Source organism: Chlamydotis macqueenii, chromosome 4 (assembly GCF_036417535.1).
Source record: "Chlamydotis macqueenii isolate bChlMac1 chromosome 4, bChlMac1.mat, whole genome shotgun sequence".
NCBI classification, from domain to species: domain Eukaryota; kingdom Metazoa; phylum Chordata; class Aves; order Otidiformes; family Otididae; genus Chlamydotis; species Chlamydotis macqueenii.
In genome coordinates, this window is record NC_141559.1 from 324,592 (window position 1) to 468,770 (window position 144,179).

The following is a 144,179-nucleotide window of genomic DNA, read 5'->3' on the forward strand; positions in this document are numbered from 1 at the left end:
AGCGGTGTTCCCCAGGCCCTAGGACGGCTCAAGCAACTTTAACTCCTTCGGTCATTAATGAGTTTGGTTTTATGTTTTAGCGCTTTCCGAAGCTCTTTCTGACCTCCAGCCGTAAGCCCCGGCGGTTTGAGGAAGCAACAGCAGGATGCACGGACCCCGCTTCTGCTCCTGCTCTTTCTCATACCCTGCCACTCCAGTCACCCCTGTCCCTCGTGGGTTTTGGCAAGGGCGCTTGCTCGTAATGTCATTCAGAAGTATTCCAGAGAACCAGTGGGAAACGCCGTACCGAATACCAACGGGCTTGTGTTGGTTGTAATTTGTAATTGTTCGTATGTGTTCCTCCCTGCTAATCCCCTTGCTGAAATTCATTATGGAGAGGCAGCCACATACGCTGGGAGAGCTGTGCTGAAGGCAGAATGACTTGGCCGAGGAAAGTAGCTATTGTTTTATGATTAAAGGAAGGGATTATATTGGGATTTCCTTGAACAAGGAAAGTCGCTGCCCCACTTTTATTGCTTGTAACAAGGGGATAATAATTACTCTCCGTTATAAAACACCTCCAGATCTCGCGATGAAATATTTGTGGTAGCGCTGCGTGGCATTCAGGGTTGGTTATCTTAAATGGCCTGGAGTTGTGCAAACTAAGATTTCTCTGCCTTATCTTATTTCTCCTACTGGGGCTCTTACCCTGCTGAGACTATGGAAAAAATTCCCTTTCTTTGAGTTGGGCGTCTGACATGAGATTTTGCCTCTGGAAGAGCCAGTATCTGTGATGCTTGCCCTCTCTGGGATTTTGTACGGGCTTGGGAGGATGTGCAGGTATGAGGGTAAGGACACCGGCCAGCCCGTGCCGGAGCGGCCGAGGGAAGTGGAGCTCTGCACGGGGCGGGGGTGAGCTGCCAGCTGGCTGTTACCCAGTGCTCCAGCCCATCGCTGCTTCCCGTGCCGCTGCCGTCCCCTCGCAAGGAGAGGTACGAGAGAACAACAGAGCATTGTACTGGAGGTCGCTGGGGACTCGCTGTTTGTTTGGTTTTGACACTCACCGCTGAGTTGCATGGGTCAAGATGGCTGTGAAGGAGAGAAGCGCTGGTATGTGGTCTCTGATTGAAAAAAGAAAAAGGACTAGGCATTTCCTCAAGCGTCCCAAAAGGCATCTCCTGGCTCAGCTGGTTTTCTGAAGCATCCAGCTACCACCAGCTCCAGGATGGCGATTTCCATGTAATCAGAGTTGAATCTGTTTCCACTAAAAGTGGAAAAATAAATAAGGCTCAGTTCAGAAATGAAATAGCCCATGTAAAATTTGATTTTTGATACCATATCTCCCTGAGTATGTTTGCTTTTCAACATATCTAATTTGAGACAGCTTCGCGTTTTACAATGTTCCCCCTTCGTAGTTAACCTCTCCCCTACGTTGTAGTTCGTTGCCACTATTGTTCATTAAGATTTGGTGGAAATGTACCCTTATTTCTTCATACCTTCTTATTTTTACATAGTTGGATTTTGTTTTTCCCTCATGCTACTGCGTTTTGCTTTGCTAAAATAATACTCTCAGCAAAGGAAAGTCGTGGGTTGAATAGGAATTGCAAGAGGCGGTCGCTTAATCCACAGATTATTGACACGGTGGACCCTAAATGCTTCAAAGGCACCATTATAGTCCGTCGTGTCCGTGCGGACTTAGGGAGCTTTAATCCACGGATTACAGGTCCGTAAATGCTCCTGCCCTCCCAGTTACAGCTGGTCCTGCCAACGGGAGCTGCCACATCAAACTGGCTGCGGTGCTGCACACAAATATTTCTCTTTAAAATCCACAAAGACAGCGATACGCCCTTGTGTCCCTGCCAGGGCTGCGTTCCTCCTTCCCACCCCCGTTCCATGCGGAAGGGCTTTGGGCTGGTGCACATCTCTGGTGGAGGGGGTGGCTGCGGCTGTGCTGGCCGAGCTGCTTGCAGCCCTGCCTGGTCTGTGCTTTTCCCCAGGTACGAGGCAGGACCAGACAACAAGTTTTCAAGAGTGCTACTTTTTAAAAAAAAAAAGGAAAAAACATCCCAAATGAAAAGCATACCAAGCGTTTTCCAGATCCTTTAGGGAATAGTAAGTATTAGATGGAAAGCCTTCACTTTTCCTCTCTGATCTCCCCACTAAGCAAACAAACCAAGGAGTTCCCACAAATACTTAAAATTTCAAAGGCGTTATTTTTCCTTGTTTGCAGGTTAAAAATAACAAACTGTACTACAATTAAAATGGGTAGGTGCTTTTAAACTCCTCTGTTGCTGAGGTGATAGCACTGTGTGCTGAGGTGCGTGTATTTGTGTTACCTGTCTCTGGAAATGAAGCGCATAATGGCAAAGCTCACAGCCTCTTCACTTGCAGCATTCCTATAATAAGTCAAAGTTGTCACACAGTGCCCTTTTATTTCCAAAGCTGGACTTAAATAGCGTCAATAAATCTACAAACAACTTAGGAGATGCAGGCTGGGTAAAGAAAACAACAACAAAAAACCCCCAATACACCAGAGTTTAAAAATAGGGCGTAAGGAGGATGAAAAGTTAACCAGCCGTACAATAAAAAGAGAAGAAACGCAACACAAAAGCAGTGTGGCAGGCAGTGCCTTGAAATTATCCTCACTAAATTACAGTCCTGCACTTTCCACCCTCTGTAATTAAACATTAGGGTTTATTTATTCCAGATGCATTTGCTTCGACTAAACCCAGGTCTTTTTGCTTTGTTTTGTTTTGTTGTTGTAAATCCTTTACAGGTCTCTCTGACCTGCAGACAGCTGAGAGGCAAAGCAAATGACTTCCACAGATCAGGGCACCGGAGGATGACTTGTGATAGCACTAGCGTTGCGCGGGGTGAAGCTGATACCCCTGCTCCCTCTTTGTGGAGCGTAGGCACGTGCAGTGACACTGAGCCTCCCTGTGACTGCGCGTCTGTGCGGGAAATAAGTGCACAACGAAGTCCCAACGGGAGTACACAACTGCTTGGATCCCAAACAGCCAAACAAAATGGATTCTGGGCTTGCTGGGTGGGATTTCTGTGATGGGACCTAAGCGGGGAGCCTCTGATACTTCACGGGGTACGCCCTGCGTGACCGCTGCGTTTTGCTGGGAAAAAAAACTGGCTTGCTTAGCGCAGACAGAAAACACCGTAGGCTTGATCGGTGAAATAAAAAATGGGGTGATTTTATCTTCCCCTGAGGCCGCCCGTTTCTGCCTTTGGTTGAGCATGCGCCCACCCTGCTGATCCTGCAGGAAGAGCCTGCGAGGTGCTGCCGCAGCTCCGGCTAATTTGTCCCTCACCTTGGAACCTCAGCCAGTTGCAAATGGCGTTATCCTCTCCGTTTCTGCTTATAATTGCAGTTTACCTAGATAACTGCAGGCCTTTCATAGAGATGAAGTTTGTTACGAAAAGGTCTCAAAGGCTGGACAGAGGGCTTGTGTGCATCGGGTTTTGGAAAGGTCGGGTGAGGCTCGCTGCCCAAGTGGAAATCGTTAGAAAGACAGGAATTAATTGTAATCATCATAAAACCTGTGATCCGATTTAATTATAATTTTTATGTGTGTGCTTGTAGCTCAGGCTGGGTGTCCCAGCGGCTGGCGGACAAAACTGGGTGGCCTTGTCCAGCTGGCAGGTGGGCAGGGAGCAGCCCTACCTGGGAGGAGATGGGGACCTAGCTCCCCGAAAGTGGGTCTGTCTGCAGGGGGGAAAGAGAAAAGGAAAAAAAAGGAAAACTTTTTTCCCTCTTTCTTTTGGAAATGAAAGAATATACGAGCAAGTCATATTTCCAGTACCTAAAGGGGGCCTACAGGAAAACTGGTGAGGAACTTTTGACAAAGGCAGGTAGTGATAGGACAAGGGGTAATGGCTTTAAACTGGAAGAGAGCAGATTTAGGTTGGATATAAGGAAGAAATTCTTCCCTGTGAGGGTGGTGAGGCACTGGCACAGGTTGCCCAGAGAAGCTGTGGAGGCCCCATCCCTGGCAGTGTTCAAGGCCAGGCTGGATAGGGCTGTGAGTGACCTGGTCTGGTGGAACCTGTCCCTGGCCAGGGCAGGGGGGTTGGAACTGGATGATCTTTAAGGACCCTTCCAACCCAAACCACTCTTTGATTTTTTTAAAGATGTGTTTGAGTGTTGCTCTTGTTGCTGCCCTACAGCTGCTGGTGTCTGCCTACGCTGTCCTTGTCCCTCCAAGCTGCGGTGAGCTTTCACCTTTCATTTTGTGCTGTGCTCAGGGTTGCCGCGCAGGCAATGTCAGCGTCCTGGCACAGCCAGGCTGGTGATCGATCCCTTTCCCCTGTGCCAGGGTGTGACCTCCTGGGGTGCCAGCTTTGTCCCGTACCCGCCGCTCTGCCCCCGCTTTTGACCCCCTAGCCAGTGTCGGCCTCGTCAAGTGGGACCAGATGGGAGTTTTGCCTTCACATCCAGATTTAAGTCTCAGTTTAGAGAAAGTATGGGCGAAAAGCAAGAGGTAAAGATGAGCCATTAGAGGGCACTTTTGCAATCCTGGAGAAGGAAACCGGTGCTTATTATTTCACTTTGGACTGTTTATTTTGGTGCTCTCTTAAATTCAGTGATAAACAGCAGGCAAATCCTGCCAGTCAGCAGGAATAGATCAATAAAATATTGACTCTGAGTTTAGAAGGAACGAAAGCAAGACGAACTTGTAGAAAAAGGAATAAAAGGCATTTAGGAGGTGTAACAGTCTGGAGAATAAAAGAATCACACAACATATTTCACAGAATTTGCATGGCTTTACAGCGTAGCGCTTAGGCCTCGGCCTGTACCTGGCTTCTGAAAATGAAACCGGCTCGGAGCACGGCGCACCGAGACAAGCAAATTGTTTGTTGGAAGTTTCCGAGGGCTGGGTAGGAGAGCACGAATTCACGTGCTCGTATCTAGTAAGTACATTTTCTCGGAGACTCTGCCAAAGATTATAAAACTTTTCTTTTTCAGGAACAGCTGACAACTTTGCCCGCTATTTCATGCATGGGATGGGCCGCTGCTGCTGACCCAGGCTGGGCAGGCATGACAGAAGTAACCTTAATGCGTCTTTTGTGGTTATTTTAAAGCCAAAATGCTTTTACGGTTAGATAAAGAAATCGGAGACCAATCTGTACCTCGTCACTACACCCATGGCTGTTAATGGGGACAGAAACGCTGTCTACAGGAGTTTTTAAAGTGGATTAGCTTGTGAAATTATTTAAGAAGTGAAGCTTAGCCTGGGTAGTCCTGTAATCAAAAATCGTTTATTTTAAGAGAGGTTACATTTTACTGGGACTGACTATGGGAATACACAAGATTGCAATTTAAAGGGGTTCACATGGAGGACGCTGTCTGCAGAAAGTGTCAGGGCTTCCTACCTAAGCAAATAATCCGCTGTAGCTGTCGTGATTAAGTTGGAAAGAATTTCTTCCCCGCTGGCCAACGATAATACTTGAAAAATCAATAAACAGCGTGTTAGAGCACACAAAACTCATCCCGCTTTCTGCAAGTGGAGGTTTCTGCTGACTTGGGTGACCCAAGGCAGCAAGTATTTTGACTGACGATCTTTGCTCCCAAAGGTCAAATGTTGTTAACTTTGCCGATACGGATCAACACGTCAGTCTGAATTTGAGGAAATATGTCTGTTGTTGTCAAAAGCTAAGTCAGGACATGGGTGGGAGAAATTTTGACAAACGCTGGGAAAGCTAGATCAGGATTTAACTGGAAGTAGCAATTGCATGTCTTAGGTAAAGCCCTTCAGTCTTTTCCCTTCCGTAGGGCAGAGCTCTGCGGTAACCTGTTATTAAAACATCCCTAACAATAACGAAGTGCACAACAGGAGCCCTGTGAGTGCTGGAGATAAAGCGTGCCAAGCCCTGCAAACAGGGAACCGTGGCCCTGTGTTGCTGTCCCCAGGTGACGGCTGAATAAATAAGGGTGCAGCCTTCTCCAACTTCTCCAAATCACTTTTGGCAGCCTCGGCTCGGGCAGGGCTTCCCCGTGAGACGGTGGGGCCATCAACCGGCAAGCGATGGCTCCTCTGTGGTCTGCATGCCCACCTGGTACGTGGCCGCAGGGGAAACTCTGCCAGGTGAACCTCAAGCATTCACTTTCATCTTTCCTGTGGTTTTCCACTCAGGAAAGGGAGGATCTGGCTGCAAATAGAGGAATCTGTGGTGGGCCGGGGAGGGAGAATGCTCGGGAAGGTGTAGCAGCCCTTGGTGTGAGCAAAAGGAGGTGAAGATAAAATTGCATCCTGGCGAGGGAGTTTCAGTATGCGTCACTTGCGGCTTACGGTTGCTTTGTGGTTTGCTAAATGTTTTCTTTTCCCTCTTGCATCACTGGTTTCTGTAGAAAAAAAACAGAAAGATGAAGGACAGGGACCAAGCTGGACAGCACGAGTTGGAGAAAACAGGAGGAAGCGAGGGGGGGAATGAGCTGAGGTAACGGGGCCAGGGACAGCGGAGAGCAGGGGAGGAGGGGGTGAGCCGGGGGACCCGCGTCCTCGGTGGAACGCGCAATTAAATAACAATGTTAGAGGCAGAGGAAGCAACATGAGGGTGAAAATAGTCCTCCACGGGCCGTGTGGGTGTTGGGAGACCTGCTGTCCTGCACGTGGACAGTGGTGTTTGGCCGTACTTGGAGCAGGATGGACGGCAGGACAGGTAGATGCCGCAGCCTCCTCTCTGCTCCCAGCCCAGTTTTATTGCAGCACTTCTCAGGGAGCTTTATGTTGGCTATTTTTACATAAAATCTTAGGGAAAGGTCAAGTGGAGGGGGAAAAAGAACCCCCAATCTCAACAGCAGATTTGATCTTAAAGGTAAAAAGAGTTTGTTGTAAAGTCATAGTTAACTTACAGTGCAGCGCAAGGAGCGGTGCACGACCGCACATTGAGCCAAGTAACAAGGTAAAACTGTTCCTGCCAGCTCGGCTTTTTATTATGCTTCTCCCCAAAGGCAATGCCTAACGCAGTTTAGGTAATGGCCTCAACTTCTTTCTTCTAATTTTAAAAAATGTTATTGTTTAGCAATTAAACTCGCTATACTCGTACCAGAAATGGGCTTTGTTTCCCCCCTAGCACCCCCCCATACCAGAGCCATTACATATGAGATCATCTACTGTACGGAAAGGAGATTTCCAGCCTGTCCCACTGTATATGTCAGGGTAGTCATTACTGACCTAGTTGTAGACATAATAATGAAAGGCTGAGATTATGAATTATTATGCCTAATTTGTAAGGGATTCTCTGCTTTTGTGTTTTGCAATTCCCATCAGGCTTGAGGATTAAGCTCTGCATGCTAATACCAGTGTGTTTGGAATATGCATGGGTTTGCATCACATGTTTTCCTAATTCCCTATTTTTTATAAAGAGCAATTTCACTGGAAACACTTACTTTTCAAAGGGCTGTTGGAAGCCCAACCAGAATCTGCTAAGGAAAGTGAAGTCGATGCAGCCTCCACCGGCTCTGTGCTTACCCGAGCTCCCGTGTCCAGCGAGCTCTGTTTCTGCTATGGCAAACATCAAACCTTAGCTCTGAGAAAGTACGTGGAAGGCTTTTGCTCTTTGTTAATGAGAGAGAGAGATGCCAGTTTGCAACCAGTGGGCGGGTTTGCTTTCAATTACAGTTCAAGATGGAAAAAAAAATCTTATTTACATACTTCATCCAAGCGCTGTGACGATGCGAGTCCTTGCAATGTGTATTCCTAGCACTTGCACAGTGAAGGTGCTGGCAAAACATCCAGCGCATGCGATGTTGTTATAGGTAAACCCGTCCTTCAGCAGTAAATCAGCCCGCGAGAGCCACAGGAGTTTGCAGCTAGCTGTGTCAGTGACCGCGGGTCGCGAATAAACCGGTGCTTGGCCGCGGTCTTGCCCATCAGCGTGGGAGGAGCTGGCGGTGGTTCTTGCAGCCCTTCTCAGGTGGGATTCCCTGTCGTTGCTGTAGGATGCTCCTGCTGCGCTGCCTGCCGCTGCTGCTGCTGCTGCCGCTCAGCTCCAGGCCCCAGAAGTTCCCCACCAGAGACGAGGAGCTCTTCCAAATGCAGATCCGGGACAAAGCATTTTTTCACGATTCAGCAGTCATCCCAGATGGAGCCGAAATTAGCAGTTACCTCTTCCGAGACACCCCTAAAAGGTATTTCTGCCCAGGTCAAGTGAGGAAGTTGTACTTTGAAGACAGTAGCTTTATTTGCTGGGTGTTTTGAAATAGAAATTGGATCCAAACCAGAAAAACAGAAATGCCAGCGTTCTCTCTGTAACTGTGTGAGTTTCCATCCCAATCTGGCCTCCCCAGCTGAGGGTCTATCCGATTTATTTGATTTCTGGGACAAGCCCAGATCTCCCACAGGCCGCAGAAGTTCCCAGAAGTGGGGCCACTAACCATGTCTGGAGGCAAAGGGAGCAGGAAGGGAATTAGAAACTACAGGCTTACCCCACCACACTTGTCTCTCTTCATTATTTCATATTGTGCTTTAAAGAAGCAACGCAAACCAGACTGATCTGAACTCCCCACTTCCCAACCTCAACCCTGTGGGTCAGAAAATACTGAGGTTAGGGGAAAAACCTGAGGCTCTAAAGAGTTCAAGGCCTTCACTGCCCTTTCCATATTCCCTCTGCACATGCTTGCCTGTGGGTAATGCTTTTGCCTCTGTTGCCCCACCAAGATCAACTTTGATCATCTCAAGTCAGGCCCTGCCAGTTGGCTGCCATCAGGATTTATTGCTGCGTGGGTCTGTTAACCTTCCCCCAGGTATTTCTTTGTGGTTGAAGAGGACAACACTCCCTTAGCAGTGACGGTGACACCATGCGATGCCCCTCTGGAGTGGAAACTGAGTGTGCAAGAGCTCCCAGAGGAAGCCAGTGGAGAAGGTTCAGGTAAGAAACCACCAACAATTTCCCTTGCGCCTCAGAGACCTGCTTTTCTCCTGGATTCGAAGCCCCTCAGACCAGTCTCAGTGTGACACTGAGTTGCACGGCAGGCCCATCTTTAGCATCTCCTGCTGTTTGGATCTTCAGCCCCAGTCCTGCTGTTGTGCAGGAAACTGGCAGCAGGTAGCAACAGGAGAAGGAAAAGGGCTGTGAAGAAGTAAAAATCAAAGCTGAGGTTGTAGTTACAGAGAGCGCTGGATGCCGGCACAACAAACTGTGTTTGCCCAGAGTAACTCGGCTTCACGGGGGCTTCGCTGTGAGCTGTATACGCAAGATAAGAACTGGAGAGGCAGGGCTGGCATTGCAGCAGGGCTGAGCTCGCTCCTTTGAGGGGACTCGTCCGTAGACGCGGAGTTTATTTGCAGATAATCATATAACTGCTACTGAGGAGAGAAAAGGTCTCTGGCTTCCTCTCACACAAGTGCTAAAAGTCATGCACACCTTTGGCCTCCGCCGTATTTAGGCACAAAGTTTTAGGGTGACTCAGAGGGCAAAGCCAAGGGCCCAAGCCCAGAAAGAGGCAGCGGAGTCAGTTCCCCCGGGGAGCTGTGTGGCATCTCCAAGTTGCCTGAAGCAGTCTAGCACAAGGTATTACCATTCACAAGACTCCGTTAATACTGGTCAGGTGCAATTTGGTTTTAACCCGAGTGCCAAACCAGTTTCCCTCTCTGATTTGACAGAAGTATCTTCCTCAGAAGATAAACCCTTCCTTTTTCATCTCACTTTAGTATTTTATGCCGAAGCGTCTGTTAAGAGTTTTATTTTCTTGTGTTCACAGATGGTGTCTGTACAAATGCTTTTCTTTGCTTGCAATCTAGGTGAACCAGAACCTCTTGAGCAACAGAAACAGCAGATTACTAATGAGGAAGGCACAGAGCTGTTCTCGTACAAAGGCAACGATGTTGAGTACTTTGTGTCCTCTAGTTCCCCATCTGGCTTGTACCAACTAGATCTGCTGTCGACAGAGAAAGATACACATTTTAAAGTGTATGCAACCACTACTCCAGAATCAGACCAGCCTTATCCTGAATTACCTTACGATCCCAGAATCGATGTCACTTCTCTGGGACGTACAACGGTGACGCTGGCGTGGAAACCAAGTCCCACTGCCTCCTTACTGAAACAGCCAATTCAGTACTGCATAGTTATCAATAAAGAACACAACTTCAAAAGCCTCTGTGCTGTTGAAGCCAAGCTCAGTTCTGACGATGCCTTCATGATGGCTCCAAAACCAGGTCTGGATTTCAGTCCATTCGACTTTGCCCATTTTGGCTTTCCTTCAGACAACAACTCTGGCAAAGAACGTGGTTTCCTAAAATCACCATCCAAGTTTGGGCGTCAGACATCCTCAAAGCCAAGAGTTGACCTGCATAAAGTTTGTATCGGGAACAAGAACATCTTCACGGTGTCAGACCTGAAGCCCGACACGCAGTACTACTTTGACATGTTTGCAGTAAATACCAACACCAACATGAGCACCGCGTACGTTGGTACCTTTGCTAGAACGAAGGAGGAGGCTAAACAGAAAACAGTCGAACTGAAGGATGGCAAAGTTACGGATGTATTCATCAAGAGAAAAGGAGCCAAATTTCTACGTTTTGCTCCCGTTTCATCTCACCAAAAAGTCACCTTCTCTGTTCATTCATGCCTGGATGCTGTTCAGATCCAAGTTAGAAGAGATGGAAAACTTCTCTTGTCTCAAAACGTGGAGGGCGTGCGGCAGTTCCAGCTTCGGGGAAAAGCAAAAGCTAAATATCTCATTCGGCTGAAAGGAAGCAAAAAAGGTGCTTCTATGCTGAAGATCCTGGCTACAACAAGGCCTAACAAGCAGTCATTTCCTTCTCTTCCTGAAGATACGCGAATCAAAGCCTTTGACAAACTCCGCACATGTTCTTCAGTCACGGTGGCGTGGCTGGGCACGCAGGAGAGAAACAAATTCTGCATCTACAAAAGGGAAGTGGATGACAATTACAACGAGGAGCAGAAGAAAAGAGAGCAGAACCAGTGCTTGGGTCCAGATACAAGGAAGAAATCTGAAAAGGTTCTCTGTAAATACTTCCACAGCCAGAACATCCAGAAAGCAGTGACCACAGAGACAATCAGAGGCCTGCAGCCTGGCAAGTCCTACCTGCTGGACGTTTACGTGATAGGGCACGGCGGGCACTCTGTGAAATATCAGAGCAAATTGGTGAAAACGAGGAAGTTCTGTTAGTGCCCCCGTACACAGAAATATATGGAACTCTGCTCTGAACATTATGCTACTTCCAAGAATATGGATCGACTACTTGCACAGCTGAGAAGTTGTGACCTGTATTTGTACTGTGTAGAAAAGATATCAACTTGTATATTTATGTTTACATAAGTAATGGTTTGGAGGAACTGAGGCTGGTGCTCTCTGGTAGCATCTGGCAACGGTATAATCGTCTGTCCGGTGACCTACGTGTGATGCTCAGTGTATGTCCAAGGTAGCAGGAAACCTGGAAGGCCCTGGCCCCCCTTTGCTTCCACATTGCATGAACTGCTTCTAAATTATTTTATACTGAAAAGGCTGAGATACATCATTCGTCCACCTTGTCCTTCGCACACAAAACTCACAGAGATACACCCTTTCTCTCAGTGTAGATGGTAGGGTTTCTGTAAATTATTTTATAGAGTCTTGGTTTAAATGTTTATGTTTCTATGATTGTAAACTATTAAAATCTCTCCCCGATAAAATATAGATCTAAACTAAGTATTAACTGGGCTGCACACGAAGCAGTTTCATTGCTAATGTAAATTCTTACCTAGCTGATTTTCATGTTTAAATACTGTATGTATTTCATGTACAAAGTTGCCATAACGTTATATTCCTGTACATAAAATTAAAAATATTAGATTATATATGGTTTCTTTTTTCTTGACATCCTAAGGGGGCAAACAGACTTGAGGACAGAAGAGGCGTGTTGAAACTTGAACTGAATTCAGCTAGGACGCGCCTCTCTTCTGTTCTTTGTCTTTTTGGGCAAGGTGGCTGAAGTCCAGTAGAATTACTGACATTACTGAGTCAGGTAAAAGCGCAGGCCGTTGACGGAGGGGTGTTTGTGGCTTACTCTGGGTCTAGAGCCATGCAAGCACTAAAGGAGCTGAGCAGCACAGAGGAGCTTTGCTTGTCCCGGGTGAGAATGGATCCTATTTCATCACGGTTGCTAGTGCTGCCAGCCCTTCGCAAGGAGCTGAGTTAGGGAGACCGTACAATTCCAACAGATAACACACCAGAGAGCCAGCTGTTATTTTTGTTAGATTATCATTGAAAACATTGGCTTTCTGGATGCTGCTGGTTTTGACAGCAGCAATAATAAGCAGAGAGGTTTGTTTGGTTTTTTTTCCATTGACAAGAATGGTAGTGCTAAGAAAAAAAGGTGTACTTTCATTTAAATTGCAGTTATTGCCATTGTGTAGATTTCTTTAAAATATTAAATGTCTGGATCTCATCTTTTCTGAATTTTCTTGTTTTTCCATGCCACCTTCGTTGACTCAAAAACTTGTATAGAGCTGTGTAATGGAAAACACACTTCTGAGAAGCAACCAGCCCAGCCCCATGTCAAGTGGCTAGGAGCAGGACACGTAATGCCTTAGTCCCGATATCACAGTATGGGTCAGGGCCTCAGGACAGGTAACTGAGACTGGTTTTTCTTGGTTCCATCGTACGTATCAGTCTGCAGCGCTCAGGCAGTGCATGTCAGGGCTTATTCAACGCCAGTGTCTATCTCTTCCTTAGGTGCCTGCCTACACAACATCTCACTGCTGTGACTTTAGCACTTCCAGCCCCCTGGGGCTTTGAAGATGAGAGAAAGGGACCAAAATCCACAGGAAGGACAAAAGCAGATTCCTCTTAGACTGCTCACAAGGCAGATGAGAACTCTCCATCCCTGCAGAGGTGAGCCCCAGTTTTCCTTAGCCCTGTAGTGCTGAGCTCTTCAGCACGCTTCAGTTTGCAGACTGGTGGGCAGCAGCAGGGTTTCATGGCTGCACAAGCTCCCACGCCGCTCCACACACTGAGTTTGCCGTGACGATTCTTCAAGAAAGAGGTAGATACCCTATGAACGCTGATCAGAAGATACCTGCTGTGTTTAGTGTAATTATAGAATAAACCTAATAATTGAAATGTAGCTTTCTCCAGAGATGGTCTCTTCTCATCTGAAAACATCTCTTTGATTTCTTAAAGAGAACGGCTTCAAACACACACGCCTGCTAGATTAGCGTGCCAGGGCGTAGGTGAGCAGTAGATGACTACAGCTGGGAATCCCTCAAGATCGGGACTGTGGTACCAGTGTTAGAGCAGCAGTTGCCAGGGAGCTACTTTCCCTACATTTCAATGTCCAAAAAGCTACTCAATCCTTCACTTAAAGGCAACACTTGCATTTTTTAAAGCATTTCTCTGTTCACTGCTGCCATTTTTATGGGGAGCAGTACCCCTTCTTTTGGCTTATTACGATGTTTATTTGAAAACGTGTTTCCTCACCATTCCAGCTCTATTTCTTCCCTTTAGATAGATTTCTCTGTTTGGATATTCATCCAGCTCACTTGGCTTTTCTGCCTGCTAACCACTTATGTTTGCATTATGTCACAAAATGAAAAAATTCCCCAAGATGTGTTCATCTTCCATTTCTGAACACTACATTCTCGAAGAAAAATGTCACAATATTTGTCTTTATTCCCACTGGAATTCTTCTTTTCCCAAACAACTAGCTCTGTTCTTCTGGATGAAACTGAGACCATACCAGTATCACATCTACTAATCATCCCGTTATTATTCAGATCTTAATGGAGTCAGGAGGAGCTGAGAGAGGTGGTTTTTATTTTGAAGGATGGAATAAAAATAAGGGCACTAGTTTTTATGCAGTGCATATATAAGTCACCCTTGAGTGGCAGGTGACTGAAATGGGTATTAAAGTAAAATAAGTATCATAGAACCATAGAATGGTTTGGGTTGGAAGGGACCTTTAAAGGTCATCAAGTCCAACCCTCCTGCAAGGAGCAGGGACATCTCCAACCAGATCAGGTGGCTCAGAGCCCCGTCCAACCTGGCCTTGAATGTTTCCAGGCATGGGGCATCCACCACCTCTCTGGGTAACCTGTGCCGGTGTTTCACCACCCTCATCTACTGGGAAAGCTGCAGACTGAGTGTTTGTGAAGCACAGAGCGCACGTAAGGCGTCACAGCGTGGGAGACCAAAGAGCTTTCCTCATGCCCCATCACTGCCAGTCAGCCTGGCTGAGAATGCAGTTCGGACTATACATATCTTCATCCTCTGGTTTATCTCATCACCAATTTACAGCTTTCTGTTTACCGAGAAATAAAACACATCCACAGACTCATTAAGTTACAACAGTAACTTTGGGCTGGTGCCCTACACGGGGTCTGACTTAGTCACAGAGCTGGATCCTGTTATTAAGCCACTGTCACATCTGTATCCCTAGTTTCACATCAAAACATATATGAAAAACTTCTTAAAGAATGTAATAGATGGATACCCGGCATAAAAGCTCGAAAAAAACCCCTGGTATATCAAATACACATACAAATATATATAACATATCAAAGGGTTTTTTAAGCATGAGGCTGGAGAGGAAATTAAAATAGAAACAGAAGCTTGGAAATAGAAAGTTAAATGGAGTTCAGTGTTCGTACTGATGGTGTGCATCCCCTTGGGAAAAAATGCCATGCTGGAATATGCAGTTGAGGAAGATGCAGGGCTGTAGGAAAGCAGTATACGGTGACCCACCCCAGTGGCAGCGCCTCATGAAGGCATATCTACTGCAGGACTGTGTAACAGAGAAGAAATCCTCTACAGATTTGTTGTTGTTGTTTGTTTGTTTCCAAACAAGTAAAGAGTCATTGAGCCACTGCGTACCACAGCAAGATAATCTTCAACACCTTCACCAATCAAAGCAGAGCTTATCTAATATACTGATTTACTGACTGACGAATCTGGCAGCGGCCTTACGATGTAAGCTTCAAAGAGCCCAACGGACAAAGTGGTCCGCGAGCTGCAGAACACAAGGTTATGTTGTAGCAAACCAGCAGAATAAATCAATCAGTTACACACACAGACATACAGCTTCATTTCAAGAACTCCGCTTGTGAAAACAACTTATGGGTCTCAGAGCCGTATTTGTTTGGGTTCTAAGCAGCAATTTTAAGACTGATAACATACCAGGGAGAAAGAAAATCCTTATTTGGAACAGCAAACATGTTTTTACCGTAGCACTTGGCAAAAAAAGATACAATAATTGCGGCTGTTCCAAGTCCTTTGCATATTTAGCTTTGAAGTTATGTTTGAATACATTCAGATAAATGGGATGTGAAAATGCGTGTTATCTAATTCAGTACACAAACCATGATGAGTAACCGTGTACCAGGAACCTTGAACTCTTCTTCCTCTGTTCCTAAACCTCTGTGATAGCAGAGATCAGCCCTCAAGTTTTCTGGCAACACACATCTTTGGTCTGACTGACCAGACAGAGGTTGTCCCAGACCTGCACAGCACAGCCAGTCATTTGGTTTCTCAGTACTACAGCTATTAATTCAAATCACTGTCACTTCAGAGTTATTGAGAGGTAAAGACACATTTCAATGAAGCATATCATTTACACTTACTCATTTTCATCTTGTCTTGCAAAAAATACACTGCTACTCATAAAAACAAGCACAAACCTTGTACGCATGAGTGCAGTGTTTAGCTCCAAGTGCCAACTGTCACGTAGTTCTGCTGATCTGGCCAGCGAGCCTTCCCGGGTTGTAAGGCCGCTTTCAACAAGCACTTCAGGTCAAAGAGTTACTCCAGGGAGACCTTCTATTTACGTCTCAGATAAAAGAATTCAAACCCACAGTTTCAGCATGACCGCCTATTTTATCTCCTCGCTTGGCCAGCACCGGGAGCGTAATTCACGTTTGAAAAGCGTGGCGTCTCCTCGCCGTGTTTTTGTCTGCTTCAGAAGTGCAAGTCCGTTTCCCAGAGAAGCCAACCAAACTCACTCTTGGGGTGTTCATAAACACCCTGATGATACCAGTTGTTGTGAATGAGACCAAGGACACCGTCCGGCTTTCCAAGTCTCGCTAATTTGCAGATGCAGGAAGCTGGGAGAAAGACAGACAGCATAATTGACCCAAACTGGCCAAAGAGAGTATTCCATGCCATAAACGTCATGCTCAGTATATAAGTGGGGGCAGGCGAGGGTGGGTATCTGCCTTCCTGGCATCCATCCTTCCTGCTTGTTTTTGCTGGCATCGTTCCCCCTACCTTGCTGGCTCCCTTTTTGCTCCTTTGCTTGCTGCTCTGTTTTGTTTCCGTGATCGCTGCTCGGGACGGGCTGTATTGGTCATTGGGACATCGGGTGGTGAGAAAACACATATTGTTCACTTTGTATATTTTTAATATCCTTATATTCTGTTATTATTGTAGTTTTCCCTTTTATTTTAGTAAATTGTCTTCATCTCAACCCACGAGTTCTCCTTCCTTCCCAATTCTCTCCCCCATCCCCCTGGGGAGGGGGAGAGTGAGCGAGAAACTGTGTGGTGATTTGGGCTAAACCATCACAAGCATTTATGTATGTAGACTAATTTAAATTGGGGGGTTTTTTTGGCCAATAATACATTTTACTATTTAGGGAAAGGAGGTTGTTTAGCTTCTTTTTCCACCAATAGTAATCTATATTCTTCTTAACCACAAACTAATTGTTTATGGTGGAATAAAGTGGGGAATTTAACTGTGTATTTCCACTCTTGTTTCCCTTTTCCAATTTCATTTTGTGAGCATCCCTTCAGATCCAAGCTAAAATGAACAGATAAAGTCTTGGCACACGCAAGGGAAATATTTTATAAGATTCTGGATGCCAAAGTACACGTGAAGCTCTTGCCCTAGTGCAGAAAGTTAGGAAGGACCAGCGTACTCCTGAGGTATTAACATTTTCTTTTATACCCTCTTCCATTTCATAATGTTTGCTTTTGCTTAAAAGGTCTCCTGGCATTCCAGCGATATTAGAAGGAGGCTAGAGGAACGTGAATGTTTTTTTCTTGCCTATTATACACTTTTTAATTTTTTGCGTATTACTTCTTGCGGCTGGTTTTCACTCAAACACATCCGCTTAGAAGGTGCAGCAGAAGCAGATGCACAGTTTTGCCCAGTAAACAAACTCTGAGCATTTTCACTTCCTCTTCCGGGAGGCAAGTAACAATGATCATGTTAAAAATCACAGGGCTGTGGCGTATCAGCAAAGCCACCTCCTGAGGCCATAGAAAGTCAAGGAAAACCCTGTAAAACTCCTTTCTCTGCTGGCCTTCCCTCTTCCATAGACTTTTTATGGTGATACGGGTAGAAAAAAAAACCACACCAAAGAAGATGGCTTTTTCCGTTTTCTTTTACCTCTCTGTCACTGATTTGAGCAGCCACACAAAGCGTAAGCCAGTTCCCCAGGGAAAAGCCTGCCTGCTCTCCAGAGCGGGTGGCTGCCCCTCAGCCTCACAACGCCGGGGAGGGTGCAGCTGGGCTCCATTACCAGCCCCACCACTGGGGCCAGGTGACCCCGCTTCCTTTAACAAGGCTTTTAACAGGAACCATAAAAGATGCCTGTCCTGCCTTAGCAGGAGAGAAGAAAAGAGCAGAGTAACTTGTTGGAGGTGGGTGAATCAGGCTGATTTTTGCCTTTTTTTTAAGTCAAAGGACTTTTTTCAGATCTGTATGGTTTTAGTTTTTTTTTATCTCTGCCATGCAGAATTTTTTTTTTTTTTTAACTGTGGCCCTGTTAAAGAAAATATTTCCCTTTTCTTCCCTCCTTGTGTCAGAAAAGTGTACGTAATTCTTACCTGTATTAGGTCTCCTGAGCCAGCCAAACTCATGTGTAAGAGCTTTAATATAAGTGATGATGTCTTCTTACTTTAGAAAACAAACAAAATAATTTTGTAAGTCTTTCTTTGCTCTCTGAGTAAACAATGAATAAGTACTTCATCTCATAAATGTGTGTTGATAATACAATGGCAAAGCTGTGGAAAGGCTGATACACAGGAAATAATTAATTGCTGGTTTTGGGGGGGTGTTAATGCTGTGTTGATAGACATGCGGGTTCTCATTTCCTGTTTTGTCCACCCCTGCTATGCCTGTATTTGAACGCTGGGTTCAGATGATGCTTCAGACTCTTCTTATGTGGCAGCAAGGGTAGGCTCTAGTCTGGGTAAGGCTACAGGTGTTCAAAGCCTTAATCTGTTTTCATTTCAATAGGAACTAAACACAACTGTATGATCTGCATACATCTATTTGTATTGCTTGGTTGTTTAATTTTAATGCTAGCTATGTGCTTAGTGCTTGAAATAAGATAGAAAAATATAATAAAAAAAAAAGATTGTCTTAGCTTTTGTTGTATCAGGCAGAGGCATGAGAACTTTTTCTGATGTTACAGCCTGTAAGTATTTATTCCTGGGAAACAATCATGTGCTCTAGACAGCTGAAGTGAAATCTTCAGCCTTTTGAAGTCAATGGATTTCTTGACTACACTCATCTTCTAATTCTACGAGCGCTTTCAGTGTAAGCAATCTGAAAAGGCCACATCCTAGATTCAGCAGATGCTAATGCATCTTCCTACTACAGCAAATCATGTTTGGTATGTGTGGGCTAGTTTATGTGAGGCTTTTCCAGAAGGCGTTGGTTCTCATCAAACTTGCTCCTACTAATTTTCATGATAGGAGGGTCTGGCCATCACCGAGCATTTTTGGAAAAAAACCTACCCTAGGTATTCTGTGTGCCAAGTATGTGATGGCAGATACAGGATGTGACAGGAGAGGTTACGCTCTACTTGGGTCGTGTTGCAAGTGAAACCTCTGAGTTGCTGGTAATACATAGCACAACATCTGCTAGACGTAAGCAGCACGTGCTTTGTTGTTTCACTTTATTGAAAGAAATGTCCCTTTTAGCAACAGGCAGCTGAAATAACTGTAAATTTCTGCTCCAATGCCTTAGCTTAAATAAATGTTGACAGGATTATTAACTATTAATCTTGTAATGTATACCTTCCTAAAGGACCTGAATTCTCTTTTAATTGTGTTAGAATTATTCTTCTGACCTTGTGAAATCTGGTTGTAAGGCAGGAGTAGGACTGCTTCTTCATTAAATCACAAATGGGAAACACTACTTTAGCTTCTAGAATGAGAGGTAAGAAATGATTTTGCTTGTTCTTGAAGTACAAATATGGGTTTTCTTGGATGGGGATGGGAAAGATCAGTGTCTGGATTAGAAAATGACCTGATGTCTGGTGCTCAGTGATTTAACTTCATTCCTAATTCACAGCTATTTTGTTACCTGTGCTGTTGTTCCACACCTGGGACTGCACACTATTTCAGGTGAAATGGATGAATACAGAACAAAACCTGAGTTTGAAATATTTTGTAAAGTAAAATATTTTAATCTTTCCCCCCAATTTCTGTGTTAATTCTTACAGCACACTCCTCATTTCTCCTTGACTTCCTCACCCCCTGCCTTTCCAAGCTGCTGTTTTACAAATATTGCATTTTCCTGTTGAGCTGCAGCAGCTGTTTCTGGCTGTGTAATTTAAACCGGTATGTAGAGGAGAAGCTGGGCTTTTCACCTAATTTCCATATTAAACCTTTTCCCCAGTAGCTCTAGGCTATTGAGAGCCCTTCCTTTGTTGTCTTTCGGTATTCTGTGGATTTTTAGAGTCTGTTTAGAGTTTCAGTGAATCTGTGCAAGGCTACGATAGGGACTGATCCAATTCAGGGATGGCTTATTCTTCTAAATAAGTGTCTAGACTGGTTTATAAACTTGTGGTATTAATCCTGTCAGAGATGCAAGTTCTTACTTCATTTTATCTGTTCAATGGTTCCAAAGCCTGCTTTGGAAGAATGCTTTTATCGCTTCTCTGAAGTCCACATAACTGGTTGTAATAATCGTAATCCTCAGCTTGCCTGGACAACCACTGCTGATACCAGGGTGTGTGGGACATACTCCCCCCCCCCCCCACCTTTTTTTTTTTGAAGCCATTTCTTTTTAAAGAGAAATATTTGTAAATGCAAGTTTAAGTGACTTGATAACACTGATGATAATTAGCTGCATTCAAAAACCTACTTTCCAGCACAACTTGCTCTCTAATGGTAGGTGGGTATCTGCCTGTTTAACAAAAAAAGGGAACTTATCTATTGCATAATAGGCATGAGCGAAAAATGAATATATAGTCAGCATTCTGATCTTGCAGCCGTTGTGTATTTTGGAAAGTCCACTCGTTTACTATTTGATTTCTGTCTCCTGAAAAGCATAGAGTTGAGGTACCTTTTGATGAACTTGAAAAAGATATCCCTTCTTCCTCTGAAGACTTTCCTTGCTGGTCCCATCTACCGTGAGGAAAACTGAAAAAGAACAGGTGGAAATGTTATTAGTTGCAGTCTCGCTGTTTATAGAGGCAAAATAGTGTGCCTGTTAAAAAGGATGTTACATCTCAAAGCCAGATAAGTTATCAAGGAGGGCTGATGTTGGTGGGAGGGTGTTTCCTTTCAGGCACTAAAGCATGGTTTTTATTTTGCTGTGTGGTGGAATCAGGGCTTACTCATCCTCCGCGTCCTGGGGAATTAATTAATTCTTTGAGGACACAAGGATGAAGAACCTTGCACGTAGGCTGTGGGCACTCTTGGTATTTTTCCTCCCACACACCCACGCGTATGCCAGCTGCAATCTGGCCCCATTATTATTGCTGTGTTTATTCTCCTCAATTTTCCATCACACAATTGGGGAGTTGAATGTGAAATAAACACAAATACATTTACTTCCAGTTGTTTTGCGTAGCATTATAATTAGAAGCTGGAGACAACTCTCTCCCTGCGTTGTTCAATAGCGAGGCATTGTTCCTCCTCTTGGTTTTTCTTTTCTCAAGTACTCTCTCTTCACAGACAAAGGGTTTTTTTTGGTATTTTTTAATATTTGATATGTTTAAGACTCATGGGCAGGTACACTAAGCTAATGCGTGTATTGTGCTGTTCTCAAGAACTGGTTTAGTCTGCCTTGAGAGCAGGAGCAGCTGCGGCTGCCTGCAGATGTTGACCGGATGGATAGCTGCTCCTGAGTGATTCCTCAGATCCCTCTTTGAGTCATGTTGGGCAACTGCTTCCAATCTCTAATGGCTTCCTTCTCTTCTTCCACCCTCCCTTGTTCAAACTGTGCAGCTGGCTGCCAGGGAGGACAGCACAGTGGTGATGGCTGGTGCAGCACGGTTTGCAGGCAGATGATGTATGACAGTGTATAGACGATACTCTGGTTCTGTTTCCTCTGTAACTGGTGACTGTTGAGTGCTGGGTTATTCATCTCATGCCTTCTACTGAGAGGGTGATGCAGACTTAAAGGACACAGAGGAAAGGCAGTGCCTGCCACTTTGGTTTGAGCAGTAGGTTAAAGTAAGTTACAGCTGTTTCTGGATCCTGTTTAGCTTTAGGTTCCCTGTTGATATTGACAATCAAATCCCCTTTTCTCATGGTGTTTTGGAGAGGTTTGATCCCTTTCCCCTGGTCCTGCTCAAGTGGCATTACAGCTGATCGTAAAATAACACAGTCTAGCATTCATGGCATGCTTTGCAGGAGGCTCTGCCCAGAGGTTTTGATCAGCAGCTCCCAGTTCATGCAAAGTATGAGAGAAATAGAGAAGAACTTCTTAACTTTCCAGTCTTTTTCACCAGAGCCTCATGCCGACTTTAAATCCAAGCGTGAAGGAATTGCTTTGGAGATCATGGCTGTTTCTGAGCTCAGACTGTGTCCTTATGCATAGCTTGTGGTGCTGTCACTCACCTTTAAGAGGTATGGCTTGACAAAGCCACTACTTATATGCTGTACATAGTCATATTTGTCATCACAATTAAACTAAACACCAAAATACCTCTGTCACTAGAAAAAAAACCAAATCTCTGACCAGAACTTTGAGGTAGGTCTGTCCAGACCTCTTCCCTCAAAGAGCTTTTAAACTCAAACCTCAGGTTTTCTTTGAAGAAGGCCTACATCAGACAAACATCTTGCAACAGAGGCAAGAGAGAGAAAAGACAGACTAGACATAGGGAAGGGTTTATAAACAAATCTCCTGCTGCTCACTTTGTCCCTGCTTCCAGTCTTGGTTTCACTCAGCTCTGTGGCTTTCAGGGTTGAAGCAGACTGCGAATTCACTCTGGTCCCTAGCGAGTTCTTCCCCATTGTCACTGGGGTTTCTTTCTAGCTGCTCCTGCTGCTCTCAGCTTTCTCCTGAGCTTGAACTGCATGCTCATGTCTCCTTGCTGTTTGCTTCTCCCCAGTGCTTGAGCATACCCAGTAGCTCTCAAATGATGGTACTGTGTCCTTTCCTCTACAAAGGGGCCCACTTGGCTCTCTTACTCTCTTTAAAGGAACATAATATACAAAGATAAACAAATAAATTGGACACTGTCTGTTCTAGACCCTAACAGACATGTTTTTCTGGGAAAAACGTATGTTGTGATAAACGTGAAATGTACAATGTATTTAGCTATTGTTAACTTATCTGTTAATGTCTTCTGTCTATCTTCTCAAAGCTGTTTGTATAATTCTTGTATTATTTTTCTAATACTTTTTCCATCTCAAAATACCAAAGGCAGGTTTTTGAGTTCTCATATAATAGAGAAAATGTACGGTTATTGACACTTCCAGTTTGTGCCAAGGTTAACAAAGAGATCTCTGCCTTGTACCTTAGTTGGAGTTTGTGCTTTCAAGTCCTTAATTGCTGGGTTTTTGTTGTCTAGGCTGCATATTTCTGCTAGTTCAGCAGATGTGCTCATAATGAAGAGTGGAGGTTCAGTATTTAATGTTTTTCCTGCGTAGATGAATAATTTTGCTCACATACAGTACTGGTGTAGACCTCCTGTGTGAATGCAAGTGTAGGTGTCTGCTCAGCGTAGGTACTTGGATCAGATTAAGATGAAAGATCTGAGTAGCGATCAGATGAAGAGTTCCTAGGAAGTATAACAAGTCTTCATCTGCTAAAGTAATGCAGCTCTCAGTACTCTGCACAATGAATGTGGTTGCTTTCATCCTACTCCAGTCCAAAACTTCCTAACCAGTTCAGAGAAGTTGTTACAGCAGAAACATGCCCATCTGTAAATTAACTGCTAGTGTAATGAGAAGTTATACAAATCTGTAACATCTAACCAGCTCTGTAACAGCTTGAGGAACAGCAAGATACTTCACAATATGATGACAAACAATTATATTGAGGAGGAGGAACGTACATGAAAGAAACAACCGAACAACAATAACAAGAATAGAGGCACATTTTCATTAAATGAAAACATCTTAAACAATGACCTTTCTGACAAACCACAGAAATAGCAAACATGCAGCCTTTTTAATAACGGTTTCATACTGGAGTTTTGCACACATACCCCCTGGAAGCTTAATGCAGTCCAAATGTCTGTCCCTTGGACAAGGCCTGTGGGTATATGTTCTTTGATGGCTGAATGAACAAGTGAAAGCTTGCAGGCTACTCAAACCTGCAGGGAACCCATGTTCCCAACTATCCTTTCTCTCCCTTTGAATGTGAAAATTTTCTTATGTTTTCTTCATCCTTGTCATTGTTTGTATGGGAGGGAAGTGAGGGGGAGAGGGGGAGCAAAATTCTTAGTAAATGATCTGTCATAAGAGGTATTCTTAGAGTCCACTAAAAATGACTTGTCTCCAGATTTAGCCCAAGCCAGCTCTAGTTCCTACTGATGCTGGGCTGCTGTAGCACTCATCAATGTCCTGTTGCATTTGACATGGAGAAATGTCTTGATTTATAATGATGGGGTTTTGGGTTGCTTTGTCCCGTTAGGCAGATGCTGTAAGGTGGAGAGGGGGGACAAAATATCATGTTGGATGATAACAAAATGAGAAGCTGTTCCTTCCTAGACTTCTCAAAGCAGTAGATTTCTTCTGAAGAAAGTGTTTCACATTTATTTTTCAGTTTAAAGCCTTTTTAATTCTCACTCCTTGCTAACAGCTTTCACTGATGGGCTCTATCAGGTTAAATAACCATCTGGTTCTTTAATCTATCACAACAGTATCTATTAGTAACAAATTTTCAAAAGCCAACTCAAGATTGTTACAGATTAATTGTGTTCAATTAAGTGTAGATTATTAAGAGTTAAAATCTCTGCAATGGACACATGCTTCACCTGTGTCTATTTAATGTTTTGCTCCCAGCTTTTTAGACTGTTGTATTTTTTCCCGATGTCTTTTTATCATAGCTCAATGGTAGCTATAGATATTCTCCAATCTTCAAAATTTCATGACAAATAATGGTTATGCCTACTGCCTGCAAGTCCATAAAGATGCAAAACACATGAGATGAAAAAAAAAATGGCTGCTGTTCTTATTTGATAATGTTTTATCAGAAAATGCATGGTATATAAGCTGATAACACTTATTGCAGTTTGTAGACTAAATGGAAGTCGTGCAGTGTCAAGAACTATTGCACAAATGGTAAAATTCAGTAACTCCAAATAGAAAAGATGGTTTCTTTCTAAGAAAGCATGAGAAGGGAAACAGAGACTTTGCTTCTGTTGCTCTTTGCTGGCTGCTGTGTGTGTATAGACGGGTGTCTGTGTGTCTATGTGAGGAACAGGTTGAGTAGCTTCAGAAATCCATGGGCTGGGACTGTAGCAGCAGCTGTATATTGAGTGCTCTGCGTCCACTGTGCTTCCTTCTTGCCTGCTTCTCTCTTAGGCTCCCTTCATGCTGTAAGAATAACCTCGCTTAGGCGTAGATCAGGCAAAACCCACGTTAGTTGTGTTGCACCTGGTGACTGCGCAGGTTAACGCTTTTCATCCACCGTAACGGAGCAATGAGGTGTGCTCAGCGTGCAGGTTGTCCACAGCCACCTTGTACAATAAGGGGGAACGATGATTGCTTCTGGAGTGTAGACAGGGCTTCGTTTGGCCTTTCTGGGATGAATTATTATAGTTTGGGCAGACTCTCATATAGCTTCAGAAAGGGCATGTTAATGTCTTGTACCTCTCGAAAGACACACTCTTAAATAAGATGCAGCTGCCTTGTATTTTCAGTCCATTCCCTTGCTGCTTTGAGAAAAGATGACTAACTCATTTACGGCAATACTGAGCGGTAATAACTTGAAATTTATGGGGCATCCAGTGTCTAGATGCCTCGGGGCGCCTGACAGGCTATAACTTAAAATGTAACTCTTGAAAAAAGCAGTCTGACTTAAGACAATAGAACGGATGGAGAAACAGAAACCCTATTGTGTGATAAATAGAACAGCGTCCCACAAACAATATCAAACCCAAACTCTCCGCAGCCTGACCCGGAGGGGTGCCATTGTTTTCTCTGAAATGCCAGAGAGGAGAACACACTTGAGCTAAGAGAAAGCTTTTACATGGGCAGGCTTCGCACATGGTGAACCAGAACCAGCTACAGCTCTAGACTCAGCGGTAGGATTTGTTGGTCTTGTTAACCAAGGATGAATCTTTCAGAAAGGAAGCAACATAGTGGCAGACGTATTTCAAAAGTCTTTATATAGCTGTTACTTTTCTTTGAAAAGCATGCTTTACAAAGTACACTTCTCCTTTTATTAACCATTAATCTGTACATAGATACACATATTTTTCCACTGGTCCCTCTTCTCTACCAATTTCAGAGAGTTACGGAACTCCTTGCTGACTTTAATCTCCTCTCTAAATCAACTTCTGCCCCAAAATGTGGGTTTAACAGGCTTGTATCAAGCTTCTGTACCTGTTTCTGTTCTTGGTGAACTGTGACAGTAGCTCCTGGGAGGGTGCCACGTGAGGTGTTTTCCCTCAATTATTTGAGAGCCTCCAGACATCTCTGCTTTGTGAAGCTAAGCAGACCTGTAAAGTTTAAAAAGAAGGCCTTGTCTGAAAGAGTGAACCTGTTTGAATCCTTCTGTCACTGCTTGTAAGGAAGAACATATTTCTGTCTCAATTTTGAAAACATAAAAATAACTAAAGAAATAAAAAAGTATATTCTTGTCTTTAATCTTTCTAGTGCTTTCAAAACTGAGTAACCTGACTAAGCAATCTTAAGTTGCACAAAATATTTGTAATAACACAACTTAATCTTTGAAATAGCTATTGGTTTTCTACATTTTTTTATTGTTTGCTTGTTTTTCTAATATATGTAAGTCATTTTACAGTTGATCCTTATAGACTTTGGCAACCATATCTAAAAATCACTTGAGCTGTTCTGTTTTTAGAGACTAGTCTGATGTCGTGTATAACACAGACTTGGGAATAAGACTCCTACAGTTAAATAAATTATCCTACTAAGTATTGTGAAAGACTATGTTGTGTAACTTTTCTTTCTAATAACAACAGAAGTCCTATGTTTGTAGCTTTCTTATTTGATATTGTGACTGTATCCAGGGGGTAGGGGAGTGGAATTAGACAGCCTCTAGGGTCTGGCACACAATTTTCAAAGCAGTGCATTTCACAATCTTGTATCTACTTTATGGCACCCCAGTTAAATAGCGTTAACAAGAAATACAGCGCTCCAAGAAGTGCAGTAGCCAGAAACTATGGCATTAAAAAAAAAGAATTATATTTGTCTGAGTGAAATTTTAGATAGTTGCAATCTAAAACCAAGTGTTATTTACAAGGATTAGTATAGGGCACAACTTAATTTTACAGAAATTGATGCTATTCAGTGAGTGGTCATAAATAAGAACAAGTTTTATTGCAACCAGTTCTTCAGAATGTTATGACACTTGTCTTTTAAATATTGCTAATACACACACAGCCTCACTTTTTAAGATGACTCTTCTCTTTTATTTGAAGTTCTGCAAAACTATAGGCTATATGGCTGGTTTCTTAGTTGGTTGGTTCCATTTTTTTTTTTTTTGTGAGGCTCAGTTAATTCTAAATATAGATGCATATGGTACCCCGATGATGCAGGTCTTTAAGCCATATAAAGCAGCTCATGACTGTGGGTATTGGTGAAGCTGGATCTGCTAAGGCCTGTAGGTGGAAAACTTTCAGATTTCTTCTGAATTTTTATATGCAGGACTGGCTTCTTTTTCAGAGTACAGCATCCATTTGTGGAGGACAGGTATGTAGGAGATGGAAAACCAAGGAAAGCACGAAGATGCGTTTAGAATACTTCTTTCCCATTCTGAAGTTAGTAGCTCTCGTTTTGTTGCGTGCTCTAAGGAGATGTTTTTTGAAAAGTTTATGTAAAATAAAAAAGGCTTATAAAAATATTAAATTTTTATATTTGGATTGGGGAAAAAAAAAAAACCCACCTAGCTTCTATTTTTCAAGAAAAAAAAAAGCCTGTATTTTTAAAATTGACTAGAAGATAGATTCTTTGCCATGTTGATGCAACTTTCCCAAATCTCTTATTATAAACTTGCAATTTAGAGATGGCAGAGAATTACCAGAAATCTAACACAATTTAAAATTTTAAAAATTTCAGAATAACTAAGGAATGGTGTAGGTATGCATCTCAGCTTAGAGTCAAAGCAGAGCTCAAGACAAAATTCGTCACAGGACACGGTCGTCCTTGCAACGCTGTAGTGTGCGTAGGACTCAAAACCCCAGAGAAACAAAATTCCATTCATGGGGCTGAATGTCATATTGCCTCTTATGAAATAAATCTCAAATCACAAGGTGTGCTGATTTCAGCTGTTCTAAAAAATAATAGAAACCCAGGGGAAAAAAAAAATCCAACAGCCTTCTAAATAATACTCCCAGATATTAGACCCCTGATGTCAACGAATTCTCCTTGCCTTTCAGATCTCCTGCCTCCACCTGTAATGGTTTGGTCACCTGGGTTTTTGTCTAATATCTCAGAACAAATACTGTTGATAGTTGTGAGTTTAACTTCACAAAAAGGGAGGGTGGAATCGGGGTCTGTAAATGCTGGAGGCATTGGCTGGTCCTTGAAACACGTCCTTTGAATTTAACGTCTACAAGATAGACTGAGGTGGTGCTGACGGTGAGACCAGTGGTGCCTTGAGGAGCATTCATAGAAAAAAAGTATTAAATTCTGTGAAGGGAGGTGGAAGTACTTGGTGGCTAAAAGCTGAGTGTCTTTCCAGCAGAAAGGAATACTAAGAATTCCAAAAAGAAGCAGGAATGAAGACAAGATGTGAGTAAAGAGGCTGGAAAGGGGTCAGATAGGAAAGTAGTAGGTATGCAGGCTGCAGTGCAATGAGGTAATACTTGAACATGGGATCTGGTCTAAAATGTCTAAAGCTATGTAAGTATTGTCTCTTAGGTGGACCTGGGAATTAGGCTTAGCTCCCCAACTAAGTAGCGTAGACTTGTTTGTCTTCACATTGGCTGTAGACCTTAGAGCAAACTGTTCTCTTCTGTGACCAGGTTTCCTCACCAGAGGAATTAAATTGCTCCAGATCACAGTTTAGGAAGAAACAAGTATGTAGCATGGATAATCTATGGGAGGTTTAAGCCCTCCACTGGTGGTTCAGACACAGATTAACAGAACACTGAAAGGCAGAAGGTAGTGGACACTCATGCCATTGAAAAGAAGGCAGCCCAAGTGCTGTTTTTCTGAGAATGGGAGGAAGCCAGTGAGGCCAAAGAGCATAATAATTAAGTGAAAGATGACCCGAGACAAGTCTCTGAGCAAATGACAGGATGGACTTTGAAAATGTGCTTAGAGCGCCAAAATGAATTTTCCATAGCTGGCAGTTCTGAGAAATGTCTTCTGCATGTATGCAGTCATTCTCCAAGGATTTAAAAACATTCTGTGTAGCAGCTTTATGATACCCTATGTCGTGGAGTGCTAAAGATTCCTGGAGAAGTGAAAATATTAATATCCAACACCACGTGGCAGAAAGGTAGAGGTCAGTAATGAGAGTTGTCATCCATCTGCTATAATAATATTAACAAACCACTAAGTTCATAGCACAGTAGTCAGCTGTCTTACTGCTACGGGAAAACCCAGCACAGTGCTCCAGCTTCCATGTCCTGTTCAGGAATGGTGGAAAAATACTTCATAGCATTAAGGCTCTTTCAAGGTTTTATAAAGAATTTATTGTGTGGTTGGACTGTCAAATATGATGAGTTTTAATGGTGGGCACAGAGCAGGTACTGAAAAGGAGCCTAATTTCTGTGTTTTTTCAACAAGTAAAAACAGTTGCATGGAGTAGGAATCGTCTCGATGACAGAGCTCCTGTTACATGAAGACCCCTCTCAAGATTAGGTTGCAAGGAGGAGAGGAAATGGGTAAGTTTAAGACTTACTGCTCCCAGAAGGAGCCTATGATCAACTCAGTGCAAGGCCTAATGGGAAATGGGGCCTGAGAAGGTATGACCTTTATGCAATGGGGCATGTATGTGAGTGGTTAGGTTTGAAGGAACTGGCTCACCAGGGAGAAGCAGGATCTGGAATGTCACTTTCCATTAATGAAGGAAAAAAAGGGTGAGCTGATGCTGAAGGGGCTGACAGGAAAAACAGGGTGAGTGAGGTCAGTTTAGGAAGTTACTCTTGAGCTGAAATGGGATATCACTTAGCTGAGAGAGACACTTCTAGAATATATAAGGATGTGGCCCAGGAATTCATCTGCTACTGCATAAAATGACTCTGTCAGTTCCTGCCACTGAAGAAAATAATGGAGATAGCTTACACTAAATGTTTCAAAATAAGCATTTTTGAGTTTTGTGCTCTAACTTCTGGATTTCCAAGATTCCCTAAGTCCATGTTTTTCTGAGTTCTTTGATATCAGAGCATATGATACAGTACCAGAGGTCACTTCATGGCAGTGTCCAACAGCAGGTGTCAAGGGGAAATTATGACTGGGTCAGGTGTGCATGGTGTTGCCCCTGGGTACTTGTCTGGCCTCCAGGTCTTTGAGGCACGGAGACTTTCTTAGCTAGACACAGCTTCTCTTACATCAGCCTGCCGAATAGCACTGTGAACCTCAGCAAACCACCAGAGCTACGAAGGCTGGAGAGTTCTGTATAGTATGCTGGGCAATATATATTAATTTTCACACCAGCATAAGAACTTTGACTCAAGTTCAGCTTAAGACACACTATTGGTTCCAGTACTACTTCTGAAGAGTTGCTACCTATGCAATTGTATTCTCTATTCCTTTTTTTATGTTTTGTAGCTATGAGATCTTTTCACTATAGAACTGCAACCTGTTTTACCAGGTCACACCTTCAATTTGTCAAGATAAAAATGTAAATACTCCAGAGCTCAGAGCAGAGCTTGCCATTTTAAGTGAGTTACTGCTACTCAGTGTTTTCAACCACTTTCTATTAGCTCTTTAGACTTCTTTCTTTTATTGCTTACCTGAAGTTGTTATTTGAGACAGCAGCAAAAATTGACTACAGTCAAACTATATTGTGCTTCTTTTAGGTCCATGTGATGTGGATTAATTAAGTGGTCATTACTTGATATATCACTGAAGCCTGAATTACTAGCTTCATCTGGTATTTATTCACTTAAAATTTTGTCTTAAGAATTTTTTTAAACCCTAGTTTAAAAACCTCTGAAACAATAGGAGTAAACACTTAATATGCAATCAGCTTAGGAATGGAAATGCAAACACATGTATGTATTTTAATATTTTCAAAGGGGAAGGAGAAAATCCTTAATTCTGAAATCCTGAAGCTAACTTCCAAGACTTCAAATATCTGAGAAAGAAACTTTGACAGTAACTACTCTGTGCATTTAAGCAAGGAGAGATGTAAGTTAAAAACTAATCTTACAATTTACTGCTTTGCATGACCTTGAGTATTGCAACACAAGAAGTCTGTATTGGTTTACAGAAAAATGAAAGAGCCAACTGCGTGTTCACTAGAAGAGAGATTTGGTGTGGAAATTATTTTTTAGGTTGAAATGTTTATGGAATTCAGAAAGCTCTGAAAGAATCAGTATAGAAAAAAAAACATCAAGCCACAAAAAAAAAAGAAAGCAGTCCTTAAAAATAGCTCTGAAAGCAATTTTACTCAGCAAATCAAAGTGCATTAGGGAAAGAATAACTTAAGTTTTCCAGATCACCAGAAAATACAGACAATACAGACAAAACAAACAATGCTAGAACTGGAAAAAAAAAAAACAACCCTGGGACACTGAATAGATAGGGCTTATTGTCATATTTACAAAAGGCACATTTAATTGTTTAGGAAAGTAGATTGTCTTAGATCCAAAAGATTGAGTTTTCAGTTGATAATATAACATATGGTTTAAGTTGACTCCATGTCAACACAATTTGTTCCAGGTACTTAGAGTCACTGCGTTGGTGATTACTAGTAGCAAGGGTGCCATTGTCCCCAAAGCAGGGCAGACTCTAAAGGCGTACACAGCTCTTACTAAGCTCTGCTAGTTAATTTGCTGCTTCTGTTTCTAAAGCTTTCACTTGAGTGTATTACACTCCTTGGATTTGTTTTCAGGAATAATAGAAGAGCCACTGTGTCTGCATGCACTGGCATGGACTAAAGCAATCTGGTTTTGTATTCAGCTGATCAGCACTGTATACCATAGTTGCTGCTATTGGTTTTAAAGAAGGGGAGGATTTTTCCCATATGTATTAGTTGGTTTCTTTGGGGAATGGAGTAGTCAAGAAAATTAAAAAAAAAAAAAAAAATTAGGTTGAACTCTGTACAACTGAGAAAAGAACAAAAAAACCCTGAGATGTCTGTATGCCATTCCTCTTCCCATCTTCCCCTCAGATTCTGTCATTAGACAAACGGAAACCTTTGCTTCCTGAAAACCTCAGTGCAAAATGAGAGAGTGCAAACCCCTTTTCCATCCTGGTCCAGATATGGCAGTGTAGAAGGTCTGGGAAGTCATTTACGATGAGAAAAGAACAATGATCCCATACAAAGTTAAGACCTTGTATCTATCTAGTCAGAGAAACAGACTTGGCAATTTCCAGGGAAATATTTGACTGAAACCTTTGCATACCTAGTCCAAGCTAAATGTTATTTGCACACTGGAAATGTGCAGATATACACTAATCAATAAGAAATAGTCTGACAGTATTCTAAGTGTCTTGCAAATGGGGTGCAATCCAGGTAAGCCAAAGATGTCCTGCTCCTGATCTTACCAGGTTAAAAGGAAGTGGATGTGGCTGGAAAGGAGATATGTAGGTCCAGGAAGGAAGTTTTCAGAACAGTACCTTCAAACTTGATTCATTTGCAGTGCAGGGACGTTTTGTGGACAAACTGTGAAGGGGGAACCATTATCATGAACAACACCCTTTCTCAGATCTGTCAGCTGCCAGAATCAAATCCTGGTATTGCTATGGCTGCAGCAAAAGCTAATATTCTAACACTTAAGGATGCAAGAAACTCTTAAAAGGATAAAAAAAAAATTGCTTCTCTGATTTCAGTCCAACTGCCTGAGGGTCACAAGGAGGGAGAAAATAAATGTGAAGTCCCTGAAACCCTTTACGGATGATACTACACCATCTAAACAAGGGATTAGCTATGAAAAACCTTTCTTCTGGAGAACCCATTTTCCTTCCAATACTTCAGTGGCTGGCATGTTTACTTCTGGAATTTTGAAGACCATTTTTTGTCTTAAATATTTTTTTATTTTTGTTTCTTAGAATGTGACATGTTAACTTATGGCCCTTAAGTAACTGTTCCTCGGGTGGAGGGAGTATCATACCCTGCTTCTGGCATGATGTTGCAACAAGTATTGTAACTCCAGACAAGCAATTCTTGTAATTATCTTGTTTGTCACCACATGTGGATTCTTGCCATGGAATTACATTTGGGACACAGCAGCTTCTGTTGACTACATAAGAGCTTTCTTTTGAAAAGAACATCTTTGTCTTTCCAAGAAAGTTATGTAAATAGTTCCTGGCACCATTAGGCTTTAAATCTGAAGGATGCTGGATTGTCCTTGTGTTTCTCCTTAGTGTTCCATATAGTTCTAAACAAGCAGCTACACACCAACATAGAAACACTGGGTCAACATGTCCAGTTTCTGTGCTAGATTGCAAATGAATTGTAGCCCAAATGTTTGCTGTTTGAGGAGGGGCAGATTTTTCAACTGCTTGGCATTGGGCAGGCTCTGGCTGTGCCCCTGGATAGGCCATAGAAAGCTTTAGAGCTCTATTAACCACAGCACAATTAACTTAATGTACAACCAAGCAATTAAGAAAGTAAAAAGCAGAACTACAGGAAAGCAACATGTATGACGGGCATCCTCTAAGTCTGAAGTAGTTTGCACAATAACATGTATAGGACCTACTATATAAATGTTAAAGCATCTGGTATTTAAGAAATAAGACAATGAAAGAAGGAATTAAGAATAACTTACAAGAATTGGCATTTCTCTGTTATGTTTAGGACAGTTCAAATTGTATGTTAAGCCTTATAATTTTGTTACTTGTGCTGTATTATTCATCTGCTGTGTTATTGGTTAAGGTTACTGCCAAAATGTCGTTTTTATTTAATGCATTACTTTAGAAGAAATTATTTTACTTTAGGTATATTCTTCAGTTTGTTTTTGATCCCCAATAATTCATCTGACTGGTTCAGTTGAAATGAATGCTAAAACTATCAAAGCATTTTTCTTAAAAGAATTAGGCCAATAAAAATGGAATCCAGCTGTCCCCACGTATTTCTTTCTGTGTTTTTTTTTTTTTTGCTATTTTGTAAATAGCAACTGAAGTATGCGTAGGGAGTTAAGAATGCAAAAACAAAAGTGATGAGGTTACCTTAACGCTAGGAAAAAATACATTATAACTGTGTACATGAAATAATTAAAACTGTAATGAAGCAGATAAAGCAAAAACCCTGCAAATCATAGTAGCAATTGTGAAAGAATGATGAAACTTACCTCTAAGACTTTTCCAAAAACCCTATGCTGCATGGTACAAGCAACATTTAGCTTCAAGGGGGAATCAGAACCCTGCACCAAACACCCCTAATCCCCTGGAGAAAAAAAAAAAGACAACCTTTATGGTTGAGGCTTGTTGCCTGGAGCAACTGGTGCCAAGTTTGAAAAGTCCTTTTTTACCTTTAGCCTCCTAGTTGTGTTAATGGAAATTTACCTGTTACATATCTCAAACAGTGAATGTGCCCATGCCAGCGTGCTTTTATGATGACAATCAAGTGCATTATATGCAGTAGAACTGGGAACTTGAATCTTGTCTACTTTCACATTAGCTTATAAACTCAATGTTCCCTCAGGAAAAGGAAAGGACTCACCAAGATTTCACACATCTGAGTGGTTGTAAGATTTCACAATGAAAGATTAATATTTTTCACTGTTTCCGTATAGCTTTGTACTGTCATTTCAACAGTGACTTTTTTTTTAATACTCTGGATTACTTCCAGTTTGCAACACAAGGTAAAACCTGTGTGGTTGTCGTGGTTTTGTTTAGTAGGGGGGGGCCTAAGGTGCCCCCCCCCCACTAAACAAAACGACATTGGTTTTTTTTATTTCATATTCAGAATCTGCTCCACACTGGATCCTGTTTACAGTCTATTTTCCAGGACTCTGGCTAAAGAGAAAATGGATCTTTTAAATCAAGCAGGACCTTATTGAGTATATCTATTCTTAATTATAGGAACTAATAACTTGTGTACATATTGAAGCTACTTTCCTCCTTTTTATTTTTTTTTTTTTTTTTTTTTTTTTTTTTTTTTTTTTTTTTTTTTGGAACAACATCTACTGCTATTTAGCCTGGCTGTGGTAGATAAACTCTGAACAATGACAGTGTCGTCATTAATCTGGGCTAAGCACTCTCAGACAAGTTATTTGTTTTCTCTGGGTGACTGTGGGTTCTGCATGTGATCTTTTGTCAGAGTTGCACACACAACTCAGTTTCTCAGACATTGTTTTAGAGCATGAGTGCTACCAATCAGTTCAGTTAAGCACCTAGACAGCATTTTGGCAATGAAGTTGGTTGTTTCTGTGAACACAAACATTCCTGGCTTGATTGTCACCCTCCCCTCAATTGTACCTGTTCCAGTGCAAGTGCCAAGAAAAGAATAGATGAAAACAGAGCAAAGAAAGTTACCTGGGCAGGTGTTTCTGTTGCTGAGGAGTGGGGAACTTAGAGAAAGCAATCTATTAAGTGTGAGGAAGTGTGGTGATTTAACTGTACAGGATAGATACTACCTGCTGAAATATGTAGTGGAAAGATACATTTTGTTTGGCAGTGACCTTCTGAGAAGAAATTGAGGGGTCAATGTGTATACAGAGACTAAAAACCTTTTGATAAGACTGCTTTTGGAAGGTGCACACCAAGGCATGCTTCTCACTCTGGGGAAAATGGGCTGGAGATGGGCTGACAAAAGTTTGGTTTTTGGTTTTTGTGTGTGTGTCGCCCCCTCCCCCCCCCCAGCTTACTTTTAGCCTCTACTAAAAAAAATATAAGTAGAAAGCCGTTCTGAGCTATCTGGTGGCTGTTTGTGTGTGTGGAGAGTGCCCTGGAAGCCCTTCTTTGTGCCTGGGTACCAAGGGTTTGTGGTTCATGAGTCTGAGACTTGACTTGGTCAGCACTGAGAAGTCAGTGTAGCTGTGTCACATCTTGACTTCTTCATGCTCCCAAGCTGCTGCCAGCTATGCCAGCAAACCCTAGTGTATCTGCAGTGATTGTGACAAAGTGTGCTTTCACTGGTTCAGTTGGTCAGTTTACAGATCACTTAGCTATGTCAGCAAGAAAATTCCTTTCACTGATGTACACTGCATCCTCATCGGAGGGTGATACTGGCATAGGTGCGTTCTGCGGTCAGTTTTGTTCACAGAGGACTACAGGAGGCTATATGCACCCATGCCAAGTATGTACCAAATACAAAACCAAGTTACGCAGAAACTTATGGGGCTCCACTCTCTCCATTGACTAGTGATCAACATACATCAAGCATGATGTGATTGATATCTTTCATCTTTCTTCTGTCTGATTTGATTCGTTTGGACCTCTGAGACCTCACCCTCCTTGCACCTGCAGATAGGACAAAATGGGACAGAGCTGTAACATCCCTGTCTGATTAGCAGTTGTCAGCTTTATCCTCAACAAGGCTGACTTTATTCTCCCCAGTAGCCCTGGTATGAACCAGAAAGGACAAATAGCGCTGCCAACAGCACTTAAGACCTTAAGAACAAAACATGTAACTGCATTGCAAATTATGCTGTACTATTTCTTTTATGTGAAGTTAAATGTAATCTTTTAAGGTTCAAAATTAAGCACCCCCAAGTCTGATTTTTTTTTTAAGAGAAAAACACTGAGGCCATCGTAAAGTGGAAAATTATTTTTAAATATTCAAAGCTTTTGGAAAACCTCAGAAACAGGGAAAATGGTGCCAACATTTTGATGTCATAAATATTCAGACAGACTGGCCTCTGTTCAAGAAAGTATTCTAGTCTATAAAAATATTAAGTATGTTCGGTTATGCATATGGAAGATTTGAGGCTGGATCTTAATTAAAAGAAGAGTTAAATTTTGCTCTTACTCTTAAAACTGAAGCAGTTGGCCCAGGCAACTTAATTCCTTTCTGTTCAATAAATTTGTTTCTGAGGTGTTACAATTCTTACTTGCATAGATCTAAATACTCTATTTTCATTCTTCTTATTTTCTACCAAATTATCAGTCAGTGTCCAGGCTATCAATCTAGGTCTAAAACCTGTGGGTTTGACTGGTACCATTCCCAAAGTCATTCTTCCAACCATGTTGTTGGATTCTCTCTTCCTTTTGTTTTTTCCTGTCAAAGTGAGGGCCTCATCTAATTTACCAGAGCAGTTGTTCATATATTGAATGACATCATGCAGCACTATGTATATATTTGTGTATATAAGTGTGTGTTGGCAAGAATATACATTACCTTTGCTAAGTTTTTTTTTTTATAAAGCTTTATACCTACCATATGACTCTGCAGATACTAAACACCAACAGGCAACACTGTGCACAATACACAAGGGCACTGGAAAGTAGTCAAAGGGAGCCTTGGATTTTTTTATTTTATTTTTTTTCCCTAGATGTCTGCCCATGGACTGTCAGAAATCCAACTGATCCAAAACAATACACATACTTTTATGATGATCTGTTCACTGTCATGTTGTAACTAAAATTCTGGACATTTTTTTTAATTCCTTCCAACTGTCATTAATACAAATTTTTTCTAATACTTTGGTGGGAGCTAGAAGCTTTTAATATTTCTACTATTTATACATCTGTTAATTCTGGAAGAATTCTAAGAGGGAGATGTTGTTACACTCCTAGGGTCTAATCATTAATATTTGAAGCACAATTCTAAAATGTGTCTATAACTATAGTATATTTTCTTTTTCTTTTCCCTCTGCTTGCCTCATATGGCTTTGTACTTGCTTTTAATGGCATAATCAGGTGTAATCAAATCCCTTTTCCAACTACGATGATCACTACTTCAATTTAGAGAGCAGCAATATATGATGCAGGCTGGAATCCCAACCAAAATTAATCACCTTTCTAGAAAAAGTTCAATGTTGGATATTGCAGTTTTATGATAAAAGAAGAGTAATGGTGTGATGTTAGAAACCTGCTAAAGTGTAACTTTTCTCTCTGTTCAAACTAGATTGTGTGCAGTATTAGTCAGAATACAATACCCCTGTGGGTATGTTCAAGAATATATAGGATATATTTTTTTTTAGATAAAACTGGTTTTATGTTTGGGTTGCTGAATTTCTGGCATTTCATCCGAGTTACCTTCAAAACAATCCTCAAAAGCAAAGGATTACGTTGTTTCAAAAGTTAAGCTAAATCTGGATTCGCCCATTCCTGTGATATAAAAATAAGGATAAATCTGAGTGACATCTGAGAAAGCATAGTGCTGCTAGCACTGAAGTGTGTTTGGGTATTGCTTCTGGGGGGAGTACCCCTGTTCTCTTCAAGCAGAGTATCTTGTAAATACCAGCAGATTTCAGTATTTCAGCCCATAACTAGAGGTCTCAGTTCTAAAAAAACAAAAGCAAAACCAACCAAACAAACAAAAAAAAACAAAAAGAAAAACAACAAACCCTCTGGTGTGTTTGTTTGGTTTTTTTTGTTTTTTTTTTTTGTTTTTTTTTTTTTTTTCCCTTGTGACAGAGTGAGGCCCCTCTGCCCCTGTCAGGCTTCCCAATCAAGTTCTCCTCTCAAATCTGAGCCCCAGCGCTGCCCACTCACCTCCTTCCTCTCACACCTGCTTCCAGGTTGCACCCCTGCAGAAACAGGGGCGAAAGGCCGACCCCGTGGTCAGAACTGTGCTGGAGCATGAGGCCATGGCTGAGCCATGGGAGAACCATTTGGCCTGGAAATGAAAGCCAAGCTAGGGGTGGGGAACGTGCTCTTATGCCTCTTTGCACCGCAGGCTGCTCGTGCCTTAGCCCATGGCGACATGTTAGGAGGCGGCCAGTGCCTGGCGTTAGGGCTAGGCCTCAGCAGCCCTGATGTGCTGGAAACCCAACGGCTTGGTTATGTCCCCTCACAACGTTCACACGACGCCATTTCACAAACCCGCGCCCCTCGACGGCGCGAAGCCCCCGGGCTCTGCTTCAGCCGCTGCCCCGCCCCGTCCCGTCCCGCCGCGGCCCCGCTGTCCGGTAGCGGCGGGGGCCTCGCCGGCGGGCCTGGCTCCTCCCCTCTTCCTCAGGAGCCGGGAAAGCCCCGCAACCAGCCCCTCTTCCTGCCCCCCTTCCCCGGTCTGTCTGTCTCTCCTTCCCGGTGGGATGGAAGTCCCCGATAATCCTCCTCCCCGGTAGCAGGCGGCGGCCCGAGGTCGGTGCAAAATGCTGGGCATGTACGTGCCGGACAGGTTCGCCCTGAAGTCTTCAAAAGTGCAGGACGGGATGGGGCTCTACACGGCCCGCCGAGTCAAAAAGGTGGGTGATGGCCAGGCGAGCGGGGTAACGGCCCGGCCTGGCCCGGCGGGGAGCGGCTGCCACGTCTCACAGGAGAGCGGGGCGGCTCCTCCGCCGCTCGCCGCCGCCGGCCCGGCTCAAACTTCACCTCAGCCCCAGCTTTGGCGGCGGCTGCCTCCGCTTCCGTCCGCCCGGGCTCCGGTTCCTTGGGGGAGGCACCGCCCGCCATCTCCCCCCCCCTCCACCACCCCGCACCCCCCCGATAAAAGGGAAGCCGCTCGGGGCGGGGAAGGGGCGCGGGGGCCGGGACGCAGACCAGGGTTTTCTCTGTGGTTTTTTGTGTTTTTGTTTTTTGAGTTTTCTTTTCTTTTCTTTTTTTTTTTTTTTTTTTCTTTTCCCCCCGTTTCTTTTAACTTTGTGTCTCTGGCACCGTTCTGAGGGCTGAGCTCCTCCGGACAGGGCTTGGTTATCCGAGGTAGAGGGACTCGCCTGCCGGTCGCAGGCCCCTGTCCGCTCCCAGCCCTTCCAGCTCGGTGGGGACGGGCGATTTAATTCATGGTTTTGGGATGATACAGCCGGGCCTCTCATCCCCCAACGGGGTCGTGTCCCTTGACACCTTCGTAATTGAATTGAAAGTCTCTTGATGACCTGAAATCCCAATTATAACTACACAGGTGACTTGTTGGAACAGATAAAGTCATACCTAAAATTACAAACCCAATGTTACTGTACACTTTTACGTATTTTGTATGTTTTGCTTTCCATCTTTGTCCTGGTTTTGGCTCTGAGTCAGGCTGGGAGGGCTGCCTCATTTTTCAGTGGTTTCATCAGGCTTAGACACCGTGGGGTGGGGTGAGGGGGGTCCCTCGTTTTTAAGGTGTCCCTGAGCATTAATGAGGGGTGGAAGGGGAACACTTTTATAGTACTTGGCTTAATTTTTTTTCCACTGAGGTTCTGAACTGTGATTTGAAAACTTTGGGAGCTCACACAGCAAGGATGGTTGTACACCACTAGCATGTATGAATCCCTGGACTCTGAAATAGAACAAGTTCTAGAGCGAAGCTCACAGAAATCATCATCCACGTGTCAACATCGATTCTGAATGTCAGTTCGGAGCTCTGGGTCTGAACCCCCTTCCTTTACACCGCTGTCAATTGAACTATTAGAGCTGCATGCTAGGGAGAATAGGGAATTTTCTTGCCTGAATTACTCCATGTTGCTTTTGAACTCTCTTTATACAGGCAAAGTATATGCTGCCAGAGCTCTGCACAGCTCTGCCAGTGTGAGCGTGTCATGCGGGACATCCTAGCAAAACTGAAAAGTGTGGCATGTATCGCATGTGGAAGGTAAAGAAGGTAAAGACAGAGGCAGTTGTAGTAAGATCTGTTTGTATCAGGAGCGTCTGGTGACAGAGTTTGTTACAGGTTTGTCCTTTGGCAGTGAATCCTCTGTGCCGGTAGCACAGACAGCTGTGGTATGCAAAGCCCTGATCAGAAGTGTGTGTCTGACAGGCAGACTTTGCTCTTTGATAGACTGAAGAACCAGCTCTTGAGTTCGCTGTGGGCAGTGGCTGAAACAGGTATTTCTAAAACTGGTTGGAGACCTAAGCACTGTGTGTTGCCACAGCTGTTCAGAGAAGGGTGGATGTGTAAATTACTCAGATGGTGTGTTGGATATAACCAGACTGTGCGTTCCTCTTTTCCATGGAAAGGAAGATCACACTGAAGTGCTCTCAAGGTGCTCTCCTGTCTGATAACGAGGCAGCAGTAGTGCACTTCATGGCTATAATACAGAGTAGCTAATAGCTGTTAAATGAATTCCTTGGAGCTTCAGAGGAGGTGTAGCATATAACACTTAATTGTGAAGTAAGATCTTACCTTCCTGAGCAGCAAACACTGCACCATTTTATCTCTATTGCTATCACACAACTGCAGTTGTCTTAACTGAAAGTAAAACACGTTTCAGATGATCTTATAGTCAGAAATTGCAGTACCAACTCTCCAAATGCTAAGTAATCATGAAGTGGGCCTCTGAAAATTCTCCTATTAGCAAAGTTTTGGTAATAATACATTTTGAACTTGTGTTGTCTGCCATCTGCTTTTGTGCCTTCAGGCTGTGCTTTCAAGTTTTTGTCTGTAATTATAAAAGGTGGAAACTTTGTTTTGTTACCTTCACAAAAGCTGTGATTCTCCTGTAATTTCTTTTCTCCAACAGCTGGCTTTTGGGTACAGCACCAATATCATAAGGCCCTTGGTATAATCATCAGAGAATGACTACATTTCTCAGTGTTTTTCTGTGACTGGAAGAAGTGTCGTCTCTGCTGTCTTGAAAGCAACTGTTGAAAATAGCTTTTTTAAAATTTGAGTGATGTGCCTTTCCGATGTTGAATAATTTCAGTGATTGACTTTAGACTGTGTTGTATGCCTGACTTGTTAATCAGAGAGATACATATAAAGAAAATGCTCTGAAAGGCTAAATGAGTAATTACCCTTATTCCCATGGACCTTTGTGTGCCAAGACATCAGGTTTTGCTGCCTCTAATTTCTGCTTTGTCTCCAGATTTGAGAAGCTATAAAAAGTACTTAGAAGTCGGAATCACCTACTGTTCATGTTACGTTTACTTTACGTGTAGAGGTGGACATCTTGCCTTTTGCTTTTGCTATTGTTTTGAGCTTCTAGAAGGTCTTAAACATATTGCAGTAGAGGTTTACTGGTTTGGAGTAGCTGAGGTAGGAATGATGTATGGTGTTTCTTGTTTTGAATCAGTACTTAGTATTAAGCTGTTGCTGTGCTTCATCCCAGAGGTGGTATGTGCTTCAGTGATGGGTAAAATTAACCCTGTAAGTGCTTTATAAGGTATCTAGGGATCCTTTGGATTGCAAGGATGAAAGTATGACTGAGGTGAGGGTTGTGGAAGCCTCCAAAGTAGTTAAGGAAGAACTTAATCTCTTTCCGCCCTCTTGAAAAGTGTCATTCTGCCCCTGAAGTGAGTATGGGAAACTAGCTGTTTCAGGTTCCTTATTCATTCTGTCTTTAAATAATTTCTGTTTTACATTTATGGAGATTTTTTTTCTTTTTCCTTTCGTAGAACTAATGTAGATTATAGTCCAATAAGCTACTTTTCATCTTCATAATTACTATGAGTAATGAGAGATTCTGCGGATATAATGATGCCCTCACTTGGAGCTCAGCAATTGCAGTGAGCCACTTTCCTTGTTGCACCAAAACTACTTGTTGCTTTCTAAGTGAATGGGAAAAGCCAGTTCAGCCTGGCAGGAGATGTCTGCTCCAGAAAGGGCCTACCTTATCTCTGCTGAGCTAGATAGGACCATACATTTCCAGAGCAGATTTCCTTCAGGTTTGATTTTAAATATGGGGATTTTTTTTTTTTTTTTTAAATTTGGTTGGTTGTTTCTAAGAGGACTGATCCTGGAAGTGTTCCATTCCACTTGTTGGTCTGCACTCTACCTGTAGACAGTCTGTAAAGACTAAGCAAGAGGGAAAACATCTAGCAGGCTGTTTCTGGGATCGTGGAATGCGCCTGGGGGAAGGGACACATGGACAAGATAAGATACCTTTACTAGCCAAAATACTGTTATTTTTAAAGAAACACTGGAGTTGCTTTTCATTGTGTGGTTATAATCTTGAATGCTCAAAAGTATATAGAGCTTTTTGATCTGAACACTGCCTGAAGGAACATAGCAGCCTGCATTCTGATTTGTAGGGCTTCTCACTGCAAATAAGGACAAGGGAGTAAGGGGGGAAAGTCAGACCTGGCTAAGAAAATCCCATTTAAATAATTTACCCTGCTGCTCCTGTGACGTCTGTGAAGGAAAAAAAAACCACCGTTACCCAAAACTTTTAGAAGAACATCTCAATGGATGCTTTCACAGCATGTGTTATGACTAGCAGGTGGTATAACATTTTAATTTTGTTTATGAAGGCTTGAATTAATTCATAGACATGTGCATACTCCCTGTGTTTTTAAACGAATCCCTCTGTATGATCAAAACCTCAGTTATTCAGTGTTTTGGTTTGTGGCACTTCAAAAAGTAGCGTTGCAAACAATCTTGCAAATAAATCTAATATAAACTTTGTGCTTGCCAAGTATTTTACATTTTACTTGGATGCCTATTGCAAAGTGCTTCCTGAAAATCTTGTAAGAAATGTGAGAAATTTGACTTGTAAATTTCAGCTTTATTTAAAATAAGGAAAAATGTTTTTTCCCAAAGGGGAAATAACCATGTAGAGGAAAGATACGGTTTTAAGAGATTCTCCAAGCTATAAAAAGAATGGGAATGAGCTTGAAGGTGAACGCTCAGGGATGTGCACCTTCTTGGCATATACTAGGATAAGGAAGGAAAACTTTCCATCTCAATTTGAAGCTAAAAATAGTACCTCTACTGGAGTTTGGTAATTTGCCTTTCTTTTTTTTTTTTTTCCTCACTGATTCTTTTTCTTTTATAATTATTCCTTAGGGTGAAAAATTTGGCCCCTTTGCAGGGGAGAAGCGAATGCCGGAGGAACTGGATGAGAACACAGACTGCAGGCTCATGTGGGAAGTGAGTAGTCTAGAGCGACATCATCACACCTAGCAAAAAGCGCTCTCGGAATTAAGTTTATACCGTAACAAATCGTCCTCCCCTCAGCTTGAAGATGCTATAATGACATTTTGTACTTATTGATGCTTTTCAAATATGGTTTTTGGGCAAAGGAGGATTGACTTCTTTAAAATGATAAAGAAATAGCAAATATCAAGTTGAGCAAAACATAAAAATATAGCAACATTGTGAAAAATAATTGAAAAATGTGAAAATAAAAAAAAAAATTGAAGTAATTTGAATGTGGGAAGATGATTGCTGGTTACTGAGATACTGATTTATGCTGATCAACAGGTGTCAGTGCATACTTTACTCCAACTGTAATATAAAACATTCCCTGCTGTGACACTTGTGCTAGGGTTTAGCAATTGTACAGTAAGTGAAGTTTTTAAATTTTAGGAACTTTGTAATGCAATGTGTAGTTGTGAGATCTTTAGCAAAATAAAAACCTGGCAGTGTGGTCAGATGAAGGCATAATGACTTTCAGGGCTTTTCTAAACTTTGTATGTATTAGGCAGCAACAGTAGTTTATACACAGATCTTGTAATTAAGTCCTTCACCCATCCTAGTTCCAGTCAGAGATGTGTTTGCCTGTAGCAAAAATCTGAGTTTATCAGTTGAGGAGATTACACTAATTGAAAAATACTTGCAATAATAACATTTCCAACTTTTTATACACACCTGCTTTTCAGTGCTTCTGTTCTGTCTCTGTATTCTTTCTTTTCTGCTGTAGTTCTTTGAGCAGAATTGCTTTTTTTTTCCCCTAGCTGAACAGTTTATATTGAATGTATATTTAATCCTGTTTTACACTGAGGAGGGGACTAATTTCCTACTTTTTCATCTTTCTGTGGTTAGAGGTGGAAGGATGACTGTTATTTTTATGTTATGTGCCACTGTACGAAAAAGGTAATATTTGACATCTGGCTGAAAGCACTATCTGTGCATTTATTACAAAATAAATGTTTGTTTGAAAAAAACCTCTAGCATTAACATTGCTGAGCGGCTTATAAAGACAGCGTAGTATTGATATGGTCTTAGCAGAGCTATGAATAGATTTTACACACTGGAACAATGACTGCTAAAAGCCCATCTCGTTAAACCCAAACTCACAATAAGTAGAGTGAGTTACAAAATGTTTCTAGATGAGTGGTAATTCAAGTCTGTGAATCCCTGTGCCTTTATTTTCCCCCTTCCCTTTTTCTTTTTTTTTTTTTTTTTTTTTTAAATTTTCTTTTTATTTTTTAATCTAGGGGTGTGCCCAAAATATCCTTTCCCAGAGAGGACATGTGGACAATTTGTTCCCCTCTCTGGTTATGTACTCAGAGCAACTGGTTTCATCTTCTTTGTTCTCAGCTGGAAACAAAACAATACAATGTGCTTTTATGACAAATGATTGCTGAATACAGTACATATTTATGTGCCCTGTCTCACTTGACTTTTCATGATGTTTCTGCAGGTTATTTTAAATAAATAAAATACTTCAGCTAGAGAAAGGTTTTCGGAAGGGATGGTGGGTGGATTATGACAACGAAAAGGTCTTTAAGTTTGTTGGAAAGCCATGTGATTTTCCAGATGCCTCACTGCTGATGATTAAATGAGATTTATCTGTTTCTGTAGGACAGAAAAGAAAAGAAAAGGCAAATACATGTATTTACTGATGACACTAATATGACCCTATTGAGAGCAAATCAGAAAATGAGTTTTTTATGAGCTGTTCTAAAACCATTTCATAATATCTTATTGTAACCCAGTTTTGTGAGCCTTGAAAAGATTCCTGCATACCAAATTTTATGACTTCCTGAATGTTTGAACCCAGGTTGTTCATGATTACTGAAGTTGATCTGAACGTGAGCTTTATAATGTAATTTAAGTCATACTAAGAGCAGTCTTAAGTTGAAAATAGAGACCAGGGATGCAGAAAGAAAAATATTGAACTGTCTACATAGATGGTTATTCCTGAGACTGTGGGAGGTAGTCACAGCAACTAGCCAACTTGGTGCATAATCAGCCATACCAAAGATATTTAAAATAATTAATTTGAAGACTATTGAATGAAGGCACACTAAGACTTGACCTTATGGTCTGATGGCAGTCAAAAAAAATACATTTTCAGAGAGGACACCTTTAGGAAGAAGACTAAGTAGTAGAGGCTTTTTATAAGTCAAGTGAAAATGAACATGAGGGGAACGTTTCTTTTTTTGGTATGTGATGCCTGGGATCCGAGCTTCAATTTCATGGAATAGTTTTCTGTGAGGAAGTTTACCACATGCATTTCTAGCTGTGTAGAGTCGTGGTCTGTGATGTGGTCTGTCTTCATCAAGCTATTCCTTTTTTTTCCAAGACCAGCATTGTAAGTTGGCATCTTTAGGATGTCACATTGAGACAGAATTGTACACATTGTGTTTCCTTTTGGTCTTTCAGAAATTGTGGAACTCAAAATAACGTATTTGGTCCAGTGATGATGTTAAATAAAGTTCTGAGGATGTTAGAGTTTGTGTTTTTCAATTCAATATAGCAGAATGCTGTTAGTCTATCTGTAACTTGCATAGTTTTGAAGAAATCAAAGGTTTACACTTGCTTGTTCAACAGATTCCAGAGGACTGGCGGAGCAGCGGGGAAGCATCCTTGATCTTGCTGTTACCTTTGTAAAGAGCTACATGCTGAAAAGATTTATTTACAAGTGATGTGAAAGGGAGAAAACCCAAACCTGTGGAAACCATATAGTTAGGATTAATAATTAGCAGCCAAGAAAATGTCCAAGTTACTTCTGCATAGCAATTTAAATTATGTGTATTTGCTGGAAGAGTAAGTGCTTTAAGGCAAGAACAGGTATTAAAGTTCACAGCAGCTTTTGCCTCTGGAGGCTTGGATGCCCCTTTGCAAAGGGAAGCCTTCTGTTCAGTTTATTTTCTTTATTGCCCCTAACCAAGAAAGTAGCATTCATTTCACTACGATTGGATTGTGGCAAGCGTATACTTTTGGGGATGACTTTGGCAAATGTTAAAACAGGGAGGGCTGGAAAGACTTAGTCCTCCTTCAAATACTCTGACATACCATGAAGAAATGTTAGTCAGGATTGGATAGCACATAATGCGCTGTGTAATGCTGAATGTTACATATTTCAGGTTTGGTTTCTGTCTGTCTGCCAAGATTATGTTTCTTCATTGTTCTGTTAAAACAGAGAAGAACTGAAACATGCTGGGAATCAGTCTTTCAATGGAAGCTAGTGTTAGGGTTTGTTTATGTGAGAAAATGAAATGAACTTACTTTTCTACTGCTTAACTCTTACCACCTTTGCAGTGACAATTATTTCAGTTAAAGCAGCCTGCCTGAAAACCAGTGAAGGCGATAGAAAATCTGCTGTTGGCTACAACCAGCTTTAGATCAGAGCTCTAATGTTTAGGATTGAGGTATGAGAAGTCAAGCACTTAAAGCTTATGGTGGTATGTGTTGAGTTTTTTTTTTCCCTTTGATGTCTTGCCTGTAATATGTGGTTCTGGCATAGGAAGGCTTTTACATACAAGACATTAAGTTGAATTATGTCCAGAGTTTCATGATAAAATAAATCTTAATTTGAAGAATTCAGTTTGCTCTCAAGATGAATGTACTATTAGAAATGTAGTTCTTAGCAGTGTAGCCTTTATGTTTTCTGTATGAAGACTACCTTCCCAGTCGTTACTCCTCAGATAGTTTTTACTCTTAAAATTATTTTCTTTTAATGTTTTTTTTGTGAATCATTGTTTAATTTTCAGAAATTGTTTTGTTTTTCTCATTTCTTACACATATGCATCTGGATGCATTTTTATGCAAGTTGCATTTAAAATAACTTTTGCCACGTTTGTCTGTAAGTCAGGTATGGATGCCCTAACTCAGTTGCAAGTTTGCATCCTAGATTTTAAATTTTATTAAATTAATTTCACTGGGGTAGACAGGTGTCCAACATAGTTTTTACATTCTTACCAGTTTGTTTCTTTAGCTTAATTTCATTGATCAACTCCTTTAAAGCTTGATTTAGTCATCTTTATTCATGGTAAGTTTATGACTTTGTTTTAATTTTAATGACTTTTGGAACAGGCATCTTAATGATCTTCTGGTTTTGTGGATGAGAAGAATCTGCTCCTAAAAATGACTGAGAATGTTAGCCTCACATCTTCAGTTATGTGATTTATTTAAGATGTTAGGAAGTACATGCTGATAGGTTGAGGTGCGAGTATTCTAATGTGAACCTCTTTTAGAAGATCACACACACATTGCTGAAGGAGATTTGGATGTCCTTCCCGTGAACGTGAAGTTCAACCCTTCTTGTGAAAGCTCCACCAAATGTTAGCAGAAGTTTAGGAATGAGCTTTCTGAACCGTTCTGTCTCTGACAAGGTCAAAGAACGTCACACAGCAGCAGGAGCTTCATTAACATGAAAAACTGTTGTTCTGTATTTTGACTGAAGTAAAATGCAATGTCTATGTCTCAATACTTCTCAGTGAGTAAGCGAATCAACAGTTACTGCCTCAGGTTTCCTTTGCAAGTGTTATTTTACTGCTTTCGACAGCAATGTTAAAAATGTGAGTTTCTGCTCTGCAGTGAGCTCTGTGATAGAGGGCTGAAACTGAGGATGCAAAAGTATTGCATCTAGCTGTTTTATACTATTGACAATAAAAAATGATGTTTTCAGCTAATAAAAAATGCAATGCAGAAAACAATACTTTTATTTACATGATTGTTTGAACATAGATTTTTAGATTTATAAATGTTTAGAAAATAGTTTCCAGAAAGCAGACAGAGTGTTTACTGCCTTCAGCAAAGACAACCATCTGCTTACTTTCAGTGAAGTTTTTTTTTCTTCTTCTCTTGCCAGGTGTGCATGGTAGAGCATTTGTAATTGCACTCCTGAGCATTGTGAAGGAGCATACACGACAACTTTGGATGTATTTTGAAAATCTGGAGATAATTTCATTGCCGCATAAAAGGCTAGCAGATGGAGTAGTGCATGTTGTTGATGAGCGTTGCAAGCAGCTTAGACGTTTTTTAGGCCTGCGTAGGGTTTCATAGGATAGCTTATACAGTGACTAGGGGCACATTTTTTTCCGAATTGTATGGTGACGTGGTGTTTGTTAGAGTGGCATAATTCAATGATGTCCTGATTGATCTTGAAGTAAAACCCCCTGTGTCATAACAGTGAACGTCAGATATTTCAACTTACTGTGAAGACATTGGACTAAATTAGTTCACTGACACCTTTTGTGTTGATTCTCAAGAAGGTAATTCTTAGACACTTCAATTTGTGGTGCTCTTGTGTCTGGTGCATGCTTTGCATATGTGTTTATGTGTATGCATTTTAGATGTTTGATTGTGGTGAGTGACCAAATAGTGAGTGTGTTGTAGCAAAATGGGAAGAAAGCTTGCCATGGGTTATCAGGCATGAATTTGAATCAGCCTTGTTCTAGGCTCGTGCCAAAGTTTGCCTATATTTAGATATGAAACAAATTGCTACTTAAGTATTTAGCCTGGGAAATCAAAGGCGACTGCATGTCTGGTCACATCACTCACTGGTAATAGACACTCCAAGTTATCTCCATTGGTTACAGAACCTACAGGGACGTCTTGGTCTCAGTGGTCAAAAGGGCCTCAGCAATAAGCGGGTCCTAGACCAAGATGGTCTATTGATCTGCAGCAGGCATCCTCAGGTTCCATGGATGTACTCCTTTATTTAGAAGAAATAAGGATAAGGTCCCGTTCCTGTTTTTGAGCAAAGAAAAATTTTATAGTATGACGTCATCTACTGGTGGCTACACTTCCGAGGTCTATTTCTAGCTCTTTCACTGATCCTGCATGTTAACCACAAGCATATCATACAGTCCTTCCGGGTGTCTGTTGATCTATGAAGGTGATTGAATCCTTTATTATTTAGCAGTGGTCTCATGACTTAAGAGCATTTTTAATTTGATGACCTTAGAAGGTCAATTAGAAATACTTTTGTACTTCAGTTCCGGTCCTGTTAATAATTTAAAAAATTCTTTCTGCATTAACCGCTGTAGTTTGAAGATCTTAAGGAACACGCCTCAAGCTAACTGGATGATTTTGCTTAGTTCAGGTAATACCAACTGTATAGAAACTGGGAAAGTAACTTTCAAACATGGAATTAGTGAATGTAGACAAGTGACAGGTTCAAATGTCACAATTTTTACATACGTTCACTAGCAATGTGAAATTGATACTACTTCATTAAATTAGCAGGGAAACTCAGTCCTGTAAAAATTTTTTGCCTCTATTTTAAGTCCCTTATAAGTATAAAAGATTGTAACCGTTTAGATGTGTGGGGCAAATGCAGTAATTTGCTTGCAGATACATTAAGAAAATCTTCCTTAAAGAATTTTCTACTTTAGTTTGCGATATGCAAAAGTATTTTTCATTTCGTCTCCCCGAAAGACATCCTCAGTTTTCCAACAGTTTCCTGCCAGCAATAGTTGTGGTAGGCAGATTGTCCTCAAGATTCTTGGAGTGGCTGGGTGATTGGAAAGGAGTCTGGTCCTTTTGTGTTTGTTTTAAATATTGATTAAGTTTGGGATTCACTGCCGTGGTGCTCAAAGATCGGTCCTTCATTTAGGAAACTCGCCTATCCATGCAACCAGTGAGAAAAGGAGTGGTAAACGTCACCAGTTAAGTATAGTGTTTTGACTTTTTCTTGACTTCTCTTGCTCACATCTGTGCATTTGATGCAGCGTTATTTCTTTACGAGGTGAAAAAAGCGATAGAAAATATAGCATGTCTTTAAGGGATTTATTGTGTTCTTTTATCAATAGTTTATGTGTTAAGTCTTTGTTTTGTGTTTGATAACTCTTTATGGATTGGCAGAGACTTCGAAAGCACGACTGAGATGATCGTGTGTCACTGAAGTGAATATAAATTTTTCTTTTATAATATAAGGATTAAGCAAATGAAGAAGAAGAATGGATGAAAAGGTAGATAATGTAATGTATGGTTTTTGTAATAGGGTCTTGGTTGCTTCCCTTTCAACCCAAGTTAAGATCTGATGGAAACCTTTATAGGACCTATGTGGTGGGCTTCTATAACCCGTACTTTGGTAGCTAAATCACAAAGCCATTAGCTTGACTTCAGTAACTCAAATATGCTAATCAGCAATGTTACCTGTTATCACTCAGTGCTCCACATTGCAGAGCAGATCTCAATGTTCTGCTCTGTGGATCACCTATTTAGAACTGGATGATTATTACAGTATAATCAAAGCAACGCTTCTGCATGACAGGTAGCTTTTCAGGAGGTGGATACACGGTCAGTGTGTATTTTTATGTAAATTTGGAGCTTGCTTTAATGGTTTGATTGCACTCATTCTGCTCATGTTCCTAATGAAAACAACGGTTCCAGTAACGAGCAGGCATTACTTCCCAAGGTGATAGTTGCAGAATGGCTGAGATTGGAAGGGACCTCTGGACGTCATCTGGTCCAACCCCCTTGCTCAAGTAGGACCACCTAGGGCCAGCTGCCCAGGACAGCTTTTGAGTATCTACATCTTTGAGGATGGAGACTACACAGCCTCTCTGGGAAACTCATTGCAGTGTTTAGTGTTAGATAATATTGTTTCCAGGTGCATTTAAATCTGTAGTTTTGACAATTTTCACTGTGGTTAACCTGTTTGTTTGAAAGTAAAACAACTTTTAAAGTTTGAAATACTGCCACTTTTTCATGATGTGTCCTTCTTAAGGTATGATGTCTTCCTTTGGAGGAACAGTAATAAATTTGAAGACTTATTTGTTTGCAGAACTACAGTAGGGTTTTTTTTGTTTCAATATGAGAACATCATGCTGTCACCAGCTATTATTGTAATGGAATACAGTTTTGTCTTTCTAATGATATCCTAAATGTTTAGGAAATTTAAGCAGTCAGACTGAAGAAATACGATATTGCATTTATTAGAAACAAATATAGCAAGAATGTGAGCAATTCAAATACAAAGCCATGAAGACAATCTAATTTTGATCTTGCATATCTGAAATCCCTAGCTCTTAGGAAATACCTGCAGTGGCGGCTACTTGCTGACAGATGAAAAAGAAATTATGTTCATTATATAAATAAATCATATAGAATAATGGTGTGGCTGTATGACCTTTTTGCATGGCTCTCTATCTTCTGTATCAGTGGAGATTCAGGTGATCTATTATTTAAAACAAGCTATTTTTTTATATGGCGGTGGCAGCTGTATTTTTTCAGCACTGTCTTTGCGTTTCGAGGGGGAAGAATGACTTGATTAGTATTGTTTGTATTTCTATTATTTTCACTTTTTCAGTGTAAGTTGGAATTTTGTCTCAGTTATAGAAATTCTGTGGATCTGTAGTGACAGCCGAAAGCTCCTGGTACGGAGATGACAATGTGCACAATATATATTTTTTTTTAAAGTGGCTCCTTCACTTAGTGGACAAAACCTGAACATGTTTGTTTCCTCTACTAAATAATTTACAGCCCTTCACCTACATAGTTAACTAATTTGTTTACGGAAACAGCCTCCTATTCTGATAAAATTTCAGCCAAGCATAGTTTGAAACTGACTGCTATTCACAGGCTACATATATGAATTTCCTTTAGAGGGGCATATGTAGAAGATGTTTGAGTGAGTTGTAAAACAGGATGTATGGAATGAATAAATGCAATTATATTGTTCCTTGATCTGAAGATGGATCTCAATCCAAGGGCAAGATGGATTTTGGCCTTGCTAAAGGGAAAAAAAAAAAAAAAACTCCACCAAAAAACCAAACCCATAGAAGACTCGAAAGGAAGATGAGGAACATGGCTGGCCTTGTCTGTACTGTCAGTGGAAGAGAAACGCTGCAAAGTGAGTTGGAGAGTGAGTCAGAGGACGTGTATAGGTTACAGAGGAAAATGGTCCACTCTTAGACAGCATGTTGGAGAAGGAAGGTAGGACAACATTAGTGAGTTGAGGAAAGGAAAAAGATTTGGAGACAGGAGAGCTTACAACTTTAATTTTGAGAAAGTGATGAGAGACAGACTGAATGACAAAAGACAGGAGGGTACGAGAAGAATTAGGTAGACTGTAGGAGTAAAATGCTGGCATAAGAACACGTGAAGGTGGAGAACTCAGGAAAACTGGAAAAGGTATTATAGGGTTGGAAAGGGAAAGGACCTCTCAGGTTCTATCAGTTTCTGGCAAGATCAAAAAGAAAAAGAGACTTTAAAGAACAAAGAGAGAGGAAAGAACACAAGCACCAATGACCATACTGTTAGATTAGGGAGACCCAGGAGTCAGTCATATTACTTATTTAGTAAAGGAAAGACTAAGCAAAGAGAGGGAACTCAAGAAAGGAAGCTGATGCCAGTTGTTGGATTTGAGTTGCCCCCCTATTCTGAGGTGAATAAATACGCTTGTAGAAAGGGGTGAAGCTGCATTACAGCATCACATTGAATGCAAGAGTCCCTTGCTGAGCACAGGCATGCCTTAGTGTCTTACGTGTTTGTATGTGTTTGGTAAACAATTTTAGTTTTGTTTCTTTTTTTTTTTTTTTTTTAAATATTGCAGGTTCGTGGGAATAAAGGAGAGGTCCTTTACATCCTGGATGCGAGCAACCCACGCCATTCTAATTGGCTGCGTTTTGTCCATGAGGCTCCATCACAGGAACAGAAGAACCTAGCAGCCATCCAGGTAGATTTGGTGGATTCCTACCATTTGCTTCCATTTACTGATTTACTAATTTGATCTCTTCTTTGGTCTTTATGTCTTGCAGTAAAATTGCAAGATCTGAGAAAAGTAGCAAACTGTTTTCCTTCTCCTACCTTCCTTTCTAGAAGTGAACTCTTCTGCTTAAATATAATACCATAAATAAGACTGATAGGATGAAACACCAAACAGGTCCTTAGTTAGAATATTATATTCTTTGAAAGGTTTATATTAATCCACTGTGATGGAATTGCACTGAATCATTTACATGAACTGTTTCTCCTGGTTTAAAGTGAAGTGAACAGTTTACGTTAAAAAAAACCCCACAACACAACACCACCTCCCCTCCCCGACCTCATGTCCAGAGTAGTTAACTCACTACCATAACAAGAGTTTAATTATCTCACTACAGCCTTAGTCAAGTTAAACTTTTGCCTGAATGTAGTTGCTTTCACCGTTGTGGAAATTAAGAAGATAACTAGGTAACTATATACCTGGCTGAATCAGGACTAATGATTTGGAAGCCTAGTCGTGTTTTCAGCTGAACTCAGGAAAAGGATTCTGCAGAAAGCAGAATCATACGTTTGCTTTATATTTTAAAATTTAATATAAAAGTGTGACAGGTGTGAAAACAAGCATGGTGCTTAAAATATTCCAGTAAAAAACAGGGAATTGAAGGATCTAATTATCCGATAGGATGATCAGGCAGTGCTTGAGGCTAAGTTAATTAAAAAAGATAATTTTCTTTTTCCAGTCTTGGCTGTGGATCTGAATTTATTCAGCTTATTTTTACATTTTTATATTTGTCATTTGCAGCATTCTGTGCTAATGAGTTCCAGTGTTTTAATTACACATTATGTTGAAACATGCTTCTGTTTTTCTTCTAGAAACTTCTTAATTTCACTTGATTCCCTAGTCCTTGTATAACAGTGAATAGCTACTTTATGTTCATTTTTGTGTGCCATCCTTGATTTATAGAACCCTATTATATCCTTTCCCTCTTATTTGACAGCACTTTTCTCAAGCTGAAGAGTCTTAATCTGTTTAATCTCTCGTTTTTGGAAGCATTATGTGATTTTGCAGAATGCAACAAAGACAGCAATACTTTTCTAGATACAGCTATTGTCTTTTTGAAGATTATGAAAGAAATGAACTATCTGCATATATTTTTTTCAACAGCTCGGTTTTACAGTAAAATAATTTCCACTCCCACATAAGTAAGACTTAAATAGATAGCTATATTAAATTTTTTGCTCAAAGTGTGTACCTTCTAAAATGCTCTTTCAGGCTAACCCAAGCTATTTGCTGATGTAATCCAAATTTGAAAAAAAAAAAAAAAAAAAAGAAAAGGAGAATTATTGATCAGCATTTCTTGAAATTATTATTCTGCTTTTTCATCATGAGATGACTTTTTCCTAGTGTTTGCAGGTCATTGACAAAAGAATTTAAAAACATAGTTTATTTTAAGGTTGAATGAAACTTTTTTTTTTCCTTGCAAAGAAAATAAAGTTCATTTCTGATGAAATAAAACGGGGGAAAAAAAATCCAAACTACTAAGTAGTAGTAGCAGCGTGTACTGCTGTGAAAGATGCCTTACTGCTGTTCTCCCTCCTGCCCCTTCCCCTCTATTCGTACCCGGTGGCACTCAACACTAGTAATTTAAATTTCTGTGTCGATGGCCTGTCCAGCTCCTTACATTCCTCCTCACCAGAGGGATTGTTTGCTTATTTGGATCTTAAGCAAGCACTGCCCTGTGAGATTGTTGCTGCCAGTTCCGCTACAGGCCTGGTGTCAGCCTCCCTCTTCCTGTCCCAGTTGTGAGTTTTTCTGTGATTTCCATTCTGCTGTTGTATCTCCTAACCACTCCTCTTCTGCCTGATTTTTTTCTTCCATTATCACAGCAGTTGAATGCTATTAGCAGTGTACTGCGTTGGGAAATCTAACTGGTTGTCGGCCAGCCTTCACTTGATTTGCACCTCCTACTTTCCATTGCTCTAGTTTTACTGAATGTCAGCCTGTGACCTTCCATCACATATTCCTGGCTGAACGTGGCTCCAGTTTTGCTACTGATACTGTTTCCTTGGACCTTGTTGCTGTTCCTGTTTTATGTCACTGTGGACAGCTTCATCACCTGCTTTTCCTCCGGGCCTGTACTCTAGGTCGTTGTCTCTGGTTCAGACATCTTTAGGCCTTAGCATCCAGGCTACAATTGAATTTTGAGTAGCGAATTAAAAAAATTCTGTACGTTTTCCTTCTGTCTTTGGCTCTGTTATGCCAAGATCCATCAAAAGATTTGTTGTCCTGCTTATAGTACCAAATATGAAAGGTCCTTGTACATGAGGAGTTCTAGGTGTTAATTGGTGATTAACATGTCATAGTCCATCGGCAGTGCGATAGCAAATTACAGTCAATGTTAGCAAATGCAGAGTAAGGTTCACAAGAAGGAGCAGTGTGAGCAATTAATGTGTATTATTATATTTTAAATTAAACGCTCCGTAAAATGACCTGAACTTCTGAATAGAAGTTTTAATGAAATATCCATACCAGTGGGTTTTTTTGTAATAAAAATAATTATTTAAATAAAGAAATGGAAAGAAACTGTTATGCTGGATTGCATAATGTTACACCTTGCTTAGAGTGTGCTTAGTGCTTTTTGCACGTCTTTCTAAAGGATCATACTGGAATTAAAGGATGATTTCAAAAGAAAAAAGTGGCAAGTCCTATAAAAACTTCCACATAAAAACATTTGAAAAAAATACAGGAAAGAATAGAATAAACACGATCAGCATGTCCAAAATGATCAAAAGCACAGGGAAAGCAAACTAAATTATCTCATAATCAACTGCTAAAGTAACTTGTATATTCTATATGAGTGACTTTGAAGCTGTGTAGATATGTAGATGGTATAAGTAATTACATATAACATGAAGAGGTACTACTTGTGTTGAAAAAAGCTGAATATGCACATATTTATTTGCAGGGTTTGGTCTGACTTTAGCAGATGGAGATGCAAATCCTGAAGTCTAATCTGCTCTCCCTCTTGGGAAGGCATCGTTATTCTGATGGTATCTGTCCTGGCACTGCATGCCATTTTTTATTTTTCCTGTCCCTGAGCTAGTGGCTTTGTCTTCTCATGTCACAGCCCCCAAGAAATCACCTTGTGCTGGTTTTGTGCAGCTTGGAGGGGGCTACAGTGGCAGCTTCTGCGAGAAGGGAAGTTTCCCCTTTGTCTGGTGGACCTGTCCAGCTGTAGGGCGGGCTTGCTGCTGCGCAGGGCCAAGCTTATTGGTGGCAGTGATAAGGCCTCTGTGATAACACATTTAACAAGGGGAAAATAAAAAAAATAAATTAATAAAAAAGATGTGAAGAAGTGGAGGCAGAGAGGGAGAGGCATGAGCGTTGTGGGCCTTGCGGCCCTCACCCTCTGGCCTCCCGCTGGGCAGCCAACTGGGCCTGGCTTGGCCTGGCTGAGAGAAGTGAAGAGAGGAGATGTGAAGAGAACCTGAGAGGCATCTGCCTGAGCTGGTTGTGAAGAATTTCAGGTGACAGGAATGGCTGCAGATGCCAAGGTCAGTGCAGAAGGAAAAAGAGGAGGAGTAAAGTGGCTCCTGACAAGATTCCTCTGCGGCCCGTGGTGAGGCCGGCTGTGCCCCTGCAGCCCATGGAGGCCCATGGAGGAGCAGAGATCCCCCTGCAGCCCATGGAGGCCCATGGAGGAGCAGAGATCCCCCTGCAGCCCATGGAGGTCCATGGAGGGGCAGAGATTTACCTGCAGCCCGGGGAGGACCCCACACAGGAGCAGGCGGATGCCTGAAGGAGGCTGTGGCCAATAGAGGGCCCACGCTGGGGCAGCCGTTCGGGACTGCACCCTGTCGAAAAATGGCCCACGCCAGAGCAGTTTGTGAAGGACTGTAGCCCATGGGAGGGACCCCACACTGGAGCAGGGGAGGAACATGAGGAGTTTTTCTCCTGGGGAGGAAGAAGCAGCAGAAAGTGACAAATGATGAGTTGACCATAACCCCCATTTCCCCCTGTGCCTCTCGGGGTGGGAGGAAGCAGGTGGAGATAATTTGGGATGAAGTTAAGCCCAGGAAGAGGGGAGGGGTGGGGGGAAGTTTTTTGGGTTTTTTTTTCCCTCCTTCATTATCTTGGTTTGGTTTTATTATTAATAAATTGCAATAGTTCTCCCAAGTCGAGTCTGTTTTGCCCGTAATGGTAATGATTTCTCCCTGTCCTTATCTCAAACCTTGAGCTTTTTTTTTTTTATATTATCTCTCCCCCATTCCCTCAGAGGGTGGGGAGAGTGAGTGAGAGACTGTGTAGCTTGGTCCCAAGTGGGGCGACACATCTCCACACATTTCCTGGACTGGGGTTTCTGCCTTTACAGACATTGCCAAGATTGGTTTTGCTCTGGCAAACATGACATCCTGGAGCTGCAGGCAAAGATCAGGAAAGGGAGTGTGCTTGTTTGGAGAGGTGGCAAAGGCGAACCTGCAGAACAGGTATGCTGAAGAGCTGGCTTGCTGTCAGGAAATTCGGTGTTGAGGGAAGCCAGGTAGTACTTTAAGAGGATGAGTGGTTATGGGCATGGGGCGGAGGGGAGGGAGGGAATCCTGGTAAGGATTAGGAAGGTGGGGTTGGAGCCAGCTGGTCAAGCTCTGGAGGATGGAAAAGCCCTACTTTCCCTCAGGTAACACAAGACTATCTGCTTTCTCCTCCTCCTATGTTTTCAGCTTTCATGACTGATGACATATCTTACACTTTTGCGTAAAAGTGTGATGGGCTATCAGTGTTCCGTCTCAGCCTCCCCTCTTAAAAAACACACGTGAAGATGTGTAACTGTATGGAAAAACCAAGAATCTGAATCGCAAGAGGTGCTTTTACTGGAGCAAACATGGGATAGCAAGAGCTGTTAGAACAAGAAAACTCTGTTTGCTGGGCAAGTTAGTGTGGCTCATAGCTTAAAAGATGACAGTCAAGGCAGGGGGTGAGAGAAGGAAAGTGGAATAATAAACCAGGAGCAGTGTGAAGGGAGGTTGTGATGCCACAATGACCAGCACTAGAGTTTTCTCCCAAGGACTGTAGAAGAACATTGTTAGAAAAACAACCAGCATGGCCTAAACAGATGGGCAAATAGAACAACTGCAGATGTGTTCTTAGAAATGGGAGGATTATTAAAATTATTTGAAAAATTTCTTACTGTGTTCACTGCGTCTGTGTCTGTGTGCATGTAGATAAATGTTCTTCATGCAGGTGCTGCTGGTGGAGGAAGAGACTTAAATTCCTTTGTGGTTTCTGGACAACTTCCATTGGTTTCACTGAAAATGGTGCCTTGAGGAGCTACTACAGTGTTGGTATATCAGAATTAATTAGTGCTCTGAATACCTGACTATTAGCATTTGTTTGGCTGGAACAGCCAAACTAATTAGCCTTGGAGGAGAAATGAGTTTGAGCGGTGTTTTAGTTTGGACTGGCACCAAAGCTAATTTCTTTTCAATGCTAATGCAACCAAGAGCACTCGAGCATTGAGAGTCCTTAGTACTTCTTCCATTAATCTTTTTTAATAACCTAAAGTACAGAAATGGGAAAGAGCTGGGATGTTTTTAGACACAGCTGTAAAATAAGCCCAAGATGCACACAGGGAAGTGCAGAAGTGGCGAGGATGCAGCGGTATTGATAAGAACTTGGCTGCTGGGATTCATGCACTCGGTTTAGGTTAACCTGAATAGTTGTGATTGCTCTTCTCCCAGATTTACTGTGTGCTGTAAGACATGCCACGTATGATCTAGTTGAAAGGTGTGCTATTTGGTCCTTTAATGAGTAAGTTTGGGACTTGATTTTTGACTGGGATACATGATTGACTTTTTTTTTTTTTTTTTTGGCAAGCCAGTAATAGGCATATGCTTCCATTTATAAGGTGGTCTTGCTTTTAGAATAAGGTTGTTCTAAACAGTGATGTATTGGAGGTTTATCACAATGGTTTTATCATATCTAAGTGGAGACTGAGTGTAGAAAGATCTTTTACTTTTCCTCATGTAAAGACTTTCAGTACATTATTTGTTTTGAGTTTAGGCTGTAGTAAATTAAAGGTCTCTGCAACTTGACAGAGACATACAAAAACCAGCAACTTCTAGATGTCTGCAAAAGTTAGGGTGGCATGCTAATAAATATATAGATTGTAGAATTATCTTGAAAAAAAATCCACCATAATTTGTTTTGTTTTCAAATGCTGCTGTTGAGATAAGGACAGAAAAGCGGGGTGTCCTTGAAAGCAGCAGCTGTATCAAGTCTATTGAATTCAATAGGTTTCACTCTTGTGTGACAGTATCTTCTGTAATGTATAACAGACCTTCTAAAGCTCGAGGAATACTACATTCCTGTTGACAGTTTAAATTAATCTTAGTGTATTACAAAAATTAAACATCATTATCTTGTCCTTGTGCTAGGAAGCTTGTTACAAAATATATGGCTAGATGTAGCATAAAGAAGCTTCAATTAACTTCTCTGGGTGTTAATCAGCTAAGCTTTAAGATTTATGATAGAACTTGGACGTCTTCTTGCCTGAAAATGAGTCTCCTTTGGTGCTTTGGACAGTGCCTAAAGCAATTGGTTCACATACAGGGAAGAAAAAAAAAAAAGCGCCAAACAAAAAGCAGCTCTGTTATATGAGTTTAGGAAACAGCTGAGTTTGCTGAATATCTCACCACCCCGTGCCAGCCTTGGTAACTGTAATTAAATACTGTCAAAGAGCAAAGTTGTTAGTTTATGTATGTATTTGGAAGCTTGTTTATTCATTATGGAGAAGGTTTTGGAGCCTATTATTATGTAGTTTGTCCTCTCATGCAGAATCTGGGCTGGATCTTTGGCATTCTGTGGCTCTGTGTATCTACACTGATTTAAACCAGCTGACTTGATAGTGAAGATGACTGACCAAGGTTGAAAGCTTGATCATTAAAAAGGCTGGGAATCTGAAGGAGAGAAAGAAAATAACACTATGTTAACATTCTACTGAACGCTGTCTTATAATTCATGCAGTCAACAGGGAACAAAGCTAAAGCTGTATCAGTTATTTAAATTTTGTTATTTTTCTAGTACTCAAATGTTTAGTTTTCAAACTCTGAAGTTCTTGTCAGGCAGAGTGTGTTTGGAGAGGAGGAGGGCTCATGTTCAAGGTCCATACTTGTCTCTAGGTTTTACTTTTTCTGACATAATTATTCATTGTGTTCTACTTACTGTTTGCAACAGGAAGGGGAAAATATATTCTATCTGGCTGTGGAAGATATTGAAACAGACACAGAACTTCTGATTGGGTACTTGGACAGTGACATGGAAGAAGAGGAGGAGGAAGAAGAAGAAGAAGTAACTGTTATCCAAGAAGATGAAGACAGTGGCAACAATAAAGAAGTGCAACCAGCTGGTGAAAAAATTGCAGGTGAGCATTATGTGTAAGTTAGAGAACACTGACTCTATAGGACAGGGGAACTAGAAGGCTCCCCAGGCTTAGTCTGAGCTCTTATATGATTTTTTATATCTTTATTTGGGATTGAGTTGAGGTTCTTTTCTTTGCCTAATAAGAAACAGCCAGTCTTGTGAATTACTGAGTGAATGAGTGAGCGTAGATTTCATGAGAAGTTACCTTTAATTTTAGAATTGGAGATGGGGTTCATTTCACCTGACGTACAGTCTGATGAAAGCTAAGTTTTTGCTCTAAGAGGAGTAGTTTCCCTCTTACTTAGATGGGAGAGAAGTAAACCTTTTCATAAAACAGTTCAGGCAATCCTAAGGTAAGATGTTTAAGAAAAGTTAGGTGACCTGAGCAGTCTGGAGAATTCTCAGCATCTTTATCAAAGTAGAGACAACCTGGATGTCTGACTAAGGCTGACAGCCTCAGTCACACCCAGTTTAATACTTTGTATCCATTTTCAATAATGCTGATGGTAATCCACTCAAGATGGGCTGTCTATAATCTATTCAGAGAAATTTTGTGAATTTTGTGGTGCCATTTTGCATAATTTGTGTCTGGCAGAGAGTCTCTTAATGTAACCAAAATATTCCCTGAAAACTACTCCTTTACTGGTTTTGCCTTCAATCATGCAGATGCCCTCACCTGTAAAGAGGACCATGCATGCCCAAACTGTGAATCCAGTTTTGCCAGCCAGGAGATTCTAGCTGAACATCTTCAGACTTTGCACCAAAAGCCCAGCGAGGAAAAGGAATTTAAGTGCCGAAACTGTGGAAAGAAATTCCCTGTTAAACAAGCTCTACAAAGACAGTGAGTAGAAACAAGAGTGCTTTTTTAGGGATCGTTTAAATCAATTTCATTCTATCATTTATTTCTCTTGGTTTTATCACAGTTAAAACTTAGATTTTTATACTTATATATTTGTACCCTTACCCTTTACATTAGTTTTTTAATACGTTAATTTCTTGTATTTGTTGGAGGCTTCAATTTGAATTGCAAAAATGTTGCTAATTTTTTTTTGTTTTAAAATCAAGAGCTGCTGTTTGGTGCAAAACCATTGGTCTTCATTAGTGGACTATTTAGTAGTTTAGGAGATACAGTTTTTAAGCTGTGAATGTTGTTACAGAGCTAAAGTAAGATTTAGAAGAAAGAAAATTATGATCTGGAGGGACAAAAAAAAGGAAAAACAATTCTTCACATTTGCTTAAGTAAATATTTGGATGATGGAAAAAAAACCAAATAGAAACATGAAAGATGTGAGATTTCAGAACACATCTTTACTGTCCTTGATAGTGTAAATAAGCAGTTTTATCACTGAAGTCATATACCTTGCAATTATACTTTTGTACAAAACCATAACTTTTTGTATTTTGTTGTTTATAGAATTTTTCTTGGAATTAAATAGATATGTTACTTTTTATTATACATTTAATTACAGATAGGACATTAGATGCTTGAAGTGATTATAGCTAGTACATTTAATCTGGCTCTGGTATTGGAAAGAAACAGACTCAGATTGCATAGAGTGCACTTAAGGCTGCTCTTGTAATAAATTGATCTTTCTTACATCTGAATGATGTGAACATTCCTGGAACTGGCAGCTCTGTATGAGCTCTGTGTTCTTTCATGGAAATAAATAAAATTACGTAGCAGACAAGTATTTGGTGGAAGCAATTTAATATTTTCTCTTGAACTTTGACTTGTTCCTTCTAGTCTATGGTGAAAGTTGGATTTGTGCTGTATAGCTAGTTAAGTAAATTTTTACATCGTGCAGAGTAAGATTAATCTTTGTGAGGATAAAGCAGTATGATCCTGACTTGCTGTTTATGCATTCGATTAGACCCACTAAATTCCAGGAGACTTCACATATGAAATAGATTGAACACCTACTTAAAGATTTGTACAGCTGTATATATGCTTTTAGCTACTGCAAGCCTGTGTAAATTGTGAATGTCCCCCTTATTTTGGATGTTTTATTTTTTATTTTTCTTTAGCGTACTTCAGTGCACAGAGAATATCAGCCCAGGAGACTCCTCAAGAAGTTTCCAGTGCTCTGTGTGCAATACTTCCTTCAGCTCAGAATCGAGGTTTTGTGTCTGAGTTACTGGACTGCTGTCATATCATTGCTGGCCTCCCTTTGCATGCTAGCTTTCAAGCTTGTTAGTTTCTGTGAATCCTAACAGTGAAAGAAGTCAAATGCTTTCATTTCTACTCGCTGTAAGTAATGCATGAGATGGAGTGCCCTGGAACTCTGCAGTGCAGCATGCGTTAAGCTCAGAGTACTTGCTATGGGTCTGGTTTCTGTAGATACTGCTTTATGTGTTGTTTTGGTTTCTTTACTGGTTGTCACATATAGTTATGAACAGCACAAGGAGGCATGCAGAGGGGATGCCAGATTCATATGCAAGGCAGATAGCTGCGGCAAGAGGTTCAAGAGTAAGGATGCCCTGAAAAAACATAAAGAAAACGTTCACAGTGGTAAGAAAGAGTTTAATGTTTCTTCAGAAAAAAAACCTCTCTAACATGTTCCTAGCCTTAAATTTGCAAATCAGAGTAAACATTGTCTTTGGTTTCTTTTTGAATGGATTCCTTTGTATCCAAAAGAAAATTAAGAAGTAATTAACTACAGGAGTAACTATGCCTCCTCCCGCAGGTGGAGATTAACTGTATACCAGATGAATCATTAGTCTACTGCAGACAATGTAATAGGAATCTGGGGAGGTTTAAACTAGGCAAATAATAGACAAAGCAAAACACTTCAGTAGTGAGGACAATCAACCACTGGCACAAACTGCTACAGGAAGTGGCGAGTTCTTGATTTTTTGGTATTTTCAGGACACAATGGGATGTCTTTCTGGAAGACATGCTTCACAAATGATTAGGCTTGATGAGGGTATTGCAAAAAATTCTATAGCCTCTGTTGTGCAGGAAGCCAGAGCAGACAATCCACTAGTCCCGTCAGGCCCTAGCATTTTTATATCTGTGCACTGTGAGTCAATAGTTTTCAATCAAACTTCACTCTGCTTTCATGAAAGGGCAAAATACTGCTCTCAGGTCCACAATGCAGACCTCAGTTCTGGCATTCTGCTCTCTCTGCATGTCCTCTCTCAATGTCAATGGAAGATTGGTATGTGTGGGGAGAGCAGAACCCCAGAGTGCAAAGAAAAAAGTCTTTAGTTGGTGATGACAGCACCGAGATCCTTTGTAAGATTTTCATTACATGAAATTGCTTTCCTCTGCCAAACTCTTACAGTGTACAGAAACCCTTCCATAACCATTCTTATAAAAGATTATCTCCTTTTTTCAGTATGAGTAAGAATTTTTTTCATCCATGAGCATTGTTATGTTTAGGCTTAGCTTTGGTTAGTTATGTAGTGGTATACAAATTCCACAATTCTCTTGAATGATCGCTCCAGACATGACTGAGAGCAGACGCCTGGAGGATAATTTTGCTTTGCCTGCACAATGAGCAGAGCTTTTATTTCACCACTTGGGAGTCATAGCAATCACAACTGGTATCAGTGCAGGAAGGAAAATAAACTACTACTGTTGAGGGACACTGCTAGAATACCTTCCTGCCTTGTGTTAGCTGGAGGCAAGGGAAAGTGGAAAGGATTGTTACATGTGTTGCCCGTTACGCAAAGCTATGAAGGTGTATTCACTGTCACTTTTCTCTCCTCTGAAAAGGTCTCATTAATGCTGTTGCAAGTTGAAGTACTAAGTGTATTCCTTGTATTTATGTGTGTATCAGTCTATATAAATACTTATCATAAGTTTTATAATAGCAAGTGCATATGTGAGATTAAGTACTTTTTTATACTACAAATTTAAGTATTGAACCTTGAAGTGATTGACAGGGGTACGTGGTAATAAGAAGAATCAACATCATATGAATTCTTTAGGAGAGCAGGAAAGATACAGGATGCTGAGAGTCTGAGAAATTGAGCTGGAAGCATCTAATGAGCTTGTTTATGATCCATACTTCCTCTGTGCTTGACTAAGCAGTACACACCTCCTCTTTAGTTCAGTGTCCGTGCTTTTTAGTGTTCATTTTAATGTGAACATAAGCTAGGAAATACCTTGCATGGGCATGTGATTATAAACAAAGAATTAAATTTGTGGTGGCTTTGTCTTGTAACAAAATAGCTTTGTGGGTTTCTAAAATGAATTTCAAAAGGTAAATAATAGATACATCCAATTAAATGCTCTGTCACTTTTTAAAGCAACTGTGAAAAGGGAAGGAAAGTATGTCTGGTAGCTGAGCTGTAGCTTGTTTGTAATTTACATTTTAGATTGTCGTAGTTCAGCCCCGATCGGACCAGACTACACAGTCTCTCTCTCACTCCCCCCACCTTCCGAGAGAACAGGGAGAAAAAATATAAGGAAAAACGGCTCGAGGTTTGAGATAAGGACAGGGAGAAATCCTTAAAGTTACCGTCACGGGCAAAACAGACTCGACTTGGGGAAAACTATTCATTTATTACGACAAACAGCAGGATAATGAGACAGAGAACAAGATAACCTCCCCCCCACCCCTCCCTCTTCCCGAGCTTAACATTATCTCTACCACCTTCCCCACCCCGAGCGGCACAGGGGGGAAGAGGGAATGGGGGTTGTGGTCAGTTCATCACATGTTGTTTCACGCCGCTGCTTCATGGTTGGGGGAAGAACTCCTCACATTCCTCCCCTGCTCCGTTGTGGGGTCCCACCCCTACGCCACAGTCCTTTGTGGAACTGCTCCGGCGTGGGTCATCTCTTCCACGGGTGCAGTCCCTTCAGAACAGCTGTCCCAGCGGGCCCTCCACGGGCCACAGCTGCCTTCAGGCCTCCACCTCCCCCCGGTATGGGGTCCTTCACGGGCTCCAAGAGGATCTCTGCTCCTCCGTGGACCTCCATGGGCTGCAGGGGGACAACCTGCTCCACCATGGTCGTCACCCCAGGCTGCAGGGGAATCTTGGCCAGGAGCCACGTTACTCCTCCCCCTCCTTCTGAACTGACCTTGGCGTCTGCAGCCATTCCTCACAACAGGCTGGTAGATGTCTCCCAGGACCTTTTTTACATCTTATTCACTTCTCATCTCCTCTCCACTTCTTGCAGCCGGGCTGGACCGAGTCGGACCAAGTCGGCTGCCTGGCGAGAGGCCAGAGGGTGAGGCCTGCAAGGCCCATGAGGCCTGCGCCTCCCCCTCTGCGCCTCTGCCCCCGCTCAGCTTCTTCACGTCTTCTCTTCTCTTTTTTTTTTTTTTTTTCCTGTTTTCCCCTTCTTAAATACGTTATCGCAGAGGCGTTATCATGGGACATTCTACTACCAATCGGCTCGGCCTTGGCCAGCAGTGGGTCCGCCCTAGGCCCGGCCGAGTCCACTGAACAAAGGGGAGCGACTTCTAGCAGTTTCCTACAGAAGCTACCACCTTAGGCCCCCCCTCACTAACAAAACCACGACATAGATGAAATTTGAATTCATGATTTGGTGCAGATACAGTTTCCCTGTCTTGCTCAGTTAAAGTCCATTAATGATATATTATTTTATTTAGTAGAATTCTTAATGCTTTCTGAATAAAGAAAACTGGGAAATGGTGGTTTTGACTTCATTTTGGGATCTTTTTTTATCATTGTTGCACGAACTCCTATATTGACTTCAACTGTTCAGTTATAAAGTGAGTTCTTCCTCGTTGTGAACTGTGCTCTTCATATTGGATTGGTGATGTGCGATAATGTCTATTTGAAGGGTTTTTTTCTTTATTGTTCTAGTTTTCTTGATTTACATTCCGTCAGTTAGTGGTTTGTTGGACACCCACAGAGAACTCCTGATACGGAACACTTTGAAGATGGGATACAAATGTAAAAATCTTATGTCAGTTAAGTGACCTGTGAAAAGTCACAGACTCAGTGGAAATATTTAGGTTCTTTTTGAGCACTTCCTTTTTAAGATGTTGGTGGTATTTTGTTTCTGTTTCAGGAAATTCTAGGAAGAAGCTGATGTGTTCAGTGTGCAATAAGAAATGTTCCTCAGCAACAAATCTCCAAGAGCATCGAAAGGTCAGTAAGATAAAGGCTAACCCACAGCAGGCTTTGACTTCACTAAGATGTGAGACTGTGGTGCTTGGGTCACTTGAAAGCTGCTGTAATGCAAACCTTTGAGTAATCTCTTTCATGGTTACAAAACCAATGTGTTTTGTTGTGGGTATTTATTTTTGTAATCACAAATGGTTAAACCAAAAATCTTCCTAAGGTTATAATGCATCTTTTACCAAATACAAAGATATTTGTGCTTGTATTATTTATGCATTCCGACATTAAGTCAAAGTTGCCTGCTGTTCTCCAGCATTCTTAGACACTAAGCTAAATCTATGTTATGTAATGATGGGATACAGACAGACCATAAAATAGGTGCATGAGCCTTCAGTTTTTCTAGAAAATACACTCAATATATCTTATTATTTTCTGACATACTAGTGAGGGTGTTATTTGTAATTTAGTTATGCAGTGGTAAAAAAATTTGTTCCTCAAAAAGAAGTTTTTAATGTCTTTTTGTTAATGCACATAATCTTTTATAACCAGAACAGGAGGGGTTAACAGTTTGAAAAGCATCTATTGGAAATAAGAGGGTTCATACAGAAATACAGATGGACCATGAATATGAGATTCTGAATCCATTATACCCAAAGGAAGTCCCTGCAAGATTAATTTGATAAATCACTAAAACCCAGGAGATTCTGTTTTTACAAAAAGCTACATTGTACTGTTTATCAGATTAACTGTAAGTCTTAATAATGCTCCAGTTATAAACGGAATCCATTGAGGATATAGATGATATCAATTCAAATATGTTGTTGCAAAGGAAGTGGTGGGGCCCCTCCTTTTTGATTTGTTTGTCTCCTTGCTTATATTACTGTGCCCTGCATTTCTTGTCTAACAGGGTTATACTTTGTTACTCCTTAGTCCGAGTTGTGGTATGCCTTGCCACATGTAATTACAGTTTTTACACATCAGTGCACCCTGTGGTGGCCCTGAAAATGCAGAATATTATGGTTAGTGTGTCCATTTTATTAAAATGTTTGGTTTGTTTCAGTAGTTGTAATTCTGTGCAGACCAACAAGTCTTGCAGGTTGCTTGTGCCTTAAATGTCTAAAGATAAGCCCTTTCTTAGCCATGCACAATTAAACTTTGCTGCCATCATCTTCCATCCCTGAGCATTACCCTCTTATTTTCCAGATTGTTACTTGTATCATGATGATTTTCAGTGGCACGGCTTTTCGTTGTTGTTGTTTTAAATCTCAATAAATTCAAGGAAATGTAAGGTGTAAAAGACCTCAAGAAGTTTTCTAGTCCATTCTGTTTTGCAGAGGGGAGTAAGCGTGTACCTAAATCATCCTAGATAGGCGCTGTTTCATCTCCTGAGAAGTTCCACTAAAGAACTCCGTAGATGCTTCCTTGTATTCTAACTTTCAGCTTTAGTGCCATCAACTTTTTTTAATGTGTTCATTAGTCTAGTGTTTGTTTTTTCTGATATTCCGCTTAAATCTTCTTCTTTATGGAAAATTGAGTTAATTACTCTTTTTCTTATCTGAAAGAATGCCAAGAAAAATTCACCACTGTCTTCTTTGTAACAATTAGCATATTGCAAAGTTGTTATGAACTCCATTTGCAGTTCCTAGGCTGCATAAACACAGTTATTTCAACATTTCTTCATGCATCTGTTTTTCCAAAGCACTTTTTCTTTTAGTAAGCTTTTTCTTCCTGCGGATTCTCTCCTTTTCACCTATATGCTTCTTAAAGTTAGCTACCCAAACAAGAAGAGCAGCGATGCTTAGTTGAGCCCTTGGTAATGCCCAGATTGTCCTGAGTTTATTAATACACAGGCTATGTCTATTTAAAACATCTCAGAATGACAGTGCTATCTAACAGCAGCATCAGCCTCATTATTCATATTTTGTTTGGAATTCATTAATGTTTTCTGTCGTGGTGCTATGTAAACTGTTGGTCATCACGTAGTATTTGTGCATCTGATTTCTGCTTCCTAAATATTGAGTGTTTTGGAGTTTCATTCAGAGTGTGGAAAGGAAAATCCTTGCTTAGTAGGATTGCAGTCCTACCTAGAATAGTCTCATCTCCATTTTTTATTTAATATTTTATTTCCAAAACTGTTTAGCATAATACAACACTTCTCCTGTATGATGCCTATAAAACTTCAACAACAGTCATGATGTTGATCCACTGATGATATTGCTTTTTCTGGTGATTAATATCTTTTTGCTTTCCATTCTGTCTATATCCTGTCTACTTGTTCCATTCTGTCTATATTCTGTCTACTTGTTCTCTTTTGTCTTATCCTCCAATCGTAAAGTGACATTCTTCTAGCTGATATTTGTAGTAGTCCATGATTTGGGCTGCTAAGTGATGTTGTAATATTAAAAAAATAAATTCCCAGCAAATACAACTGAAGAAATGCTTGTACAGCAGCTTACAACAGACTGGGTAATAGAATGAAAAAGTTTGTTGTGAAATCTCCTTTCTGCAGGTTTCTGATGCCTACTGACAGAGCAAATGAAACACCATCTGAATTAGATTCTGATACTAAGTTCTGAAGTTTAAGTAAAATGCAAAATTCAATCATTCAGTGATGATAATAGTGAGCAAGCGAGGGGAGTGTTGTCTTCATTGAAGCAGATTCTTGCTGAAGGGTTCCTGTTTTACCTTTGAATAGAGATGTCTCATGTTTTGGATTTGAATTGCTCACAGGAACTTAAACTTAAAAAGCGAGCATATACATGTGAATAGCACAGGCTGCCCGGGCTCTCCACTGAGGCTCTACTGTTCTGTAAGTGGAAAGGGAAGAAAAATTCAAACAAATCCCAGCGTTGCTGGTTTCTTTTCCCAGGACGGTGTGGTCAGAATTGACAGTGCTACACTGTCAGTACTCGTAGGTAGGTCGGGGGCTATGCCTCTATCTGGCTGTACAGCTCTGGGGTGAGTTTCTGACTGTTGTTGTACGCAGATGTTTTCAATGGGAAAGCAGTTAATTCTCCTGTTAGAAAGAAAATTAAGAACACCTTTGAGTATCAGGCAGTAAAGCTTTTTTTTCACTTTGGAAATGGTCACAAAACAAATGCATGTGTGAGTTGCAGGGTTGTGCTTCGCTGGCAAGACTAGCTTGTGCAGTTAACCTTCTGGATTTTTTAGCAGATTTCTTATCTGAATTGCATTAAGAGGCATGCTGTAGCACAGTCTGCTGGAGGGAGAATGACAAAGCCAAGAAGAATCCTACTCATCCTTGTTCTAAGAGATTGAGAGTGTTTTATTCTTTATGAAAAATCCTTGATTCCTTCTTAACTTTCTTTGTTGTAGAGCTGGACTTCCTGCAAAATTAGGGTGAGGAGAGTCACTCCTGCCATTTTTCACCTGCCAGATCCAAGCGTCTCTGTCTTGGATTGTTCAAATATCATTATTCATAAAAATATTTGCTACATTTTATTACTGTTGTAATAATGTAATTATGCACTTTTCTAAAGAACTGATTACAGTGCCAGCTATAGAATATATACAGCTATTTAATGCACATGCACACAAGTATGTATCTGATTCTTTTCTAAAGAATTGATTAAAGAGTATCAGCTATAGAATATCTATTTGATAGCTGTAGCTTTTTAATGCACATGCATGCAAGTCTCTGATGCAGTTGTATTCAATGAGACTTTCATTAAACAATGCTCAGAAGTTGAAATCAAATATTTGTATAGCGTAAAAGCACAGTTTGGGTTCTGATGTATTAAATGCTATGTTTAAGAATACCTTACAAGTTATTTCAAATAATTGTATTGAGGGGAAATCCAATAGCATTTGGTTGAATAATTATGTAAACGTCAGTCAACTGTCTAAGTAAAAATTTAGATCTTTTGGGAAGGGGTAGAGTAGTAGTAGATTGTTTGTGCACATAGGAGAAATTAATCTGAAATGCAACTGGATGAAAGGATATTTAGAGCAATTGATCTTCATTTGCACTTACCACTGATTCTGAGCATTTTGTTAAGCGTCACTGTCCGAAGTGTGCAAGTTTGCAGCAATTGTAAGAAGTGGCATAACCACTTTGTGGTTTATTAAAGCCTTTAATTTGCTCTAAAGTTAGTTTGTGAGTAGCAGCATAAAACCACAATGAGGCAGGATACTTACCGAGAATTTGATACTTACCGAGAATTTCTTTTTTTTTTTTTTGTTTGTTTTAAGTGGAAGTCTTAGTTGAGCTTCTTTGCTGTCAGCAAATGTTTTTCATTAAAGCATTGTGTTGAACCTTTGATACTTGTTATTCTTAGCTGTTCGATTCTCCTACAGAAAGTCTAAGGGTTCTCTAAAAAAGCTTTATGAAATGTGATCTGTCTAAGGCTGCAGTTCCAAAAAGCTGAAATTTATGTTTAGTTGCTCTGTGACTAGATTGCGAGGAGGCTGCTGACAGCAAAGGAGCAGAGGGTGCATGGTAATCATGACAGGTGGAGAACTATGCATGTGTTGTGATTTTGGAGAACAGTAAATAACACAGGATTATTTTTTTTTCAATTGAGTATCGGAAGTTGCAGCTCTCAACTGCCTCTTCTATTTTTCCGTCATTCAGTTTTTGATGACGTTATGAGCTGTGGTGTTGAAAATCATGCTAATGCTTACTGCATTTACTGTTTGAGACACTGCTGCCCCTCCACTGTCTTGCCTCTAAAAGCTTTTAAGAGAAACAATCCTGAAATAATTTGATAGTGCTTGCTTACAGTAGTTATGAAGTAACTGTGTCATTTTTACTTATTTCTTATTGTCTAGAAGAAAATGTTCTGAAAAGGGGACTAGCAAGGGGGAAATCACAGGATATTAATGAGTGTCAGTATAGCTACTGGCTAAGAAATAGTTATGATCTATTAGAGAATTTATCTAAGTGTAAGATGTGTGATCTTGTTTGAGACATGTATTTAATTATCATTAAACACTCATTTTGCAGGTCCATGAGATCTTTGAGTGTCAGGAATGTGACAAGAAATTTATTTCAGCTAACCAGCTAAAACGCCATATGATAACTCATTCAGGTAACGTACAAAAATAACACAAACCTATAGATAAGAATTTTACCTGCATTAGTTTCTTATAGAAGGCTCACTGAATTCTGTATTGTCCTGAACTGTTAAAAAAATCTCAGGTTCCAAGGAAACCATCTAAGTTAGCCTTTCTAAGCCTTTCAAATATCCAAGTGTAATCCCATAATTTTCTTGCGATTGTTGCTTTGTGAAGGTATTTTTAGCTGAGGGTAGATGATATCAGTTAGCTGGGATAGGGCAAAAGATTGCTTCTTGGCTATAGAGGAGGTGAAGAATCAGTGGGTGTAATTTCATGGTGAAAAAAAGAGGATGGGAGCTCAGGTACGCTGTTGGCCAGAGAGCTGTGATAAAAGGGAAAGGTTAATATATATATTTATTTATATTTTAGTGGACTCACATGCACGTAGTTTCCAGTCAGAGGAAAGCAGCTCATACTCTACACCATTCCGTAGGCCACACACAAATGTTTCATTGTGCCTGTCCTCTGCCAGAACAGGTCGCTGTGAGCGGGGAGCGGCCTGTCCACTGGAGGTTTGGCAGTGTTACACAAATTGGCTCTGCCAGGATTTCTGATCACTGCGATCTTGTGTTTCTGTGTCTTTCACACCAACCAACACAATGGAAACACAAACGCTGTTCTGTCAAATACATTAGCATTTAAAAAATGCAGGTTTTTACAGCGGCACAGGCTTATAATTGAACTATTTTCTCAGTATCAGTCCCCACCAAAAGCTCATTTCTTGTAAAGTAATCTATATCTCAGTGGCTCCCAGCTTTCTTTTGACACTTTTGAATGAGCATTAATGTAGTTGCAGTCACCAGTTGAAGCATAAAGGCTTTTTGCATAGGAACTTTTGATTTTGGAAGCTAATATGTATATTGTTAATTAAGTTTTAAAACATTTAAACTGTCATGCCCTCTTTCACATTTGTAATCTGGAAACAGTGTTTTCCTCTTTGAAGTCATTCTCTTTTGATTTAAGCTAATTAATCAGAATTTAGTTTTAGCAATGATTATTGCAAAGAATGTGCCAATTTCTTGAGATACACCATGGCTCATCTTTTGTGAAGTGACTTAACTGTCTAACATAAAGGGCATTAGATGTCTTTCTAATTGGTTTAATCTTAATTGGGTTGACTTAATTGCAAAAATCTCTCTGAGGAGATGACTGTCTCTGCCTTTCATCTTCTCCCCCTGTATAAACAGGAGATTAAATGTCCCCCCACTCATTTTCTGCAGAAAAACGCCCCTACACCTGCGAGGTTTGCAATAAGTCCTTCAAACGGCTTGATCAAGTGACTGCACACAAAATAATACACAGTGAAGATAAACCTTATAAATGCAAGCTTTGTGGAAAGGGATTTGCCCACAGAAATGTTTACAAGAATCACAAGAAGGTAAAGCACTCTGCTGTTGTTGTTTACAGGTCTGCCAGATTTGCAGATTTTTTTTTTTTTCTTTTAAGTGGTTCATCGTTAAGCTCTGACATGCTTATAAACATGGGATTAAAATATTGGAGAAGGTATTTTTTTTTTTTTTAGTGTTCTTTGTCATAACCAAAATCTCAAAATGCTAAATGAATTCTAGTTTTTTTTTTTAAAAAAGTGAAATAAGCAGAAGGAAATCACAGTTGCTTGGTTAAAAGCATCAGATAAATCCCCATTTTCTGGGTTTTGTTGGTTTTTTTTTTTTTTTGGTATTACATTATCAAGTTAAAAGTTTAACTGATCCAAAATGTCATCATTTTTTTTTTTTAAATACCATATTTGAATAAAACTGTGTAGTCCTGTTGCAGTCATTGCTGGACTTAGCAGCAGGTGCTTTCAAACTATACTAGATTTGCACTGCGTAGTGTTCACACATTAAAACAACATCTGAAAAAATATTACCTGAAAAATAGGCTCATGAAAGGATGCTCAGCTTCTGTTGATTTAAGCTCAAATCTGCTTGGCCTAATTTCTATAATGCCTGTCATTATTTTTAACCAGGGTTTACATTTTTAATGACAAGGCTATATCCATGACTGCTGTTTTAAAATTACAGGACTGTAAAAAAGGAAGAAAGGGAAAAAAAAAAAATGACCTGTCTGGTTTTGTGCCCAGTATTTGGAATCCTTTGCTTTTTTTTTTTTTTTCTTTACGTTTTTTAAATACTCCCCCTTTCTTCTCCCTGTTTGATGAAACTGATATACTCATACTTACAAGTCTTTTGCACTTTGGCTTATGTTATATGCCATCTGGGAATTTGGCACAGGATCTTTGCACCATCTCTTGCACTTTGAGCCATAAATCATGTAAGAGTAATAATAATGCCTCTCGTAGGATGAAGTGGTGATGACTGTTTAAAACAGAAAGCATGCAGAAGCCTGCTGAAGGACAAGATTAACTCCCATATATGCTGTGGTTGTATCTTATGTTTTAGACTTTATTAAGAAAATGGAGCAGAATCTTGCAAATGGGATATATTCTAAGGAAAATGTAGAAAGTAGGATCTGAAAAGATACTTCTGTATCTTGCATTAATACTTTTTACATGTTTCCTTATGTTAGTTTGCAGTCGATGACTGGTAGGGAGTTTGGGCTGAGAACAAAAGTCAGGATTAAGTATGAATGAGAAAACACTTTGACCCAATTCTGTGTTTAAAGCAGCAGCACCATTAACATGAGGAAGGATTAGAGGCTCAACTTAATGGGAAAAATATTAGAATTTAGACAGATCTAGTGAGTGCCTAATTTTGACAGAATTCCTTGAAGCATGTTGGAACGCTTATTTCCTGAACCTGTTTACACGTAGTACTGGCTGCAAATCAGTGTCTCATAATGAAAGAAACTTATTCCTGTTTTTACATAAAGATTACCCAAACAGCCGTAAATATTCTCCCATCCACATTTAGGTCTCCTCTTTGTCGTGGTTTTGTTTAGTGAGGGGGGGCCTAAGGTGGTAGCTTCTGTAGGAAACTGCTAGAAGTCGCTCCCCTTTGTTCAGGGGACTTGGCCAGGCCTAGGGCGGACCCACTGCTGGCCAAGGCCGAGCCGATTGGTAGCAGAATGTCCCGTGATAACGCCTCTGCGATAACGTATTTAAGAATGGGAAAACAGAAAAAAAGAGAGAGAAGAGAAGATGTGAAGGAGCTGAGCGGGGGCAGAGGCGCAGAGGGGGAGGCGCAGGCCTCATGGGCCTTGCAGGCCTCACCCTCTGGCCTCTCGCAAGGCAGCCGACTGGGCCCGACTCGGTCCAGCCCGGCTGCAAGAAGTGGAGAGGAGATGAGAAGTGAATGAGATGTAAAAAAGATCCTGAGAGACACCTACCAGCCTGTTGTGAGGAACGGCTGCAGACACCAAGGTCAGTTCAGAAGGAGGGGGAGGAGTAATGCGGCTCCTGGCCAAGATTCCCCTGCAGCCTGTGGTGACGACCATGGTGGAGCAGGTTGTCCCCCTGCAGCCCATGGAGGTCCACGGAGGAGCAGAGATCCACTTGGAGCCCGTGAAGGACCCCGCACCGGGGGAGGTGGATGCCTGAAGGCAGCTGTGGCCCGTGGAGGGCCCGCTGGGACAGCTGTTCTGAAGGGACTGCACCCGTGGAAGAGATGACCCACGCCGGAGCAGTTCCACAAAGGACTGTGGCCCGTGGGAGGGACCCCACAATGGAGCAGGGGAGGAATGTGAGGAGTTCTTCCCCCGACCATGAAGCAGCGGCATAAAACAACATATGATGAACTGACTGCAACCCCCATTCCCTCTTCCCCCCTGTGCCGCTCGGGGGGGGAAGGTAGTAGAGATAATGTTAAGCTTGGGAAGAGGGAGGGGTGGGGGGAGGTTATCTTGTTCTCTGTCTCATTATCCTGCTGTTTGTCGTAATAAATGAATAGTTTTCCCCAAGTCGAGTCTGTTTTGCCCGTGACGGTAACTTTAAGGATTTCTCCCTGTCCTTATCTCAAACCTTGAGCCGTTTTTCCTTATATTTTCTCTCCCTATTCTCTTGGAGTGTGGGGGGAGTGAGAGAGAGACTGCGTAGTCTGGTCCGATCGGGGCTGAACTACGACACTCTTTCACTTACTAAATTAAGAAATGAGCGTGAGAGACAGGAGGCTGACTTAGACGTCCTGAATTGCTTTCTTGGACACGTCTCTCTCCATTGAGTAAACAAGGAGAGGTAGTAGATAACGGAGGGGGGTATGGATGTGTGTGCATAAAACCAACTGTAAGGTGTAAGGCAAGGATGTGGTAGTTTGGGATACCAAAATAATTTTAAATGCTATGATTTTGAGAGGGCTGCACTACTACTAGGGGAAGAGGACAATAGTTCTTTTGCTTGTTCACAGGAACGTAGATCCAGAAACAGTAGAAATTTAAACCTTTTTTGTGTATCGTACTTCTATGTATTTCTTCAGTTTGGGTTTTTAATCATTCTTTAGGGGTGTATTTCTTTAAGACATCCTCCTAGATGTTATTTTCTTTTTGAGGAAGAAAAGTTGGCCTCTGAATAATTTCACAGTGCTTTTTTGAGTTCCAGCATGCACTTACTGTGCTAGTAGCAGGGAGCTTAGAAACCTGCAGCAGGAAGGATGGGTATAGTAGTTAAAAACACTTAAATCAACAGCATTTAACACAAAATATACTTTCAAGTTTGATAGCAATGTGCTTGAAAAAACTCTGGGTTTTACAACAGAGCTACATACTTTTTATTTGTAGTAAGAAACAGGATATGTATACATTTTGTGCTTTTGAATTCTTGTTTCATGTTTTATATGGAAACTTGTTATTGCTGTTATTTTTGTTGTTCCTTTGTGGGGGTTATTTAATCTCACTTTGTGTTGGAAGTATCAGAACAAAACCGGCTCCCACAACATGTGCTTTTAAACATCTTTCAGGTGTGGGTGAATGTTGGGTCATTTCAAAGGTGCAGAAGTAGATTAGTTCCTCACATTTCACAGGATTTCACTGGGAGATAGACAGTGGAGTTGCTAAGAGTATTTCTGCTCTGTTCAGTAGAGCATTGTGATGTGAACCTTAACTTAGCACTCATTACACTCTTAGTTACAGATCTGAGAGGCAGGAACCATTAAGCTTTCTGTGGTACCCCTCTGATGTGCTCCTTCTGCATACAGGTACTACACTGCTCTGTGTAGGGGCATGTGGGAGCTTGCTTTGTCACTTGCTTGGAGATGTCAGCACAGAGAAGTGTTCCGCGATGTGGAACTACCTCAGGTGTCTTTTGAAAAAACTCCATCTATATGACTGAGGGATCACATGAAGAATGTGGTTCCATTTTTCTGACAAGGGGAGAGAATAGTATCTGAAATTAAGAGGCTAATGTAGTTTTGGATTGTGCTACAGGTAAAAGTAATCATCTTTCATCCAGGTTAGATTAGATGAAGGTGCCTGTTCTGTGCCATATAATGCAGATGACCTCCATATAGCAGAAAGCCAAGTTTTTGTCCCATCTGCTCCTTTGTTGCTATGTTTAGAGGATGAGTTCAGAGAATAAAATATGAGGATATGACAGTAAACAGAAATAGGTCAGCAGACGCACTATTTTAAAGGATTTATGGTTAGTCCAGAATTATTTGGTCCTAGGGAGCATAATGAGTTGAAGCAACTGTATTACCTCAGTTTCTCTATTGGGAAAAAGTAGCTGTGGGCTGGATTTAAGCCTCCAGAATGCTATGGTAGGAAGGGCTGCCATGAAACATTCCCTAAGAGCCCATCCCCAGTTGCTTTAATTGTATGGCTGTCCCCTCCTCTGACTGAATGGAAGCCATCTGGAATCTGTTAGTAGGGCAAAAAAAAGAGAGTAAAAAAAGGCTATTAGAACTAATACGCTTTTTTGAGGGGGATACTTCTCCTCATTAAGATTTATGTGGCTTTTTGTAATAGACCTAGCTGGTTTCTGGACCATTCACAAAAGAGGCAGATGATCTGGGTACCCTTAAATGTGGGTGTGCCTAGGTAGGTGTTTTTCTTTGTAGTGCAGCTAAGATGTGCAGATGAATAGTTGTATTTTGATCAAAGGACAAGGAGAGCTGCCGAGGAGATGCTAGGAAGGAATTCTGTACAAATCACTATCACTGAGGTGGTCAGTTTTCTAAAACAGGGCATTTTAAAAATAAACAACATGAATTTTGTGCCAGATTGACAGCTCTAGAGACTGAACCCTTCTATTTATCCACAGAACAGGTACAGCACAGACAGCAGCACTGCGAGCTTCCCCACAGTGTCTCGTCAGTATGTCTCAGCCCTGTTCTGGAGGAACCACCTGTTGAGGTGAGAAGGTAGTTCAGTCTCTTTGTGTCCTGTCAATCCTTGGCCTGACTGCTGAGCCTGCCAAGCAGGGTGTGAACTAATGCAAACTGTGATGTAAACCTGTAGAGGCTAGACTGAAACATTCAGCAGATTTTATGTAACGTGTGATATCTGCCACATATTTGATGGTGTTCCAGTTGCCTTTTGCTTTAAGTGACATAGGCTGAGGTCAAGGAATTGATTTTGAATCCAGAGCCTCTGTATACCATTGCAAGTAGTCTAATGTTTTGGCACTGCTGTATATGTAAGAGGACATTTGTGTTAAAATCAATCTAGGTTCAATGTCCTCAATCTACATCGAAATAATTGTGCTAACTCCTCACAGTCCCTTTTTTCTCTGTAGTTTAAGGGATAGCTATGAATGTCCTATGGTATTATGAATAGCAGAAATAGATTATATAAATATGTACTACGCTAATATTTACCCTTAGTCTACAGAATTAATTAATTTACCTAATTTTGTGCATATTATGAAACACAGCCCGTCTCCTTTTCCTCTTGGCACTGCAGCTTCTACTTTATGGTCCTTGTTAATTAATACAATGTTTAGATGGTGGTGCTTTAAAAACTTGCTTTCCTTTGCGAAAAATAGTAGGAAATTGGGTAGATAATAAATTGTACAGATTAATTTACTGTCTACAGTAGGATGGCACCTAATAACACTAGGAAACAGGGGAAAGTGCTTTGAAATTTACCAAAGTAGAATGAAGCTGGATGTTTCTCAAGCTCCAGAAAAGAAATCTGCTTCAGCAGCTCTGCAATTTGAGAAATTCATCCAGGCTTAGCTTGTATTTTATTTATTGCTTTGAGGCTATTTCTCAGCTGTGACAAATTTTTCTGCAGCAAACAAAAATCTCAGTACTGATGCTTCTATATCTGTGTGTGTTTGTTTTATTTTGGTTTTCATTTTTTTAACCTTTAATACAAGAAGCTGAAACAAGGATGTGTGAGACTAGTCTCATGATTAGAGAATTTTTTTTTTTTACCAAGTTTTATATACTATCTTGAGATAGTCAGATCAGTTTTACCTTCAAACTTAACTGAGAAAAAGGGTTTTGCATACATATGTTTAATTTTAAAGCATTTATTCATATTAGTAAGTTAAGGCCAGTGTTAGCACTGATGAAGCAATGCAACTGAGCTTGTAGGTTTTTTTTCCCCTGTTTATTCTATATTTTTGTTTCTGTTTACATGCACACCTCATGTAACATTCTGAGGACTGGGAAGGTACCTTTACTCGGTAGCTGCTTATCCTGACTTTCAGGATTCTGGATAATGGCAGAATGGTTGTGTTAATTCTCCATCCCCTGATGTTTCAAATTGCTATGATATCCCCTCCTGAATCCAGTCCAGAAAATTAGCTATAATTACTGTAATGACAGCTAATTGACTTCCCTCAGCCTTTCCTCTGACATGTTGTCTTTCATCTGCAGACCCATTCTGAAGAGAGACCGTTCCAGTGTGAGGAATGCAAAGCTTTGTTCCGAACCCCATTCTCTCTACAAAGACATCTGTTAATCCATAACAGTAAGTGCTAAGTCAGAGAGGAAAATAACTTCCTCAGTTCTCACATTTGACTGAGAAAAACAGACATATGGCACCTTGCTCCAATAGACAACTTGCTATATTAAGTTAGTATTATGATTCAACTCTAACTCCAGGGGGTTAGAAAATTAAGAGCCACATTCAAGCCTTGTCTTTAAGTGCATTTAAATGCAAATCCAAATATGTGTAGAAAATCTAGCAATGATTTTAGATCTGATGACAAGAGATTTATTTTTGCATTAAGTGTGATAGTGTGGCCTCCATTTTAGGAAAGGAGAAATGGAAGCAGAGGTAACTTGGTGGCTTGCTCAGCTTTCATAGGTAATCTAGTTTAGAGCTTGAAACTGAGATTCTGTCTCCTATGCCAGCCCAGGCTGATGTTTCCTGCCTCTGGCATAGAGCTAGCAGCCCATAGAAATGCTGTGGCCGTTTTCCCTCATGAGTAACTTGTTCTTGGCATTCGGTACTGATTTTTAACTGACTGTGTAAAGATTTATTTTTGGTGGAATTTTCTTTGTCTTTAGTATTTACAGAGCCCAAGACCACCATTCAACCCTGTGAGTGTCAGCAATTTAGATTTTAGAAAATACTCATGATCTAAAGTCCTTGTAGCTTAGAAGACAGTACTTTGATTTGAGGAGTATTTACGTTGGTGCAATTAAGAAAACCGCAAACTTTTCTTTGAGGTCTTTGAGTTAGGATTGTGATGTGGGCCAGGTTTAGGTGTTTCTGAACCACCACTATTTAAGTAAAGCTTAAATATAACAGACTGTGAACTGCAGTGGGGCAGACATTGTCTAGTCTGTCTTCCTTGGTGCAAAAAGAGACACGTCTTGCTGAAGGACAGAGTAGGTGTTTGAAGGTGGTAACTTCTGCCATCTTAGCTAAAACGGTCTCCGGAATAAGTCAATGCCTTAAACTGATAATATTTGATGTTTTTATTAAACACAAGGAAGATTTTAAAATCTTTTTTTTCTTTGGAAAAAAAACCTAAAAACTCAGCAACTGGCCAACTTAACAAGGAGGCCTTAATATAGCAGAATATAAGCAAAGGTTTTATAGTCATACTGCATCTCTCTTGTCTGTTGGGTGCTATAAAAGAAGTGTTGACAGACCAATAGCAAAGTGAAAGTCATTGCTAGGATGAACTGAAGAATAAAAAATTTTCAGTTCAAGGCTGTGATTAAAACAAGGGACTCTCCTGTTGTCTGAGAAGAGCTTGTGTTCCCAGCGAAGAAATGTAGAACTCTTCCCCTCATGACCTAACTCTGAGAGTGATGAGTTGTGCTGCTATAAGGAATTTCTCATATTTGAAATAACTCAACATTATGGGCATTATCCTGCTACAGCTGGATGGTAGTTCCTCTCAGAGCACTGAAATATACCTGTTCTATTAAAAAAGGAGAGAAACAAACCAGAATCTCTAGGTGTATTTAGCTGGCTTTACTGTTCTGTGTTGTGGGAAAGAAAAAAATTGTTTGTGAAGCTTGAAACTTCTAGGAAAAATTGAAGTTCAGCCCACATATATATATATGTGTGTGTGTGTATATATATATATATATATGTATTTAAATTCAGTATCTCCTTGTTGTTTTAGAAGCAGGCACTCTGCAGAATGATGTAGAATGACTTAAATTTTATTTTACAAACTTAATTTACTGGAAAAAATTAAATTTCATAGATTTACTTCTCAAGTGTTCGTGTCTTGAAATTGTAAAATGCGTCATGGATATAACTTTCAAAATTCAAGATCAGATGTGTCTAACAAATAATAAATCTCTCCCTGCCAAACTTTTTTTTTTTTTTGTTAATATATTTTTTTTTTCTCCTAGGTTCTAGGTGTGTAAATGTAACTTGTCTTCTGAGAGTCGCACAAGCTTTTTCTCTTAGCCATGCTGCTGCTAATACTTTTAGTAACTGCGTTCTCATGTCATTAGCAATGCTGGGGCTAACCCTTTATTCTCAGCTGTAGTGTGTAGGAAGGATATAGGATACACAAGTGTATGGTAGCTCATACTTGGCTAATGCTAGCTCATGAGGCTGTAAGAGACCTGGCTAACAAGAATTAGTAACTCTGAGCATTTTCCTTGGATCATTCAGTTGTCTAGGATTGTGGAGACATGCATGGACAAGGTTGCGTTTGTTGAGAAGGGCATAATCCTTTTTATGTCTTTGCTTTCCAGAAGAAAAATTTACGTGCAGAATGTTTGTTCGTAAGAGGAATACTAATTAGCTCCTTCTACATAGGTCAGCAGCAGTAGGCACTGAAGATGGCTTGTTTTAAGTAGAGACAGTGTTCTGATGGCTCTTCTGTAATGAGATATAGGGTTTCTGTTAAATAAGGAAGCTGAGGAGAAACACTGATTATGTGCCTTCATCCAGGATAACATTTGAAAAAAAAAAAAAAGTCCAATTCTAGGCTTCGCATTCCTTTGCATGTTGAAATTTCTGCTAAGCTGAAGCCAGAACTTGGCTAAATACATACTTGGCATTGCAACTGTATATAATTAAAGAGTATTGTAATGTGTACATGCAGAGGAGATATGACTGAAGAGTATGTTAGTGCTGAAATTCCATGAATTTGAAGCTTTTTAATTTGAAGACCAGTTGATCTTTTACTACCTCATTATTTTTTGTTGTTGTTTGAAAGTCTCAAATCGTAATGGAAGTGCAGTACTGAAAATGATAGGAATGATTGCAAGCAGAACTGTAGGATAACAAGGACAAATCCTCCCAAAACTCAACAAATGTCAAGTTGTCTTAAACCATAATGAAATCATGTACATTTACAGAAATTATGCAAATACTTCTTACTTCAGAAGACATGGAAATTTATTCAAATGATGTCTGGTATTGCTTCATTTTTTTTTTTTTTCAATTAAATTTCAGACTTGGAGTTAAGTTATTAAGAGATGGAAAGAAACAAATGACTCCCTAAAAAAAATAAAATCCATGAAGCCTAGATCTTCTTATAAGAAGTAACTTTTAAAAGAGATTACTTGAATTTATTTTTCCTCTGTTGAAGCAGTAGAAAATTGCATATTACTTTAGTAAAAATAATAATGACTTTGCTTTGTTAGCAGCGTAGTCTCGTGTTCCCAAGATGAGGACTAAAGTGATTCACTGAGCAGTCAGAAGCAGTATGAGTGTTAAACATCCGCGTAACAGCATATTAAATTGCATCCCTGTTGACCTTGAATTTTTTTTCTGAGAAACAGGTTATCTAGGCTTTGGAATGTCTGTGGGTGCTTGGGGCACCACTCACTGTATTGAGAAGCTTCACTTATGTGTGTTACATGTATAATATATTATACAAGAAAAAAGCTTCTGGGTGCTTCAACATGTAGCATCAAATGGGCTTTAATATGCAGTGCACTGAAATGAATTGCCATTCATACTGGCCTTTGCAATGGGACCAAGGCTGGGATGGTTTTATCCCTGAATGAGCTTTAGCAAGGAAATACGTTTACCTCTACGTGTGCATCATTGCTACTGGAAAAAGTAGCTTTTGTGCTTATACAAGTTTGTGTCTTCTTCATATAGATCAGGAGGCTGCAGATCAGACCTCTGTCCTGAAAAATTAGAAGTGGAGGATAGTCCTGAGATTATGGTGTTATTTCTTTGTGATGTAACTGCTTGGAAAGTTTTTTGGGATATGGGCACCTGATTTCCAGTTTAGACTGGATTTCTCAATGAGTGGCATGTTCCGATGTTTAACTTGTAATTTTAATAAAGAAAGTTAACAAATCAAAGATAATATTCTCTTCTGCATTCACAGTAGCGATAAACAGAAGGTTCATTGTAGTGATTTCTCTGAAGAATCATGTCTGGTTTTTTTCTCTCAAAAGATGTATGCAGATTTTCAGAATACAATGTCTCTTCCCCTCTGTTAAGTAATTCACTGAATTTTAAAACTATTAATAATATTAACCTGACCTCTGCCATAACATTAAGCAACATCACCACAGTTTGAATAGTAATACTGCTGTAACACTTGAAAGTTATTTCATCTTTGTCATATGAGTTTGCCTCTATTGATGTGGGTGAGATACTCAAAGTAAGTATTTCTTGTTTTGAGAAGTCTTTTAAATTCAGGAAGATGTCCCTTGCCTTTTAAGTTTCAAATGAAGAAGCCTATTTCATCTTTTTGCTTGGTATCATAAAAAGGGTTTGTTACTGGAGGTGCCGATTAAAACCTATGGTCTATTTCGCTGGAAGCCATTTCCACTGGTTGCCATTTCACCTTTACCTATAGAGTTTCATCTCGCATTTCTGGATACCTTGTTTTCATGTCTACTTTCTTAATATCCCAATGACATTTTTACCGGATGTGATGTTCCTTTTCTTTTTGTTTTCAGGCCCCATGTTTTCTTTTGTGTTTGATTCTTTTATTCATTTTTCTGAAGCAAGAAGCGCTAGTGTATTTCCACAAAAATCTAGTATATTTTAAATCTTGTTTTTTCTTTGTAAGGTGAGAGGACCTTCAAGTGCGATCACTGTGATGCTACTTTCAAAAGAAAGGACACATTAAATGTTCATATTCAAGTTGTACATGACGGACATAAGAAATACAAATGTGATCTCTGTGACAAAGCTTTTGTGACACCCTCAGTCCTGAAAAGTCACAAAAAAGTGAGTAGAACAGTTCTGCCATATTCATTTCTTCTGTGCCCATAAGGTTGTGACTAAACATAAAATCCCCAGATGCTTCTGCATTTCTGGCTTTTCAGTAGAAAGCTGTGATGGTGCTTAACATTCTAAAATGGTTACTGAGATACTGGGGTTATTGGTGGCACGCAGAATCTGCAACGGTTCATCTGTATAAATCCTGTGTAAGTACTCCAGCATCAGGTGTGTTGCAGGATGGGACTGGCTGCACTGCTGTTACCATACTTCTTTTCCCTCTCTCTGCAATGGTATTGGGGTAAACTTTAGAAGAAAGCTTGCTCACTACTTTGGCCTGAGTAAGATTTAACGTTACAAGGCAAGAAATGTGAAGGAAGTAATTGAATCAAGAACAAATCAGCAGAGGAAAATCACCTTAGATGTTGCCACCAAATGTAGATTGTGAGAGTTTGTTGAATAGCATCATGCATATATTATTTGCCATATAGTGTGCACTTTGTAGGTGCATTTAACATTGTGATAACAAAACCGAGCGTAACTGAGTTGCTTGGTACAATATGGCCATGAATGTGTATGTATTTGTATTTTAATGGGAGGCAGCTACTGTTTATTGTTTATCCCTATTCTTTCTTTCACATTTCTTCTTAATTGTAATTACTGTTGCTTTGTACTGCTGTCAGGCTAGGACTTGCTGTATGTTTGTGGGCCTTGTTGTTGTAATGTATTGCTCGTATTTGGTATGAATTAATAGCTGTCTGTCTGCTATCTCCTGGTGTTGCTGTTAGAGATGGAAGTGATTTCTAAAGAACTCTGCCCTAAATAAGAGGGATTTAACATTCACATCCCTAATGTCAGGGAATGAAAACTATGCAAGTCCGTCTAGAATTGAAATGATATCTCATTTACTCTTCTTTCAGCTGCAGCATAATATGTACTATGTGAGATAAGGTTTCTATGATGTAATGAAGAATTTTATATCACTTCAATGTCTTTCATAAAAATAAGAATTAATTTCCCTATCTGAAGAGTCGTGTGCACAGCTTGAAACCCACACATAGTCAGCTGTACGTACAATTTGATGTGTAATCTTTCCTATCCTCTTTGAATTAAGTTAACACTTATAACTGAAGTAATCCAAAATTCTCCACTAGAAGAGCAGTCACAGTTATAAGGCAAAGTTATTCAATAAGCTGATAAATCTTCAGTTCAGAATTGAGCGTTGCAAGTACAGTGTGAGAAGGGATGAGAACCCATGTATGTAAGTTATTCCAAGGTGGTCTTGCTGTTGACCGCACAGGTCGGATGGGAGTGTTTGCAATTTTTTTTTTTTAAATTATTATTATTTTTAAAGTAATTCTTCTTATATCAGCAAAAGCTTGATTTCAAAAGACAAGCTCAGTGTATGATTCAGGGTTAGTGACAATTACAATATACAATTACAATGACACTTCTTGTGATGAGCTCTCTAAATGCAACCTGATTCTAGTGTTTATTGCAAACTAGATAGTATCCACTATGCAATTTGTGTGAAATCACCGAGAAACTTGCATTTTGAAGGATTATTGTCTGTCACAATTCAGATGAACTGATGGCTGCGTTTCATTCATATGAGACAGTCCGTCAGAAATCATACGCACAAATCCCCACAGAAACCTTTTAAAGCTTCAGTTCAAGTTTTCAACAGGAAAAGTTATACTAGGTTAGGTTAACTCTTTTCACTACATTTCACAATGTAATAAAATTCTGTGAAATTACAAGCTTATAAAAATAGACCTATTTATGAAGATTAATTTTTATTAGGTAACCAAGTTATTTTTTGCTGGTTTAGAAACCACTGTCACAGATACCAAACTGAAGAACAGGTACCTTATTCTTGCAGCCATGAAAATGCACAACAGTGAATAGGATATTTTTAGTAGTAAATATTTAGGAAATAGTAAACTTAGGAACTGCAAAGCCAGTTTATTTTGCCATTAATAGTGAGAATTGTTTAGAACTTTTAGAAGAAAACTGAAAGAACACCTCTAGCTAATTCCTTAGAATCTCTGCCTGATGTGATGGTATAAAATGTATAATGGGGATAATAGTGGTCAGTGTCAATACAGTTAAAATGTTCCGTATTTCACTTCTTTTAGAGCTGTGCTGAAGCTTTCGTTCTTGTCTTTCCCACCGTGTGTAGACTCACACAGGAGAAAAAGAGAAGATTTGCCCATATTGTGGACAGAAGTTTGCAAGCAATGGGACACTGAGAGTTCATATTCGAAGCCATACAGGTACAGTGTTGTGTATTGTAATGAACAGAGAAGACTTTCTAAACATATAACATGCTATCTGTAAGTATATTTGCAATTTGTCTATCTACAAACAACAGTGCAAATTTACAGGTAGGCCTAACAGCATGTTTTTCAGACATTTTACCTGCTTAACGTGTAAAACTAGACTCTATTCTCAACTGTAACTATGTATGGATGTATATATATGAATATTTAGATGTATATACAATATGAGTTCATTCATCTCTGTGGCTGCTAAGGTGTTTTGAAACTCTGATTTCATGTTAGTGTAACTTCTGACCTTATCACAACCTGCATGTTACCCAAATTAGAATGTTCTACCTTGAGTATGCTTTAACTCAACTTTTTTCTGTTGCAACTTCTTTGTGCTGATCTAATATTCCTAGGTCTGAGTTATGTAACTTATTTTATATTGGCACCCAGATTGCATTACTGTTTCCCTGTCATGCTATGTACGTGCTTCTGTAAACACACTGAAAGTAAGTTAGTCATGTTGTCACATTGATAGGTTTAATTATGCGAGTTTATGTTTTAATTTCAAATAAGTGGGAGGCAACTGAAAGGGGTTTCTTTGTGATAATTTGCTTCCAACATAAAATGTTATAGATTTGTCAGTCAAAGCATCAGTTAACAAAAATAGCCTTGCTATGACATTCCATTCACTTCACATAAGCAAATTTGGTTTGCAGGGAGATGACAGAATTGGCGTTTTAAATCGTTTAGCTTTCTAGTATGTTTGGAAAAGTCTTAATCACTTCAATCTATCAAGACCACCTGTTAAGTTTACAGGTTTTACTAGGTTTTGATATGTTGTGATTTTTGGATGAGACTGCTATAGACACTAGGAAATTTTTATCCTGGTCCTGCAGTCAGGATAAAAGGCTAAAACTGACTTTTATCTTTAGCTCTTATTCTTTACTAAATTCCCTGTTTGGAACACTCACCTCTTAGAGCAGCTATATAAAAATATACACATAAGCCTGTGTATATGCAGCCTGCTCAGGTGGTTCACCTATAATATGTAATTGTAGACACAAAAGACACTGAACGTGAAAGCTGGCAAGACCCAGAATAGCAATGCAGCAGTTCTTTCGGTTCCTGTCATAGTTTATCCCTGCTTAGGACGGAGCTAACTTCACTCACTGTCCCCACCCTCTGAGGGAAATTTGAGATAAGGACAGGGAGAGATCATTCAAATTACTGTTACAGGCAAAACAGACTCGACTTGGGGGGAAAACATTTCAATTTATTATTAATAAAACCAAAGCAGGATAATGAGAGAGAAAAATAAAAAAAAAAATTCTCCCCACCCACCCCTCTTCTCAGGCTTAACGTCATCCGAAATTATCTCCACCTGCTCCCCCCTAGCCCCAAGGAGCATAGAGGGAATAGGGAATGGGAGTTGTTTTCTGCTGCTCCCTCCTCCTCGGAAGATGAACTCCTCACATTCCTCCCCTGCTCCAGTGTGGGGTTGTTTTCCACGAGGTGCAGTCCCCCCCACAACGGCTGTCCCAGTGCAGGCCCTCCACAGGCCTCCTTCAGACATCTGCACGCCCCAGCCTGGGGTCCTCCCCTGGCTGCAGGGATCTCTGCTCCTCCCTGGGCCTCCACGGGCTGCAGGGGCACAGCCGGCCTCACCAGAGGCTGCAGGGGAACCTTGTCAGGAGCCACTTTGCTCCTCCCCTCCTTCTGCTCTGACCTTGGCATCTGCAGCCATTCCTCTCACCAGAAATTCTTCACAACCGGCTCAGGCAGACGCCTCTCAGGTTCTCTTCGCTTCTCCGCTCTTCCTTTCTTGCAGCCGGGCCGGGCCTAGTGGGGCTCAGACGGCCACCCGGTGGGAAGCCAGAGGGTGAGGGCTGCAAGGCCCACAAAGGCCCCTGCCTCCCCCTCTCCATGCCCCGCCTCTGCTTCTTTGCTACTTTTTAATTTTTTTTTTTCAATTTATTTTTATTTTTCCTCCTTCTTAAATGCATTATCACTGTGACCAACTGGCTTGGCCCTGGCCAATGGCGGGTCTGCCCTAGACCCGTCCGGGTCCGCAAAGGGGAAACTTGTAGCAGCTTCTCGCAGAAGCTGCCACTGTAGCGTCCTGCCCTGCCAAGACCCGCACAATTCCTCCTCTTTATTCTTGTTCTTTCTTCTACAACTCCCCCTTATCAACTCCTCTGAGAGTCCTTCCTGCACAATCTCATCTGTGCTGTCTTTCTCTTCAGTCGTCTGTCCCGTAAGGTGTGGTTTTCTCTTCTTTTTTCTTTGACTTCCTGAAGATGCAGAGAAGCGGAAGAAAAAACCTCTTACACTGATAGAGCATGTGGTATGAGGATTTAGAGAACCCTGGGGATTAAGTCTTTTGGAAGGACCAGCCACTTACCAGCCTGGACTGTACTTTAATGAATCGGGTAGACAAGAATAAAAGGAAGAAATTAAATATTATTGTTATTTAGTCACTCAGCACATCTGTCTGGGCTTCTAGGGATATGACTGCCTTGATTTCTAATCTGTGTTAATTTATTTCATGAAGTTATTTTGCTGTTTTAATTATGGATATTTTTTTTTCCCTCACCTTGCCATCCGATGAGGAACTACATTACCCTTTGATTTTCTGATATTTTTGCATACTAGATTTTAATGAAAATAGGTTTTTTTTCCAATGCTTAAAGGAATATCAAAATGTTACTCTAATTCTTTATTAAAATTGTGGATTCACATTCCAATGTCTTTTGCAGGCATGTCTGCTTTCTTGCCTTTTCTAGTGTGGTGCTTTTGTTTTTTCTTATTTCACAGGCCCTTTCCTTAAACGTTAAGTGTGTGTTTTCTGTGTACTCTCTGTGTTATACATCAGTTTGCACAGAGCAGAAAGGCCCTGGTTTTTCAAGTTGATAGTGCAGATAGCTCTTGGGAAAATGCTTTATAGCTGTCTGAGTGAAATGCTTTTTACACGTGTGCTGCTACCAGTTACATTTAATGTTTCAGGCCTCTTAAGCAGGCTTTCCTAAATTTAGGAGTTAGGCTGAGGTGAGGTTCATGAAACCACACACCAGAGACCTCTAACCTTGACTATAGAGCCTTGCAAAATTTGTAGCCACTATTATGTGAGAAACAGTAAACTATGACATTTTGAACTTACTTGGAGTAGAAAGGCACTGAAGATTTCCAGTACATTTGTAAATTAAATACGATGGGAGAAACTACCTTGCCGGGAGATGGTACAGGTTGGAATTATGGGAATATGCAGCGTGAAAACAACTTATGAAAGAATAACACTGCGGAAGGAGGGAATCTTTCAAGGCCTCTTTCTTTACCTAAAAAATCAGAAGCACTCACTTTAGAGAGAGTTACTAATTCAGGAAAAACGCGTTGCTAAGTTAGTTCATAATGACCTGTGATAAATAAATTCTGATCCTTTCCTTTTCCAGTCTAGCTCCTATTGTGATGTCAGTCACATTTTTGGTGGAGAATTTTGTGATTCACGTTCTTCGCTGTGAGAATCAAGTGAAAGAAATTTTCATCGTTGTTTTTGACATCATTCTATTATGATTTCTGACCATTTCTTTATTATCTCGATGAAATGGGGTGGGGAGGGGGGAAAGGAGAGTGGGGAGTTGCTGCCAAGTTGTGATTTAAAAAAACAAAACACAAAACGACCAACCTATAAATTGTATGGCAAAATGCCTTCTGTGAGGTTTAGTGAGAAAATGCTGTGGTTAGGTTCGTGTTGTACTAGAGGTGGTTTTGACTTGTGTCTTGCCTGAAGTTGTTCTGTCAAGTTGTTCATGTTCATAATGGGTGCAAACGAGTTACAAGAGGAAGTTGTTGTCCAATTATCAGTGGGCCTGAGGCAGTGTAGCTTTCTGAGGAATAGTTTGCATCATTTCCAAGGAAAGTAAGGGCAGTTGGTGAGGGGAATCCATGGTGTCTGGAAACAGTACAAAAAAATAGTTGAGTACTCATTGGATGGTTTTTAGTAATAAAGTTCACTACATTGTGAAAATCCTTGACAACTTTTCAGGGATTTTCTGAGCAGTAAGATATTTTCAGTTAATCAAACAGTAGAGCCACAAACTTATCTTATTTAGTGATAGATGTTTGGTTTCTAGATGTTGCAATGTTGAATACTTCATGCTCTTGATATCTGTTAAATTCTGTGGTTTTAAATTAATAGATTGAAAACGGTACCGTCCTATTTTTTTTTGTCTGACTTCAAAGTATCACTTTTCTTTCTCAGCTAGAAGTGAAACAACCAGCCACTGTCCATTTTCAAGAGATGATTCATCTTTGTGGATAAGCCTTCAGCTGGGGCTAGGCTGTAGGTGCAACTGAGCAGTACACCTTAAGTGTAAATATTGCAAAGACCTTCATATCTGAGTGGTTACAGCTGATTAGGTTTGAGCTCCTGGTGCAGACATTTGTGTTATCCTATTTTCTGTGCACGTGGTCAGCTAGACTTTGTTTTATTAGCTACTTTGTATAAGAGGCTTTGTTCTGTATTTACAAAATAGAGCCAGACAGAGTTCTTTTAGAAGACAGCTGTGTGTCACGTTTTATCCTTTTTTTATTTATAAAGTTGTTCTTTATAAAAGCTGAGGTTCTTGGTTGCCTTTCTGGTTCTTTGAAATTGTATTTTTTATATACTTAGTAATCTGTATACAAAAAGAGAAGCTGAATGGGTTTTTGCCTTTTATTTAACACACAGCATGTGTTCTTTAATATTGTTACTCACAGACGTATGCATGCTTCCTCAATAAGCAGTTTTCTTCCCTCTTTTATCTTAGAGTAAGGCTCTGTAAATGAGCCTTAACAGTACTTGGCCTTTTGCAGAAACTGAGCTGGTTTGGGGTGAGTGAACACGCCTGCGTGTGCATGGTTAGAGGGAAGGGGTTGATGTTTGCATCTGAACCTAGCATATTGCTGTGTAATTCATCATTGGGTTTCCAGCCTTGACATGACAGAGACAGCGCTCTGTAGGTCAGCTGAAACACTATAGCGCGTTCTCCTTCTGCTGTATCCTGTTGGTTTATGACTTCTTAGGGTCAGAGGGAGCCGAGGTTAATTCAGCAAAAGAATCCTCTGACTGCGATATAAATTCCTTGGCTTGTTCATAAATTGTAAAAGAAATTCTATGGGCTGCTCCTTGAGCTTGAAACTGGGGGCCAGGAGGTTAATTACTTCCCTAATGTTTCAAGCAACTTTCAGTGTTAAGAGTTAATGGCTGCGGTTTGTGCAGCTTCGCAGTTACCTTGTATCTAGCTACTTAAATCTGTTAACTGCTGTCTTGTGTGTGTATGTATTTGTGTGTGCCTGTATCATATACGTGTATACACACACATTTTATTTGTCTGGTATTTATTCTCTTGCTTTCCTAATTAGTTGTGGTCTAATCCCTTCCATCCTTGGGATGTTGCACATCAAATTGTGCAACAATGAAAGTTGTTCTGAGGTAGTTTATATTTGCAGGTTAATTTATTTTTGGGTTAAGAGAATTAAGTGTTTTAATTGTAATTCTGTCCCTTCTATGCTGTCTTTTACCCTACTGCATTACATAGGGAGTGGTGAGGGACAACTAATGGCCATACATGTCTTCCAGAAAATGTGTATACATGCAAATAACGGTTAAAATATAACCTTATTTTGCTTTTTCCATCATGGTTAGTCAAAGTCCTGATGAAAATCCAGTAAGATAACTATGACTTTACATCTATCCTAAATGTTTTCGAAAAGATTAGTGTTTCTATTCTATGCCATTTAAAAGCCTTGACTTATTGTGGCCTTCTTACATGTTATATTCTCTGGTATGTAGAAAAAGCGGCTTTGTTTTGTAAGCACGAGTTGAGAAGGTTCTTTGGAAACTTGCTTCCATATACGTGAGTAAAGGATAATACCAAGAGATTACATTAAAACAGCAAAAAGCATTCAGACCATGGACTTCCATATCCTTTGTGTCAACACAGTTAAGCTTACCTTTTCATTTCCATAATTAAAGACTGTTTTATAAGCTTGTGAAAACATTTCATCATACTTGTCCCCTATAACTTTAGGTGCTGGTTGCCTTCTTGAGATGTCTCTGCTTTGAGAGCCTGATATTACAGTCCTAACTTTGCTGTTGTAGTCACATTTCTACAATTTGATTAACTAGGCATTTGAGAATATTTAAAAACATATTTGAGGTCCAACTGTATAAAAAATCTAGGTCCAAATTTTGCGCTTTCATGTAAAAATTCCTGAGTAACCAAAGATAATATTAGTTATGGAGTTTGTAATAAAAATCTCTGGTTATTAACGGTAGTTCAGCCATCTATGAACATAAAAGTCTTCAGAGTAGTTGAAGGAAGTAAGGAGTTGAACTACAGTATAACTCTTGTTTATTACTGTGTAAAATATGTCTCTAAAGTTTTACTAGCTAAACAGGCAACTGTTTGTTCATGTATGTTAGAAATAATGTACAGCCAGGATCCTCATTCTAGCAAATATTCTGGCAAGTTACCTTATAAGTAATTTATATTTTCTTACATTAAAAAAAAAAGATAAAAGGGAAGCTTGAAGAAACTTCCTTTCATATCACAATGAGAGATACGAAAAAAATGTATCTGTATCTAGTCAGTGAACAGCTTGCAGATGTCTACAGATAGGTTCTATCTATTCAGTAACTTATAAATGATCTCTCTTTTATCTACCGAATTTAAGAAGGAGCTTGCAGAAGGCCTCAAAGGTAAGGATTCTGCATTTCTAAACCTTTCAGTTTATACATCATTGTCCTATTTATCTCCAGACAACAGTTAAATCTTCAAGAGGACCTGTAAAGTTTCATGCGGCTGTCAGCTTCTTGTTATCTGCTTCCACGAATGAAGAAATGTTCTTATAAGGGATAGGTTATTTGAATGATAGTGACATCTTTAGACCAAATGAATTACTGATTGATTACTGCATGTACTTGGTCGATCATTGGGTTCACTGAAGTCATAGATGCTAATACTCCGTTCATAGGGAAATCAAATTGCTTAATTCCACTGATAGCTGCAAAGAACGAAGCTTTTTTATTCTTTAGAGTAAGTGTGCCGGGTTTTTATTTGTGACTAAAATCTTAATACCACTGTAGAACTGATGAGAGTCTGTAAGTAACAAATAATGGTAGATCATGTTTACTGTACAGACTCAGGTAGCCTTCTTATTTGTAGAGGCATTTACTAGTCTTTATAATTAATTTAGTTACAAATAGCTAAAACCTCAGTTGTATCATGATAATTTTTATGGACCAGATAGGACAAACATTTTGACTCTTGGTATTAACTGCAGGTAATCTGAATTATCTGAATAAACCCAAAAGTTTGCAGAAAACAAACCTTCTCAGCTGTGAAAATACCACTTCTGTGCCTTAGAAAAGGCATGGCTAAGTACTTAGAAGAAAGAGTATTCATAGAAAAAAAAAAATTGTTAAAGCAATCTGGTTTTCCCTTATTTTGAAAAAAATAGCATTTGAGGTTTTTTCTTATTAAATATGTGACCATTTTTAGTGAATGGGAAATGCATTTGGTTGACTCATGTAAAAGCAATTCTGGTTTTCCCTTGTGCCTGGAAAATACACAAGTTTTGGAGCTTGGTTAGAAAGCATTCACAAATACACAGGCTTAGTGTTAGTAATCATTGAAGGAAAAAAAAAGCAGAAATATTTAATCTCTTCTCTTTAGTCTCCCATGATTGAATGTTGGTTAAAATGAGGAATGTGTAAGAAATGTCTCTGACTCATACCAGAGGACTGTGATTCTATGATTCTGTGTTTTTCTGTTTGTCTCAGGCAACAGGACTGTTCTCCTCAGAGCATTCAAAGAGCTTTCCCTTTCTTTATCTGGCTGACTGTGAGCGTAGAATTACATGTATATTTGGTGTTTCTGGGTTTTGTCTCAGCTGGCGTCCACAAATACTTTATCTTTCAAATAATGAAATTGCTTGGTTCTTGGCATGAGAAAGCTACTTCTGTGTGGGTAATTCGGTACCTTCTAAAGTGCTAAAGTTTGAGTGTTTAATGGTTGAAAATCAAGCAGGCCAGAATTTTGTATAGGCCAGATAGCATTTGTTTATTGACTAGTCCAGGTTTCGTAAAGAGAACAGCTTGCTGCTGCAATTGGCCAAGCTTCTTGATTGCTCGGTCATTATTTTCCCTTCCTAGAAAAAATATGTAAGAGATCGAGGCTGTTAAATGTTTTTGGAAATGCTACTCATTATCAAGAAAACTGCCACCTCTACCCAAAAGGAAATTTATTGTTTTGAATAAGTGTTTGCCTTTTCAAGGGCCATTTGACATGCTGTGCAACACCAAGGTGATGAAAATTCCTGAATATTTTCTTAAAGTGTGAATATTTATTCTTCATCCAATAATTGGTTTTCTGGCATTTTATAATTTGAGTTCTGTTGAAATAACTTGGTTCCTTGAGTTCCTATTTAACTTAATTTTAATTCCTATTTAAGTTCTTTTCTTGTGGGAGAAATTCAGTTCTGTGTATCTTAGGTTTCTTTGTCTGTGTGTGTGTACATATTTGTACAGCGCATTAACTGAGTTCTGTACAGTTAAGGACACAAACTTCCTTTTTAATTTGATGGGAACGCTGTATACAGAGCGACAGCAGCTGAGGATAAATGTGTAAAGCTGTCAAGTGCTCTATTTGAACAGATAATGTTCTAAAGCATATGTCACAGATTATAATTTTGTTATATCCGTTAACCTTTTGCCCATCCTTACTTGCTGTTGAATGCTGTCATCACCCCAGATTATCTCTGACTGAAAAAGCCTTCTTGCAATTCCCATTCTGGGCTGCCCTGTTGATCACCTGGTATGGAGTGTTGCATGTGTGATCCAGATGGCCCCCGTGCCTCCAGATTCCTCCCCAGGTGAATGGCCTTCTTTCCATCGCAGTTGGGTGATGGTGGAGTCTTCCTTCTTCCCCTCTCCTATCTCAGTCTTATGTTATGTCCTTTTTAAAGAAAGGATTCTACTTTACTGTAGCTGTTCTGAAAATTGACATTTTGAAATGATACACTCATATATGTATTTTTTTTTTAGGAAATAATATTTTAATCCTTAGAGTAAGTAGTTCAACATGTGAAAAGGACCTGTATTTAGAAGATGGCAAATGGTCTGTGGAAGATTCTGAGGGACCGCATTGCTGTAATTATTTGTTAATTTTTTTGAAGAAAACTGAAGAAAACCATTCCTTTTAAGTTACATACACTGCATGTGATCTGATGTTCAGTGAGAATTGTCGCAAGTCTTTTTCTGATGTTCGTAAGTGTTGACCTAGACCAGTGCTGCTGAATACCCACACTGACAAAGCATAGGTGTGTTAAAAAGTATACAATAACCCCTGCATAATTTTGCTGCGTAATTCAAATTCTTCATTCCTTAATGCAGCAGTTTAGGTCCAATAAAGACAGAAATCCAGGGAATTCGTACATGAAGGCTAACGTACATACCTGGGAATTGTATATAAGTGACCAGGCAAGCTGTGTGGGGACGGGGACAGTAAATATGACTCCAAATTTAACAGAATTAAATAGAAGTGATGCTCATATATGGTGTGAAAGAGCTCTGTGAGGCTGCTTCCAGCATGAGTGTAGTAGTTAATCAAATGCACACTTTAGCATGCTGTTGACCATCTTCTTTGTGCCTGTTTTTTTTTTTTTTTTCTGGTCTCTTCAGACACTTTTGTTACAGTCTCTAGATTAGGACTATTTCTCTTTTGCATGTTTCATTTGTCTCATTTGATGGGAATATATTTGTCACTTGTGAAGTCCGTATTTGGTTGATCTTAAGGTAATTGTTTCAGAGTAATCACTAACATTTGTTTTTATATCAAGTTTCCACCTGATTTTGTAATTGGCTTTTTTTTGGTGGCTAAACTGACTACAGGGAATGCAAAATACAGTGTGAAAATTAGCAACACACATGACTAATTTGAATTATTCTTTCTCAACGTCTTTATTAAATATCTAGCTATAGCCACTGAAGTCTTGAAGAACTAATGTATATTTAGTTTTGTTTCTTAATTGTTTTGTTCCTAGAGATATCTGTATTTGGGAAATCTGGGTGCTAAACTCGCCGTAAATACTGCCTTTTACAGTATCTTTAGGAAACTGTCTGTCCCGAGTTGAACTGGAATGGAAGAATTTAGTGTTTATATTTTTATGCTACATTAAAGTCCAGTGGGTATTGTGATCTCAAACTAGAGATGTACATGAGGAAAGAAAAAAGTATCAGTTCTATCATGACGTGTTTTCAGATCAAAATCCCATATAGTTTTCAATCATGGAATTGTTTTTTGTAATCCTTGTATTAGGGTTAAATTTATTTTTATTATGTTAAAAGCTTTGGTTTTGTTCATCCAAAATCTGGAAGTAGAATGTCTAGACTTTGAATTATATTAAATCCACTGCAATTTATCCAAGGATTATTTGTTTGAGGTTATTTTATTTGTACAGAAGTGCCATTAATGTGTTGAGCAGTTTGTTCTTGGGCAGCAGGGATATGACAGTCAGCTGTAACTTGAGGGTAAACATAGAATTTATTATGTCTGCCTTACTTGAATGTTTTGCTATTTTAATGATAGCTATTTTTTTTAGTTATTGTTGCATTCACAACATTACTTCTGGGCATGTTTACTGGACCAGCTGTCAAATTAAGATGTTTTTAATATGCCTACTGGATTTTGATACTGTACTAAAGAAGACAGCCTGCTGAAGTGTTTTAGTGAGAAGTGCAGATCAGAGTCTCAGTTGGGCTTGCAAACAGTAACGTAGAAGGTCAGGCCTTTTTTCAGGTATTTTCCAAATGTGAAGTGTTAAGATTAAGGCATGGTAGTGTTTTTGGAGGTTAAAAGATTTTTTTTTTTTCCTCCCATATTATCCATACTTTTAAAAAAAAGATTTTTTTTTTTTTTTTTAAAGCAACCAACCGCCCTCACTTTGTGAAATAATATCTTTGAAAATTTGCTCTGCTATTGACTGCAGTGAAAGGACATCATAGTAAAAAGCCAATGCACTGATTTACTTCAGTATGATGCCCCTGGTCTCCAAACATAAAGATATTTCTACATTTTATATATATTTATGTATTAAAATATATATATATATAAACATACTTCAAGTTGTAAATCCAAGAAGAAATTGTACTTTGTCACAGGGGAAACAGCTTGCTTTCATTTTGATGCTTGTAACTCCTTTTTGTGAGGACAAGAGAAATACGTAGAGATAAATGACATACAACACCATTTCATTTGCTCATCTTGGTCTTAATCGCCTTGCCATAGATCCGTTCCTTTTCTGACCAATGAAGTTTTACATCTGGAAATATCCAAGTATTTATTGTGCGTGAGTTGATCTGAAGTTTAATATTCCAATGGTTATAATTTATTTTTGCTGGTCTTTGATTGCAGACAAATGTGAAAGCACTGATGCATAGTGTCACCTTCCCAGGACCTTTTATCACATTGCACTTGCTTTCTAGTTTTTCTTAGTGACATTTCTAAACTTTATTGAAACACAAAACCCTCTCATTTGTGAACACTTGCAGCAGTTCTGGATGAAAAATTGCATTTCGGCAAACCTTCCTATGTGGGACAACATATTTAGCATTCATTACTTCGGATGTGTTTTTTTCTCTGTTCTCGTCTTATGCTATTTGCATCTCAGTATTAGAGAAAGGATCCACTGCTCCTGTTTGTCTTACAGGGACAGACTGTGTAAGACTCCTCTCAAGGAACACCTTCTTCCCCAGTGGTCTCATTGATGAATCAGTTACTGGGATCATTCTTATGAGCAACGGACTGGTAGCATCAATAATGTTTGCGTAGTCTAGTTCTGAAGCAAGGAGAAAAGTTAATTTTTGCCAGAGATAGAGAAGTTAGTAAGTAGGATTGTAGTAATCTTGACAAAATCTGCTGTCCGTAAGGTTCAGATATCTCATCTGAATTATTTGCTGAGGCTCCTGATACAGTAAATGGAGAAAAAGATAAATTGGCGGAGAGCAGTTCGTTAGTTCTCGGACAGGCGACAAAGTCAGGCCCTTTCCAGAGCGTGATTCATCCTGACTTTGTTTTATTCTTAATTTAATTGGGATTCACAACAACTAGTTAAAACTAGACATTACATTTTCACATGGTTGATGTCAAAGGAGGAGAAACTTACTCTTGTTCACAGCTCACGTAATATTAAAAGAAAAAAAAATTTCATTTTAAACCATTATAAGTATCCATATATTTCTCACACAGCGGCACAAACTTGTCTGTGGACTAGTTACAGAGAGACTAAGAAATTTATTCTGAGAAAAGTGACTCTTGCAAGCACAGATTTGCTTTAAGTGGCCTGCAGTTAATTTTGTTAAATCCTAAAACTCTTCAGGGTAGAAGACAAGTTCCACATTTAAAAGATGTGTATGCACAGGGGAAACAGTTGCCTATGTAAGCACAAGGGCACTTGTATATATTTTGAGCATACAAGCTACAAAGATTAGGTGAAAGAAAATAAAAAGAGCAACAGTAAAATTGCTTGGGGTCATCTTTTAGGTTGTTTGGTTGACAATTATTAATGACACAAGTACATGAGAAGTTGTTGATGTAATTTGGAAAAATAGGATGCCACCAAGCATCAATGTCAAGTCAGAGCTTGCAGTCTGTGTTACATAGTAAAGTCGATTTTTGGAACAGTGGAGATTTTTAAAAGTTTACGATACCTAACAGCTGCTTGAAGCCGGTCTTTCAGGTGCAACGTGTTGATATGAAGTCATGCTGTTGCCCTCTACTGGCATCTGCTGAAAGCTCTTAAGGCCTTACTCATGAAGTACCATGGTCTCCATGGTTGGTTTCTGAAGGATGCTGTTAATCCCTTTCAGACAAGCTCAAAGCCGTCTTCTGAAAGCAAAAGTATTTCTCTTTAAAGAGAGTCGGGGACGGAGGAGAGAGAGAGGAGGGGTACAACTCCTACCTGTCAACACTCACCTGCTTACAAACTGCTGAAAGCTTTAACTTCTACATTCAAAAGCCCTAAACCATAAAAATGTTGGCTGAATTAAATATTTGAGTACTGACAACTGTTGGAATGTTTGAATTTTGAAGCCATGGATTAAAGACATTGAGGGTCATGAGAGAGAGTATCGTATTTCAAATTGCTCGTTGAAAACGCAGCTATAACACAGTGATTGTTGTCATCCTAAAAAAAAAAAAAAAAAAGCCAAATTCACAAAATTGTACTTTCTGAGACATGGCAGAATACGAGAGAGAAAAATATTTGTATTTCACAAGTAATTTGCTACACAGTTTTATGCTCCTGCCCTTAAAAGAGTTACCTAAACAGTAATAAAAGAAAAGAATAGAATAGTCTATCTACTAAATAAGTTTGGGGTATTTTATCCACTTGCTTAAATAGGGGAGCAACTCAGCTGCTCTCAACTCTCTGCACGACCTGTGACTTTATGGAGATTTTATGTACAACAGTGAGTTACCAGTTGATCAGCTGTACTGTGTTCACAGTTGGTCCTTCTGAAGAGCTGCTTCTGTAAGCCGTGTCCGTTACATACTTTTTGTGATCCTTTGACATCTTATTCCCAAAAAAGATGACATCCAGTAGCTTCTCTCTGAGCAATCATGGAGGAACGCCTCATGCAGAGAAAGGACAAGAAGAGTCATGAGGCTTCCCTTCTCCAAGTCAGGATGAATATCCTTGGTTTGGCGGACTGTGGAGCTTTAAATGCTTATCGCTGTTACTGCCACTCTCTTGCACTCTGATCTTTGGCACATCAGTCTAGTTGTTTTTTTAACTGTAAAATGTAATTAATCTTACTTACCTATTTTCCAGGATTGAGTATGAGTGTTAATAAATGTTTGACATTTGGACTATGTTAGATCTTTCTGTACGTGCAAGATTCTTTCAGGAGCAGAAAGCTGTGCGTTGACTTAGTAGAACAGGCTTTGCTTAACTTGTATTTTCAAATAAAGGTTTGTTACACCTCTGACATTATGATTGTATAGAACAAATGCCATTTTGTTAATAGAAAAATAGTTATTGTGTCTTAATTTGTTGACTTGTATTTTTGTACTAGATACAGTCTGGTATTTGTTCTTAAAAGTGTTGTATACAGGAAGAGAAGGCAATCGACTCAGATTCCAGTGCATTGCCTAAAGAGTTAAAAATTAATATCCCCTTGGGGAATTGCAAAGCTTTATCACTTTTTCCAAATTATGGAGCTCATGTAGCAAGTCTTCACTCTTTGATTCTGAATAGCTCAGTATCCACATTACACTAATGTGAGTTTGGGAAAATCGATGCTGAATGACACCAGCTTAATGGAGCATTAAACTGAATACCTTTAAGATATTGGATGCTGCAAAGGCGATGCTGAGATCCTTCTGCTTCCATTTCAATTATAAATTGCAACCCAAAGATTGCAGAAACTTTTTACTAACTGTCTTCTAACGCAACTAGTTCAGATACAGCATTAAAAAGGAGTAGATTTTATATTTCGTTGGGATTCTGACACCCAGAGGGCTCTAATAATGACCAGATGTGAAACAGAGGGGGCAGTTAATACCTAACCGTAAAAATGACCATGTGTAAGTCACCGTAGAATGTGGTTTGAGCAAGGGCAATAGGTGTTTCCTTCCCCCCCCCCCCCCCCCCCCATCTCCCCCCACCCCTCAAGGCTCTCTGTGTGTATTTGTATTTTGGTAGAACAAATTCAAGCAGCAAAGAGGAATATTTTAATCCAGCCCTGCTTCCTGCTCAGGCAGACCTTTATTTTTATTTTTTTTTCTAATGCTTAGAGCTCTCTTTGTTTGAACTGAGTGTGAAGACCAGGGCAGAAAAAAGTATCTCAGTTTGACAAATAACCGTGCTGCAAGGCCTTCATATACTGATGCCATATTTGTGGATTCTGATGCTTTTCTTCTTTTCAGGTGAGCGTCCTTACCAGTGTCCTTACTGTGACAAGGCTTTCAGCAAGAATGATGGCTTGAAGATGCATATTCGCACCCACACAAGGGTAAGGGTAGCTTAGTTTTTATGGTTACTTTAAGATTGTATATGAATCATGTGTGGCAAAACGTAAATAATTACTGTTTGTATAGAGATTAGACGGTACCAGCCAAGATATTTTATGCTTATCAAAATAAGAGGCAAAGATTTAGGTCATTAATTGTTAAGTTCTAATTATGACTCCCTTATTGGCCTTTTTTTTTTTCTGTGTTCCATTTCATATTTGTTGAAATAATAGCAGTAATAGCTTCTTCCTTTAACCTGTGGTTATTTATAGATATAAATTAATGTTTGTGGTTGTTTACTGACTAAACAATTCTGTAAAGGCTTCAGCATTCTCAGAACTTCAATATCCAGTGCTCTGATTCTTGCTGTCTCCTTAAAATCCAGTCACTGTGAGCTTTACTAACTGATGACAAATATTTAGCTGCAAAATGACTTTATTTAACTTTTGTTTAACTGAAGACAAAATAAAAGGCAAGTTACAGATGTCTCCAATATTATTTTTTGAACCTTGAGTCTCGTTCAGCACAAAGGTTCCCTGTTTTAGGGAAAACCCTTCTCATGTATATTTACTAGAGGACAAAGGCAAGATCTTGGCCCCGCTCAGCCAGCAAAGACATGGAGAGCTGTCTTCAAACAGCCAGATGTGATTTCCCTTATAAAGGGAGATCTCCAGGTGAAGTTAAGTTGGTCTACCATTCCATATACTAGCTGCTTCTGGCCTCCCCATCCACCATAAGAAAACAAACAAAAAGTTAGCAGTAAACCGTAGCTTTTACTCGTAACCCCTTGGGACCTGTTACTGCTTACACAAGTCAAGGCAGCCTCGAGGCCAAACTGAGAAAATTCGTTATCTATTAGGAAAAAGGAGGTTGATAGTTACGTTATTAGTCTCCATGTGCAGATCTGGATGCGGAATAGCTCTCTAAATAAGTGAAGATAAGATCAAAACAGTTTGCTTAATTTTCTATCGTTCTACCTAGGTCTTGAGGGTATTAACTGGAGGTCCTAGATAAAGTTTTATCTCGTGTACCCAAACTTTAGTTTAGAAGTAATCAGGTTGTGCAGTGCTTCCTGTGGGTTCGTTGGGAGCTGGCTAGTCCCATGTTGTTAGTTGTTTCTCCTTCTTTCCAGCTGTTAAATCACTTTGAGACGTGCTGTAAAATACTTTGTTGTTACTGTCCCATATTAGTGTTTTTGCACCAGAAGGCATTTTGTTACCATATATGTTCTACGTGGCTGCAAATGGGAAGAACAGTAAACAAGACCAGCTCTGAAATAGTGCCAAGTTTTAATTTTTTCCTGATTTGGAATATAGTTTGAGTAAAAGCAACATATCTGTCAGTCTCTCTAGGAAAAAAAAAAAAAAAAAAGAAATAAAGAATAAGAATAGGCCTTTAGAGCCTGTAATGATGTATTTCTGTTGACTATAGTGATGTCCTGGTTCTGGCTAGAATAATTTTCACCTGAGCTGGGAGAGGAGCTGGAGCTGGTGGCACCAGTGGCTGGGGGACACAGCTGGGATAGTTTACCCGTTAGCCACCAGCTGGGACAGCTTACCCAAATTACCCAAGGGGCTGTTCCACACCATGTGACCTCATGCTCGGTGTATAAAGTGGGGAAGGTGTGGAGGGGCAGGTTTTTGCTACTCAGGAGGGAGCTGGGCATCAGGATCCACGGTGAGCTATTGTCTTCTAAATTACATGTTTAAGTATATTCTGTTATTGGGTTTGTTTTCCATCTCTGTTTTCTTTTCCTCTGCTGTTCTCTTACACTGTTTTTATCTCAACTCATGAATTTTGCCTTTCTGTCCTAATTCTTCTCCCCATCCCACTGGGCAGGTGGTGAGGGGGAGAGTGAGTGACTCTGTGGTGTTTTAGCTGCTGAGGGAGCTAAACCACAAGAAGTGGTTTACACCAATTGATAGTTTCTTCCAAAATACATGCTTGTGGACGAGACTAGAGAACTTTACATGCACTATCTTCATTGCTTAAAAGCTGTAAATTAACTGGTAGCAGTTATTTATGGCAGGAGTACATCTACTACAGTCTTAGAAAATGTAGTACTTCAGCGGAGGAAAGCTGTGCATTTTTTCTTGATTGTGTATTTTTTTGATAGTAGTATGCATGAGTCCTGGTTGCAGATAATAAATACTACGTTAACAATTAAAAAAGTAATTTTGAAGTAGAGATTTTTAATTGCACTGAATGGGAAACTTCTAGTTACTTGTTAGCTGAGTGTACTTTCGTGGGATGTTTCTTGCTCTTAGCTGTGCTCTGAAATGTAATTATGTACCTTAGTAGAGAACTTGCTATTACTTTATACTTGAGATATCATGATCATGTAGATCTGAACAGGTCATATTTCAGGTTTTTTTTTTGTGTGTGTTTACTAAGGAGGCTATTGGAAATCTTTACAATTATGCTAGAGGATTAAAATATGCAGATACAAGATTATTTTTTATTAATTTATTTTTTTAGACCTTGGTTTGGGGTTTTGATTTTTTTTTTTTTTGTGGTTATGCTGTTTATATGCTACTCTTACTGCAGAGCTTCACAATGAAGCTCATTCGTATGTGAATGGTATTATATGTTCACTTATCCCCAGGTAAATATTTTTACTTTAAGGTAATAAGAACCAATATTGATAATGTTAAGATTACTAACAATTTTGAAAACCAAAGGCTGTTACTATAATCTTGTGTCTTCCAACTTTCCCTCTTCCTCATGCTTCAGCACTTTATTTCATATCTGAATAGAACTGGATATCTAAAAATTTTCAAGTCTTAGTAGGAGAGGAAAAGTAAGTTGACTAGTAGTATTAATAAAAACAATAGGACAGAAAGCAAATTTGGTTATGAACTTTCACAGATTTTTGAAGTCAGAAGGAGTGGTTATGCTGAGTCTGTTCTGCAGAACATGATCCATGTGATACTGTAGGATCACATGTAGTGGTAGTTTAATTGTTCAGATGAGTAAATATTAGTACAGGTATAGGAGAATAAATATGTGGTTTAGGTGGTGTGGTTCAGACATAAGTGAAAGAGAACAGAGTGGTGAATAGAGTTTGGCTGTTTGGAAAGAGTAAGAAGGAAGAGAGGGAGAGAAAACACAGAGGTAAATTAAAGACCGTGCTGTTATGGTTACCGTACATTATTTTACAAGAACACTTGTGTCCTTGGCAGGAATATGAAGATTTATTTCATGTTTTTAGTAGGCTCATGCTTGTGAGGAATGTAGTGGTTGACGTTCAGGATCTTGTTAAGAGGCATTGAAAGACTTAAAATTGATCGTCATGTGTTTGATGTTGTTTATGCATGATTTTTAATGTAGTAGTGTGTTGAAAGAAAAAAAGATTGAGAAAAATATTATATAGGAAATAAGAAAGCCCATTTGAGTGAAGAAAATAGCTGTTCAGTATGTAGGTTAAATAGTAGTTTAATATCAAGAGCACCTGTCTTGAAGTTTTTGTGAACACAGGGATGCTAGCAAAGTTGAGATCTGTGCACTGTCTGAGATGCAGAACTATGACATTTTCTGCCACGTACTTTAAGAGCAGGCAAGTCTGTCATTACTGCCTGCGGTGTTCTCACTTTTCCTCTTTCCTACCATTTCATTCTCAAGGAGACGTACGCTACTTGCTGGAGAAAAAGGTGGGAATTCTCCAGTTGCCTTGCACGTTTAGTCAGATTCTCTCTTTACTCTTTTTTGCAGAGGTGATTAAAAGTTATGGATATTAAGATGGTTTACTTTACGAGGCTGATGGCCTCACATATTTGTATGTAGTACTGATAGTTGAATTTCCAGCTTTGAACATTTCAGATCTTTGACAGAGAGCTATATAAGCTGAACTGAAAATTTGGAGCTACTCAGGTGTGTCTCTATTGAAATGAATGCATGCAGTCACATTGTAGCACCTCTCTGGTGCTCAGGGTAGCTGTGATCTAATTCTTCGTTCTGGAAATCAGAGACTGTGGGTGTGTTAACAAGTAGTACAATGCAGTTGTAGGTGTGTAAAGTGAAATGGTTGGTGCCGAGGACCTGATCTTTATCTTGTATTTGTTTCAAGGATTTTACTGCAGATTATGTGTACTCTGCTGCTGTGGACTGAATGCACAGTAGCACTCCCTGGAATGCGTTAAACCTTTTGGTTTAATTTTTTCCAAAAGGAATCCAGATCATGCAGTCCAAAACATTTTGGAAGTGTGCAAGAAAGCACAGTAATGGGTCGTTTCTGACGTGTGCTTCAAAAGCACACACCCAGCCTGAATATGATCACTGAAGATGATGTATTCTAACTGTACTATATAAGAACTTCTCCAGTGAAGAAATATGATACCTGTGCAGAAATAACTTCAACCTCCTCAGCATGATACTAGTTGACTTCTCAACAGATTTTAGGGATGTTGGCTATTCCTTTTCTTACCTTTTCCTACATATATATTTTATTTTTAAATTTATTCTTGCATGCAAAATAATTATTCAAAGAATAAATAACAAGGTGAATAAATCCAGAAGGTGTTTTTGTATGAGCTAAGCCTAGCAATGTGGAAATAAATGTAATCATAGCACCGTTCCTCAAGGGCTGTTCTTGTAAATTTATTGAAAAAAAGACTGGTCTTTTATCAGAAATATTGTCAAATTGCGGAAAAGTGGTAATATGACATTCAACAAGGAAAATGTCATGGCAGAGATTAAATCTAAATATATTTTACTGGTGGGATTAAATGCCAAACCCGATCCTGTGGATCAGGGAAGGCTGCTGGAAAAATCATTGTAGAAAGTTGATTAAGATCTGGCAGCTGCTAAACTGAGTACAGCCTGGGTGGCCACAGGTGTCAGCTCAAGCTCTGGAGTAAACAGAGAAGGTAAGCCACCCCCTACTGACAGTGTAAGGAGAAGAGAATACCAGCCACCTAATATTAAAATATCACCTGAGTACTGATTGGTTTCTATGAAAGTAGATGTGTTTGGGTTTTGGGGATTTTTTTTTTTTTTTTTTCCCCCTGAAGAAGAAGAAATATAACAGCCTAAGAAAACATAAATGAGGAACTCATTTAAATTCTTGATGAAATTATTTTACAGACTATATCAGATTTGAGGAAATACATGCATCCTTTCAGCCTTCCTAGTGCAGTAAACTTCAGCTCTTTCCTAAAGCTTTATTCAGTGCCTGACATGATGTTACATAGTTTGAGCTTAAACATGTAAAGGAATTGTTGTATGTTACTGCAATAAAATTGTTCGTGTTTGGAAATATGGTCATTGATAGGTGCCCAGAGTTATTGTCTTGTCAAATTGGTGTTTTCATTACTTCTGAAAAATCATAGTTTTATTACAGTTTGTTTCAGTTAAATACATGGCAGTGATGGAAAACAGAAAGAGTAAAAGCCATTTGCAAATGCTTTTTCATCACTTGGTTTGAATTTTCGTATTTGTACTTTGAAAGTACAACAGGTAGATGTAGTTTTTATGGCTTGTTTAAAAATATGATTTCTGGTGGTTGGAAGGCTGCTGGTTGTAATTCTCATGTTGCACATTTTTGAGGTAATATTGAAAAAATAGAGAAATTACAATGTATTAGTACATGTCTTCATGCATCAATGTCTGCTATTTAAAAATGCACTAATCTTTAAGTATGTCTAATAAAGCACTAATATTCAGAGATTGTACTGTAAGAAACAGCAAATTAAGTGATAAGCATATTTTTCTAACTATGCAGTTAACCTTTCTTGTGCACACTTGAAATGCTTGTACAGTGTGTGTATTTATTTATGTGTGTGTATAAAAATACCTATGTTGCATGGAACTGGTCAATAGATTGCAGTTGATGTTATGAAATTCTGGGCACTTAAGCCATCAGTACTCACCATACTTTGTCTCCTGTTCCTTCTTGTTCATTTGAAGCTGGGCAAGTTGGATACTGTTAGTATTGCAGCTTCAAAATCTGCAGGATTGGTGTGATCTGTGGCTGTCCTTTTGAAGTCAACTCTTGAACTCCTCAGTCTCCCAGTTAATTTGTTACTGGTGGCTGTGAGTTTAGTCTGAAGCTTTTATGAAGATGTCTGCATGGGCTGCAGTCACATAAGTGACTTCAGCGTAAAGATATCCTTAGACGCTAAGGACTCAAGGCCTGACAACATACGTGCGAGCATTAGCCAACCTTAAGATAATTTTGAGTTTTATTTATGAATTTCATGCGAATAGATATAAATAATGATGAGTATGGAAGCTAGGCAGTCTCCTGTTGGGATTTTCTTTTCAAGTTTCACCTTGCTGCTGGGACAGTACCAGAAGAAAACTATCCTCATCCAGCTCCTGAGTTAAACAGTCTTTCCAAGGCACTCGTTTGGAACTTTGCACAATCCCCTCTATTCTTTCTTTAACCCAGAAGAATATTGAAATGAAATTTAAAAAAATTGCAAGAAAAATATTGACAATTGTGACATAATTTCACTTATTCTGTATTTCCCAAGAAATAGTTGGACTTCAAGTTTAAAATGTCAGTGTTCTAGAAACAGCATACCGTGCTATTGCCAAAAAAAAACCACCCAAAAAATAATACACTGGGTACTAAACATAGTCTTCTATCCACATGACAGTGTGTAATGAAATAATATGAGGTGTTGATTGAATTTTGAATTTTTTTCAATATTGGATTTTCTCTATATTTCCCTGTTGGTGAGACATGAGTGAGTTCCCAATCATCCGTCTGAGGATGATGATTTTGCCAGTGCTGTGGTTTCCTTGCCTGTGGAATCTGTGTTTGTATACAGAATATGGAAGGTCTGAATCCCACTGCACCTATATTTTCACACTTTTTTTTTTTATATAATGTTGACTGATGATCATCTTTTCCTTGTCGAGTGAAAATGGTTGTTTTTTTTGGTTTTGTTTTTTTTTTTTTTTTTAATACTGATACTGTTCTTTTTCAAGAGTTGATCAACATCTATTGAATTTTCATCATGGCTGATTAAATAAACCCTCCTTTGCTAAATCTTAGGGGCAGAAATTACTTCAGCAGTTTAAAAAAACCACACAAAGAAAAACTTTACAGATTATAGGTAGCAAATAGGGAGAACTACTGTGGAAAATGTGAAACTAATTGTAGAGTAAACTCCAACAAATTGCAAAAGCTCTACTATAGCTTTTGAAGAAATAGAACTTTTTTTCTTCTGGCAGGCATTCATTGAAGATGCATGTTTTTATTTACATGACAGATTTTACTGTGGGAATTTCAGGGTGTGTTTGGTTTTGGTTTTGTTTGTTATGGTTTTGTTTTTTTTTCTAAAACCCCCAAAACTGAATTAATCAATTAATTGAGAACTTTTCTAACAAAACATCAGTCACTTATAATAACTTCTCAACTGAGGAAATGTGTACTTGTAAAGTGATTGTTTATTAAGTTTTAATCATTATAATATTCAAATCCCTACTACTTCTGTAGAGTCACAAATTCTCATTAGCCTTTGTCTTTCTGCGTCAACATTACTTTAGTCATTTAATGCAAGTCTGATAGATGAAGTAGGGCTCTATCCGTGAGTGAGCCACTTACTATAACTTCCAAAATCCTTCCAGTTACTAAGAGAGCATCTTGTTAGTTCTTGCACATTTTTCACACTTAAAAACAAAACTGGACTCCATTAACTCGCACCATCTGTGCTCTGAAGTGAATTAGCCTGTCTTCTCAATGGGGGATGTGTTGCTAGTAGTCATGACCTAGCAGAAAGTGTCACTGATGTTTTTTTCCTGACATTAATCATCTTAGGGTTTGTTTTTTTTTTTTTAGGGCTGAAATGTAGCTGAACATAAGCTATTCTTGTTTCTGTAGGCACTTTACTGTCTTTCTTCCTGCATTATACCTCAATTCCCAGCCCGCTGATTAAGATGGAAGCTGGTCTTTTAAAAAGAATTGAGCAATACACTGCATGTCACCACTTCATTGATAGTGAAACTACCAATCACTCTTCTTAAACGTAGAAAAAACCTGGCGTTGGCATTGGAATTTGCTGAGGCTCAAAGGTCTGTTACCACAGTTAGGATCTAACTAGTTTTCTTGTACAGAGTGACTCGCTTGGCCTGGCCCTTGGCGTGGTCTGACACTATCTGTGGAGACTTTCTGAACCAAGCAGAAAGATTCATCAATTTCTCTAGGAAATTGCTTTTCTGCTTAACTTGTGGTAGAAGTTTGCTGTTAGGTTGCAGGTTGCTTATGGATGTGCATCGTGAACCTTGTGTTAGACTGCCTCTGGTTGGACTCTTTTCCAGGCCCCTGAGATGGCACTTTTCAGGTTGTTGTAGCTGTCAACCTTCAGTTCACGTTCAGGTGGGGTTTTTGACAGGATGATACCTGTTCTGGATACCATCTTTGATACATGCAGTGTGACTGAAGAGCTCCTGGTTTGAGACACACGTAGAATAGATCAATGTTAATAATTAGTAATAATTGAAACAAAGTGTTACTGGTATTAGGAAAAGATTTAAAATGCACAAAGCAAAGGGTTTAAGTTAAATATGCAGGTGGCTTAAACTTAACCTCGTTCCCTTTAGTTAATGCTTCCTGAAGTCTGCATTTGTCACTGTCCTCCTGGTTTGTAAGCAGGTGACACCACTGTTTCTGCATTTACAAGTTGGCAAATCTATAGGATTTCTGAGAATTCTGTTTGAGAGGGCGGCTCTTGGTAGTTGCAAGCCTGACTAGTTTATTTTAATGTTGTCTGGCTCATACATTTGTTCACTCTACGCCACATTTTTCCATTCTTAGTGATTTTTTCAAAACTATTTTTTTTACTAACCGTATGTTCAAGTGGTAATGCAAATATATATAGCAGCAAATGATACTATTAAGAGTAATACAAATATTTTCAGATTATCCACATAAGATTTGAAAGCATATAGTGTTACTGTATCTACATCTCATGTGTAGGCATTATAAGACTTTCTCTTTGAGAGCAAAGGAAAGCTTTTTGTTTCAGACTAAGGAAAGCAATTAAAAACAAGAAGAAAAAAAAAATTAGGTGAACTAAAGGATGATCTATATATTTTAAAATATTTATCAAAAATACAAGCTGATATTTTTATTTAGCTCTGTACATCCTATTGTGAGAATAAATCTCACCCACAAAAGTTCCATACCCACTGTTTCCCAAGGAGTTAAGATTAAGACCTTTTTGGGTTTATTCAGGTTTTACCAAGAATCTTCATATACGTACTGGACCTTACTGTTCCTTTTTCAAAAATGTCGTGTTCGCCTCCAGATTTGTCTGTTATATGGATCTCAGTTTTGTATGTCTCCAGAGAAGAAAAAAGTTGGTTTTTTTTTTTTTTTTTTTTTTTTTTTTTTTTGGTCTTGTGTCATTGCCATTATTCATGTCTGGCAGTTTTCACACACACATCACAAGTGTAAGTGTTTATATGTAGTATAAAAGTACATTTAAATGTTTACAAGTAATATAAGATCTGATATGCTTTCCCTTGTTCTTCTGAACTTCTCTGAATGCTCGCTTTTCAGCAGGTAGAAAATGCAGATCCAGCAAGTTGATAGTCATGTGAAACTTAACATGGCCTGTATGTCTTACCCCAAGATGCCAGTTACTCTGTGTGCTTAGATGTATAAACATGATCTACAAGAAGAAATGTGCACTATGTGAAATTCTGAAGTAAATTGGAAATAAATCTGCTGAATTCAGTAGGATATATTTTTTAAAAAGAGATATTAGATCCTAGATAGCTCTGGGATTTTAAGCATACTCTGTATGTCAATTAAAAATACCTAGGTGTAAAAAGAATGATTGAGTAACGTTTATGTAGTCAACAAGTTCACTTTGAGTGGTATAAATCTGCAATCCCTGTAATATGTTAATTTAAGCAAAAAAGTAAATTATGAAGTCTCCTGAGTATAGGTTCAGCCCAGTTTTAACTTGCTCCTGCCACCTTGGAAAGAGTTACTAGAACTGTTCTTGACTCTCATTTATGTGAGTCTTGAGCAATGATTTATTTGGATATAGTAGTGTTTAGATTATGTTTTTGTTGCTGTTGAGCTCATCTTATAGTTCTAAATTCAGATTTTAAAAGTTATTTGGAGATACTCCTACCAATGTCATTCATGTTTTACCTGTGTAATCAATTCTACCAGACTTAGAGAAAAAACCACATGCACTAGTGCTATGCTAATATACGTAATGTATTTATATTTCTTAAGGGAAGATAGTCAACTACAACAGCAGTTAGCAGTTCAAATACTCTGCATTTCAGTATTTCCATCTGCTGTGGTTGCAGGATACTCTGTATGCGTTCTGTCAATCTGTTAAAGGTGCTGTCAAAAGGCCTTGAGAATTTGTCGTGTCCTGATGTCTTTCGAAAGCAAAGCGCAATTTGCGTAGAATCCAAGGTAGTCATTTGTGATTTAGCTGTCCACTGATAGATGAACTGTGTATTGCAGGCACTGTTTTATTTGTTGTAGTTGGTAAAATGTTGAATACCAAGTCCCATTTGGGCTCTCCTTGGTCTTTCTTTGTTTAGAGGCCGGAAGGTTAGAAATCCTGATCTACGTATTTCTATTTATGCCTAGTGTACTTAAAAATGTAATATTAAAATACTGTCTACATCCTGTTTATCTCACTCTCCCGGCTCCCTTCCTCGTTTATATCATCAATAAAAGCAAACACATGTAATCCTTTGGCTTTGCTGCCACCGTAGTCATGGCCTGGCAGATGCTTTTTGAACAGAGGGTAGATTTCCAGTTGCTAACTCCCCTGAAGTCAGACTTACATGATCTTCCCAATAACCTTCCATTTTGTTTCATAGCAGGTTTTTTTTCATTTGCTTGATGTTTTAAATTTGTCCAGCTTCTCTTCTAATCTCATCGTTGGTCCCTATTGTCCTTTTGTGGTGGCGTTAACTCTTTCAGACTTACTGCTGTGGCTTTTATCTGTGGGGTTTTTCTTGGGTTGGTTTTTTTTTTTTTTATGTTCACTTTTAGAGCAGTGGTGATTATGCCAAGCCAACATAATCTTTTCCATGTTACGAATGTTGCCTTCTCCAAGTGTTGTGCAATGGAAATTTGATATGAGGGGAAGAAGGGAGAGAGAGAGAAGAGGAAAAGAGTAAAATGTTTTGTTTTGAATAAATTAGTCTCTGAGAATGATGTCGTCTTCAAAACCGACAAAAAAGTCTTTTTCTCTACATAGAAACTTAGGGCCAAATTTTGCTCTGGACAGCACTATCAGTTTTCCTGAATCAGACACAAATGTGAATGAAGGGCAGCTTAGCTCACTGGAGAGAGTGGAGAGGGGGCTGATGTGAATCAGAATTGTATCTGCTGAAGTCACTGGAGTATACAGATGTAAGGAATCTAAAATTGGATCAAAACCAGCTTTGGTTAGAGATACCCCCCCCCCCCCCCCCATTGAGAATAATATAAACAGCCAAACATAACCTTGGGGAAAATTTTACAGCCCAAGTTTGTGACTTCAGCTTCCCAGAGTTTATAATGGCTCTTTCTCCAAAATGGAATCCTGAAGTCTATGTAACTCTGAAATGAATATGGTAATCAAAATCAAGTTAACTCTTCAGATACCTGAAGAACAAGGTGATAAAAAGGGAGCAAGTCCACCTGGTACAGTTGCAATAATTAATGTTTTCATAGGTGTTTAAGATGTACAGATCATATACTTTACTTCGCACTTTCTGTGGAACAGCGCACTCAGGGAAAGGCTGTTTTCAGAGAACTCACACAAAATGTGGTGTATGTTAACCACAGTGCAAAACTAATTAAGGGAGTGTTGCAGAAACCTGCTTTTTGTATGGCTTATTCATACATTTCCTTAAAAATTACAGACCTGCTTCATGAAGCCTTTTGTCAGTCTAGCAAAATTCCCTGTGACATTAAGTTTTTGGTCTAGATGATGATTTTTTTTTTTTTAAGATAAGCTCAGATCTTTTTTATATAATTTGTTATGTATTATTCTCTACTGAAGAGTCTTAGAAGTGATAAAATGAAGGTAATAATGACAAACACAGATTATAAAGGTATAAGGAGAGTCACAGGCACAGAAAAACTTGTTAGTGGCTTCCCTTTGGGCCAGTTTGATTATATGCAGCTGAGTGCTGCATACTCAGCCTGTATCAGCAGGAAGATTTGTCGTGCATTGTACTGAAAGATACTTGATTTATCTCATGATTTACTCAGTTTTGCGATTGAAATTGCTGGAGAAATGCTTTTCCCTATGTACACAGCTTATGACTTGGTTTTGGTGAGCTAGAGGATTCCTGCCACTAGAAGCTGAGATGTTTCTATGACACTACCTTTTTTGGAGACCTTATGGGAAGGTATCCATTGCAACTAGAGAAAAATGAAGAACCCAGTCTTTACCTCTGCTGAGGTCTCTGTACCTGTAAAGAGCTGCCCTAAAAAGAGAGCTTGGTACTTGCTCAGAACACCACTGATTTATAGTCCATTGTATTGCTTTTATGGTTTATGCTGAGTACTTGGCAGGCTTCAGCAATATATGGAGACCTCATTGTCCTCTACATATTCGAAATAGGAATTAAATAAGCTGAGAATTTCTTCACTTGGTAGCTTCAACACCTAACCTGAGTTGTTCCTTCTCACTTATTCTTGGATCCCACATTATTTCCCAAAAGACTATTAAGAGTACTGCCTAATATTTGTTAATTAATGGAATTTGCATTTTTATTGGCTGTTGATTTTCAGTCTGTTTTCAGTCTCATTTAGTAAAAAATGTTTACTTTGTTGCCTAAAATACCCATCTTTAGAACTTAAGCAGTACAGAATTAGAGACCACAGAAAAAAAGCAGAATGAAATAAGTATAATTGATTCAAAATAAAGGTGCCTCTAGAGCATCAGAATTTTAGTGAGGCAATGTGCAGTGCCATAATACTAACTTTTACATTTAATTAATTTATTTAAATGTTGTGATCCATACCGTTCTTTCATAACTTCCGTGAAATAAGGGAGGAATTACACCTTACATAAAAGTTTCTATATGAAAGAACTTCAAAGAAGAAAATCTTTACAGAAGTGGTTTTCCATAAGTATCTATTTATTTGATGTCAGTGAGCTTGCAACTTTTATAACATCATGTGTTACAGTAGCTGCTAACCAATAGTTCTAATAAAAATACAGATGGCTTGGTTTCCATCTGCACTACTTTGGAGATTCTGCTATGAATATGTGATTAACCTGTCACCACTTTTAAAAATAAAGTTTTTTTTCTTTCTCTACCACAAACTTTCCTTGTAGCTCCACTTCCTCCCCTTTCCTCTTCCCCTGCTTGGAAATGTGCTAACAAACCTGAAGCTTTTATGGGCATCTTGCTTGTCTTTATGCTTTAAGCTTTTGTGGAGGATAAGGGCAAGTACATTGGAATTTTATATTTCTGTACCTTTCATGTTACAAAAAACAGACTCCCTGAAATGGCTGGGTTTGAAAGACTGGAACAGATAATTAATTCATAAGTGGGTGTTGAAGTGGAAACTGTCAGGCCACAGCTTTCCCAGCTTTCGCTTAATCATTTGAAAGTCGTTTTCTGTTGTTTTCACTGACTGTAATCCCGTAGAGAGAATATAAAACTTGCACCATTCAGCATGGAATTCCACTCCTTTAATGACCTGGGCTCTGTGTTGACTCACTTTCACTCACTGTTGTCGTTTCATACAGGAAAAGCCGTACCAGTGTTCAGAGTGTAACAAGGCTTTCAGTCAAAAGCGAGGCCTAGATGAGCACATGAGAACCCACACCGGAGAGAAGCCATTTCAGTGTGATGTGAGTTGATCTATCCTTTTGTCTTCTTGACTTTTGTGCAACAGCAGGACTGAATTGCAGTGAGACTACGGCCTTGCACCTATTGGCCGCGGCATAAAGTTACACTTCATACGGTCTTTGATTGCCTAACTAATGAAAGGCCATCCAGGGAACTTTATGTAGTCTCTTCAGTTGCCAAGAGCATTGCACAGCCTTTTATTTTATTATTTTGGATCCCTTAAGGGTTATTTTCACCATTATTAATGCTGTTTGGATGTTACAAGTTACAAATTCATGCTGATTGTGTTCCTGTGTAAATTGTGTGACAGTTTAATAGTTGGAGATTAGCTTATACAGGAAAAGGAATTTAATTACATGGAATCTGGATGCTTCAGATGTTGTTGAATGACACAAATATGAATTCAGAATTTCCAGATTCTGTTTAGTAAAATCTGGTCCGATGTTTTATTCCTTTTTCTTTCTTTACTTTAAAAGAGGAGCTGTATGAAAATACAGTTTCCTACTTGAACTATTCCTTCAGTTTTCGTGATTAGTTATAGAACTGTATTTTCCCAAATCATATTATTTCTAGAAACAACTGTAATCTATGTCTAGTCCTTCTCTGAGAATTTTTTTTCATTATCTTCATTTAGTGGAGACTTTTAAAAATACTTTAAATTACTGCCATGTTTCACCAAAATTATTCTTTAGCACTAGTCTTTTGCCAACTGCACATTCCAGAGATTGCTGACTTTTGGGGTTGGATATGAAAAATGGTTGCCTCTACTGTTCATTCATACACTCTTCAGTTGCCAGGTAACTACCGTGGTCTGCTGCTTAATGCACACTTGGAGAGTGTTGAAAGTTCTGTTTTTGATAGTTACTCCTTATTTCATCTAGACTCCACTTCTGTAGATGCTGGGGACACAGTAAGTGTCACCCAGAGCTGACTGTTCCTCCAGAGCTGTCTCACACATTGCGTGTTACCAGATGTTTCAGAAGTTACAGGAAAACCAGTAGCAGCCAGTTAGGGAAAAAATGTACCTATGTGAAACATTTATTGTTAGCTCCCCAATACTATCCCCAATATTCTTGCCTACAGTTTTTATCCTACTAAAGATAGCTGTAGATGTTCTCATCAATGGCTTGAGTGATAATTTATGGCAACAACTTCCACAAAGTCTTAACTGTGTGATGAGATTGTAGGGAGCAGAGAGAGTATGTCAGGTTACTGCAATAGGATTTCAATAAATGTCTTTTAGTTCTCTCATTAACAGAAAGGGTTAATATCTATTGCATTCATTGCTTTCAGTACATGTGCCATCTTCCTTCTTAGTCAACTTCTCTGGAGTTGTTCCTCTTTCCAGCACTTTGTTACTATTTTCTGGATGTTTTTTCCCCATTTCCATTGCATGTTTTAAGAGGTGAAGGCATACTATTGGCATGCCCTTGCTCATTGAAGTAATTGGAAAAGTCCATAAGTCCAATACTCAGACCTACCAAGCATCCTTTGAAGGTGAAAACCAGGCTATTTTTTCGGTGATTCATAAATGTAATCAGACATGAAGCCACACTAAAAGATGAAAGTCTTAAGAGGACTGAGGGTTTTGGTCTTGTTTTCCTGCCTGGCATTAGAAACAGTCATAGAAACTATTCAACTCTTTCTTCTAAATAACATATTAACTTTTATGTCTTTATTTTTTTTTTTTTTTAGTACCATTAGCATTTACAAACAGGAATTGCTTTTAGTGCCAAAGAACTGAAGAAATAAAAATTTAAGCTATTACCAAAAAAAAGTGTATTTTATGGACTCAATAATAGACTTCACTTGACAACACATCTCTCTCCACCCAGTATAGACTATTACCTAACAATTTTTTTAGACTGCATTTTTACTTTAAATAGAATTTTTATTTTCAGAATTAGAATTTTCCAGAATTAGAAATAAGACGTCTTCTCTTCCTCTTCTCTCTGCTCTCTCTCAGACGTATGGAACAGATGTTACAGTACAGGATTGTGCTACATGTTATAGCAATCCTTATACCCTGTCTGATGAAGATGCTACAGTTTGTTTATGTGACTGTTTCTGTGTCGTAACAAAATGATTTTCAGAACTAACTGTTAATGACCCAAAGCTCTCGCATCCCGCTGGTGGTAGCAGAGATGGAATATTCTTATTTTAAGGTGAAAATTCTATTATATATCACACAAAGTGAAAATAACTGAAGTATGGAAATATAAAATGTGATTTTTTTTTTTTCCTAGTATATTAGATTTCTGTCCTCTGAAGACCAGCTTGTTTTTTACTGGAAGGCCAATTGAACTTCAGTTGCCTCAGAGACAAGAGATTATTATTTGGGGGCAAAAAGGTCAGGTATTGCCTGTCCTGGTTTCTTTCCAGTACAGTGTTTCCCTCCAGTCTGCCTTTAGTTGACCCTACACTTACTTTCAAATGTCAGTCTTTTCCATCCTCCCTACTTGATCAAAACTTTGATCATTTTGAAGAGATTGATTAAAGTTCAAGTGCACACTAGCAAGCATGGTTGTTAATCTATAGAATGTCAGTCTTGCTTAAAAAATTGAAATACGAAGCAAACTCTTAAAAAACCCCCACAGACTTTTATGCATAAGCACAGCACAAGATGTATCATATCTTCAAGTAATGATCTTATGAATTCCATGTTCTTTTTGAAGAAGTTGGGTAGTAGAACATGCTAGAGCCTTGAAGGAACAACAGGCATATCATACTAGTTGTTACATGAGCATTATAAATGGAAAAAAAAAAAAAGTACTTTAAGACTGTGTTATATGCTGTTTACTTCAAAAATGAAGAGAAAAGTGTAAGATATACAGAACACATGCATGTCTTCTAAGTATGTGTATGCTGGATTAGCTTCCTGGCATCCAAGAAATATGTTGCGTTTCCAATTATGTGATACTTTTAACACGTGGAGACTTGTGAGCCTTGTGATGGTTGTTAGATAAATGTTATGGGTTCATTTTGTGTGCTCTGTGGAAGAGGAATAGAGGATGGTACTTGGCAAAAGCAAGGTTAAGACCTGACCAGTGGATACTGTAAGTGACATTTGCTGTTGCATAACAAAAGGGCGACTGTTGCTTGGGTCTGAAAGAGGTAATTGTACATTGAGGGGAAAAAAGTTGGAGAGTTACAGTTGCTGTATAAAAGTCCTTGGTATTACGTCATGTCATAAATTCAAAACTGTTCCATTACAACAGCACATACAATGTTCTTGTCTGGGGAAAATTTTGGGTACAAAACTTGCCTCTGACAGTTGCCCTTTTTACGGTCATTGTATGGTTTTTGCCTTAATTGAGATAAAATACATACACTGCAGGTCAAGATTATCTTCTTGGATAGTCAGCTCTATTTGTCTGTCTTGATTTTGAAAGGAGTCAGTAATCATTCAAGATTCTCATTAATAGTTTGATACCAATAGGAATATAAACTTCATTTTCCTAATGAGACGTGCTTGGTTCCCTGAGTTTCCTCCACATGGAAGACATTTTTGTCTGGAATGAACCTGGGATTCTAAGACTGCAAGCTTGTAAATGTTCATTCTTATTTAATTATATGACTCTTGCCTATTTAATTTACCAAACAAGCAGCATGCTTTCTGTTTTTTTTTTTTCTTTGCTTTTATTTTTTTTTTTTCTGGGAAATTCATGCATACAGGATGTGCCTGGATGGCAGGTGAATGTGACAATATAACTGTATGATTTCAATTGACTTGATGTCTTGCCTACAGATTCCTAACTGTTCATTCTAACTTCTCTTGACTGAACCTGTTCTTAACCTTTCCCTTCCGACTTCAGTACGGGAATTTTTATAAGAAGTGATGTGTTTAGCATGGCAGAGTCCCTTATCCCTCAGCCATTTATTCAAATAGTAGAATGAACTGGACTGCTTGGAGTACAGTGGAGGAAGGGAAGCAGCACACCAGATATATAGCAAAGGAGTTACACCTTCATTAGCCAGATGTCTTCTGTTTTCTTGGCCAGGCAGAGGAAGACTGACATAATGAGGTTTCCTCTATAATAATTATTAACTTTTCTTGCAGTCTTTAGAGCCTCTTTTCTCTCACTCCTCCCTCCTTATAACTGAGCAATTTGGACTGATTTTTTAGGAACCCACAGATGTCATTCTGGAGGTCAGGAAGAAAATATTTCATTTGAGGTCGAATTGACAGAGGCTTATGATGTTTTGTCATAATTATTGCTGCATCCCAGATAGCATATTTATTTTAAAAACCCCACAATGTAACTGGGACACCTCAGTATGTTGATATTTGGAAGACTGGATCATTTTTCACTTCTCCCCTCCTCTTCCCTTCCCCCTCCCTCTGCATGTGGTACCACTGTTAATGTACGAAATGGAAAGCTACCAGGCAGAGTAATAGTCTTTAAGGTGCTCTCTGAAGGAGTTGTTCTTCCAAAGACCAGCTCATTTATCAAGTATTGCAGGTATGTGTGGCCTCAGTGGTGTAACATAAGGAGTGTTATACATGCTTGAAGTTTTAAGACTTCTTTTGTCTGTCTTCACTGCCTTAGGTTTGTGACCTGTCCTTCAGCCTGAAGAAGATGCTGATCCGACACAAGCTGACTCACAACCCCAATCGGCCAATGGCAGAATGCCAGCTTTGCCACAAGAAGTTTACCAGGAATGACTACCTCAAAGTGCACATGGAGAATGTCCATGGTGAAACTGACAGCTGATTATGGCACGTGTGAGAAGAATGGATCTTGCGTTCCAAAGCACTCCGTTTGCACGCGTACAAACTCCAGACTTTTCACCTGACTAGTGAGCATAGTCAGGTGAAACAACTATAGTTCTTGTGTTATTTTTCACAATTTTTTTTAATATGCTAATAGGATAAAAGCCAAAGAAAGACATTCACCTGAAGTGAAATATAGCTTGAAAATAAAGAGTTGAATATAAAAGACTTCTGGGAAAGTTTTATTCTCATTTAAAAAAAAAAAAAAAAAAAGAAAAACAAAAGCTTTAAGCAAACTTCACCTTCTCAATTATAGCCTTAGAAACTTAAACTTAGGTATCAGTAGCATTACCTGGAAATCCTGGACATTTGGAACTGAACCCTTGGCTGTCTGCAACTGTATTTTTGTATCTAAGCTTCAGACTCCATTAAAATTCTTTAATTTGAAACCACATGGAATTTTTCATTCTAATTGACTGCTAGTTGCATCCAGGCATATTTAATTCAAATCTTAATTCTGCGTTTTGTTGTAACATGATTTTGTCTCATTTTATTTACAGCTTTCTCATAACTAGATGAAACTAATTAACTTGAATTGGTTCTTGAGATGCCAAAATGTATGGGTGCAGAAACTGTGGCAATCTGTTACATTAAGTATTTCTGTATGAGCATTGAGAGGATGTATTTCTTCTGGTTAGAGGAAACAAGACTGAAGTGAAAACTTAGAGCAATTTTGTTTAAGTACTGTATTCATACTCATCATTATGACTGGCAAGGCAAGTAGAAAGACATCTTAATAGTGGCTTGTGCAGCTACAGTTCGATTTCTTGGTGAACAGCTGGTTTTTGGAGTGTTTCTTCCTACTGAATCAGATGCCCTGGATTTCTTCATCTCACTCAACTGCCTTTGTTTTCTTAAATTCTGTTAATGAGCACTGGGAAAAATACTGCTTTACAACTAAGTAGCAATCAAATTCTTCCCATTATCAGACTGAGTTGTTTACTGCAGTAAAACTCTTGAAAAGAATCCTCACAGAGTCTCTTGTATCACAGCTAGATAGCCAAGAAGTTTTTCTCTACAAGGACAGTAAAACTGTAACTTCAGAGGGTGATTGCATGTGAAATTCCTGAGTTATCAGCAGTTAATATTAAGGCTCTGTCATTAGTAAAGCATTTATATTCTTTTTGGACCTGTTGATGATTTGTAAAATGAGCTTGCGTTGGGACATCTTGCTTCTGGTTTTCATGGGGAAAGAATTCAACTGCAATGGGGACAATTATGCTGAAATGAGTAGCATAGTTCTTTATCTCAACGTAGACTCTCTACACAAATCTGTTTATCGCATGGTTGATTTTCTGCTCCGAAAAGCAAAGAAAGAAATAGCAATGGTAGCATTGCTAGTGATGGAAATAGCTAGCAATAGAAGATGTTGATATATTTAGTGATTAACACTTCCTTCTAATATTAGTTTGTATCCCATTCTTCTACATGAACATCTGTACATTACATGTTCAGTTTTGAGACCCAGCACTGGATCCCAATAGTAATCTTTTCCAAAGCCATAAGCAGAAGACACTTTGTATTTTTCTTGGAAGCTGAAGATGACATGCTACTAATAGAGATAACTGTAATTACAGAGTTTATGTCAGAGGATCTTAGTTTTTTTCTAGGAAGCCTCATGTTTTATGTGACTGTTTGTCTTCAACCTCCTGTCTTTTCTTTTGGAAGCCTATAATGCTCCATGAAAACAAACTAACAAGTTTACAGATATCCTTTCTGTTTACAAGGAAGTTGTACACTCAAGTTTACAGGCTCCCTTCCTTAATGAAACCAGGTCATCTGCTGCTAGGAATTCTAACCAGGGACAAGCAGGAGCTGTCACTGTTTTCAGCATTATAGAAAACTGAAGTGATGTCTTCTCCTTATTTCAAAGGTCCTTTGAAACATGTTACATGTGTTACTAGTTACGTAGGACTAGTTAAGCTTGATTGAGACACCTGCAAGGTTTCTGCAACCTTCAGCTGCACCTGCAGATTTGAAAAGGGAATCCAGTGTCCCCTAGGCTGATGTGGATTGGGGAAAAAAAAAAAAAAGCATAGTAGAGCAACAGACATAATCTGGATGGTAATGTAGTTGTATAAAATAAAACTCCTATTAAGTGGATCTTGGAGAAGACCTGCGTATGGAGAACACAGTTTCATATAATGTTGTTCTGCAAGGTATCGATTCAGTGTGGAACAAGTGACTTAGGTGTTGCTCAGGTGAGTGAGAGAAAAGTGTATCACTACATATGTCTTATGTAACTTTGTGTTATAATCTCTATGCTCTTTTTAGTTTTAAATAAATATAGATCTTATTTTCCTATATTTTTAGTATTTTTCAACAGTATTAGTTTTGAAGGCAAGCTGCACGGTTGATGTTTCAGGAGTTATAGTTCTTAACACTTGACTACTGCATTCAGTTTTCCTGTTGAAATGCATATACTTAATTGTTTCTGGATTGTTCAGGGTTCCTGCAGACTTTGAAGAAGTGTAATTATGAATATTTTACTTCATTGTGACAACCTACTGTGTTTAAAAGCATGCTAAGTTGTCTTCGTGCCCTTTTTGTTTCCTGAGAGGTATGTGAAACTTGGAATCTTTGCCAGTTCTATACAAATAATTTATTCATATAAATCGAGTATATTGTATTGTGTGTAAGACAAATATAGTAGAAATAGGCATTATAAAGTTGAGTAAAGAATACTTCCTCTCCTTGTTTGTAGAGCTTTTGTTACAGATTTTATTGGACTAGAATATTTCTGGATCTGGAAAACTTTAACTTATTGCTAGTTATTATAAAAATTAATTAAGTCAAGTCTTTGGAGAGCACAATCAATTGATACTATGTACTGAGATGTCTGATGATGTTTTAACTATATATTCTTAATTATCTGCAAGGAGAATTAGGTTGGTGACTCTTTTTTTTTCACCTGTCTGGGTTAGGACAACATTGCAAAGGTGATGTTTGTTTCCCTTTTTGACATCAATAAAAATCAAGCATTTAGTAATAGAAAAATTGAGATTACAATTTTTTATATTTTTCTTTCTTCCATTTGACCAATGCAAACTAAGGCACAGAGAACAGCAGAAGAAAACAAATTAAAAAAAAAGTTTAAATGTGAAGATTTTCTAGGCAGTTTTTAAAGGACAATGTTATTAAAACACAAAAGAAAATCCTTTTTTTTGGGGGAAAAAAATGATATGTTTAGTGTATTTTACATATTTTGTATAGGGTTTTTGACAGATCTTCACTGCAAAGTTGTGTTACATATTTAGGATTAATTGATGTATTTGAGAAAAATAGCTAGTTGTGGAAAGTCAGTGGAAGAAGAGAATATACTTTTTTGGTTTTAATTATTACTGCATAAATTACAGTATACATATTAAGATTAATCGTGCTGTATGTAATCCATAGCAGCAGTTTAGATAACGGAAACTTTGATCTTGCTAGTGGCTTCAACAGAAACAAGGGACAGACAGGATCAATGTGTGAGTGGAAGACCTTAATGGGAAACACAAGAAGTAGGTGCCGGAGGTTGAAGCCCAGCTCCAGGTGATGACTCTTCAATTGTATCTTCCAGGAACTTTCCTTGTGTGGAGTTAAGGTGGCTGCAGATCTGCCTGAGCTTGTACAGAACCAGCTCCTGGCTTGGCAGCGGCAGATGTTTCCACAGCAAGAACTGCCCTGTTCTTTCCATGAGGTGCTTGAATTTCTAGCAGTTGGAGGTAATATGATTCAGATTACTGCATTCATGGTGGTGTACTATAATTGGGTTTATATGCAATGTGGATTTACCATTAGGCAATATATTTCCGTTTGGTCGTAACTTTTTTTTTTAAAAAAAAAAAAAAAAAAGAAAAAGTAAGAGTAAAAATTTCCATCTACAGTCTCCCACTTGGTATTACCTTTGGAAAAGATATAGAATATTCCCTTCCACTGATTTTGGGAAATGAGATAATTGAAACCTGTTGATTTGAAGGTAATTGTTAATTTGTGAGTATGTGTGTGTTTCTGTGTTTGTTCTGCTTTACTGTCTACTATGACAAACTGACAAAATTCATCATTAGTTAAAATACTGAACAACTTCTATGGCAAATTGTGCCATGCAAAATAAAATGAAAAGCTAGAGATATTCCTCAAATAACATGTAGTCACTGAAATTTTAGAAGGCTGTGGTTGTTTTGTTTTGGTTTTTGTTTTTTTTTTTAATTTTTACTTTTAAATTTTTTTCCCCCTGCATAGTATAGTTTTCTGCAGATCGTAACATTCAATTTGTTCTCTTTAGTTTTCCATTTCAGTTAACCCCTCTTGGAGAGAATTCCATCTTTGCTGTTAGGAACAGCAGCAAACTGGCTTGTTCCTTTTGCTTTCCATTCTGATCAGATGTATGGCCAAAACCTGATACAAATCACTAATATGATAACATTAGCAAGTGCAAAGGATATTTATAACTCTATTTTGTCTTATATGATTGTGAAGGATTTGATGCATCCTTTAGTTTACACTAGCAAGTTCTAATTAGAAGTCAGACGAAGGAGGAGATGTTGTAAGTTAACGTGTGCCGGGCATTTTATGTCATTATATTTGAATGTACAGGCATAGTTTAGTCAAAGTAATTTGTATATTTTGTGAGTTAAATTGTGATGTTACAAGAATATGTTTCTGGTCTGTGTTTTAAATTTTGCAACCTTTAATGCTCTGCATTTCTGTCAATATGTACCAATAACATTATTCTTAAAGACCTCTGACTATAGTTTATTTTAATTTTTCAGTTTAAAAGACATAGCATAATAATCCCTCTAAAGTATCGCTTTTAGAGGTGGAGGAGCTCAGTGTGCTGTTGTCAGTGTATGATCAGGTTATAGTGAAATGTTTTAAGTGCAGTTACATGAATACTCCTTGCACAAAAGTACAGGGATTCCCTTCACGGTGAGATTTGAAATCTGGTTGGTTTTTTAGGCTAGTGCTAGCTCAGAGTGTGATAGCAGTTACAACTGTAAAGCTGTATTCTTGAACGTGTTGGAATTCTAACAGCTTATTTTGTCTCCTGTACGTACTGTGGCACATTAAGAAGACGGAGTACTCTAAGGATGTGCAGTAACAGCTGAAAAGTTGTCACTGATAAACAGTTTCCTTGACCTGAAGAATTGTTTGATGAACATTTCAACCTGGGACTGCCAGTCTTAATGTTATTTCATAGTTCTTGTGTACTTCTTTTAGTCTGTTTTTGTTTCTTATCCCAGTTCCCTTCTAAGCTGGTGCTGAATCCGTGACATCCTGTGAACGAGGGCAGAGAGCATACTGGCAAACTCAGTGTTTGCAAAGCATTTGCTGCTGTGCTGTGTCAATTTTGCTGAGCCCTATTTGTTATGTTCAAGTAGCACGTGTCGGAGTTTGCTAACCTCAGCTACCTCTCACGTTACAACGGGAGTGTGATCAGAGACTGTGCATGACATACAAACTGTTGTCACCCTCCAGTGACGAAAGAAGCCAGAGGGAAACAACTGTTCGTGTCACAAGTGGAGGAGAGACTTGATGGTCCATTTGTTGATGTGGACTCCAGTTGAGGTAGGCAAGATAATCTTCTTGGATCTCCATCACTGCACATGTCCTGGGCCTTGATCACCTCAGAAAAATCTAAGTAGTTAAGATGGAGGAACAAAACCAAAGCTACTTAGTGTTTCACTCGTGAGTAGAAATGTATATGGTAATAGGTTTTGATGCCCACCTTGGAAGTGGTGCTAAGTGTTTGGCAGCTTAAACAGAAACAAAACCGCTTTCATAGGAGTGGGCAAGAGGTGTGTTATTCAGAAGTATGTTCATTTTAAAGTGGAACTTTCACCTCATTTATTGGAATTTTAGTTAATGCAGTCATTCTGCACTGACTATGCAATAACCTTTGTGTGACCTGAGTGGAGTAAGATTTTGAGAAATTACTTAAGCAGTATATCTTAGAAATGTACATGAGATGCATTGTACATACAAACTGAAACTATTTAATTAGAGTAAATAATTTAGATGCCTACCAACTTTCTACTGTATATGACTGAAATCTCAGATGGAATGTTTTTGAAGGAAGAAAACGAGACCGCCTGGTGTTAGTCTGTAAGACTGTGAGGTCCTTCCAACAGCTAACCCAAAGAAAATGTGGAGTTAAGCATTCATTATTCCTCAATTTAATAAAGAGTATAGAGCTGCCACCTGGGTTTTTGAAACAGTGTCATCTCACAAGTGTTTCACAGACATAGGCAATGCATAAACTGTTATATAGATCAGATAGATAAAAGACAGTCTAGCCTGAAAAGGTGGCATCACGGTTTTGTGGAGCTCTGAAGCCTGATTCGTTGTGTACTCTTGGAAATAGTGGAATTTAGGTAGGTTTTGGAATTTGATTGCATTCTTAAGGATTTTTGGGGCAGGAGGTCCCAGTAAGCAGGAACTCAGTTCTGTACAAATACAAGCATAGATGGGAAACAATTGCTCTTTGAGTCAATAGAGCCATTGGAGTGCAAGTGAAAGAGAATTTAAATCTTTATCTTTAAAAATAAACCAAATTCCACGTAGCTGAGAAGACGTTTTAATAGATCCATGGTTTCTGAGACCTTTTTACTTTCTAGAATAAGCGTGAGGCCCAGGTTAGAGAGGGTGTCTGAGGGAAGTCCAAAGCATGCAGGTATTACATTCCAGCATCTGCTTATTGACTGTCTGCCACTTGGGCAAGCTGCTGTATCTCTGTTTTCCTTTTTCGCTCTCGTTGCTGCTTTCTTCTAGATTAGCCTCTGAGCTCTCAAAGACAAAATATCTCTTATATAGCCACTTGCGCTTGCCTTTGTTGAGTTACTGTATTGGATGTAGTATTAACAATAGGAGCATTGCTTGATGATTACTGACAAGGTAGTAGGACCTGATGGGGAAACCAGTATTTGACTGTGAATTTGATGTGGCTACAAATAACCAGAAAATGTCCCAATTTTAATTCAATATTTCTTTTGCTTTAAAAAATGTTAGAACAACAATCGGACAAAATTGTAGTCTTTTATTAATACATCACGTCAATTTTATATAAGTTTCCCACTAGACATGCACATCTTGCATCATGAAGCGAGTACATGGCTAGCTACGGTGTTTCAGATGTTGAACAATACACTTAACTTAAACAGCTATACTTCAAATATCATCAGTCGTGTTCATGCCCTTTAGTTAGAAAATCCCTGAAGTATTGGCAGTGTCTCTCTGCATGCTTATACAGTAGCTAGCGCCAGGTAGATCTAGCAAGTAGTAAACCGAATAACTGTTTCACAGTTTTCACATTTGTTTCATGGCGAAGCAACTGTATTGTCTGGTGAAGAATAATTGAAGAGGGATTGTTTTCATTTCTGTTTTTCTTTGAGAAGGGCATTCTGCAAAAAGGAACCATTATTAAAAGTTTAGGGCGTGGTGGTTTTTTATTTTTTATTTTTTTTTTTGTTATCCTTCTACAAGGAAAAGACTGTAAGCCCTTAAATCCACAAGTTCGTTTCCAGTTTAACAGCTGTTCAAACAAAACTGGGAGGAAATGCTACAACAGGTAGCGTTGCTGCTGGATTAGAGACCTTCACTGCAGCATTATCCAGGTTAACTCTTTGATACTGTTATTGTGGTCATTTGAGGTGTCATGCCTCAGACTTCAAAATATTCTTTAACAAACTTTATCTGCCAAATTCTTTGTACCAGAATGGTACGTTTCTGCTGTATATTTCAGTGATCTACTCTTTCAGCTGAGGTCTTTTTTTTTTTTTTTTTTTTTTTTTATTATTTTATTTAACAAATATTACAAAGAATCATCCTACTTAAATTTTAGTCTGCTAGCTGCCAGGTATGTGACTGCTCCCTATGTATGGTGAACAGGGTTCTATTTTCTGAGTCGTATTGGTGTAAGGACTTCATTATATATATTAGTGTATCTTTATCCGTTAGGATTAGGTTATGATTTGATTTCTTTATGAAAGACTAACAATAGAAGATGGTGTTTGCCCGTTCAGCCACGTCTCATTCATCAATATTAAAATGCCATCAGTAAGCAGAAATACAGCTCTTAACTGGAAACTAGTTGTTTTACTGGTTAAATGTTACAATACAAGATTTTTCCAGAAATAGGAAATTAATAGGCAGACTGTGGAGTCCTTAGTCATGGTTGGGAATTTCTTACTCCTCAGCATAGTCCTGATCATTGTATCAAGTAATTAGTAAAGTGAATACATTTATTAAACCTAAGAAAGCTTAACATGTATGTATTCCATAGCAGACTTCTCTTATAATTGCTGGTAACTTCTGAATATAAAAGCCCAGTAAGTAGTCAATTCTGTAATTGCAAATTTTCTATGATTAATTGTGCTGTTTCCTAAATTAGAGTCCAGCAAGGTCTGCTTGGAATCTGGGCTACTGCCATGTCCACAAGGATGTTCTTCACTTCAGCCGTAGTTCATCTCTATCAGTACAGGATAAATACTTAAATGTTTTGCTTCAAAAGATATTTTTAGAAACATAAAAACAACTTATGAAGACACTTTAAAAGAATTTAGAGCTGCATATTCACTGTGCACTCAAAATTGCTGTGGCATTTGCCTTTGCTTTTTCTAAAAGCAGATCCTGGCTGATGAAGTGACTGCTTTTTACCATCTTTTTTTTTCCACTTAGTATCCCTCATGACTTAGTTTGAGAAGACCCAGACATAAAGAATAGCATTTTCTAGAAACCAAGCAAAACGGATCACAGATGAATTCTTCAGTCTGTATTCCATTTCAGACTTACCTTAGGTGAATCCACAGCTGCAGCAGATTTTAGCAATGTATAGTCTGAGGCAACAGAAATGTTTTCTTGTTCTCATCTCATACTTCCTTATTTTGCTTTGGAAAGGTAATTCATACTAGTGTAAGAAAAATAAATTACTGCAGTCAATCCATATGCAAGCGTATGATTATGGACTTCACTGTTTACAATAGGCGCAAGCAATATATTTAAGTTAAAGAGTTTACATATGTATTGCATGCATGCACGTGCACCGATCAAAATGTGTACACAGTAGGGAAGGGATGTTATGAATATGACTTAAGCTTTATGTAATGACCAAACAAGACAAATCAGATCCACCTTTATATTGGAAGGGATTAAAACCTGCTCTGCGTATTAGACTGAGGGACAGTCTGTGTCTGCCTTGCATCTGTGAGGAGGAACTGATGGTAGTAAGAAGACCTTTTATTGATGAGGTTCATTGAACAACCTGTTAATGAAGCATAGGGTATAGCTTCCATGTCTGCAGACTAACTGAAGCATCCCTGTGTGTGAATAGACTTCTCCGAAGGGTGAGAAATACAGCTCTTACACATGTAATTTATGTTGACGCCACGGCTTGGATTCCCAAAATAGCTATATTGGAGTCCTTACTTTAAGGGAGAAGAGTGAAAACTGAAAACAATTTTTTCATCTTTTAGGTAATGATAACGTTAGTAGACAGGCTGCAGTGGGCAGATTTCTCTCATGTCTAATTTCATCCTTATTTGGGCCCCACAGAGAACAGGATTTAGAGCAGAGAATCCTTAATCAGGTAGGTTTGAAATGTTTTGAAATGAAGTACCTCATCATTTTTCTGACTTTCTACTGATTATATGAGCCAATTTCCCTCTTGCGTGTTGTTTTCGGGTACTTTCCGTATGTTTTACAAGCTGGATCTTGGCATCTAATTTGGGATTGTAGGTTCTGCTGGGTGAAAGAATGTCTGGGAGTAAGTCTATGGCTGTAGTCCTGAATACTTGAATGTCTTTTGAAGATTGGTTTTAGACTTCCAAGTCAGTTTGTCAGCAAACAGCATGAGATAGTGCATATGAGAAACCAAACTCTCCAGCTGCAACTCTGTTTGAGTTGGGCTAGCTGTTGTACAAACCCATCATATTGCTGCCAAGCTGAGGATGCAGGCTTCCTCTGTGTGTTTTTAAAAGTCATTATATCATTGGCAGCGATTAATGACTTTCCAGCTGAAATCGGTGAACAAATATGAATGACTAAGTTGCGGTCATTTTGATTATCAGTGGAACCAAAGCAGACCAGTTTCAGAACAAACGAAGAATTGTCTGAACCTGGTTAATAGGATTCATACTTTCACCCTATGACAAGGTTATATGTTTATGTAAATGCAATGAGGAATCTAAATGCAATTATGAATATAATTTCATAACACCAGGGTCTTGAGTTTCTTTTTATCTGGTGTCTGTGTGTCTTTTTTACATTCATCAGTTTACCTATGCTTCTGCCCTCTTGTGGATTTTAAATGTATTGAATACTGTAGGTATAATATTATGCAGACTTTAAGACTACAGGCCTTTGTAATGATCTTAGGACTAATTTGCATTATTTAGGGGAAAAAAACCAGGAGTACATGTTCTAGGATCTGCTGTGTTTCTCCGAGTGCGTTGTTTGACTGAAAGAGCTGTTCTACCTGCTCTCTGGTTTGGGAAGTTCATTTGTTGTGTTTTTAAACCGTATTTGTCAAACTAGCATAGCTGCCAGATCTTTTACGCGTTGTTCTCATTTCTCTCTGTTGTCACACAGTTGCTCTTCAAATGTGACTGTGTCAGTAAACCATGAACAGAAAGATAATGACAAGGCATATGAAATACTACTGATCTATTTAAAGCTTTGGGAACTTCTGCTAAGGTCGTAAGTTGAACAGATCAGAGCCTTCTACAACATTGGATTTTGCCAATACTACCTGTAATTTCTATCTAAAATATTTCTGTGGGTGCAGAAGTGGTAAATTGTTTCAAAGTTGGAGGCCAGGGATCACTCCCTGTGCTGAATATGTCCAGGAGTATGAGTGTATTTAAACCTGCAAGGTAGAATACAGTAAATAATACATAAAAATGGAAATCCAGGCCCAGACATTCAAAACATTACGTATATGTTCAGTGGTTTTCTGAGTCATTCAAATCATCTGTCATTTTCATTATGTTTCTGTTTTTAAGCCAATGCAGTTTTGAATTTTGCTACAGAACTAAGAGAAAGGTGTGTGTTATGTTCCTAGCATGGAACTGGGAACAGGAAAACTTGGCTAATGTAAAATGACCTGTCAGGGAGTATGGTTGTGGCAGTATAATGGTCAACACAAAATAATTTGGATAGCCTCTTGGCTCATATCTCGTAAAATATAACAATCAAAGGGGAAGAAATAAATAGCATGGGGTCAAAGTTGGGAATTAAAAAATAAGTGTGAAAAGTGAATTCTTGGAGAGAAAGTTGAAAGAGGTTGCTAGTTTGCTAGAGGGAGGAGATGTTCTAGCACCAGGGAGCATTTGGGAAGAGCAGTCTGAAGGGCTGAATAACAAAATGGAGGTAAATACAAAAGCCCAGTCTAACCTTGCTTTTTTTCCTGTTCAGTTTTGTATTACTGCTGTTGTCAGCAGCTCAACTGGCACAGCAGCCAGCGGTATTAGAAACCTCTCTGGCAAGAGCTTGCATCGATTGCACTACTTTATTGGAATCCTGTTCTCTTCTGGATGCACACAAACTGACCTATTGGAAAAAATCAACATATTTCTGGTACAAGCCATGAGAATTCAGGCAAAAAGCCACAGCAGAGATATCCCTAAGCCCTCACGGGGTGTGAGTGGGTGACCACGGAGGCTGTTTTCTTTGCCTTTTGCGTTTGGGTGGTGATGTGTCCCCCTTGCTGGGCCCAGGCTCACACTGTCCAAGGTGCTGATGGCACCTGAGACGCAGATAACCTCTGCGCCACCTCTGCCTTCTGGGACCAGGAACCCCACCAGATAAAGGACAGATCTCTCAGAGCCAGGCTTTGTTCTGTTCGGCACAACAGCACAGGATGAGTAACAGTCAGAGCCTGTTTTACCTACAGTGTTGATATTATGATAACCTCTATACAGGCGTGGTATATAGCCATCGCAAAAGCATAACTGGCTGTGTTTTGGCCTGATTGTCCCATTATCTTAACTGTAGTCCTCTGTGCTTACAGTTGCATCACTTGCATGATGTTGCAGAATAACTTTTCTGTTTATTTTTGAGAAAGTAGCAAAAATGCTCAAAGCCTATGAAAATCCATTTCTTGTTGGTAACTAAGCTTTTATCATGCAGTGTTGCTGCCTTGTGTAGACCTGGTTCATAATCTCTGTAATTTCTCAGGTCAAAACAGTTTTTGTTGTTTTTTTTTCTTTGCTTTTTTTTTTAATGGTGTCTGTGGTCATTTTCATACCTGCAGTATTACAGCAGAGACTTTAGAGGTCACTTAGGTGGAGGCGGAAGTAGTAGCTTGCTGTTGTGAGCAGTGAAACAACAGAGAGAAACTGAGATATACAAAGGCATTGAAGTAAGCTTATGCTATTTCTTTGCCAGAGGTCACGTAGACCACAACTCCTGGACCAAGGAGGGTCCTGTTATGCTGTGACATGTATGGAATAGAAGTACAGTTTCATTAGTTTTATTTTATATTGTTTGTATTTGACGTTACAGATCATTTACATTTCTTGAAACTGTAAACTCAGTTTTGACTCGTAAGGCTGGTGGTCCTCTTTTCTGTGCTTTTATTTCTTCTCTGTTTAGCACCAGAGTTCTGAGATGAAGGAGCACAAATTGTAACAGAAAGCTCAGTTTCTATAAAAGCACTTGCAGATTGAGGAGGTGTTTGTTAATGGGAGGGTGTTTGTTAATTAGTTATTCTAGCTAATACTGGAGCAGTGGCTCTCACAGTGGGACACTTTAAATACCTGGCAATGTTGCTAGGGGGAATGTGTGATGTAGAGTCTTCAGTTTCCTAAAAGGTCTTTGCATTTTCCCATCTTCCCTGTATTTTTTCATTGACACAGGAAGAGAAAAATAAGACTTTTCAGGAGTAGAAGAGTAATTGATCATCCAGCCACTCAAAAGGACTCTGGTTCAAGCTTGGAGAGAACGTTCCAGAGCTGAGGGGAAATGGTAGGAGAATATATAGGTGTTTTAATGTTTGGCCTAGACTGTCGATCACTTCTGTGAAGTAAAGGGTAAGCAACAGGAGTGTATTAAAATGTAGTCCTTTGAAGGAAAAATAATGCTTTTAAATTGAGGTTGTATATATTGAGAGTAAAAATTGCAACTTTATGAGCACTTACCAGCTCCTTTTTCCTGTTGTACTACGGACAAATGCCATCCTTGCAGAATTACTAATGGATGGTCCAATAGGTATGAGACTTCTAATTGCCCACTGTACTATTTTAATAATTCTGAACTTGAAAGCCAGAAGATGACCATAGTGCAAACATTTACTAAGTGCTTCAGACGATCAGAAAGGCAGGAAGTGTGGAAGGGCAAGCACGATTCCCTTTTAAGTGCAATAGTGTCCCTCACAGCATCTTCTGAAATGGAACCTGTTGCTCTAAGGAGATAGATTTTAAAAATGGATGAATTCTGGAGGGTGAAGATGAAGATTTCAGATGTTTTACAGTGTCTCCAACTAGGAGAAGGAGAAGTGTATTTTAAAAGAACAAAAGTTGGAATCTCAAAATGGCACAATTTCTGAGTAGAAGCTCTCAGAAAGATGACAGGTATCACAAGATGTATAAAAAGTCCTGATGGCTGTCAAGGCTAGAATGGAAATAACATTTGTTTAATTACTTCTTTTTTAAAGCACATTCATCTCTACACATGAAAACAACCACAAACACTGAATGGTGCTTTGATGTTTAAGCCTTTATTATAGTTATAACCGTAAGTTTGTGTGTTATCGTATGCTGCCCTGCTGTGCTGCTCTTTAGTATCACTGCCTAGCACATATGTGTGTGTATGTGCTCACTAAGACTCCGAGGAAACATTTAAATGCATGTTTGACTTCTGTCAAATTCCACAGGACAGAGATGCTTTTTAGAAAATAAGGAAGAGGCATTCTAACACCATCGTAAATAAGAAAGTAAGGATGTGAGGAACTTAAACGTAAAGCTGTTTTTGATGTACTTGTTCTTGCTAAGTAAGAATTTACTTTGTAAATGTCTTGGGGGTTTTTGTAAGGTGCTACTTATTCTGAACTAGTGATTAAAACACTTCCACATATTTTAGTACTGACAACAAATTCCCTTATTCTTCCAACGCAACATTCTCATTTTGCTGTAGAAAGCGTAAAGTCTGTTGCTCTTTTTTTTGCATCTCAACTATCAATTCTACTAAATCTTTCAGTCACTTCTCTTTACATCTTTATTTTCAGCACATTTAGGTAATCTGTAGGGTTTTAAGTTGTTTTAGCTTGGGTCCATTGTGAGACATTAATACAGCTTTGACAAGGTACATGGTGTGGAACATTTTGGTCTGTAACACCAATAAAAACAGATGGGGGAGTAGAGCTGTGTATGACGTAAGGCACACAAAAATGTGGATCTTGCCAATTAATCATGGCATGCTGCTGACAAATAAGTGACAGTAATTGATGCAGCCCTTTGAGAGACAATCTGGAACTACTGCAACCTGGGAAAGCTCATTCATTTCTTTTCCTTTGCTAAGTTAGCAGTGAATAACAGCCCCACTTAATTGCTGCCCGGCATTGCTTTGTGAGGTAACAGTGTCAGTGACAAGCCAGGGAGTAAAGAATCTAGCAGTTAGAGTAGTATCTGGCTAAGTCTTGTCTGCATTCTGTTTCTCCAAACTATTAATGTTTTCTTTTCAGTATATTGGCCACCAAAGGCCAATGCACATGCATCTAAAATACATTTGAATGTCTAAATGTGTTCTGTTAGCTTTTCTGCTTGACAATGTAATTATCAAAATACTTTCATTATTTATATTTTTCTTATACTCCTAGGCTATATTGTCAGGATTTCTAAGATGACCAGTAAATTCTAGCAATTAAACTTGTGCACTCTGACTAGATCTGACTTGCACTCTGGGCTTTGTTTTAGGTGAACTTGTCTGACTCAGAGTAAAGCCAGAATGTCTTATGGCTGTAAGAAAATGTCTAACTGTTTTAATAGGCAGTATGCCAGACCAAGGCAGCATATATTCAAACCACTGTCTGCTGCTAAGGTCCCAGTTGCAGAGTGTTCTTTTTTTTGACAGCAGGAAGAGAAATCAAAGCTCAGTCCAGAACAAAGAGATGTTTCTGCTGAATTTTCTCTCCAGCAGGCAGTGGCTGCTTCCATCACATTGAGCAAAATTTCATTCCAGAGCAACAATAGCCTGCCTCAGTTATTACTGGAGTCAGACCAAAACGCTTCACTTCAGTGCAATAATATTTTTACAGCAAAAGAGCTGCTGAACGGAGCCTGCTAGGACTATCATATTTGCTGGCAGGGCCGCCTTCTACCCAATCTTGATTTAGATCTGTTGCCATTTCCTTGTAATTATCAAACTGGGTAAGATAGTATTCAAATCCCTGTTCCTCCTGAATAAGCTCTCTGGCAGTTTCCTTTTTTGCTTTCTTACCGCTTTTCTGCTGCAGGGGAACAGATGTCCTCTGTGCTGAGAAGAGGAGGAGGAGATAGCCAGACACGGGCAGTGTAAATAGCTGAGTGGGAAGATGGGAGAGTAGGAAGAGTGTTGAGGACTTCCAGCTCATCGCTCTGGTTGTTTTATTATACAGAAGGGCAGCTAGTCAGGCAGTAACACTGGGTAAAGGAACTGGCATAATGACGGACCACCGATATCTATAGGAAAGAGGAAGTTTTTAGCAGTTTTCCTGTAAGATTCTGCTGGCGCTTCAGAAAGAAGGAATAATTGCTCCCATTTTATGGATGTGGGAACTGAAGTGCAAGGCAATTAATTGCCCTGTTTGCTGGTAATCCAAACACTTGTGTCTTCCATTGACTGGAACCAAGAGCTGGAGAAACTTAAAACCTCTGTAAGCCAGGCTGATGACATCTGGTTTGCCCAATCTCTGTAGTGATTCAGCAACAGAACAGAATGGAGGTGTAGGTATAGATGTAAGGAGGGGAAAAGACAAAAGCTGCTAATGAATCAGGTGTTTCCTTACACTAAAATTCCTTGTAGTGGCACTGGCAATTTAGGTCTTCCTAGCTAAGCACTGTGTTTCCTCTGTGGCCACAAAGGACTGATCTGAGGAGCCGAGGAGAACTGGAAATGCTGCACAGAGCTGAGAAATGCACCTGTATGTGAAGTGACCTGGGAAGTGAGGCAGCTCGCATGTTGTCAGAGGGGCTGCACCTACGTCCAGTCTAATTCTGAGCCCCACAGCACATCAAAGGATAATGCATATTTCAGATAGGTATAAATGAGCGTGCCCTTGAAAGGTTGCTTTTACCAACCTGACCGTTTGCATCCTTGTCACCAGGTTTGTGGCCGGGCCTCAGAGCTACTGAAATCACAGCACAGCAGTATTTCTGAACACTTGACAAGTTGGCAACATCAGTGAAGATATCCTATAGATTCAGCCCCTCCCACAAATTATTTCCAGGTAATTTGCCAACCTCCTTTTGTGGAACAAGGACTTCAGTAGTATATGTCCATTACTTAAAATATTCCATGAGTTTGTGCTGACACCACCATTAATCCATAAGCATTGTCATCTGTGTCCAGTCTGAAAGGTTTTGAAGCATGAGTATGCCAAGAAAGGAGCAGTCACGGGGCCTTTCTCAGCCTTGAAAATCTTCAATCATTCTGCTGAATAGTGGGCTTATAGTATTGGCATACCTACAAAAAACCTGTAGTTAAAGCAGCAAAGTACAGATTTGCACATCTGGGAATGCCTGTGGAGATGAGTTGTTCAATGCAGTGTGTGGGGATTGGTCAGTGGTAGTTCCCATCTTACTGATGGTGTATGAAAGGTTTATGATCTCTTTTGGATGCAGTACAAACTTTTCTGGATTTAGGCTCATATTGGCAGAAAACATTGTAAAGACATTTTTTAGCGTGCATCGTATCGTCTAAGCACAAAACTGAATGAGCTATGCTTTATTTTTCCATGCAACTCATCGTCCAGCCTTTTCTTCTGGAAACGCTCTAAGTGATGCTTTACTTCCTTTTGTGAAATCTGCAACTCCTTATTTTTGCTTTTCCTTCCCCCTCCTCAGCTTTGGAGGTGTTTTAAGTTTCTTTTTTTAAGCTTCTCTCCTGAGTTTCAAAGTGCTATGGGCATTGGTGACTGCGCAGCAGGTCTTTTCTTTCTTCCATTTGGCCATATTTGCTTTTTTTTTTTTTACATGAATTTACCTCTTTAGACCCTGATTTTTTTTTCCTCATATCATTCTTGCTCTGATATTGCAGTGCTGTTGCTAGAATAACTAGTGAGAAAATGCTAGCAACAGTCTGCAAGAATATTATCATTTTATAGCAGAAATAATCAAAATACGAGGCTTTGCAGGGAATTTCCAGTAAGAGAGGAAACTGATGACAATGTAAAGAAAATCTTCAATGAAATCTTATTGTTTACAAGGAAGGTACAAAACTCTGTTTCTGAATATAGAATTTTTTTTAAAAAAAAAAGTCTAAAAGGTCTTTGAGTGCCATTCCAATAATATCTTGGTAGTGGTCAGTATAAAATCCTCTCTTTCCATCAAAGCTGTTTTTTAGTTACATGAATGGGATTCTTGCTCTGACTTCCTGACTGATTTTGGTTTTCTTTTCTCTTCTCTGTACTGTTTTGCCTTCTCGTTTCAGATGTACAGATAGACAGTTCTAAGAAAAAAAAATATCCAGTGAAAAAGGTCTGCCTTTGTAGCTCAGTTTTTGAGGTGGCCTTGTGCAGGGTTTTGCTTCGCATGAAAGCATATGTAATGTTTTGTCTATTTGACTCCCTAAAACAGCTTAAATGGCTTTGTAAAACTATCTTAAGTGAAAGGCCAGTGTTATTCCAACCCATCTTAATGAAGTTTAATCCAGTCTGCCACCTAATGACAAGGTCCTTTTGACCCCACGCTTGGTATAAGTAAAGATGTACAATAACAGAATGGCTTTTCATCTCCTTGCATCTCAAGTTATTTGAACCATCTGCTGTTGTTCCTGCATTACCTGCCGAAAATTGCTGATTTTACTGGAACAACTTGCACTGTTTGGTTCTGAAGAGACCTGAAGTGTTTATGTGGCTGAGCCTGGAAGGAGAACAATGGCAATTCACAATTTCTATGGGACATTTTGGATTTGATGTGGTTACTCTTGGTAAAAGTACATCTTTGTGTGTAGGTGGTGAAGGACTCTGAGGTAGGCATAGGCTGGAAGCAGAAAGGCTACGGGAGAGAGATGTTTGTGGAACCTTAAGTAGATTTCCATTGTTTTGTGTGTAATCTCATGAGACAATATTTCAGAGATTAGGAACAGTGTACATGAGATACAGGAGGAACTCATCATTTTGTCTAAGTCAGATGGTTTTGCATGTGAAATAGAGGGAACTGGAATTTTAGTTGTTGTAAAAGTCTTTGCAAATGCAACGAGTGTTGCCTGGGAAGATTTTACTGTTTTGTTCTCAATTCCACTGAACCTTTTCTATGATGTTAGTGGAATTCTTGGAGTAGATGGGATATGATACAAAAATCTGTTTCTCTCTAAGTTTGTTTTTTTTTTGTTTTTTTTTTTTCCCCTCTTTGCCTTTTCCCTTCTGGTTACTGTTGCTCTTACACATGTCAACTTCTCAAACCTTCCTTTCCTGGCTGTCTTTCTCTGTGTTTAGATCTTTCTCCAAGAAATCTGGAAAGATGCACTCATCTATTTTCCTTCCAAGCAGAAGAACAAAAGCGCAAAATGAGTGGTGTACTCCCTGCTGATTTCACAACTTGAACCAATATTTTTCCCAGTGTTTTTGCAGCCTTCCTCCAGAGGCACCTGCCAGATCTTGATCCCTGCTCAGACTCTCACTGCTGTGGCTATGCACTGCTGTGGATTACTAGGATAAGATGTGACCTAGGAAAATGTGACTGCAAGTGGTAAAAGCAGGAATGTTTTTCTGCAGAGAAAAGTTAACACTTCCTTTGCATCTGAGTTTGTTACAACATAAGTAATTATGCAGAGTTCAAGGTCCCTAGAAAGGTATGTTCTGGTATCCTTGACACACCTTATAATGTGTTTTTAACTTTGACGCAGTGTGGCTGTCACTATTTTCTGCATGCTATAGCTGTTTTACTGAACTGCTAAAGTAGTGTTCATTTTAAACAGTGGTTTTTTACCATTTCCGGAGCAGCGTAAATAGAGGCACTCAGCATTGTTAGGTTCATCAGAAGAGCGCTTGAAACTGGCTGCTTGTGATTTTATGTCCAAGCAGTGACTGGGAATTTAGATATTGAGATACTTAGTTCCTTTCTACATTTTTAGTTATCTAACATTTTAGTATTTCCAAAAGAAGCAGCTGAATAAGACCCACAAGTATTCATGAGAGAAACAGGCATTGTGTTGGATGGTCAGGTGTCACGTCCCTCTGGGAGTGCTTCTCTGCTGCCTACCTTACGCAACGATGAGGTGCCCACTGCAGTCTTCTTTGTTTATTACTGGTATTTATTCATTGTATCTTGTGGTGGTTTTTCCCTAAAGCATCTCCAGTTTGCCTTAATGCTGCTTTTCTAAGTGTTGGTCAGAGTCTACATGTGGGGAGGGCATTGGGTGGATTTTTGTGCGTATTTTTCTGTTCAGTAAAATTAGTACTGACACCGTAGAAGAACATTTCTTCTGAAAACCTTCTTTTCCGTGTGGAATAGTGTTTAGATGTTACAAGAATGGTCAGCATTTTCCTGCCAGTTTGTACATGAAACTAAGTGTGACTCTGCAGAATGTGATTTTTTTTCTTTTTTTTCCCCTTAATATGATAATAGTTCGTTACTTTTTTCCCTTAATCTGATAATAGTTCATTACTATGATAAAAAAATTTTATTTTGGAAAAGGTGTTTGAGTGATTTGTGAACTGACCCTCACAGACTGTCAGTTGAAAATATTACTCTAAGCATGACAGTTTTGACATGTGCACTGTGGTCTTCTCCTTGTTTTCAGATACAGCCTGGGATGCTATTTTACTTTGTACTGTTTTGCAGCTACATAGTTAGTTTTTCCTAACTTAGTGAGCTTATGGTTTAGATCGATAATTAAGAAAAAGGAAGAAAAATACTGTTTCTAGTTTGTGGTTGATAAATGAGGAATGAAATAATGAATTGGCCTGCCCATGCTCTGAAGTCTGTGGCAAAGCTAGAATTTGAAACTGTATTCTGAGTCAGCTATTAGATCCGACTCCTTGGCTGGGAAGAGTTGCTGTACAAAACCTTTTTTTTTTTTTTTTTTTTTTTTTTTATGGAGTAGTATGAATATCACCTAACAAACCAAGTTCTTTTCTTATTTTGAAATGGACAACCAGGATTTCCTCTTTTACTGGCAGAGTTCATTAACTGTGTGGCTTTTTTAATCACCAGGCACTCACCCAAAATAGCCTACACATTGTTGAAGTGTCCTTACTGGTAGGAATCATGACCTTCTCTCTGATACTAGGCCACCAAAAAGAATGTAGTAAATTTTAATGTGATTGTAACTTAGCCAGTATTTACATAAAAGAAAACAATGATCTTCTTGTTATGGAGATCATTAATGAAGCATCAGCACTGGTCTGCAAATGCTACCATGTTGTGATCCAGCTGAAAAAACAACCTTGTGTAACTTGAGTGCATTGCATAACACAGGAAGTGGAAAAACAAACTAAATTTTCAAGGGTTGTTTACATTTTAACTACATCCGAATGAAAAGTCTACAGTGAATAGCTTTAACTTATGTTAACTTCTTTAACTTATGTGTCCTCTGAAGGAATATCTATGAGGCCGAATATATTTTTTTTTTCTCGCCTATTCAGTGCTGGCATTTGTGGTTGCATTTTTCAGCGTGTTAATCTAATGTTTGGAACTCGAACACCATTGAATTTCAGATAAGTCATGTGGTACTGCTTCTGTTTCCGATTGGAGAAAGATATGAGTGCTCTGCAGTTGGGATTTGTAGGTGATTCAAAATTCATCTTCCTTATGCAGTCAGGCGTGGAACTTTGAAATTTGCTTACCAGTTAGTCTCCTGAAAGACAAAAGCACTAAGTCACATGTGATGGGTGAACTCACGTTCCAGTAAACTCATGGAAACACAATAATTTGCAGAACTTGCTTGGTATTTTTTATCTAGCTATAGGTCAGTGTGTTTCAAGGACAGTACATTCAAGACCAACTCATCTCCCTCAAATGGTTTTCTTCAGTTATATCTCACTCTAGAAAGGCAAAGTTGCAAAACTCAGCAAGATTTCAGGAGCAGGCAGTCAGTCAAGAAACTCTGCAACTATTTCGTATAAGGTCTGCCATTTTCCAAAGTGTTATAATTCCCCTGAGGATGAAGTATGTAAACAGTGATCTGAACCTAGGTTTTGGCATTCAAGTCTGAAATGCTTGTTAACAGCTTTAAAAGTCTTCCCCTGATTTTTTTAAACTTCCCAGATCAGAAATGTCTTTAGGATGTTACAGCCTGTGGAAGTTTATCTTGTTAGAAAATTTTTGAAGGAAATTGTATCCAGGCAAAAAAAAGGATAAAAATTGAATTTAAAGACTGAAAAATCAGAAAACTGAACAGCCAAATGAGACTGGCAGGTCTTGTTATGACTGGTGTGTAAACTAACGCGTGCACAGAGTTCAAGAGACTTATGTTGACTTTTCATTAGCTGAAGGTCTCTTTCTGTGACCCAGCTGAAGGGACGCAGACTTTGCTGACCAAAAAAAGATTGCTCAGCATTGCCCAGCAGATTGATACTTGCCCACATGTGAATTATTAATGGGTAGGACAGCCACATTGTGAATCGTATTTTGTCTCTTATTAGCAGGAGAGGAGAGGAGGGATGCTGTGCTAAGCTTACTTTAGTAAATAGTGTGGAGTGGTAAACTTTAAATTTATTTTGTGTACTGAACTGAACAGAATTGCAAGACATACTCTCATTATAGTTTATTTTCTTATCTTTTAAATTAATAGCCATCTAGTGAGCATCAACTTCAGTATAAAAAGAGGTGTTTTTTAGTTAGGCCAGCCTTACGTGGGTAGGTGAGAGATGGATAAGATCTGGGTCTTGGTGTTGGATATTTTCTACCAGCAGGACCCAAGGATAGATGATGAGAAAGCATTTGACAATGGATATAATTGCTGTATATCATGGGGCTAAAGTAACATTCTCAGCTTACATTGTCTGCTCGAGTAAACTATGTAATATTAAGTATGCATTAAGTATTGTGGTTTATTTGATCAGCAGAACTCTCCCATCTCTTTTGTCCCTGCTCCCCAACCACAGATGCAGCAGTGGCTTTTCAATTGAGTGAGGATACCACATAATTTATGGTTGCCTGGGGATTTGGGTTAACTTAAAATCTGGCTATGTTCTTATAATTATTTTTTCCTTTATTTTCCCCATGTGAAAAAAATCTGGTTTAGATATGTATTATTACCCATGTATTTAAAATATGTGACAATATGCAAACTGTATTTCAAATGGCACAGCGCTGGCTAATTTCCAGCCCAGGTTAGATTTATAGGATACCAGTATGTTGTGTTGTTTTGTGTCAAATTCTCAGACTGACATGATACTTACTTAGTTTGAACATGCAATACTCCTGCCCACCCCTCCATTTTTCCCTGTATAGAACAAATTTTATGAAACACAGCAAGTAGGTGAAAGACACCTGCTACTTTAAAGGGATGATTGTTTCAGGGAAAATATTCTATCTAGAATAGATTTAACATCTATTGATGTTAAAATATGTGTTCCATTATCTTATTTGTCCTCTATATTTCAGTAAAGTCTAGAGATCCTTGATGGTTATACTAAGTTCTGTGTGTACAGGGAGAAACAAGAGCTGGATGTGAGCAGCTGTAGAAAGCATAGCTTTGTACGCATACGTTTTCTGGTTTTTTTACCTTTATGACTTAAATGTGAAAACAAACTTTCCTGTTTGTGTTGCTTAATTTCTCTGTTGCGTTACAGTTCTGTTTTTCTGACATTAATGCTTCTCTTTATATCAAGTAAACGTGATGTAATGAATTAACGATTTCATAAACTCAGGTGGGAAATCGGACATGGCATCTGAGATACGCAATTTCACCTTTGTGAAAATATGACCTCATTCAGGCCAAAGGTGTTTTTTGTCTGCCATTACTTTTGCAGCAATGTAGATAAAATATCTAAATCAAATATTTTTCAAGTATACCAGGAAAAAAAAAAAAATTTAAATTTTTATTCCTTCTGCACCCATATCCCGATATGAAGTATTTTATATAGATAATACAGATACAAAGTCTGAGCAAGTCGTAATTGAATGTGTGTGTGGCAGAAATTACTTGGGTGCTAAGTATTTTAAAGATTACTTGTTTTTTTTTACGTGTGTTCAGAATGTATATACTACATTCTTATGGGTGGATTGTGGATTCAAAATTAATTTTAAAATGTAGGCCCAACTCCTCGAAATAGAAGTTGTAAATAAAAGGGAAATTTAAAAAAGGTGAATTAAGGCAGAAATGTGGATATGTTTTAATTCTATGTATTTTTTTTAACTAACTGTATTAGATTTACGCTAATTTTCTAGAAAATATGTACAAACAAAAGGGTCTTTGTAATCCTTAAATGTAGGCCCAAAACGTGTTGTTTACTGAAGCCCTGTTTAATGGCTTCCTAAACCTGGAAGGATGTTAGTTGTTAGTAATACAGTTCCAGAGGTGAGTAAAGTCCTGCAACTCTTTTATTGCTGAAGCTGCCTTACTCTTGACAAGATTGATTTTTTTTTTTTTTTTTTTTTTTTTTTTTTCTGTTGGCCCTCCCCACCCCCCGCCATTGTGCTTGCAGCCTATAGAGTGCATGTATTAGGTACGTAACTTCCTCTATCTCTTGAAGGCTCGTTGTCGGGAGGAGTCTGGCAGTACAACTGGTAGAGAAATGCTCTACATTCAGCACAACAGTGGTTGCCACTTTCACTTAGAACAGGTACAAGGAGTTGACATCTGTTCCTTTTATATCTGGTATTTCAGTGGCTGGAGTGTGCAGGCTGACCTTGGGAAACTTGGATTGAGTTTTGCCCTATGCTTTTCCTATTTTGCAGAGCAGTAGCCTGGAGTACAGGAGTTTGTTTCGGATGTGTCATGCTGAGGACAGGAGGAGGGAGGCAGGTGCGTCACTGTCCTTGAAAGATGTTTTTTGTGGCTGTCTTCATCCCTGGAAAAGCTAGTTTTATAACCCAAGGCTCTGAATTTCAAAGTGGCAAAGGGATGACCCCTGAGTTTCTTTATGAACCTTTGCTTCTGACACTACAGCAAAATGGTGTCTTAACAGCCAGATGGGACAGACAATTTTCAGTTTAAAAAAACATAGGTGGTTTTTGTACTGCACTGTTTTGTTTATTTTTTG

The 144,179-nt window shown here is 39.3% G+C and overlaps 2 protein-coding genes across 5 annotated transcripts in view; both read left to right on the forward strand.

Moving 5' to 3' along the window:
• Positions 1-11,793, forward strand: part of NDNF (neuron derived neurotrophic factor) — a 22,989-nt gene extending 11,196 nt beyond the window's left edge. For all 3 annotated transcript variants that reach the window (XM_086746803.1, XM_086746804.1, XM_086746805.1), the window contains exons 2-4: positions 7,931-8,119; positions 8,735-8,859; positions 9,732-11,793. In XM_086746803.1, coding sequence (XP_086602929.1) covers positions 7,931-8,119; positions 8,735-8,859; positions 9,732-11,125 — 1,708 coding nt within the window. In that variant the 3' untranslated portion in view covers positions 11,126-11,793. The remainder of the gene's footprint in view (positions 1-7,930; positions 8,120-8,734; positions 8,860-9,731) is intronic.
• Positions 11,794-38,602: 26,809 nt separating this feature from the next.
• Positions 38,603-120,251, forward strand: PRDM5 (PR/SET domain 5). 2 transcript variants are annotated; one of them, XM_086746905.1, is made up of 17 exons: positions 38,603-38,720; positions 43,178-43,261; positions 52,845-52,967; positions 60,228-60,414; positions 61,080-61,254; positions 62,439-62,531; positions 62,801-62,922; positions 66,403-66,482; positions 71,422-71,506; positions 72,755-72,912; positions 77,691-77,777; positions 79,250-79,343; positions 83,833-83,993; positions 86,167-86,260; positions 101,218-101,303; positions 114,981-115,085; positions 119,634-120,251. In XM_086746905.1, the coding sequence occupies exons 1-17, from the start codon at positions 38,628-38,630 to the stop codon at positions 119,796-119,798; spliced, it is 1,992 nt and encodes a 663-aa protein (XP_086603031.1). In that variant the 5' UTR covers positions 38,603-38,627; the 3' UTR covers positions 119,799-120,251. The 2 variants fall into 2 exon arrangements, with proteins under 2 accessions (XP_086603031.1, XP_086603032.1); XM_086746906.1 differs by lacking the exon at positions 77,691-77,777.
• The last annotated feature ends 23,928 nt before the right edge of the window (positions 120,252-144,179 follow it).

What these genes read in the sequence shown, in the direction of transcription:
- PRDM5 (XM_086746905.1), top strand. Translation starts at nt 38,628, where the DNA reads ATGCTGGGCATGTACGTGCCGGACAGGTTCGCCCTGAAGTCTTCAAAA. An exon ending in ACTGCAGGCTCATGTGGGAA is followed by an intron (nt 43,262 to 52,844) that starts GTGAGTAGTCTA and finishes TAAATATTGCAG; the next exon opens with GTTCGTGGGAATAAAGGAGA. An exon ending in TGGAGGAACCACCTGTTGAG is followed by an intron (nt 77,778 to 79,249) that starts GTGAGAAGGTAG and finishes TTTCATCTGCAG; the next exon opens with ACCCATTCTGAAGAGAGACC.